Raw genomic sequence first — 144,179 nt, forward strand, 5'->3', positions numbered from 1 at the left:
AGGACTAAAAAATACGATTTAAAAATAATTTTTTATACTGGAAGCAATATTGACAAAAAGGAGTGCCACAGGCCAACTCTCACCTCAGTTAATTTTAACTTCAGTCACTGCCTAAACAGGCCGGAGCACCCACCAACTGAAAAACAATGGCATCTTTTGACAGCATAGCAAGCACCACTGAAAACCGTGCAGACACTAAAACGTACACTTCAGAACAAGCAACAGAAATCTACGCTTTGATAAAAGCCACGAAATCTTTTGAGTCTCACCAAGGCTCCACCATTCAACAATTAAAACAATTGGAATTCACCATGCGCCGTGAACTAAATCAAAGATTACACGCGTCAACGTTAATTCAATATCACAAGCATCAACGTATTCCCAGAGGCCTAAGACTTGCGATTAAACCCCTTCTCTTCCGTCTACAACACAATAAAAGTTTCATGGACAGATGGTACGCAGTACTAAACAAATGCTCTTTAGACCTTATTCTACTTATAGTAGAAGAATTGTCAAAAACTATTAAAGAATTAGAAGAAGAAATCTTTAATCTACAGAGAGATTTATCCAAATGAATGGATGCAGAAGAGTGGGCAAATGAATTAGAAGCAATCAATAACAAATTGGAAAACTATGAAAAAGACCTACAAGAAAGAAAACTCAGAAAATTTAAACGTGACACCATAGATTATCGTTTGAACGAAGTTTATACATGGGCAGAAATGTATGCACAACGCCGCCCAGCACCAAGAAAACAACAATTTACCTCATCGGAGGAAAGCGTAGTGTCGGATGGAGATATTTCTACCTCTAGGGTACCCCTTCAAAGAAAAGAAACAACTGGTACGCCGAGCGACGCAGCTACCACACCATTAATTCCACAAGCTATAACTTCAACAGAGGCTTTTTTAGGACAGGGCCAACAACCAACAAAACCACCTGATTCAGCAACAAAACAAAGTGGAAAACAACCAACATCAGGAGAGGAAAAACCAAAAGAAAAAACCAAACCCAATCTACGGAGCGGGAGAACATAGTAATTAACATTTCATCTACACAGCTCACCCAGCAACAAATGAAAGTTCTAAACAAAGGAACATCATTTGTTCCTACTTATCAATCAAATTTAGCAGAAACTAAAATTGCATTGTATAAATTTATGAGAACCATCCGCTTAAGACATTTCTTCTCCAACATCATTACTGATTCTGAACAACCGGAATCAAAGGAATATCTGGAATTTAAACCTAAAAGCACATTTGTTGCTCCAGTTTCACACAAAACAATTGACCTATTTGAAAAATTGGTTTTACTTGACATTCACAAGCTGGATTTCTCATCTAAAAAGACACATAATTTTTCTAAACAAGAAAAAAGGATATTGTATCAACTAGCCAATAAGGAAGAATTAACGTTTCAACGAGCAGATAAAGGGGGAGCCCTTGTTGTAATGAATACAGAACATTACAACACCAAAGTCAAGGAACATCTGACTGATGAAACTACATATTTACGCTTGGATAAAGACCCAACGCAAGAGGTTGCCAAAACTCTAGAAAAAATTCTACATCACGCCAGAGAAATGGACTGGATATCGAATAAAACTGAACAATTTTTAAGTAAACAAAATCCAAAAAGACCACACATGTATATGTTACCCAAAGTACATAAAAATCTGTGTGATCCTCCCTTCAGGCCCATAGTCTCAGGGGTAGGGTCCTTTTTTGAGCCATTGGGTAAATATATAGACTTCTTTCTGCAAAAATGTGTTCTACATTGGAAAACCAACATCAAAGACACTACAGATTTTTTGAATCATCTCAACAACCTTGATCTTACAAATAGTCAAGAATCGATAATGTGTACAATCGACGTAACTGCATTGTATACGTCGATCCCTTTAAAAGAAGGAATTGAAGCCACAGAATGGGCCCTATTACAATAAGAAGACTTAGGTGCCAACAAAATTTTGATACTGGAACTTTTAACTTTCTGTCTCCAACACAGTTACTTCAGATTTAAAGAAGATTTCTATCTTCAAATCAGTGGAACCAGTATGAGATTTGGGGGAGCCCCCACTTACGCTAACATCTTTATGGCCCAATTTGAGGAACGATACATCTTATCCGAAATTCAATGGCAAGCACACCTGATTCTGTACAAAAGGTTTATTGACGACATCTTTTTAATTTGGAACGGTTCACAACAAGCACTGATACATAACATACAAGAACTAAATGAAAAAAATCCCAGGATCAAATTTACCTATTCCATCAGTGAAACTGAAATCTCTTTTCTGGATGTAAAAATAACTAAGAGATCAACAGAGTTATCAACCAAAACTTTCATAAAACCAACCAACCGCAATAACACTTTACTGTATCAAAGCTTTCACTCTCCAAAATTAATTGAAAATCTACCTTTTTCACAGATGCTACGAAGCTAAAGAATCTGTTCCACAGCAGAAACTCATGAAGAGGATTTACAAAGATTGAAAAGAAGGTTCATGGAACAAGGATACCCGGCGACATGTATAGAGAAAGCAGCAACACGGGTTAAAACCATCAACCGAGAAAGTCTGTTAAAGAGTAAAAACAAATCCACAACTACTAATCGCAGTGTATTCGTATCTAAATTTCCTACTAAAGCCTTAAACATCAGAAAAATCATCACAAAAAGATGGGAACTTCTCCAAAATGATGAAGACTTCAACAACATATTTCAATTCAAACCTATCTTTGCATACCCAAGAAGTCGCAACTTGCAGGAACTACTAAAAACTACCACAAGATCTAGTGACACAAACCACAAAGGAATGCGTAAATGCAATAACTGTGTACATTGTAATAACGTCATGCAACAAGATTTCGTCACCCACCCGAGAACTGGAGAAAAAATCAGTTTGAAATTCACAGCTGACTGTAACTCCAATTTCGTAATTTATTGCATAAAATGCCCTTGCGGATTAATGTACATAGGAAAGACAGAAAGAAAACTTAAAACAAGAATAAGTGAACACAAAAGTATGATACATAACCAAAACACAAAATCCAATTTAGCAGCTCATTGGATTACACACAAACACAACATATCTCAAGTCCGGTTCATGGTACTGGAAAAAATAGAGATAAGAGAAGAGTCTGATAGTCGTAAAACCTTATCCCAAAGGGAAATAATGCTGATTAAAAAGTTTCAAACTATGGAACCGATGGGGTTAAATGATAAATTGGATCTAGCATGTTTTTTGTAAATTGCTTGCAATTAGTGAATGCATAACGTTAAAAATGTTAAAGGGTACACAATGCATGAGACCATAAGATTGTAAGTACAACCATGAACCAACACATATTTTTCCTGTCACTTAAATTTTATCAGTCATTTTTTCATATATCACTTTATTTTGTCATCATCAAGCAATAAAGTTTTCTAGTGACAATCGAGCACATCACTTCCACAACCCATCACTATTATTATTCCTTGGACCTGTCGATATACGTACCAGGTCTATCACGTGGTCAACTTTAAATCATACCTGAACGTTTAGTTCATTCTTTCGGTTTGTCGGTAAAATTTCCTTTTACGTTCAGCATCACACTTTTTAGATTATCACATTGACGCTATCTATCCATTATTTTAGTAACACTTCGAACTAGTACGTTAACCGGCATTACAATATGGCCGCCTAAACATCACTCTGTTTTTTGAAGCCTCTTTCTACCTTTAATGTAGCTGGCGTCTTAACGCATCGCGTTACCATATAATAAATCCGCGAGTGCACCGCAAACGCTTGGAACTCAGCCATTCACCCGTTTCTCCAGAGAACTCTTTTTGAAAATATCGACGGTAAGCTTTTTTAAACGCGAGCAGGCTTACACACAATTTTTTTAGCGTTTAACTTCTAAGAATATTAGTTGTAACACTAGTTTGCTCTTTTCGTTTATTTCAGATACGTCAGTGCCCAACAAGAAGTGCAGGTAACTTTATGCACATTAGAAGGCAAGATTATCTAGAACCGAATAATAGCGTGAACAAACATTAGCAACTTTCATTTCATTTTTTTTTCACCAGAACATTCTTCTGGACTAGCCCGTACCCACAGAGGCATACACACTTTAACTACAGCACACTCAGTAAGTGGTTCATGGTTGTATAATTTAATGCTATGCAACATTGTATTCTTGTTTACAGTTCAGCAATAAGAATGTGCATAATTGCAAAGCAATAGTAGCCAATGTCAAACTTGTTTGTTTCTGGCATACAGTTGCCCTCGACAAAAAGCATAGGTTGAAATATGTAACTGACACCGTGTGATGTAAAGAATTGTTTACCGTAAATGAAACCATGAATTGTTTATACGATATCAGAGCGGTGCACTCAAAATATAGTAGTGGCTCATATGCAAAAAATATGAAATCGTAAAAATGCAACATACATATAATTATTTGGTACACATGTTTTTTTTACAGTGGCCCCTGGGGAAGGGACAGGGTCCCGAAATGCATCGGGCCAATCTTTTTCAACAATCGTCGAAATTTAATGAGTTGTTTGTATGATGTTTAATACAACAAATGTATTCTTTAAAGCAATTGTCAAGTCAAAATGAAATATATACATATGTAAATGATTATCTACAATCCATGGGTAATTTGAAAAAAAGTGATTCAAAATAAAAGTAAGCATCAAATGAAATTCGTAATCAGTGTGAAGTAGATATATATTGGAATAACTTGAATAGGTGGAAATACTATAAAAAGCTGTGCGCCAGGTAGGGTCGTGATATCCTTATCACGCACCATTCCTTCAAAATAATCTTTATAATCTCAGGGACAGGCAGCCCTCAGTTACCTAGCAGCACGCCATAGAAGGACTAAAAAATACGATTTAAAAATAATTTTTTATACTGGAAGCAATATTGATAAAAAGGAGTGCCACAGGCCAACTCTCACCTCAGTTAATTTTAGCAAGTGTGATACTTGCCTAATGTGATCTATGAAATGCTTTATGCCTATACCTCTACATGTGTTTTTCTTGCCTAGGAGGTTGCTTGGCCTAGTATAGTTATACTAGTGAGGTTGTGTCCCTGCGTGATATAGGCCTAAGGTGCTTAGGGTTGCATAGTGTGTACCTACCGTTTTCCAGGAGTTACTGATTGTGTTCTACAAGTGCTATATTATGCTACAATTTTCCTATGTTCTAAGTGCTAATTTCTACCAAGTGCTATTCCTGACAGTGGTCCATGTGGCGCTGTCCCATGTATAAAATCCCCTGTAAATATTGCCCAGTGCCAGTTCGCACAGTGTACCTGTGTGATGATTATCTAATGTGTTTATGGTAATACAAAGGCTATTTTTATATATAACCTTGCGTGGAGTTCATTTTGTGGGGGGCCTGGGATGTTGCCATTGGTGGGTGCGTGCGCAAATACTTAACTTACATTGCCTCCGGGATCAGCCTTACTGCTCGTGTCACATTGCTAAGGGGGTAAGCAGGGGTTATCTTTGGAGTGTAATTTCCTTACCCTAACTAGAGTGGTGGTTTCTGCCTGACTTTGGCGCTAGCCTCAGCCAACCAGAAATCCCATTTCTAACAGGAGTTTTAGAAACTTTTGCCAAGAATTATTAGGAATCGCGTCACGCAACGCTGCACGAAAATATACCACATTGCATCACCCTCGTGGCACAAATTTTGCCTGTGATGTCATCGGATATAACTGTGCTAAAAATGCTGTGTTTGCATGGTGCTAAATAAGATTAAACCGTGCAAAAGTGAACGAGCGGCGAGCGCCTTGTGTGAGTTTTGCACTCAGGGTCCTGTTTGATTTATTTTTAGTTCTTATAAAGTGCTCTATGACCTCCTGGTTTCATGGCGCTAAAGACCTGTACCAGAGATTAAAATATCCGAATAACTGAAAAAGATTAACAGAAAAGGAGGGGGTTCACTTCAGAGCTCTAGAGAATTGGAGAAACACTGAGATTTGCCATAAAATGAGAAGTAGTGAAGTCCATTTCCTTCCCCGGATGACCAAAAGAGCAGCCAACTGTGGGAGACTTTCTATAGGCTGAATGTTGAACAAGGGTGGCCCACAGAGCAGAGACACAGAGCTAGTTTATCACTCGGAAGAAGCAGGGGAAAGGAACATAGCCCTGGTTGGTAAAAAGCTTTATAATCAGGCAAACAGACCTAAAAAATATTGTGGTAACCAAAGGAGTTCTCTCCAGGCCTCCAAAACAAGCTCGAATGTCTCCAGCTGATAAAAGGGTCTAACCTTGCAACTAACTTGTGGGCCCAATTTAGATCTTGGCGGATGGGTTATGCCTTTACAACGGTGTCGGATATCCCATCCGCCAAAATAGAAATCCCATAGAATATAATGGGATATAATGGGATTTATATTTCGGCGGACGGGATATCCATCACCCTTGTGACAGAGCAACTCATCCACCGAGATCTAATTCAGGACATTAATGTCATAGCAGGCCAGGGTACAAGCTATTACAGTGGCTTACCTTTGAGGAGACATAAGTTGAAACCATGTTAGTGTGCATGTTTGAGGGATGGAAAGGCAGGGCAAGCTAGAGGAATGTGGAGTATAATCTCTTGCTCTGCATACAGCATTTATTTGGGATCTCATTGTTGCTTGTCAAGGAGGACACCCAAAGATTCTGCCTTTTGGTTGCAGCAGGAAAGGCTGCTCAACTGGAAGGCCTGAACATATGGTTCTTCTCTGCATTTCCTCCCATTAGCAGTAGCTTTGTCTTGTCAGCATTAAGCTTTCAAAAGTTCTTGAGCATCTATTTTTGAAAAGGACTGCGGCAACTATGAAGCAACTCAGCTAGTGGGGACTTTCTGAAACAAGCATTGGCAAAGCTAATAGGTCTTCTTGCCTTTGCAAAAACTATTGACCTTGACAGTGTATTTTTTTTTTTTTTTTTTTGTATGTTCTTATATAGCGCTCGACTACCCGGAGGCATCTCGGCGCTTGCCTTGGGAACCCGTCCTGGCTTTTCCCTGTGAGATAGCCCCTAACGGGCATCCCCAAGGTGAAAGCCAGGCATCCCGCCGCGGGGGGCCGTTGTGGAGATTAAGCAAGCTTAATGCCCAGAGTTGCAGAGTGTGAACCCATGATTAGGTCAGGCACCGAAGCGAGAATTATCGAGTCCGTGGACATTTGAGCTCAAGACCCTGCCGCGTCGGGAATTGAACCCTAGTCCCGGGTCTGACCTCTGCTTCAGGGTCTGCCTGCTCTAACCAGTGAGCCACACTTCTCCATTTCAGCCGTGTTGCACAGAACTGTGGCTGAGTTGCATGGCTAAAAGTTAGAAAGAAAGCGCTAGGACACGGCCAGCACTGGTTGCATCGTAGGTTGTTTTTATATGGTGGGTGGACGGGGATCAACACGGACAACTGGAGGGAGGTTGGGGGCGATCAAGGAACATGAACAACTGGAGAGCAAAAAGAAAGCGTAATGACACAGCTAGCTCTGGCTGTACCAGAGTAATGTTTTTCTTATGGAGGGTGGGGGGGGGGGCAACACAGACATCAGGAAGGAGGCTTAGAGGGAAGAAGCAACTTGGACAATGGGAGGATGGGAGATGCAAGTGAAGAAGCAACACAGACAACAGAAGGGTGGGATGTGCGAGTGAAAAAGCAACATGGACAACAGAGGGTGGGAGGGAAGAAGCAACATGGACAGCAGGTGGGTGGGAGGGAAGAAGCAACAAGGAGGGTGGGAGGTGGGAGTTGGGAGGGAAGAGGAAGCATGGACAATAGGAGGGTGGGAGGTGAAATAGAAAAAGCAACATGTATAACGGAGGCTGAGAGGTGGGAGGGAAGAGGCTGATACTGTGAAGAACTTGGGTGTTCTCTTGGATCCCAATCTCTCATACTCCCAACACATAGGCAAGATGGCGGGGAAATGCTATGGCATACTGAAGGTCCTGCGCAAAATCTTGGATCTCTTACCTATTACAGAAAGGAAAACTTTAGTCCATGCCCTGGTCACGTCCCATCTTGATTATGGGAATGCCCTGTTCTGTGGCCACAGTAAAAAGGTACTGAACCAGCTGCAATGTGTCCAAAATGCGCGGCCAGGCTTGTTCTAAAGTTCCAGAGGAAGTCCTCGGGAAAATGCGCGTTACAGATCTTGCACTGGCTCCCCATGCGGGAACGCATCCGGTTCAAGGCCATGTGCCTTAGTCATCGTATTGCACACGGCAAGGGCCCGGCCTATCTCCATAGGATGTTAACTATTTATCGTCCAAAGCGCCTTTTGAGATTTATGGGCAGTATGCAGTTTTCGATACACCGCATTTATAAAGCACGGATGGGTGGGCGTTCCTTCAGGTTTTTGGCCAGCAAACATTGGAACGAACTCCCTATTGAGTTGCGGATGGAACCGTCGGAAACCAGGTTCCGGCAGAAACTGAAGACCTACCTGTTTCCTGAAGTTTAGTATTAATTCAGGGTTTCTCCTCCCCTTCCTTTCTCCTTTCCATGGTCTGATTTTTGTTTGTAGTCGTGTTGGAATGCATCCTAGGGCGGAGACGCACAGTGCTTAGTGTATTCAGGCGCTTAATAAATGTTTTTATTATTATTAGGCAACAAGGACAACAGGAGGGTGAGAGGTGAGAGGTGGGAGGGAAGAGGCAACATGGACAACAGGAGGGTGGGAGGGAGATCGCAACACAGACAACGAAGGCAGGGGAAGAAGAAAGAAAAAAGAGTACCTCGATCATAGTGCAAGGAGGCGGAAGGACAGCCACCCATGGGTGCATCATGTAACACATGAACATGTCACCAAATTACATGTTTTACACATGGAAGTGGCACAGTTTCCTGTTGCCCATTACTTTCATTTGGTGCTAGTATTCCACACAAAGCTAGGGTACACCCCTTTGCTGACTTCAGATGGGTTGGCTTTGCATAGAATCCTATGGGTGTTTGCACAGTTCCCGGCATTCATCTCCACTTTGCATGGATTATCAGGAGTTTCACTCTACGCCAGGGTTCTCCAAAGTGGGTCCTGGAGGGGTGGATCCATGCCAGATTTTTCGCATATTCCCATTTAGATAAATGTAGTTATCTTAAAAATCTGGCCTGGATCCGGCCCTCCAGGACCGACTTTGAAGAACCCTGCTCATAGCAATGCAATTACATTTAGTGCTGCGCTTGCGTCAAATTTTGCACAGAAATCCTTTTGTGCACCAACGTTAATCGTGACATAGTTTGCATCAATCTGCATCGTGTAGCATTGCTTTGCGTCACGTGAGAACCTGCACAAAAGTTTAGTACATTTTGGCCATAAAGTGAAAAAAGTCATCGAAAAGTGAACAATTATAGATCTCAAAATGAGGAACATCACTCCTAGGGAAAGATCACTGCAGGGATTGAAGCAAAGATTTTTGCAAAGGAGGAGATAAATTTAACTTCTTGGCATCAGGTTGTATTCGGTAACCCAGAGCAACTCAAGTACAAAGAGGAGGCAGAGCAGCTGATCTCACATTTAACCTTCACAAGAAGCAGCATGAAAATACATTTCTCTGCAGTCATACTAAAAAAATCTATGCCGAATTGTAATTTTTAATATGCTCTTCAAACAAAGCGCCACCCTTCATGGAATGCAACATAATTAAAGGTGATTTCTGTGAGGCTTTTGTCACATGCTGTACCGCACCTTTTAAATGTTCTTTAGAGAGTAAGTCATGGTTTTGAGACCTGCAACAGGTCATTCTTCATGTGCGTTTAACTGGAGGATCCTGCTCAAAGGGGGAGGGGCAGAGTTCAAAAGGCACTGTTATGTTCCATAAAAAGAAAGGACTCTCCATCATCTGCCAAACACTGAGCCCTGCACCCCCACTAGACACAGCTACCCTCACACTGCACTTTGATCTCCGGCATCCCCCCAAGAAACCACAGGCATCCACCCTGAAGAATAGCCTATATGTTCAGGTGGAAGTTGTAAGCCACACAAAGTCTCACAAATGTGTGTTCCCTCACACAAACCTGTCAAACTGAAACTACACGTTTCTAAATTAATATTGCTGGGCAAACATTTGGCATTAAATTCGTAGTTTATTATTCAACTTTTGATTGAAGAGTGTGTCATTCAGTTCAGTTCAGTTCATACGTCTTTATTTCGAAATATTCCATCATAAAAGACATTCTTAAACATTCTGCCCTAACCAATTACAACATGTAACATACATATAAAAAGCCACAAAGACTAGTTCATAAAACCTTAAAAAGCAGAAATTGGGATCTAAACACAATCTATCAATACATTATGAGTGTGTCATTCACATTTCAGATATGCCCATTGCTTTTAACCGTCATGCTACTATTTAACCCGTTCCATGCTCGCGAGCACTACCTCCCTGGTGCTGCGCATGACCGTTGGTCGAAGCAGCCCCGCCCACCCTTTAGAACGCCTGCACCTCGGCGGAATGTTCGCTGCGGTAAACGGGTTAATTGCTTATTGTATGTAGATGTCTGCCGAATAAGTGCTTCCATTTGCAATACGCGGATGTGTTTATGCACTGCAATGGAAGCCTATTGGCTTGTATGCTTATTGCAGAGCAGGTGAGCAGGGCAGTGCTTCATTTGTAAAAAAAAAAAAAAATAATGAAGTGCCAGAGCCCTTCTTCACTACAGCCTGCACCACACATTGCCCCTGCCAGCGCTGCCAATGACAGTACCAACATAACACCTAACACCTAACTATCACGCTCCTACAAGAGCGACAATTCAGACTATGTCAGGTCACACAAAGCTATAATAATGGTGTGTGAGGCTAATAATATTAATTTCAATTTTATTTCACTTAATAAACACAGTTGTTGTGCACATCTCGGACAGCACCAGCATGTGGTGGACAGTCACTAGAGCCGGTGATGACAAGTGCAGGTGCCGAGCACTGGAAAACACTGGCTCAAATTAAGCACTGCAGGGCCACCTGATGCAAGCGTACGCCCAACCCAGCACTTTTCAAAGTTGGAGCACATGTGCACCTGTCAAGCTGACATATCTGTCACTGGAAAAATCCAGTTTATTTTTTTTCTTTGCACTATTTATGCTCATGAAAATGTGTATGAGCAGTGTCTCTGCAGTTCAAATGTTGCTTTTCTTGGAGCTTACAGCTGATCCCTTATGAGTTGGAACACTTGTACTTTTAGCTTGCGGCGATTTCTGTAAGTAACACTTCTTGAGTCTGAGCTGGACCATGGGCAGCCTCCATCTTGAAAAAGTATCAGTGTGAACCCTGAGGCGTCAGGGAAGGTCAGTGTTCTTGTCCCATGTGGTGGTAAACAAGCACTCCTGGAATCTGAGTTTCAACCCGGAAGGGAATGCCAACCTTGTCCTTGGCAGAAGAGTCACTCAACTTGCATATCCTGTTGAACTGGAGTCATAACCAATCTTTTTCTCAATACAATTTGCCTTCAGAGGTTTTCGGGTTGAAGCCTGCCAGACAGCCCAGCTGCTGGTTGCAAAGGTCGTGTTGGGAACATGTGGATGTCTGATCTGGAAAGCAGCTCCACCCATTGATTTCCATTAGCCTTTTGTTGTGTACCTCTTATTTTCTTGCTTTCAATTAGATTACTGTATTTCTTTTAGCCCACCCACCTGGTCTTTGTCCATCCTATTGAGCATAGTCTGTTTACCATCTCCTGACTGACTCCTTTTATCCTTCCACAAGCGCCACTTTTCTGAAACTTTATTTTCTTTTTCTAAAAGCACTCCATGAAAGTGCATGCACTTCCCCAGTTCTCTGTGTTTCCCCACTTCTCCCAGCACATTTCTTTTCATAACATTCCAAAAATGTCATTTTCCACCACTTTGTCCTTCAAGCTAAAGTTACATTCGCTTTCATTTTTATACAGCTTTGCACTTCGAGCTGCTCTCCCATATGCTTTAACTCCACATTGCACTCTCTTTAGTTCCTTCCACCCCCTTAACATTGCTTTGTCTCCATGTTGCTTCTGTCCCTGTGCACTCCCTGTTACGTACCCCATGTCCCCCTGTGTAGCTCCCGCCCGCCCTTTATGCTATTTCTCCCTGCCCTCCTATTGCCTCCCTGACCACGTTCTTCGCCCACCTGCGTTCTTCCCCCACCTATGTTTTTTCCCCACACCAACTCATTTTACTTTGCTTTTTTGGGGGGGTTCGGATCTGCAAACAAAAAGAGAAGAAAAAATCCTAGCATCATTTTGTAGGCGCGTGCATGATTGGTGCACACACCTACAAAATGACGCAGTAGGCCTCGACAGGCTATTTTTCCCCTGTTAATTAACCATGCTGCACAGGATCCCTGGTGCTAAAAGCATTGGCAAAATCAAAAGATCCCAAACCCGAGACCTATTAGCTTTCCTAACGCTTGCTTTTCCTGTTAATTGTCCATGCTGATGCTGTGCAGATTCGCTAAATCCACTGGCAAAACCAATAGGTCCTCAAGGCAAGACTCACTAGCTTGGCCAATGCTTGTTAATTTTGGAGGCGCTAACAAACCTCTCTGTATTTCATTTTTAATTTGCATTTGTGCATTAGATTGCAGAGAGCTCTCGTGCTTAGCCAGATGATTAAAGGCCATTGCTCTGATGGGCGGGGGAGGAGATGACCAGACAAAGATGGCGGTCTGCACTAGTCCCTTCCACTTCCTGCTTTCTGAAGTTATGAATTTGCGGATCACACAGATGCAGACAAGCTGGGAGTTGAGATGATATCTGCCTGGAAGTCTGGTGATGACTCCCAGGTATCCCTTGGCGGACCACATAGCTATCAGTAGACTATACCAGTGACCAGAAATATGGAAAAGGTAATGGCAACGTATACTGGTGCCTTTTCCTGCTACCACTGAATAATTCTGAGTGGGCACATCAGGCCAAGGAGGCTACTGTGAGGGCTGTTCATGCCTGGAGCTCACAAATAGTATGAGGGGGTTACTATTATGAACTTGTCCTACCCCCCTCTTGCCAGTGAACACCAAGATGAGCACTGGAGCGAGCTGGCCTTTGGCTAACAAAGACATTGAAGACAGACTGCCTGTTTCTTAGCAGTAGATTCACTTCTCAAGAACAGGCTGCAAAATATATACCGCCTGTGTTGTGTTCAGTCCCAACTCTTGTCTTACGTGTCTTCCTACCTCTTGTGCTCCTATTCCCTCCTGCTCTAGGTTCTAAAACCCTTCTGCTGGCTTCACTCCTTTCGTAAACTGGATCTTCTCTGCTCTATTACCTTGAAACACAGAATTCATGTTGCCTTAGCTCAATGCATCTCCTCTAGGGTCCCTTTGCCATCCCACCCTCTGTTTCCTTTCTTTACATTTTGAGCAATACTGCAGTCACTTAAATGATGCTCCTTTTTTCGTTAATCAGTGCGGATACAGGTGGTTTGTGGATGCAATGCGAAAAGAGGAAAATCAAAAATAAGCCATCTACCCACATGTAAGCTGGTTGCCTGGAGCAAATAAGAGGCAAGTAGAAGAAGTATTGGCAAAGCCAATTGGCCTGGCATTTTTTGTGTGAAAGTGCTTGGTAATTGATGGGCAAGTGTTTGTGTTTTTGTGAGGTTGTATGGATGGAGCTTCACTGAATCTGGAAGTTCTATCTATGGGTGAGTAATGGTGAATGTGGATAGATGAAAGAGTGACTGGGTATTTTGATGGATGACTAGATGAGTGTGTGGGTAAGTGAGTAACAGCAGTGAAGGATAGCCTCCTGCTACCAACATACATTTGTGAGCACACAGTCATTATCCAATTCATCCATCCATACACATACATTCATCAACGGATGTATGTTATTACAACGCATGCTTTTACCACTCATGCCTTTACAATGCAGGTTTTTCAACGCAAGTCGTTACAACGACTTGCATTGGGGGGTGCTGGATAGTGAATAGTTTAATTTACTATTCCAACTCCAGTCCCTGTGGATAGTAGAGAAGGTGTTGGATAGTAAATTAAACTATTACCTATCCTAGAGTGCCCCCCAGCGCAAGTCGTTGTAATGACTTGCGTTGAAAAACCTGCGTTGTAAAGGTACTGCGTGGTAAAAGTTGCGTCGTAAAGGATGTTTCCCATTCATCAACCATAAGCCTACATATTTATTCACTTTAAACGAAGGAGGGAGAGGGTCACATTTTTCAGATATGTATCATACAACCTCCCTAACTTCACTATATGGAACAAAAGATATGATAGGCCCAGTCTTAGGAGACAGTAAATTCCTGTATTAGTACTTAATAATGGGCAGAAAAAAAATCACAAATTCAGTAAAGTGATGGCCTGGATGAACGCGAATTTTCTGAAACTCAATGGCGACAAAACTGCGGTCTCTGGGGCCCTCAACATTGGCCTCCAGAAATGGGTACGCTACTAAGCATGGGCGGAAAATACGTTCCGCTCGCAGATTTTGCGGATTTTCGGTAAATTCGCAATCCACGAACATTCGCGAATTTACCGAAAATCCGCAAATTCGCACGCAGCGGATTTTTTTTTCTTGGTGATACAATTTTGCGGCGTGCGGTGTAAGTTCGCAATTGCGAACATGTAGGTGCGGCGGGCAGCAACAATCTCGCACTCGCGAAATTACAAAATTTGCAATTCTGCACAAGAAATCCACTAGCAAGCAGCATAGACCTTCTGAAAATGATGATTTTTATCAGAATAACTCCTCAGGTTGACATTTGCCTGCCCTTTTTGGGATTTGAGGCCTTTTGACTTTCTTTGGATCACTTTTGGATTAGAAATAAACTTTCACAAGTAAGTTTGTTGGCATTACATTTGCTGTTCTGCAGAAAAACGAGTTTTGCTAAACTGAAAGCACTCAGCAGCAGGTGCAAAAGTTCAAATTCATCATTAGTAACCATTCCCTGTAGTGCTTCCTGACTGGGGCCCCTCCAGAGTTCAGTTGCTAGTTGCAACAATTGTATGACCCTGCTCTGACCCTCACAGCCGGATAATAGAATAGCTACAAGTAGGCCACAAAGGTCCTGGAAAAAAAAATTGCACTGCAACAGAAAGCAAATTACAGATAAGGAAGCAGGTGCAGACTGGAATTTTAAAACAGTGACACATTAATAAATCAACCCCAAATGAATTCATGTCAGTTGAAGCAGGGCAGGTGTGCTTGCTTTTTCCCCCCATAATCTACAGTGATGATGATGAACCAGAGGGTGGCATTGATGTACCAGAGGGTGGCATGGGTGAAACAGAGGGTGGCAGTGTTGAAACAGAGGGTGCTGTGAACCTGTGATGATGAACAAGACGTAGAAACAACATAGTCGCGACCGTTGCGTGCTGACAAGTAAGTTCGCAATCGCGAACTGGTACAAAATCCTCGCGAACTAGCAGAAACCCTTGCGAACACAAAAAAAAAATCCGCAAATTCGCGAGAATTCGCGGATTTTGCGGATTGCAAGTTCGCAAATTCGCAAAATTCGCGAACGCCAGATTCGCAAAATTCGCCCATGCTTATACGCTACCTCAACCAGCTACCCAGGTACACAACCTTGGCTTTATTATGGATGACTCTCTTTCCATGCGGCAGCAAGCTGCCAAGGTTGCTGCCACTTGCTTTACTATTCTGAAATGGTTAAGAAAGATTGTGTGGATGCTCCCAGCTCACACCCAGCGTAGCGTGGTCCAAGTCTTGGTGACGTCCAGGCTGGATTACGGGAATATTCTCTATCTGGGTACTAACAAAGAAACTACACGCAAACTGCAGCGAGTTCAAAATTCTGCCGTGAGACCACTCTGACGAGTCCCCAAAACTGTCTCAGCGTCTAAGTCACTGATCGATCTCCGCTGGCTTTCAGTGGAAGATCGTGTCAAGTTCAAGGCCCTCACATACATGTTCCGCATTAAGCGTGCAAAGGCTCCCGACTGTGTTCAACAGCTTGCCATCCCTTATGCCCCCTCCCGCACTCTTAGATCCTCTTTTCAAGAGAAATTCCAAGTCCCCAGAGTCAAACTGTCTCGTATGGGAGGACGCTCTTCTTATCTTGGCCTTGTTTTGTGGAATTCGCTGCCATTGCCCCTCCGCCTACAATCTGACGTTCTGTCTTTTCGCAGATCTATAAAAACTTGGCTTTTCAGCCAATAGTTCCTTTTCCCCTTGTTGTTCACTGTCAGCGCCGGGAAACCCCATGGGGTAGCTGTGCGCTGTTATATAAGTTTAAATAAGTAAATAAAATAAGAATGTAAGACCCTCACCTACCAAGGTGGTATGCTTCATCAGCCGATCTGTGCCTTGCCCAGACAAACCTTGTTTCATCTTTGGGTGGGCCCTAATGATGAGTGGTTTTCATAAATTGTTTTCCGAATCTCAAAAACATTGTGACTCTCTCTAATCCAGAATTTCGAAAAAGCCTGATTGTTGCCAGATTTTCTTGATAGGCGCAGATGGTATGTAAATTGCCCAAAATTATGTTTTCAATAATTTTGTAACCATCTCCATCCTTGTGCTAATTACGTTGTTAGTCACTCGTAGGCCAAGTTTGATACGGATGAAGACAGCATGAATAAACTGTATCATGCCTTGAATTAAGGTTAATATCTATCAGTATTTAACTTAAATCAGTAATCAATAAAGGCTATTTGGGCTATTGTTTTCTTTTTGTTACACAAAAATGGTATCCTTTAGCTGATGACGGAGGATGAGGTGCAGTTCCTGATTGTAGGTTCTCCTGTTTCCATTAATTTCTTCATGAACCTCGGTAAAGGGAAAAGGCCTTTTAAAGGGTGCAATTGGAACAGTACATGAATAGCCCCCTAGTCACTGAATATAAATGCTGAACATTTAATAAAATAAAGGAACATTGGTTTTACTTAATACATTTTTTTCTGGAAACACTTGGTATAGTGGATGTTCTTCAAACTCCAAAAGTCTGTTAGAATTGTGTAAAAGTTATGTGCAGTTTTTCCTTTGTGGTTAGTTCTCCATGTCATTTTTGTAGGATTCGCTCTATTTGACTTTTGCAACATAGAAAGTAACTGTCAAAACCACCAGTTCGCCTAAGAACTTCCAGACCCAACCCCATAGCTTCCCTGCATCTAAAACCTCAAGACATTGATGAAATGGACTACCAGAAAGGCTTCAGGGATACATGGGAACAAAACAGGGTCAAGTAGGTAAACATGAAACACATTCAACAGCTGCCCACACCGGTTCTGCAAAATGGGTGAATTGGTTGTTAACCAAGAATGTTGAATTGGATTAATGTATTCAATATATTAATAATTTGTTTAGCCGCACCAAAATCTATGGACTGTTGGTCTAATAGGAAGCATGAAGATTGTTTCAGCGAGAGCATGCAGAATTCCTGTAGAGGGATTGAAGGCGAGAGATACAACAAAGCACCTATGCAACATAGGGAGACCAAAAATAGAACCATGGAAATAACAAAGGTACAGCTAAGGAGAGTGGTTGGGTGCAAATTAATGTGAGTCAGGGAATCTCAACATGACACAAACTTGCCAGGAAGAAAATGTTTTGTGTCTTTGCTTGTGATAACGTTCAGGAGGAAATTACCTCATGGCCTCAAGTAGCAACTTGAAACTTGAAGGTCAAGTGACAGAACTTGAACACAGTGTGCACAATCACCAAAACATATCTAACAAATGTATACTCTTTTTGTCAAAACGATACAAACTTTTTCAAATTTCTTATCATCATTTATTTTTTCAATTGAAAAAATTCACTGATATAGGTTCAACTTTTTTGAACAGATTTCAAAATTTGCTACATTCCTCTGCAGAAATACAAAACAAAATTATAAAACAATGCCTGATCTTCGTTCCCAATGCAATGCATTTAATACAACCCGCACAAAACTTGCAGGTGGTATTAAATGTAAACCCCTATAAGGACCACACAGATGCTGACTCGCAAGGACAGCCGCATCCCACTGTGTAGGCCAGGCAAGACTGAGTCATGAGGCACATCCACCCAATGATGAGCATGGTAGCTCAAATTCTCAAGGACATGCACTGGGAAGAAATATAGAGCTACAAGATATCTTTTCCGCAGCTGTGGCCCCTGCAGATACCAACAATTAAGTTACCTTTACAGAGTCGCCATCACCTATTTCCAGGGCCACTACAATTATGCGATTCTGTGGCTTTCATGTTTTCCGCCTAATTATCAGTGTACCACACTAGCCACTTAATCCATCATCTGCTGTGTAATTTACAGATTTCAGTTCAACCGGACAAAAGGAACTAAGGAAAAAACTCCTCATCTGGTGCCGAGCAGTAGTAAACAGGTTGCAAGGGTTAAGGGTCACACCTCAGTTAATTGATGTATTCTTGTGACAAACTGGTACTCATGAGGTGAAACATTTGCCCAGACACTATCAATGTGTGTTAAAATGGCTGTTAGAAATGGGGGTCACTAGTTGGCAGTGGTAAGTAGGGACCCATCCTTCTAGTCGAGGATAAGGGAGTTACACGCCTAGATAACCCCTGCTCACCCTCTTAGTAGCTTGGCACAAGCAGACAGGCAATGTGAAAGTATTTGAACATAGCACACACAGTAACACAGTAAAAACTCTACAACTTGATACCACACCAGTTTAGAAAAATACAATATTTTTTTATCTAAACCAAACAAGACCAAAATCCAGCCTATGCAACTCAAAATATGATTTTTAAAAGGTTTCAAGCAATTCTGTCTGTAGAAATCTATGGATGCATGATTTTTACACAAGGTACCTCAAATGTGTCAAAAGTGACAAGGCAAACCAGCCGCAAAGGGGTGAAGCATTGGAAAACACACCGATGTGTCAGTTCCTGAGTCCTTGAGGAGGCGATGTGCAGTTCTCCTGCATAAAAGAGAAGTGTTGCATCCAATCCGGACTGTATGGGGAAGTGATGCGTCGATTCCAAGATGGTTTGGGTCTGCAGGTGCTACGTCAGAAAAACTTGGCACACTGGTGCAATGTGTGGAAATCCAGGACATGCTGAAGGTCGATGAGGCGGCAAACATGTGTTGCGTCGATTTCTTCAGCTGCGGTCCCACAATGTATTGTTTCGTTTAGCCACACAGCAGGGCCTGTGTTCAAGTCGGTGTGGGAGTCTCAGGCTTTGGAGACCAATGTGTTAAACACGCTGTGTTGCGATTCATTGTGCCGCTGACAGGTGCTGCGGTGGTGTCTTTGGCCGCATGGGGCTGTGCATCAGGATTTTCTCCCATACAGCAGTGCTGCATCAAAAAATACAGCCGCAGAAGGGCAAAGCATCAATTTTGCTGGTTTCTTCAGTTCTTTGCAGTTCTTTGCAGCAGGAACATACTCCAAGGGCCCAGAAATTGTTTTGACACCACTTGGGAAGTCAGAACTCCCCGCAGTGGAGTTCAAGGATGCTGCAGGTAAAGTTTTTGTGTTCTTGAGACTACTTAACAGGAGGCAAGCTCTTCTTCCAGCCCTTGGAGAATCTTCTTAAGCAGGATACCACAGCAAGGCAAAAGTCCAGCCCTTTCCACTGCTCACAGACAGAAGCAGCAACTGCTGGCCAACTCAACAAAGCAACAGACAGAAAGCTGCAGTAATCCTCATGGCAGTTCTTCAGCTGATCTTCTTGGCAGGGTCCTCTTAGTCCAGAAGTAATCTAAAGTTCTGGGGTTTTAGGTCTAATACTTATATCCCTTTTTCCCTTCTACGTCTTTGTTCAGAAATTCTCTCTTGCGCAGTAAAACCAGTTCTATCCTCCCTGGTCCAGCCGCACTACAGTGGGTGGAGACAGCATTGTCAGGTGCTAGGGACAACTCCTTCCACCACTCTAGCCCATGAGGACTCATCAGCATATGCAGGACTCATCTGAGCTCCCTTTGTGTCAGAGTCTGGAGTGAATGCACAAACAGACCTTGTCAGTCTAAAACCAGACGTTGATTTGACAGTCACACAGAGGCACAGGATGGTCAAACAAGAAAATGCCCTTTTCTAAAAGTGGCATTTTCAAATACGCAAAGTATAAACCTCCATTACTAAAAGATGTGTTATTACATTCTGAACTCAGGGAGCCCCAACTCCAAAGCTCTACCTGTTCATCATTGAAAGTTATACTTGTAAAATGTTACAAGACAGCTCCAATGATAGCCTATGGAAGAGCTCGTCCTTGCAATAGTGAAAAATGAAATTGTTGGCTGCTCATTCCAAGGCTTCCCTTATCTATGCATTCCTCCGCTCCACGCCTTTGCCTCGTCCAAAGTCTAGGGTAGAGGAGCAGTGGGAATGCGACTTTGCTACTTCTTGGCCTACTTCACTATGGGAGAAACTATGGGTTAAACTTCGCAAATCGTCCAGATCTGCCACTTTAACTCAGACTCTATTTTTCATTTATAATAGGCTCCTTTTTACACCACATTTGCTTCATAACAGATTTTCCTCTGTTCCTGACCTCTGTTGGTCTTGCTCTACACCCACTGCTACTTTATTTCACATGCTATTTTCCTGCACAATCATTCATGACTTTTGGAAGCAAATTTGGACCCAAATTAATGACATTTTTCATACCCAAATCCCTTTTACCTTTATCCACATTTTTCTTGGTAGTCTCTCCCCGTGTTGGGACCATGTTACTTTTGATGTACGAATTATTGATCTACTGATAGCGGTCGCATTCCAACAAATTACTGCTAATTGGAAAGATTTTGCGAATATATCGATTAAAGCATGGTGGTATAATGTTTTTCATAATCATAGGTTGGATACTGCCTTTGTTTTTCCTCCTCATATGGCAATGAAACGCACTAATTTAAGGCTTCCTATAACATTATACCTTGATGCCTCTGCTAAAAATTCATTTTGTTTGTCACCTATTCAGCAAGAAGTCCCCAAACCTCCTTGATTGACCTTATAGTTCCTGATTATTTTCATATATAACAGATTTTACTACTGTTTTCCTTTTTTCTTCTCTATGTATATTCTCACCTGATTTCCATAACCAGTGTACTTATTGTTTTGACATTTATGCAATGTTTCTCTAGCTTGTTTTGCTTCTTTTCCATATCACTTGTGTTTATTGTATTGACACCTCTTTTTGCTTAATAAACTTTATTTTGAACTTTAAAAAAATTAAATTGGCAGTATTTCACTATCAGGACATTTTAAACACACCAGCACATGTCCTACCTTTCACATACACTGCACTCTGCCCATGGGACTGCGCACAGACACAGCAGCAGCAGGCCTGATACACATTTGGCACAATCAGTGCTGCAAGCCCACCAGTAGCATTTGATTTACAGGCCCGGGGCACACACAGTGCACTTTACTAGGGATTTACCAGTAGCTCAATAGGACAATCATGGATAATCAATCATCATCACAATTTACACAGGTAGCACTTGCACTTTGGCACTGATCAGCAGTGGCAAAGTGCCCAGAGGACCTAAACCAGCAAAGGTGAAATCCATCACACAGTAAAAAAAATACAGGAAGTAGAGGCAAAAAAGACAGAGGAAACCACGCCAAGGATGCAAGGTCTAACAATGGCAAAATAGTGAAAAAATACTAAATAAAGTGCCATACTTTACTGCATAATTTAACTTTTATTCATAATTTGGCATGCTGTTGTCGCATAATTTCAAAGGCCCTGTCTGTATCGTTATAAACAATACATGATGGTTTAGCAAAGCAACTAGGCATTGCGCCAGCTTTACCCCAATATTGACAATGCTGTAAGTCTTCCACTGTTCGCCAGTGGTGGCTCATGGACTCCGGTGTCCCAAACATTACCCAATTTTGCAGCAGGAGCTGCGAGCCATAGTTCATATAGCAGACAGCTAAATCACATTCTCATAGGTAGAAATCAATGCAAATTGTTTACAAGGGGCATTTTTCGAGAGATAACTGACTTTGCGAATATCACTGCATGTGTGGACCGTGCACAAGTGCAACTGATGATCTCCAAGCCAAATAGTAAAATACAGCACTGTGTCATGGATCGAGTGAGAAGTGATGTAGGTCTCAGGCTCACATCTGTATTGCCCCTTTCTGTTACAATGTTATCATCCTGAGGTCATTCACATTTCTAGACTCATGGCAAGGCACAATTATGTCAGAATGTGCACACCTGGTAACAACCAGTAGACGCTTGTACTATATACACCACATATATGTCCATAAAGCTTATCACGAGTGCCCTCTTAAATTCCTGCTTAACCATGAACCCCCTCCCCTTGAGTTATCACTATCAGGGGTAACAGTACCTCTGAGGGCACAAAGTTAGAGGGGGTTATGAGTGGGACTCTTCACTCCTCATTAGAAATTACACATCCAGGCCCCTGGTAATCCACAATTTGTTTTCCTCCTTCCAGCTTGGAACTGTAAAATCCCTGGGCCTGATTCACAAATTGCACTTTGTAGTAGGGTTTGGAATACTATAGCAGCACTACAAAACTTACTACAAAGTTCTATTCACAAACTGCACTTTTCTGGTAACTTACACTTCTAAGTGAGTTTACTACTTTTTAGTATTCACAAACTGCTATTTTGTAGTTACTTAAGTTTTGTGTTAAGTCCCTACCTCCGTTATTATCCATGTGAGGGTGTTGCAGTACCAGTAGTTGGCCATGTGAAGTGCTGTAATTACTACAAAAGGGTAAGCGCGGCACATCTGTAAATTAATACAAAAGTGCAGTTTGTGAATACCAAAAAAGTGATAAACTTGCTCAAAAGTGTAACGTTAATCAAAAATGTAAGGTACGTTTGTGAATCAGGCACAAAGAGAGGAAAGCTGGGTATGGGGTAAATCCAGAGATATTCCACTTCTGATGTTGTTGGTAATATTATAATGCCTACCAATGCACTTAATAGTCTTTACAGCAGGCTGTGCCATGCTGATGAAAACATTTACTTTACGTATTTAGTACAAATAACATTACTGAACACACAGCACTGACATAGGCGGGATCTCACAGTTCCACCCTAGTGGCGGTCTGCCTATGTACTTTGAAATTGTTTGCATTCTTTCCTTATATGTTTTGATTGAGCAGCATGGATTAAAAACAGCAGGGAGACGCCATGTACAAACATTCAGCAACCAGACGAACAAGAAATTATATTAAAAGGAAAGCAGTAGTGTACGTAAGATGCACCTAAATGCAAGCAGGGTAAACGGGCCCTTCTGTCCTTAGTTAGGTAGTAAAATACAACTAAACTGTAGAGCAGAGTTCACTCATACACCTATCAAGTGCCACGCCTGGGCAATGGTGCCACTGCACCTGCTGCACTATAGATAGCTACACCCTGAATGTAAATACTGTAGAATCATGCAGAAAGAAAGGCTGAAGTAGATCAGTTAAAGGGCCAAAAACTGCAGTGTTCTCACAAGTGGTATTCTTCGTGTCACTCAGGATTATCCGTAGTCGAGAAGGGTCAAATCCACGTCTAATTTCGGGATAGACTCAGAGTATAGATTTGCATACAATTAAAATAAATTACACTGATGTACATAGTGGTTATCATGAAATTCTTGCATGGATCAAGATAATCTAGAACTACTTTAGACACCTCTAAATGACATGGGGGCAGGTGTGGGCATCTGCCACTGGGCAAAAATGGCCTTCGCAAGGTCTCCCCCGCACCACCTCCTTCTGTGCCCCTTCATGTGATGAAGTCTGGGATGCAGTTTTGTGGGTGCCTGTCACAGGAAAAAAATGGGCTGAGTGCTCCTGAGAAGAGGCTTATAGTAAGGAAGTACAGACATGTAGTAGCTCCATGAAGTTTGTTACATGTATCTCTGTACAAGGATGTGCACAGCCTTCTCAGCTCTGCACCGTCTCTGACTCATCATAATATTCCATGATATCACATATATATTAGAACCTTACTACATTCTAACTGTTCTAGTATTTACACTTAAAGTGATCTGTACCCTACTTACCGATCCCACTATTAAACATCCGCTTTCTTTAAAATAAAATAAAGTACATCCCACACATCCTTGGTTTTGTTTTTAAATAGCATTGTCATATCCTGAATTTTCTGCAAGAGACTTTCCACGAATTTCGAATAAAATTCAGCTAGAGCAAGAAATGATCTAATTTCATCCTTGGACTTAGGGGAAGAAGAACTTGTTATAGCGTCCACGCACTTCCTTTTGGGCTTGATCCCCTGATCACTGATCTCATGTCCTAAATGCATGACATTTTCTATGGGAATCTGCATTTATTCATCTCTGCTGACAATTCTTTATCTTTAAGGAAACATAGCACCTTTCTTAAGACATCATCATGATGTTTTCTGCTCTTCCCCATTACCAAAAGTCATCCTGGGAAAAATGTGACTTCTGGTATGTACCCTAAAAACTGTGACATACATCTCTGAAACACAGCTCTGGCTTACACCAACCCAAATGGCATGTGTCTGAATTGGTAACAGCCAAGGGGTAAACAAAACATTGTCAGATGTCTGCTGCTGGGATCTACTACCACCTGGTTGTACGCTGCAGACAATCCCAACGTTGAAAACCACTTCACTTGTCTAGTAAATTACACTATTGCATCTATTCTGGGCAATGGGAACTGATCCACCACTATGGTATTGTGAGTCCCCTCAAGTCCGCACATAGACGCACCTTGCCATTAGCCTTCCTGGTGACAACCAATAGAGAAACCCAATCGGATGCCTCCGCTGGTTCAATGATATGTATTTCTAACAATTTCTCCAACTTTTTCTTTACTTTATCCCTGAAAATGAAAGTGATTTTGAGTGCTTTATGAATTTTGGGTTTGGCTCCCTCCTTTAGCCATTTTAATTGATAAATCTTTTACGTTTGCCAATTTTCTCTTGAAATACAGAGGGAAACTCCTCTACCACCCCATTGTTTGTGTCTTCTTTCTCGCATGCTACCAAGACGTGTTTTGCCCTGTTAGGTTATAAAATTATACTTAGTTTTCGTTGACTTTTCAAGCCAAGCACTGAAGGCCCCTCCTTGGCAATGTACAGTTTACACACTGCATGTTTGTTTTTGAACCGGAAAACTAACTGACTGAATCCCACCATATTAATTCCTTCTCCAGCGTAAATCTCTGGATAAATATCTGGGGGTGCCAAGTGACCACCGGTTTAATTGATAAAGTACTTCTCCCAAACACTTTCTGCTATGATCGTGTATGACAACCTAGAGCCAGCACCCACCAGCAATGAAACTCCTCCAAACGATACTCAACACAATGGTTTACTTGTCCCTTCACCTGCAATGTTCAGCAGCACCTTTCAACGCCCTTTACTTTTCAATTCCTTATCTTTCTCACTCTCTTCTGAGGAATCCTCCGCTTCACTCTCTCTCACACACACAACCTTGATGGTGCTTTTTTCCTATGTTTTTTTTTACACTCTCTGACGTAATGCCCTATGGTACCTTACTCTAAGCACTTAGCAGATTTTGCGGGGCACCAATTAAACACAGCTGAGTGCAATGTACTGCCATATCGAAAACAGACAATACGTATGTTCCTTGATTGTTCCTCACCGTCTACCTATTTTCCATCATTTCTCTGGTCGGTATATCGTCCTCGGTCTGCATATTCATCTGTTTACTATCCGACAGTTTATTCACAGAGTCTACGACCTTTTTTTGCTGTGCAAGGGTAGCCTTGGCGCACCGCTCAGACAATTCTGCTTTCTTACAATTGCCACAGTGTCTTTAAGAATATCCTTACCTTCTACCCATAACCTCTCCTGTATGGACTTGTTCTGAGCGTACATGACAATCTGGTCACGTACAGGTTCATCATGCAGACTGCTGATCTTACACGTTATTGCCAACTTTTTTTTAATGCAGAAACATAATCCTCAATGCTTTCATGTTGCTTTTGCTTCCTTTGAAAAAAGGCATGTCTCGTCAATGCTATGCAAACTGTGGGCGGAAAATGTTCGTCCACATCCAAGATAGCGTTTTTGAACACATCCATATCACCTGCACTCCTTTCACCTTTCGGTAGCTGCTTATAAATACGTAGCTCTACAGGCCTCAGGCAATACATAAGAACTCTTTTTTTCCTCTCAGCTGACAAAGGACCACTACTATCCTCCATATTGGCTATATAGTTTAGGAAGTACAGTTTCCACTCAGTCAAGCTAGTTCCAGGGGAGTTGCCAATAACTCCCTAGGTGAATTTAAATGTATTGGATGTTCAATCCCACTGCCTGAGGCTGCTTTAGCTTTACTAGAATGTCATGTAGTTCCTAAAAATACATAGGATCTGCGCATTTGTTGGACAACATAAACTGAGGGATTAGTGTCTAGACTGATTCCGTACACCCCCTCAGGATATGTCAGCCTATAGACCAGCTAGCTCACAGTGCTACTATAAGCCCCCAACCCTACCAATTAGCGAATAGTTTCTGGCAGCCATTGAACATGACAACCCTTGCCCCTTTAGGGATCATGAAAACAGTACAGTACATTTAGCTAAGTCAATCATGTCCTCTCAGTCTCAGAGAGATACACAGAATAAACGTTGGGGACGTTTTCATGAAGAATTTGGTGAACCAGCGACATTCTGGTATAAAACATGTTTGTTGTGACAAGCAATAGATAGAAGCAAATGTAAGAGATTACTAGCACCAACAGAGTAAATGGTAGATACATTTCTTTCATGGTGCTCAGCAACAAATATATGCAGGCATATGTAAAAACAGTAATCTTAGCGTACTCCTACTGGGTGTACCCCACCTAAGTGTACCTTAATGTATCTACTATGTATGTGGGTGTGAAGGCAAGAGTCCCCTAGGAAAGAGCCAACCCCCTTACCTGAAAAGAGAGAAAGAAGGGCCCTCTCTTGGTCATGAGTTGGACACCCCACAAAGGATGTCAGACCACTGAATGTTGAAGCCTCAGCGTGCAGGGGCCTCCATGTCAGTGTCAGCGTAGAAGCGTCTCCTCCGTTTACCTAGTGAAGGTGAGGTTCTTTTGTACCAAAAAGGTAACCTTTGGAGTTCTACCACAATCGATTTGTTGTGAGTACAATTATATAGATGAGCCTAAATTAATAATTGTAACTATGCAAAGTAGCCGTGTCGCCCGAGGATGAAGATAGAAATGACTTTTTGTACAGAGTATGTTAATCCTGTTATGTACGTCATGTGCAGGTTATTAAGATATGATGCTAAGAATCCTCATACATCAACCACACAATACCGCACGCAGTATCTGGAAGAGATTGCGATGGTGACGTTACCTAAGGCACAACAGTAAATCCTAGCAGAACCTTTCACCATAGAGGAGATACAACAGGCCACTGAAGCACTAGTTGGAAATAAAGCACCCAGGCTGGATGGCTTTACGGGCGCATTCTATAAAGAATATAAGGATTTATTAGCACTGCACCATTTAGAGGTATACGGTGAGGCTATGGTGGTGGGTGCACACCCCCCTACACTTTGGTAAGCTGCCATTACATTACTGCTCAAGCCAGAGAAGGACCTTGAAGAGTGCAGTTCGTACCGGCTGTAGGAAGGTGGATATCTGACTATGGTTACCCCCAAACTTTTTGCCTGGTGTTTAGCTGGTTTTTGACTTAGTTGGCCTGGGATCCTGCTATTCAGGGCCCCAGGCTAATTGCTCTCTCCTTAAAATGGACTCCATGTACCCTAGGTACATACACAATTGGAACTGGTTCACCTTATAGGCCCCTGTAACAGTGTACCATAGGTACCCAGGGCATAGGTGTTTCCAAGGCCTACCAGGGGCTGCAGCATGTATTGTGCCACCCCTGGCCTGGCCTCCATATTTGACACAACTGGCTGATCACTCAGCTGGGGTAAGTTGGTGTAATCACCTCTTACTTAGATATAGTATCCCTATATCTAACCCTAAATGGACACATGTTAACCTATAAGCCACTCCTATGGAAGGCCTCATCAATCCTGGAGGTAGAGTGCTTGGTTTCATGTGAGATAGTGCTCTGGCACGAGCTGAGCCTGTCTGCAGCTGTTGGGAACAACTCCCTTAGCTGTTCCCGGATATTGCCATACCACATACTCTTAAGTGCATTATAATCCTCGCTATCTTTGGTTTGGCTTTATCAAAACATGTCGAGTAAGGTGTCATACGAATTGGAATACTATCCCCTCGACAGTCCTGTCGACGGGGATAGCATTCCACCCTTCTACAGGGACACGACATGTACATAACCTGAACCCCCGTTAAAGTTAACCAGAGCCTCAGCATCACAAAATGGATGCTGCCACCACAGACACAAGTCTGACCTCCTGCTGCTGGGAGTCCTTCCAGCGAGGGAGGCTTGGACAAAGGGTTTCCTGCCTTGGGAGATGCGAGCACCACCCCAGACAGGATTTTGTGTATTGGGTAGGACAGGGCTGAATAGAATCAGACATGCCTGGGGCACACAAGGTGTCCTCGTGCATAAGCCAGTCCAAACCGGTGCTGGGGCTTCCCAGCCCCAGTCCTGGCGCGGAGCTGGACAAAGGAAAGGGGGTGTAACCGCCCCCCTTCCTGGTCCCACCTAGAGGAGGGACCGAGCAGATGATCCACCCCTCAGATTGGGAATAAGAGTGGGAGCAGTGCCATAGCACCGCAGATCATCCTGAAATCAACTTGAAACTAAGAAGACGACTGGACTTCGACATTCTGCTGCACAGAAGACTGAAGAACATCTCCCTTGTGGCCTAGGACTGGCCACCCTGTGAACACAGGCACCATCCAGCAACTCGACGTCTGCTTTAAGCGCTGCACCCGAGTCCCGCGGGCCTTTCCCGACTTCTTCACTGCTAGTCCCGAACAGCTCCAGCGAATCCCAAGGCCCTATGCCTACTTCCTTTCAGCTAGGTGGTTCTTATACCACTATTTTAGTATATAGTTTAGGTGGCCCCTAGGGCTCATCCATATTGTGCAACTTTTGTATATTTAAACTGTGTTTTGTTTTAACGCATTTGCTTCTGTGCTCATAAAGAGTATAGGGGATTTGTAGTAAATAAATATATATATATATGTTCAATATATATCTGTGTGGTGTCCTTTCATTTGGTATTCAAAGGGATTGTGTATGGTAAAACAGCTTGCTTCACATGCCGATACAGAGTTTAGCCTAAGACTGCTTTGTCCATGCTACCTCTAAGATAGCTGGTCTATAAGGTTGACTTACAACCAATCATCATAAGGGTTGCTTGGCATGGTACAAGGTGATCACTCGAACTAGTGAGCATCATATACCAGGCCAACTTCTAACACCGGCCACTCTGACTGCTGAACACGGACATTAAGATTTTAGCCAAAATACTAGCTACACGCCCCTCACTGCTCATGGAGCGAATAATCTCCCAGGCGCAGTCAGGTTTTATTCCACACAGATCCACTGCGCTAAATCTACGATCCCTATTTGCGGTTATAAACAGAATTAAGCCATCCATCCCAGCGGCAGCGGTACGATTGGATGCAGAGAAGGCATCTGACTGTTTGGAGCGGGGCTTCCTGCATGCCACACTGCAAAAGCTGGGGGTGCCTGCAGGGTTTCCCACATTAATCAAACTGATATACATGCTATCCACAGAGCTGATTTGGTTAAACTGCACAATTACATCTGCATTCCAGATGTCACGTGGCACTAGGCAGGGCAGCCCAATCTGGCAGTTGCTGTTCATCGTAGCCCTAGATCCTTGGATTCGACACTTGCAAATGAAGCACTTGCATAGAGGGATACAAATCAAGCCCTAGCCCTCAGCTAGTCACAGCATACACAGATGACATTATATTATATGTGCGGTATCCAAGCGAGAATATGGCTCCACTGCTCCGGGAAATAACCAGGTATGGGGCCCTATCAGGCCTCCAGATCAATTGGGGAAAATCAGAAATTTGCCCCTGACAGCTGCAACACAACTTGTATCTTGTGAGGCACCCTGGTATGGAAAGATACCTTGAAATATCTGGAAATACATATACACCAATATAAGGATCACGTAGTGCGGCTCAACTACGGCCCAGCAATGATTAAACTGTCGGAACCTGTGGAGCAATGGATTCGACTCCGACTCTCCTTAGCCGGCCGAATTGTGTTTTTTAACCCTTTCCATGCTGATGACGAGCTCAGCTCGTCATGATGCACGGTTGAGCTGTGCTGGTGACGAGCTGAGCTCGTCATGAAAGTATGGAAATAATCAAAAGTCAGCACAGGAGGGGAAAACACCTAGCAGCCAAGGTTAAAATGATTGTTCTGCCCTCATTTTTTTATCTCCTCCAAAACATTTCCATAGCTCTAACGAATAGCTTTTTTAACACACTTAGGTCCAACCGCACTAGGCTTGTATGGGGGGTAGACAACTGTGTATCGGGTGGACCACACTCACTCCACCGTATGAGAGAGGTGGTTTTGGAGTCCCTAATTTACAGATATATTATCTAGTTGCACAGTGCAGCTTTGCACAGCACTGGTGCCACCCAGATGCACGTCTACCATACTCTAAACCAGAGGTAGACCTGACGCTGCTTGTGAGACTAGCAGCTATATTGCTGGAGGGCTTGCCCCGTGACCCGACAGACATACAAGCAGTCTCCACCACCAGTTGGGCATGGGCGAGGCTATTATGTAGACGAGGAGGGCAACTGTTATACTCACCCACGATCCAGCTGGGGGCCTAACCCCTGAATACCTATTACTCAAGAGGTATTAGTACAACGCACTTTAGTAAAAATATTCCTTAAACACCTTCGAAGACCTTTTTCAGGAGGGGCACCTATTTTTGTGAACTGAAGACTCAAGTTTCAGTAACGCTCCAGCAATAGACCACTTTGTGCTTAGATGGCTGCAGAGCACGCTTAAGGACCAAATAGCAACATATCCGTTAGAACCAGAGACATTCCAGCCGCTGACACTGTTAATAAGGGATGCAGAGGGAGACCACTGTATCTCAAAACTGTATCATCTGAGAATCTTGTTACTCCCCGCACAAGACATTAAACTCCACGAAGCATGGGAATGGGACTTGGGGCACACTGTGTCCGACCGTGTATGGGAAAGTTGCTGCATACAGACTAAACTCATATCAACGGGGAACGTCCTTTACAACTGAACTTTTACAAAGAAGTACCGTTACGACGCAGGTTTAACAACGAAAGTCATTACAACGACTTTCGCTGGAGGGCGCTCTAGGATAGGTAATAGTTTAATTTACTATCCAACACCTTCCCTACTATCCACGGGGACTGGAGTTGGAATAGTAAATGAAACTATTCACTATCAAGCGCCCCCCAACGCAAGTCATTGTAACGACTTGCGTTGTAAAACCTGCATCGTAACGGTACGCGTTGTAAAAGCATGCGCTGTACCGTCATACATCCCATATCAACGAATCACCATCACAAGTTAATACACTATATATTCATTCGACAGGCCTACATCACTCTGGCAAAGCTGCATAGGATAGACCAAGGAAGCTCTGGCAGCTGTCCTCAATGCCAAAGCCCTTGGCCGACTTTCTGCACCTAACATGGATGTGCCACAAAGTGGCAGCTTATTGGAGAGATATTTTCCTAACTCTGTCCAAAATGATTCAGCTCCATATAGATCCCACACCACTGATGGCACTATTGGGATATGCCCATGAACTCCCAAAGTCCATACGTAGATACACTGCCATAGCACTGCTGTTAGCGAAAGAGAGTTAGCCATACATTGGGATAGCAAACGAATTGCGGATAGAAATACCTGGCTTATGAGTTTGATGTACTTGTGGCCCAAATAGCGAGCTTTACGACTGCCTACAACTGCACTTGTACCGACCCGAGATATTTGGCAACCACTGAAGACCTATTTCCTCGCACTATATGATGATGAGGGGGAGCAAGATGAACCCGGGGTAACCCATCAATAGTGAACAACACAGATGGCACCCTAGAACATATTATTTGTACAACAAATAGGATATGGAGTGAGTCGCTGGAAAGATGCATGCTCAATATGGGAATGTGTAGAAGGATAACAAGAAGATATGACGATTATTCTATGTGCACCTATTCAGTAAGTAAAGAAGATGTTATATGTGAAGTAATTGCATACAGATAATGCTGAGAAGTATGCACCATGATAAAATTGAAAATAAAGTTTTAAAAAATCCTCACATAATAAATGAGGCTAGTTTCAAGGAAACCAATCTACATTTATTCAGCACATAATTGGGTAAAGGGTCATTGCTAGAACCCTTATGCAGAGCAAGGTAGGATAAATGTTTCATATGTTCCGTAATACATCTATTAGGAACAAAACAGAAAACACAAGAAAACAGTCCCATTTTTGGGGCTGTTTTCTTGTGTTTTCTGTTTTGTCCATAATGATGCATTGTATCACTGAGTGTGTATTATGAATTATCAACAATGCTTGCACTCAGATTCTGTATAGATAATTTTGAGTGTACTTCATGGGATTCTATGTTCAATGTTATCATTGTTCTGTGTGTCATCATTTCGCTCATAAAAAGTAACTTCACAGCACTTAAAAGGCAATTTAGAAGCAGTTTAAACCCACTTAAAAGCTGTTTTTAAAGGGCAATAAAGCGTGTATTCTAATCACAAAGGGAACAACAAACTGAAGAAAACTCTTTAAGCATCTTCCAAACATGTCTAATTTGGCGTTGTATCTTGTAAAGAAAAAGCACTTTATTCTTCATAAAACGGGCAAAATATGCTGCACATATCGATAGAGCATGACGTTTGGAGTTGAACTTCCAGTAATGAGACAGATGGTGCTTCACAGTGTAATGGGTGATTTCTCTTCCACCCCTTTCTTTGACCCCGAGGGTCAGTCCATACGCTTTCTGTGCACCACAGTCTATCATGATGGGAGGATGCCCACAGATTAGCAGGGATAATTGGCTTTCTTTAAAATGGTGTGGTGGTCAGTCAGTGATGTACTGTGTGATGATGTAGTGCAGGAGGAAACAATGTGTGGGGCGCTTTGCTCTTTTGCAGCCTCTTTAGTTTGCCTGGAGCCGCCTCCTGCCCCCGGCCCGAGGTGCCTGCCTGTAAGAAGGCTGGGGCAGTGTCCGGGCGAGCTGTGCAGATGCAGGCGCCAGATGTGGAGTTTCTTCCACGAGAGGCAGGCGGTGCGCGGGCTCAGCAGGCAGGGCGCCCGGAACAGGCAGGCAGGGCGGCTCTTTGGAGACGCTCCCTGGGAGGAGGGGCCTGCATGAGAATTCAGCAGCCGGGAGGGGAGGGGTGGTGTGTGTGGGAGGAAGCGAGCCCGCCCGTCTGCTTGGAAAGCAGTGCTGGAACGAGGACGGAGCAGGGGAGGGACTGAGCCGGTCCTGGAAGAGGCTGGAGCGACCAGTGACCACGAGGAGACGGGGACTCCTGCACAAAGAGGCCAAGTGTCGCTCCGAGGGAGAGGGTCCGAGGCTCGCAGGACCGGGGGAGGTCCCTCTGCAGTCACGGCACCGCAGCGGCCCCGGGAAGCATGCGAGAGAGCTGCCGGGGAGCTTCTGTGGGGCTGGACGGACAGCCCGGTGGGGACCGACCGGAGGGGCTGCGGACAGCAGGTACGGGCCCCCCATGCACGGCAATACCGAACCGCCCCGCAGCTCTGCCACGACCCCCTGCGGACACCCGGCTTTACCACGCTTAGTTTTACCCCCTTTACCACCCTGCGCACACTCCTCGGCTCTGACACCTTCGGCTGTACCCCCTTACCGCCCTGCGCCAGCTCTGCCCCCCTTAGTTGTGCCCCGTACCGACCCGCTGTGCCACCCGTCGTTCACTGCCAGCCCCTGAGCTTTCCCTAAATCGCTCCTTCCCTCTGACGTCTGAGCCCAAACCCCTTCGCTCCCAGTGGACACTGGGCCCTGCTGCCTGCAGTCCTAACGCCGTACCTCCTTGTGCACGCCTAACCTTTACCGCCCTGTGCACACCCAGCTCTTCAATCTCTACTTTTAACCCCTCTCCAGCCTGGGCACACCCGGCTCCGCACTCTGTAGCCTTCACCCCTCCTCTGACTGTGGACACTTGGCTGCACTGCACACTCCGTAGCCTTTGACCACCCCTGCCTGTGCACTCCAGGCTCTGCAGTTTGTAGCCTTTGACCCCCCCTCCTGCCTCTGCACTCCCAGCTCTGCAGCATTTGACCCCTCCGCCCCGCCTGTGCACCCTCGGCTCCTCACTCTGTAGGCTTGACCCCTTCCCCTGCATTCTCGGCTCTGCAGTTTGTAGCCTTGACCCCTCCTGCCTGTGCACTCTCGGCTCCGCTGTCTGTAGCCTTGGCCTCTCTCCTGCCTGTGACCATAAACTCCCTTATCCAATGTGCATAATCGACTCTACGGCCTGCAGTCTTAAACCCTTACTGTCCGCACACACGCGCGCGCCAGGCTTTGCGCCACAGTTTAAACCCACCCTACTCCCTCCACACACAATCCTTTGCTGCCTCTAGTTCCAGCCTCTTCCCTCGCACCCAGGGCTCTGCCGCTGCGTCCAATCGTTGCCCGGCTCCTAGCCCGGCGCCCACCCTGACAGTGCACCACCCTCTTTACTCTACCCGCCCCAACCGCATGGTCTCGGCGGTGCCAGTACTGGTGGCTGCTGCTCTGCGCCAGGACCGCGCTTCTGCCGGCCTGTGGTGTTTTTTTTTCTCACTGACCCCGGAGGCTGCAAACGTCGCAGCACATGAGGTGATTTGTGTACTGAGCACTCCTCGCCTGCAGCATCACCACCTCTCACCCCGATATGCCTCCATCAACCCCAGCGTGACTCTCGCCCACCTCCACCCTCTGATTTTTTTATTTTTTTTGCAGAGTTTTATATTTGTTTATTTGTGCAATTTTATATAGCGCGAACTTTACCCGAAGGTGTCAGAGCGCTTTACAGTGACATAGGAACCAGTTGAAAACATAAGGACTAACGGTTACATGCATAAAAAATTGCACATTTTTGCTTTACATAAGAACCAGTTGAAAACATACGGATTTGGAAGTGCATGTGTTACAAAAAAGGTACAAACAGAAAAAATTGCAAATGTACAAGAGATAAAGTCACTCAAGGAGGAGATACAAATGGATATACGCTAGGCATATACTAGTAATATCTATCTACATAGGGAGGGGATACACATGGATATACTCTAAGAGTCACATAGGAATGGTAGAGAGCACAGCGGACTACTGCATATACTAGTGATTAGAGTTACCTCTATATACATAGGGAGGGGATATGACTGGAAATACTCTAAGAGTCGCATAGGAATGGTAGATGGTACAAGGTCTACTGCGCGAACTTGACCCGAATCTGGTATCAGAGCGCTTTACCCAGCACCAGTTACGATACATGAGGACACACATTCATTTACTGCTCATCGGAGTACTTCCACCCATATCCAGCTGTGCGTATCACCAGCACCGCCCCCTCCAGCTTTGTTCCCCTCAGGAGTACCTCCACCCATCCCCAGCTGTGCTTCGGCCCCTCCACCCGACCCCAGCTGTCATTCGGGATCTTGCCCCTCCGAGATGCGCTTCTCACGAGTGATGGACGCCCCGCTGCGTGCATTAATAGTGCTCCCCCAGCTGTGCTTCACACCCCTCTGCGCGCATTACGTGCTCTCCCAGCTGTGCTTCACACCCCTCTGCGCGCATTACTAGTGCTCCCCCAGCTGTGCTTCACACCCCTCTGCGCGCATTACTAGTGCTCCCCCAGCTGTGCTTCACACCCCTCTGCGCGCATTACGTGCTCTCCCAGCTGTGCTTCACACCCCTCTGCGCGCGTTACTAGCCGGCTCCCCTATATGCCTTTGAGTGAAGTCCCGCCTGGCCCAGATGTGCTGCTCAGTGGCGTGTCCCGCCGTGACACTACTGTACTGGGTGGATGCGGGTCCACCCCTAAGCAGATGTGCTGCTTGCGTCATCGCCTCAGCTGTGCCGCGTCCCGGGGAGCCCCTGGCCGAGCTCCCTCTGGCGTGCATCCCTCCCCCCCCTCCCGTCTGTGCTGCGGGGTCCGCCCACGTCTCGTCGGGGAGCCCCGCTTGCCTCCGGGGGTCCCTCCACTGCCCGCCGCCAGCTGTGCTTTACCCTCGAGAGCCTGTCCCCACACAGGACACTCTTTTCTGGTCAGCCTCTTTACTTTCGAACGATGATTTTTATGTTTGGCTTCTTTGTAGAAGCATTCCGCAAGGTCATACATCCCGCTTTTTAGGTTTTTTATTACTTTTCGTGAACGAGAAATTAACAGATAACTACGGCATAGCAGATGTGTGCTAAAACGAGGCTCTAAACCAGCACGCAACACGGTTCTAAATGTACTACTTTCCTATCTCTGGCGAAACATGTCTTTCTCCTCAAAGTGTTCTCTAAGCGCTACAATCAGTGGGGAATGCCCTCTGTCCCACTTTACGGTCCTCTCCCCCGGAGTTGCACTTTTGCTCTAGTTTGGGGCCTCATGGCGGGCCGTCTGTGTCCTCCCAGGGTCCAATGGGGAGCGCCTGCCCCGGAAGGGATCGTGTCTGGTTTCAGTGCTGGGTTTCTCTTCACTGCTCCGTGCACATCGGCACTCCGGGCTCCCCCTCGAGCTCTGTAAACCGAGGAGGGAGTTTCCTGCCGAACTGGCCTAACATCACTGGAAGAACAGTCCGCTCGCGAGACTGTCGTGTTAAGAGGCTCTGACGTGCGCTGGAGCCCCTCGCAGGGCCCCTACAGCCACTTCTATTGCAAGTTGCCAAGGGCAACTCATCAACGGGAAGTCCAGTGAATCGTGCCACTGTAAGCAGGGTGGCAACCTCGACTGCATTAAAGCAGTTGGGTCAATTGGAACAAACAAGACTACTATACCCAGAATGCATTAGGTTGTCACACGAAAGCAGAGGGCTGGAAGCGATGACATGGAGTGACCATTACATCTGATTACAATTATATGATGTAATTATAGCTAGTCGTTACTTGCAGTGCTTAAAAACTGCATATGTGATACGAACCGGTATATAAACGAGCATTGTCAAATCCAATAAGCCTCGTCTTTTGTGCCTATTGACTGTGCCAATATTTGTTTAGTTGTGATATACTCTCTACTACTTGCAAACATTTCCCCAGGGGTCAAAAGTATATGGTCTATGATGTGGCTTAGGGCCGCATTGATGCCAGCAGGGTTGGTGTCAGGGGAGAGATGTCTGTATGGTGGGCGTTGGTGGAGCGAAGCATGTCAATGGAATGGAGTTATTTTGAGGATTTCATTCCATTCCATATTTCTCTCTAAATTGTGCCCCTTGTCTCTGGAAGAGGCACAGATTTAATAATAGCTTGTTACGCTGTGTTTTAGTCGCTATCCATGTACCGCACCCTTGGGTAAGCCTGCTCTGCTTGCTATTGCTACCTTTAGTGAGTCAAATGTGCACTGGAAGTATCTTGATTGTTGAATTGGAATTAAATCGAATCTTCGGCCTCACAATCTCCTTATTCCTTTAGTTTATCTGTAAACATTAAGAAGGTTCGTAAACAGACTCAGTTAAGGGCCATAACAACTGAATGGGACCCCCTGGTTTGTTAAGCCTTGCACTATATGTTGCTGGTATAAAGAGCATTTTGAGTGTTTTGGTTGCTTGTAAAGTCTGCACACACTTCCTTTTTTTGCTTTTTATTATATCACTGTGTATTTTTAGATTCTTGTGAAAAGTCCTTGAACGCGCCCCTCCACTGTTTTTAGCAGGTCCTCTTTAACAACAGTTATAATGTTTTGTCGAGATGGGAATTATAGATGGTAATACAGTCACCTGTATATATGCTAAAATTGATGAAGACTAGACTTTTCCAGCACTTGTTACCACTTAATACTGAAGAGTAAGAGCTGAGAAGGGTGCATCAGATATTTGAGTAGATGCTATTTAAATGACTGTAAACTGCTCCCTTCAAAACCTGAGTAGAAACAGGGTTGTTGAAACGAAGTGTACCCACAAGGGCTCATGCACAAATTACATTTAGTAATTGGCACGCGCCAGTGATGCTGAAACATTTTTCAGAGTGGGGGTGCGACCATTAAGGTTGCATCACTGAAGTCATAGGGATTGTGAAAATCCATGCGTCACATAAAGAATAAGTGTAACAAAGGTACTCAGCAGGGGAGGGTATGAATTTCCTATGCAGCACATTGAGCAGGCTGCCCCAAATATACGACTAAAGCATGGTGTGGACAGACTGTCATTTACAGACAACTTATTTTCCACTGAAGTGACCATAGAATTTTAACAAATATACAAACTAGTAACTCGATACCACCCAAAGAGAAACCGTCGTTCTGCAGAGGCTTTTCTGACCGTGGTACCCAGAGTAAGGAGAGCCAGGACCGGAGGAAGGCTGTTCTCCGTAAACACCGCTAAGATGTGGAACTCACTCCCCCTACAACTCCGGACCAATTCAAACCTACTCTCTTTCCGCAAACAATTGAAAACTTATCTGTTTGCCAGATCCACCGATTCCTAAGCCTTCCGTCACTCCCAGTTCTGTCTTCATGCTTCAGCGCTTGGACGCCCCTTGGGGCAGCAATCGCGCTATATAAATAACAATACAATACAATACAATACAATACAGTTTTACTGACTAAAACTATGCAGTGCACACATGTAATGTGTGGAAATTGGGTTTCAGTGAATATTTCATTTGCACCAAGTTTATTGATTTTTTTCTTTACTAACTTCCAATATATTCAGAAATATCTGTATAGGTTATTTAGAGGTATTTAAACTTTGTTGTGTATTATTAGAAACTGACATGCTACAGCCTTTCACACTCCCTATACCCAGCAATATTGTGTCGTAGTTCACTGTACAAAATCCTCTGTTTGCAGTCAAAGAAAGAAAAGTAGCCTACCTCCCTTTCAAAAGAATAAGCCGCAATCTGTCAGAAGGTATAGCCTGACATTTGACCTCTGTCTTTAAAATTTAAAGGGCTCTTTATTGCTCATTTGCCTTCTGAGCTCCAGCTTGGCGGCATGATCAACGCATAGTGCCAGATACATGTAGAGTCAGTCAAACATTTGGACAATTCTCCAAGGAAAAGGGAACTGCTTGAATACATCCAGGAGGAATGTGGACGGTGCACAGACACTTGAAGTGGTCTGTCCTGGGCTGGATGTTAAATCGTCCTCGTCGCCAAAAGTGTTGCAAATCCACAGCTCTCATCTCTCTGCTGTCCATGAAAGCTCTGAAACCCCCCCCTCTGCCAGTAATCTTTCCCTGGCCTGCCTCCCACCTCTTGTTCCTATGCACTGCTGTGTGCATGGGGTATGTGTATGTGCTGGTATTTCTATAGCGTAAACCTGGCTGAAAGCTGGTGCACATTGAGACATCGGGCGCAGGACTTCTGAGATGGAATGATTCAAGGTCTTGAATGTAGGGGGTGATCCTGAATGGCCCAGGTAGGGAAGAATACAGTGGCCTCCATCAGTTTAGTAGATCTTGAGTGTACTCAACAGGTGCCAGATATGGAGGTACAGAAACCAGTATAACATAGGTATTTGTAAAGTGCATATTCACCCCAATTGCTTTCAAGGCACTATGTAATAGATGTTTATATTCATGCCGGTGGATAGTACTCCTGTTTTCAGCCTCAGGGTGATGAAACGATGAGTGAACTACCTGGAATGGAATAATTAGCCCTCTAAGCCATCAAACCTGTCTATTCTTCAAACCTTCCCATCTATGTACAATGTGAAATTAGCCAAAGGCAGCAGAGCGTGGTGCTGGGCAAATGGGAGGGCATGCAGTCAATGAGTGGTGGAGGAGGAACTGGAAAAGATTGGTTGTCTTGATTTTTAGGTTGAGCCTACTAGAAAGCCCCTGCCCTCTGTTGGGAAACATTGTGGGCATATCAAGAACATTCAGGGGTATTGAAGCCTACCTATTGCCTAAAATTGGTTGGCTTTCGTGTCAATCTCATTGACTAGCTTCTTATTCGATGGTTTGCTTGTCCATCTTGTGTCGGTCCGGCCCCTGGAACAATGCCTCTTCACTTATGTTCTTTTGCCTTTCTTTTTGAGGTACTTACTATTTTCTTTTGACTGGAGCACTCCACTAGACTGGATATGTTTTTAGGTCTCGCCTGCCAATGCGCCTGCGCATTGCTGGCGAGAGATGTAGAGGGGCACCAGCAAATCCTACCATAAGGGCTTTGGAATGCGGATTATGCCCAGTGCATGTGAGGCATTCAAGCGCGAAGCTTCGCCAGCGCGTGCTCGGACTCACTTCCTGCTCTTATTCTTACTTTCGTTATCGCTCACACCCCATATGCTCATTCCCTCCCACTCTTCCGACTTCAAAGGAACGCTGCTCCCCCGCCCCCCCCCCCCCTCCACGCAATGCAGAGAGCTTATTAAGCAGGGTGCACTTACTCTAATGTTTTTTTTTTTTTTTTAATCCGCGCTTTCCGTCCCACCCTCTTCCCCCCCCCCCCCCCCCCCCCCCCCACAGCAATGGCGAGAGCTTGTTTTTTTAAGCACGTCTCAAGGCCACACTTTCACAGGCGTGTCTCTTTCATGGCCAATGCTTGTTTTTTAGATGTCCGCTAAGGATGGCTATGGTTCATCCGTGTTTACCCTCGTAACTTTCAATGCCATCCCCCCTTCAATCGGCCGCCACGGCGGCAAACAAAACAGAGATCTCGCCAGCACCTCCCATAGCACTGCCTTTATTTATGGTGTAAACACAGCTGCCATCATTTCAGATCAATCAAACCCAGCCGACCGGGCTGCCTCTGAATCTCACTGAGTGAACCACCGTCCACGTTGTTTGCCTCTGTGCCTTCACTGTTTTACATCAAAAAAAGCGCACAGCCTGGCGTGTCTTCACTACCAACCCAGGTAACAGATTGACCTAGGCAGACGCTGGTAGGGCGGACAGCGCCTTTGTTTTAACATTGCCTGCCCTCGCCAACAGCAGACAAGTGTAGTGTCTCCGTGCACGACCCCTCGCAGAGCTCTCTGTACTCTGGGAGGGTCATCAAGCAGCACATTGTGTTTCTGTAGCACCCTGCTGCTTCTGGAGACCTGTGGACGGGCAACCCATCACCCTCTCAACGGGCTACAATCTTAAGTCCCCAGCTCCAGTGCGCTCCGGTAAAGAGGTGAGCTGTGCACTTGCAGGGGCTTGAGAAATCGTTCTTCAGAAAAAGACAGTTCATTTTGTTTACAAAGGTACACAAGCTGTCACTAGTTTCCTGTAGAAAACACAAATGTGCTACACCCTCTTAATGTGCTAGTGTAGTAACGAGCAATTGAAGATGTATTGCATAGAATATTAAACTGATTTAAGTTTACTTCAGTAAAATCTCAGCCGGGGACAAGGCAGAATGAGCCATTCTTATGGGAGTACCCCCACCCTTCCCCCTTAGCAGCGTGTGCATTCTCCTTCTCCAGCTCTTTCCTCTCTGCTTGAAACAGACAACAGGCGCCAGTGGGCAACAACATAGACTGAGACATCCTGCTTGATGATGGGTTTGTCAATTACGTGTTAACACTAAACTGACTTGAGGTGCCAGGAGAGCACAAGCTAGACAGAGACATCCGCCTTTATTAATTCAGGCTTTACTCTGGACATTTTTTTTTTTAAAGGATACTGTCTTAAACAGTATTGTTAGTGTGGGCACATTTTATTATAAACATGGTGAAATACTTTCAGCCTTTCACTATATTGAAATTAAAGTCGGTATGAAAGCACATTTAACAGTATATTTTGTTTTTAAATATGGCATTTCAATTTGGCAACTTTAAACTGTTCATGATTTAAAACATCACACATTGCAATAGCCTATAATCTCTCTGCTTCTCTATCTCTTCCTTCTCTAATTCTCGTTATACTGAAATAACTACTATTTTGGAGGCTCTCTCTCACCCTTTTATCTGCGTTGCTTTGAAAAACAAAAACATACTTCCATTCCACTTCTTGCTGTCTCTGTATCACGCTCAACATTTTGAGATATGGCGACATTTTAATTCTAATTTTCCACTATCCTCTTTCAGTACATTATTTTCCACTCTGTACACTCTTCTTCACACAACACTAACGCTTTATACACACTTCTGTGACTGAGACACAGGTATTTTGCACAGAGACAAACAATATAAGGTATGCCCACTGGGTGAACATGCATGCACTTCAAACTAACTGCAGGATCCATGTAAACTGACAATGACATTAACACTGTATAAAACATGAAGACTCCAGTCCTGCTTGCAAGCGTTTCTTATACAACTAATGTCAGGTGTCCCATTTGAAAAAGTTAAAACTATTGACATTGTAAATGTCAAAGCTATTAATTTCACTATTTTTCAAAACCAACACATAAATAAAACAAATTGTCATTTACAATACCAATAGCTCAAACTTTCCTAATGCGAGACCTATTGCGTTGCAAATGCTTGTTTTAATCTGTCGCCCTAGTGTGCTTCTCTCCCCCCCCCCCCCCGTTCCACGTTGCTTTCTCTTTTGTGTCTGTTTACTTCTCACCTCCTTCTGTATGTTGCCCTCTCGCCCGTTGTTTCTCCTCGCCACCTCCCTCCACATTGTTTCCATCCACCCACCCATGACCTCATTCTCTCTCACTGGTCGCTTTCCCCCCCACACCCACAATCTGTGTTGCTTTGTGGTCCTTTTAGAATGTATTTCCTTGAGCCATGATGAACAGCATCAGGATGCTACGCCATATGGCTAAAAACGAGTAGCAAAGCCAATAGGTCCCATAGTTGAGACCTGTGGGCTTTGACGACTGACGCTTGTTCTTGTTCTGACGGTGTCCTGGCTGCGTCAGTCTCCAGAGGTGATGAGCATGTCACCTAGCTTGTGATGCATGTGCAGATGATGCTCCTAGTTTTGAAGATGGTGTGGGCTGGCAAGGGGAGCCAGTAGGCTTCCCCCACTGTGAGGGGGATGCTTTCTTAGTTCTTCTGGCCCTTGATGAGGTCTGCTGCTGCCTGCTAAGTTGTACATATGTTTCCACTTTCTAATGGCAGTGAAAAGAAAACTTCTGCACTTCTTTTTATCACTTTGACAATCAGAGAAGGCAGGAAATGCACTTCCTTGCACTGAAGGGATTAATCTGTCCCCATACCTCAGAGTGCCTCAGCCTGTCCACAGGCTTCATGGCGATGTATTGATCTGTACCTGCCAAATGGGTGTGGCAGTACCCCTGATGTGAGGGGGTAGGGGTGATTAGTGCTTGTGCTGGCATGGTGTGTGGTGCTATTTGACCTGCAAGCGTGTTTGGCGGTGTAGTGGAATGTGGGTCTGTAGGTTGTGGTGTGACAGGGGGGTCTGCGTTCCATGCGCACTTCAGGTCTTGGATATGACTGAAGAGGAAGGATTCCAGGTCCTTAAATATCCGTGATATTGCAGTGTGAAAAGTCAGCTGCAAAAACTCATTTTCTCACATTAGTTCCTCTTGTTTACAGCATGGGTACTCGCAAACATGTTCTCAGGGGCCAAAACGTTCGGTGTGTGATATGCCCGAGGGTCGTTTTTATGGCCTCTACGGTGGCGGCTGGGCGAGGGGGTTGGTGGGTGTAGGCAAAGTGAAGCATATACATCTAGAGGCTGAATTGAACCTTGTGAAACCAGAAAACCTGGAGTTATTCCCAGCTTCCACACTTTACCAAATTGTGTGATCCTAGACATTTTTTTTAATTTCACTTTCCCTCCTTTTTCTTCATTTTTCCCATATAAGAGGACCTCAAAATACACAGCTTCAGGATGTGTGCTGTACAAAACCTTCTCCTGTATTTGATTTAATAAACTATGTGGTTGATCATGTATAATAGGAACCCAGGACACCCAAAAAGTGCACATATCAACTGACTCGCCTCTTTAGATCTCTATTGGCATTGCTGTCCGGGTAGGGGGAAGAAATCATATTTCTAAAATCATCTTTGAAACCTATCGCTTTTAAATACATATCTCAGTTGTACTAAGATGAAAAGGTTCTGCATGCTGATTAAATACACTTTTTGAATTTTCATATTTTTACAGTATTGCTGCAAGAGGCTTTAACATTATGGTATTTCTAAAGTAAAGCGGTGCGGTACTCCCTAATTACATCCTTTCTTTAGGACAATTCCACTTTAAATAAATGCTTGCCTGTTTATTTAATATATATGTATTGTTAGTGCTGAGTACAGTAAACATCAGCCCAGTGCTTCTGTTGACCATGGGGCCGCATGTAAAGGTCAGGGGGGGCCGCACTTTGAGTACCAGCGGTGGGCAGAAGTCCAAATATTCCAATAGACCAATTATTGTGTGCACGCACTGTTTGTAATGTACTTTTTAAATTGTAATTACTGCAGGACTTAGAATTAAATTGTTAGATGTGAATCTGTTCCAGGAAGTTGTGGGCCTGCTGGTGTGTGAAATTCAGATCTTGGGAACAGTGTGTGCACTTGAGAGAGAGAGGCTTTGTCCAGTAGTTAAAGTACATTCTTCTTTCCCTCCTTTTCTTTCTTCCTTTCTTCTATCTTTCTTTCCTCCTATCTCACCCCCTACCCATACCTTTTGATATAATTGCTTGTATAATACTTTGCCTGATTGTATTTTCCTATTCATGTTGATACTGTGTTCACTTATGGCATGTATTCTGCTTTCCGCAAACATTTTCAATAAAAAACTCTATTAAACAAACAAAAAAAAGTACATAAAAATTATGGGAACTGTGATCCTGAGTACAATGGGGGTGGCTCAGCGAGTTTGGGGGTGGGATCAAAGGTGTGGCTAGAAATAAATTATTCAACAACTATTTTATCAGTCGTTCACCTTTTAGATAATTGCATATAAAATATAAGACATGCACCCTAAAGTAAAAATACACTCAATCTAAAGTAATCAGTCAAAAATGCACTCTTACATTATGAAGACTCAATTGGTTAATACGATTAATCCAAATACTTTTATGTGTAACCAGACAGTCCCAGAACTACCTCCTAGAGCAATGGGGAATAGCTAGCTGTAATTCTAATGCTACGAGGTCCAAGCCAACCTTCCGAAAATGGTTGTTTTGTGCCAAAAAGGAACTGTGTTTGTTAAAATTAAAAAAAGATCTGCATGTCATTCTCAACAGTTTCTGCCCACTTTGTCCACTGGCTGTATCAGGGCCATGGCGAGGAGCGTGGTCAGTCTGTCTGCTTTCCACCCCAAACCTCACAGCTACTCTGCTGGTGTCTGTCCAAGGCGCAGGTACAAGGAGATGGGTCTTTTATTTTGGATGTACATATGGAAGGATGTGGCCTACCGGCCAGAGGTGCCGGGTTTGAAACCGGGAAGCCAGGTCCCACCACTGGCGTCGGCTGCACATACTGAGTTTATTTATTTATTTGAATAGTTTTATAAGGCGCAAATAAGACCCATTGGGGTATCAGAGCGCTGTACAGAGTTGGCTCAAACAAGGGTACAAATGCAATGTGAAAGGGGGTGGAGTTACAACATAAGGAAAACGTTCAAATCGCTTAATCTCCACTGCCTTTAAACAAAACAAAAAAAGCCCCAAACAATGTGTGCTTGTGTAATGATGCCAGTGCTCCTGTAAAAAAAAAAAAAAAAAAAAAAACCTCTGGATCTAGTTTGCACTAAATAAAACTGATCATCCCAAATCCCATACCACTACTATGATCCCCAAAATAACCCTTTCTAGACTCTTCCCTACTCTTATTTTATTTAATGCAATTTTATATAGCGCAGACTTTACCCAAAGGTGTCAGAGCGCTTCACAATAGAACATGAGGAAATGTACATATTTACACGTTACAGATACCAACGAGATAGATGCAGTTACACAAAAATCAAAAACACAATAGACGTACAGGCATAAATTACATATTTACAAAATTGTAAGAACTTTGTTGAGGGACATGAAGAGGGATGTATTAATTCTGGAAGTGTCTTTGGAAGAGAGGATATTTGAGGTCCGTTTTGAAAGTCCGGATCGAGGTGGTGGTACAGAGTAATGGAGGAAGCGAGTTCCAGAAACCCCTCCTTGTATCATCTTATACCTCTTTAACCATTCTGATCTCCCATACAAGCCTTTCTGAACCCTTCTCTCTAACTCTTCCCCCTCCCTTTTACTCATCCCAAGCCTCCTCCTACTGCTAGGAGATCCCCCCCCCCCCAAAAAACATTCTAAAATCCTTCCCTCTTCTATCCCTCCACTATCCTTTTCAATCCAATCAACAGACTAACATGTCCACCACTCAAATTAATTTCATATTTCCCTATACTAATTCACCACTAATCCTTTATGGGTTCCGGAGTAGCGTACTACTCACCGAAAAAGTGCTTCAACACCACATTAGGGGTAGCAAGCGCTATAAAAATGCAAACCTTTCCCTCTTCTATCCCTCCATTATCCTTCTCAATCTAAATAACGGAGTAACCTATCCACCACTCAAATTAATTTTATATTTCACTATACTAATTCACCACTAATCTGTTATGGGTTCCAGAGTAGTGTGCTACTCACTGAATAAGCACTTTGACGCCTCGTCAGGGGTAGTAAGCGCTATATAAATGCAATTACAATACAATACAAATTCACTTAAATTCAGCACCTTTCCTCTCAGCCCTAGAACCATGTTTTGTTCTATTTCAAGTTACTTACCTGTAACTTTAGTTGTGCAGCTTGAGGTTATGCTTGAACCGTGTCACACACCCACCTCCACTAATAAATATGAATAAGGGAAAGCAGGTCCCAACGCCCTGTCAAAAAGCACAGGACATACATAAAGAGGTGCATGCAGACACAAACTTCAATGGTTAACTTTAAAATGCATAATGATTCTCTAATGGAGGACGGGGTGCGTGGAGGTATATACACAGGCGAGGCGGCGAGTGGGGGCTGGGAGGCCTGTCGGGCCACTCAGCCTGTCCTGGAGCTCGGATTGCCTCTGCCACGGCTGCATAGAAATCTGATCGGCAGCTGGAGCTGCGCCGCCCCCATGCCCCCCCCCCTCCCCAACCCCCTTCTCCAGCTCCGATTTCAAAGCGCATTCACGACCGCTTCCCAGGGACCGTGTGGCATGTCTTGTCTGCCTACTCTTACACCCGCCCCCACCCACACAGTGCATCAGGGTCACGACTTGGTGCAAGCCTTGTCGAGCTGGGGGGAGGAGGGGGGAGTGGTTACTCCGCCCTATGCCCGCCGTGAAGGGGTCTCCGGCCGCCTCCACAGCACCACAGTTGCGTGTGCCCTGTGTATGCCAATTGTTCTATGACACGTAGGAGACACTGGAATGGAAAAGTAGCGTGTTTCTAACTTGTCTGTTGTCCTGTCTTCGCTCTCCAATCGCGTCGTCTTCCTGTGTATAGGGCCCTTTGTATCTTGTTGCATCTCGAACCCGCCCTCTACCCCCGTTAAAATACTAACCAAAAGAATGTAAAAATTGTGTTTGCAGAGTTAATAGTACTCACGACTTTGTTGTGGCAGAACATGATTATAGACACGTTATTAACCAGATGAAACTGGTGCTTGTGTTATCTACCTCGGAAGGATGAAAGGCCCAGTATAAGTGCAATCTTTCCCTGCCGGTCTTTGATCGCATCAAGATGGCCTTCCGAGCGCTTCCAAATCGTCGACTTTAACACTGTGTGTACCAGGGGCGCCTTCATTCCAAAGTTCACTCAGCCGGTCACACTTTGTAACCCTGCCTCGCTTTCACCTGCGCTCATAAACGCCTAGGCACGCCGACCGACGGCATTGTACGAGTTTACAATCTTTTTATGAAACGGTGTCCTCCGCCCTTTCACAAGTGTAGTATTTTGCCCCATAGACATTAACATATACGTTTTTTTGTCTTATGGTTCAGGGCGAGTTGCAGTTAAACGTTACTACCTTTTGTAAACTGTAACGAGGGCGGGACGACTTTAGAAATAACAGAGCCACCCACGCGGGGCGCTGGCCTCCTAGCTAGAGGTCACGTGTACAGCGCATCACGGCACTCCCTGGACACTAACGGTGTATGCAGGCGCTATAATGGTGGCGTCTGTGAGATCTCGCGCTCCACGCTGGCCGCCACTGCTTTTTGGGGAGAGCCTTCTTTTCCCGCTTCTCTCAGCAGCAGGCCTCGAGGGGGAATGGCGGCTTCATCTGCTGCCCTTGTTCACTCTGTGCCTAGAGGCAGAGCTATAGCGCTGCCTGGATTGCCGCTCACTGCCTCTAGTTCCATTCCTCGGCCCGTGCCTGGACATGCCTCTGGAGGGACGTCTGTTATTTAGTTCCATTGTAAGTCAGGCTTGCAGTGCAGGGGCTTTAGTTCCCTTATTCTTCCAGTGCCTGAAGCTGCCCCGGGTGTCCGGTCTACTGTGCAGTGATTTTAGTTCCCTTACTCAACCTGGACATGCCTCTGGAGCCAGGCCTGCAGTGGAGTGGCATTAGTTACGTAGCCTGTCCATGGACATGCTTCCAGAGCCAGGCCTGCAGAGGAGTGGCATTAGTACGTAGCCTGTCCATGGACTTGCCTCCAGAGCCAGGCATGCAGAGGAGTGGTGGCATTAGTTCCCTTTCTCAGCCTGTTCCTGGACATGCCTCCTGAGCCAGGCCTGCAGTGGAGTGGCATTAGTTACGTAGCCTGTCCACGGACATGCTTCCAGAGCCAGGCCTGCAGTGGAGTGGCATTAGTTCCCTTTCTCAGCCTGTTCCTGGACATGCCTCTTGAGCCAGGCCTGCAGTGGAGTGGCATTAGTTCCTTTTCCCAGCCTGTCCATGGACATGCTTCCAGAGCCAGGCCTACAGTGGAGTGACATTAGTTCCTTTTCCCAGCCTGTCCATGGACATGCCTCCGAGGCCAGGCCTGCAGAGGAGTGGCATTAGTTCCCTTCCTCAGCCTGTCCATGGACATGCCTCCTGAGCCAGGCCTGCAGTGGAGTGGCATTAGTTCCCTTTCCCAGCCTGTCCATGGACATGCCTCCTGAGCCAGGCCTGCAGTGGAGTGGCATTAGTTCCCTTTCCCAGCCTGTCCATGGACATGCCTCTGGAGCCAGGCCTGCAGTGGAGTGGCATTAGTTCCCTTTCCCAGCCTGTCCATGGACATGCCTCTGGAGCCAGGCCTGCAGTGGAGTGGCATTAATTACGTAGCCTGTCCATGGACATGCTTCCAGAGCCAGGCCTGCAGAGGAGTGGCATTAGTTCCCTTCCTCAGCCTGTCCATGGACATGCCTCCTGAGCCAGGCCTGCAGCGGAGTGGCATTAGTTCCCTTTCCCAGCCTGTCCATGGACATGCCTCCTGAGCCAGGCCTGCAGAGGAGTGGCATTAGTTCCCTTTCTCAGCCTGTCCCTGGACATGCTTCCAGAGCCAGGCCTGCAGCGGAGTGGCATTAGTTCCCTTTCCCAACCTGTCCATGGACATGCCTCCAGAGCCAGGCCTGCAGCGGAGTGGCATTAGTTCCCTTTCCCAGCCTGTCCATGGACATGCCTCTTGAGCCAGGCCTGCAGCGGAGTGGCATTAGTTCCCTTTCCCAGCCTGTCCATGGACATGCCTCCTGAGCCAGGCCTGCAGAGGAGTGGCATTAGTTCCCTTTCCCAGCCTGTCCATGGACATGCCTCCTGAGCCAGGCCTGCAGAGGAGTGGCATTAGTTCCCTTTCTCAGCCTGTCCATGGACATGCCTCTGGAGCCAGGCCTGCAGTGGAGTGGCATTATTTCCCTTTCCCAGCCTGTCCCTGGACATGCCTCTGGAGCCAGGCCTGCAGAGGAGTGGCATTAGTTCCCTTTCCCAGCCTGTCCATGGACATGCCTCTGGAGCCAGGCCTGCAGTGGAGTGGCATTAGTTCCCTTTCCCAGCCTGTCATGGACATGCCTCTGGTGCCAGGCCTGCAGTGGAGTGGCATTAGTTCCCTTTCTCAGGCTGTCCATGGACATGCCTCTGGAGCCAGGCATGCAGAGGAGTGGCATTAGTTCCCTTTCACAGCCTGTCCATGGACATGCCTCTGGAGCCAGGCCTGCAGAGGAGTGGCATTAGTTCCCTTTCCCAGCCTGTCCATGGACATGCCTCCGGAGCCAGGCCTGCAGAGGAGTGACATTAGTTCCTTGGCCTTCCATGGACATGCCTTCGGAGCCAGGCCTGCAGAGGAGTGGCATTAGTTCCTTAGCCTGTCCATGGACATGCCTCTGGGGCCAGGCCTGCAGTGGAGTGGCATTAGTTCCCTTTCCCAGCCTGTCCCTGACATGCCTCTGGAGCCAGGCCTGCAGTAGAGTGGCATTAGTTCCCTTTCCCAGCCTGTCCATGGACATGCCTCTTGAGCCAGGCCTGCAGTGGAGTGGCATTAGTTCCCTTTCCCAGCCTGTCCATGGACATGCCTCCAGAGCCAGGCCTGCAGAGGAGTGGCATTAGTTCCCTTTCCCAGCCTGTCCATGGACATGCCTCTGGAGCCAGGCATGCAGAGGAGTGGCTTTAGTTCCCTTTCTCAGCCTGTCCATGGACATGCTTCCAGAGACAGGCCTGCAGAGGAGTGGCATTAGTTCCCTTTCCCAGCCTGTCCATGGACATGCCTCCTGAGCCAGGCCTGCAGAGGAGTGGCATTAGTTCCCTTTCCCAGCCTGTCCATGGACATGCCTCCTGAGCCAGGCCTGCAGAGGAGTGGCATTAGTTCCCTTTCTCAGCCTGTCCCTGGACATGCTTCCAGAGCCAGGCCTGCAGAGGAGTGGCATTAGTTCCCTTTCCCAGCCTGTCCATGGACATGCCTCTGGAGCCAGGCATGCAGAGGAGTGGCTTTAGTTCCCTTCCTCAGCCTGTCCGTGGACGTGCCTCTGGAGCCAGGCCTGCAGAGGAGTGGCATTAGTTCCCTTCCATAGCCTGTCCATGGACGTGCCTCTGGAGCCAGGCCTGCAGAGGAGTGGCATTAGTTCCCTTTCCCTGCCTGTCCATGGACATGCCTCCAGAGCCAGGCCTGCAGAGGAGTGGCATTAGTTCCCTTTCCCAGCCTGTCCATGGACATGCCTCCTGAGCCAGGCTGCTGTGGAGTGGCATTAGTTCCCTTTCCCAGCCTGTCCATGGACATGCCTCCTGAGCCAGGCCTGCAGTGGAGTGGCATTAGTTCCCTTTCCCAGCCTGTCCATGGACATGCCTCTGGAGCCAGGCCTGCAGTGGAGTGGCATTAGTTCTCTTTCTCAGTCTGTCCATGGACATGCCTCCGGGGCCAGGCCTGCAGTGGAGTGGCATTAGTTCCCTTTCTCAGCCTGTCCATGGACGTGCCTCTGGAGCCAGGCATGCAGAGGAGTGGCATTAGTTCCCTTTCCCAGCCTGTCCGTGGACATGCCTCCTGAGCCAGGCCTGCAGTGGAGTGGCATTAGTTCCCTTTCCCAGCCTGTCCATGGACATGCCTCCTGAGTCAGGCCTGCAGTGGAGTGACATTAGTTCCTTGGCCTTCCATGGACATGCCTCTGGAGCCAGGCCTGCAGTGGAGTGACATTAGTTCCTTGGCCTTCCATGGACATGCCTTCGGAGCCAGGCCTGCAGAGGAGTGGCATTAGTTCCTTAGCCTGTCCATGGACATGCCTCTGGGGCCAGGCCTGCAGTGGAGTGGCATTAGTTCCCTTTCCCAGCCTGTCCCTGACATGCCTCTGGAGCCAGGCCTGCAGTAGAGTGGCATTAGTTCCCTTTCCCAGCCTGTCCATGGACATGCCTCTTGAGCCAGGCCTGCAGTGGAGTGGCATTAGTTATGTAGCCTGTCCATGGACATGCTTCCAGAGCCAGGCCTGCAGAGGAGTGGCATTAGTTCCCTTTCCCAGCCTGTCCATGGACATGCCTCTGGAGCCAGGCCTGCAGTGGAGTGGCATTAGTTCCTTAGCCTGTCCATGGACATGCCTCTGGAGCCAGGCATGCAGAGGAGTGGCATTAGTTCCCTTTCCCAGCCTGTCCATGGACATGCCTCTTGAGCCAGGCCTGCAGTGGAGTGGCATTAGTACGTAGCCTGTCCATGGACATGCCTCCAGAGCCAGGCCTGCAGAGGAGTGGCATTAGTACGTAGCCTGTCCATGGACATGCCTCCAGAGCCAGGCCTGCAGTGGAGTGGCATTAGTACGTAGCCTGTCCATGGACATTCCTCCAGAGCCAGGCCTGCAGAGGAGTGGCATGAGTACGTAGCCTGTCCATGGACATGCCTCTGGAGCCAGGCCTGCAGTGGAGTGGCATTAGTTCCCTTTCCCAGCCTGTCCATGGACATGCCTCCAGAGCCAGGCCTGCAGTGGAGTGGCATTAGTTCCCTTTCCCAGCCTGTCCATGGACATGCTTCCAGAGCCAGGCCTGCAGTGGAGTGGCATTAGTTCCCTTTCCCAGCCTGTCCATGGACATGCTTCCAGAGCCAGGCCTGCAGTGGAGTGGCATTAGTTCCCTTTCCCAGCCTGTCCATGGACATGCCTCTGGAGCCAGGCCTGCAGAGGAGTGGCATTAGTTCCCTTTCCCAGCCTGTCCATGGACATGCCTCCGGAGCCAGGCCTGCAGTGGAGTGGCATTAGTTCCCTTTCCCAGCCTGTCCATGGACATGCCTCCAGAGCCAGGCCTGCAGAGGAGTGGCATTAGTTCCCTTTCCCAGCCTGTCCATGGACTTGCCTCCGGAGCCAGGCCTGCAGTGGAGTGGCATTAGTTCCCTTTCCCAGCCTGTCCATGGACATGCTTCCAGAGCCAGGCCTGCAGTGGAGTGGCATTAGTTCCCTTTCCCAGCCTGTCCATGGACATGCCTCTGGAGCCAGGCATGCAGAGGAGTGGCATTAGTTCCCTTTCCCAGCCTGTCCATGGACATGCTTCCAGAGCCAGGCCTGCAGTGGAGTGGCATTAGTTCCCTTTCCCAGCCTGTCCATGGACATGCCTCTGGAGCCAGGCATGCAGAGGAGTGGCATTAGTTCCCTTTCTCAGCCTGTTCCTGGACATGCCTCCAGAGCCAGGCCTGCAGTGGAGTGGCATTAGTTCCCTTTCCCAGCCTGTCCCTGGACATGCCTCCGGAGCCAGGCTGCTGTGCACCGTCTTGGTTTCATTTCTCCTGCATGTCCCGGTCTTGGACCCTGGACAGCTGTGCAGAGCCCCTAGTTCCCCTGTCCAGCCCCGCTGCGCGGTGTCTTTGTTCCCCTTGCTCTGGCTCTGCCTGGACATGCCTCCGGGGCCAGGCCGGCCGTGCAGTGCCTTTCAGTGGCTGATCTTGGACATATTCAGCTCCTGCAGAGATAACAAGGGCCCCTGCCGGATAATCCTGCCTCCCCCTTTGTGTAATGGCTTCGGGAGCATGGGGAGGAGAGGGTTACCTCGCGGGGTTGGAGGGGGAGGGGTGGGGGGTTGTGTGTTAAATCATTAACTCTCCGAGTGGGCAGGGGGCGGGGCAGCGTTCATAAAAGAGGCTGGCAGAGGGTGGTGTAAATACACAGATATCCTAACTGGGCGCTGCACTTTGTTTTCTGCAACAGGTCTGAATCCGGAGTTCACGACTGCAGAGGATCACACATTCCGCTGCCTGAGCGATGCTCGGCTGTAGCTGGTGACACATGGCTGCCGACCAATTCACAGGTAACCCCCGCCGTAAACTCTTTCACGCTAGCTTTTAGGCAGACTCCAAGACCCTGATATGTGTCCGAAGGGGGCGGTTGGACAGAGGAGGTGGGCTCCCGCCTTCTTTCTTATTTATAACCCCGCCCGCGTTGTTTCTCTCCAGTGCTTTTTAGCGCGAGCTAGACTCTAGGACCTCAAAGCGCTTTACAAGAGTTTGTTCCAGGCTTGAAAAGTAATTGAAGCTCGTGCATTTATTTCAGGGGTCATGTGCACAACTTCAGTGATTGCTTGCTCCTTCCTGTATAGTGCCCTGGGACGTACGAGTACATATGGCATTTTGTACAGCCCATACTATGTCCAGGGCTTTAGTGACACCATCTGTCTTTCGTCTGTCTGAGGGCGGTCGTTAAAGCTTCTTTGTGTCACAAACTACACTTGTCATGTCCTGGGCGGTAATTAAAACTTCTGAGGGCATGGATGTACAGACCTATGATTTCCGCTGCGGTAGTCGAAGCTTCTCTTTATTGCTCGTGTTGCACGTATGGCGGCTGCAGCTAATGTGTGTATGTTATGTGCCACACGTGTCCTGGGCCAGTTTGTGTTTCTTTTTAAATTCAATTCAAAGGAGAATGACGTTCATGTCGTCTTCTTTTGCAGGGGGTACGAAAGGAGTAGGAAATACTGGTTAGTCCCCTTGCTCAGGAACTTGGGATTCAGAACTTTTCTACCCGCTTATAGAGTCCTAAAGACAGACCTATCCCCCACTCTAGTATTTGCTCTATCTAAATTTTTAACCTCCATGTGGTATGCTCGATGTCGCCGTGTAAAAATGATGTGTTAGGAAACGTGAAGTCTTGAGACAGTCCCAAAATTGTGTTACATTTTTAAACTCCAGTTTTTATCTTGATCACTAATGTTGTTTAATATGCTTTTTAAATTTTGAATAGAATTGAATGTATATCTTTTATGATCTTGTGATCGAAATAAAGATTAAGTAAGTAAAGTTTCTTTTTACCTAAAGAGTGTATCGTGCCCTGGTCTATGGCTGCACCTTCAGTACGGTGATGCCCTGTACTCGTGATGTATGTACTGGGCGGTAGTTACACGTTCTGTATGTTTATTATGAACCAGATGTATCTTGGCTTGAGCGACAGTTGCGCCTTCTGTATGTCTGTCTGTCATTCTCATGTCCTCGGTGGTCATTATACATTCTGTGGATTTCATACGTCCCATATGCATGATGCACGGTGTAGTACTTGCACCTAGTGTATGCTTATGTCCTGTGCTGATCATGACCTAGGCAGTAGTTACACCTTTCTTATGTTATGTACCTTACGTATCATTTCTTGTTACCCCTAATATTTTGTATAAGTTCATTCCATATGCATGATGTAGAGGGTGGTAGTTGCATCTAATGTATGTTTTGGCTAGTTAGAACTTCTGTATATTCCTTGTATCCCACATGTATGACTGCAGGGTGGTTGCACCACCTTCTATATGGTTGTCATGTACTGAGTGTATCACTTCTTGGGCCGCAGTTACGGCTTCTTTTGTATATCTGCTATATGTGTTATGCCCTGTCGTGCAGATACACCTTTATATGTTTCTTGTGCACCTTATCTGTAATATTGAGCGTAAATATTACACTTTCTGCCTATTCTCAGAGCGTTGATTCTTCCTGTTCATAGGCGTATGATCTATTTCAGCGTATCCAGGGCGCTGCTTGCACCTTCTGTAGAAGCCTTTTGAGCGCTTTTTGTTGGGGCGCAGTGCTGTAGCTCACCCCGATACCAGTACTTTTGTCAAAAGCAATGTTTATTTAGACCTTAGTCTTTAAACTGCAATACCCAATGATATAAACATTACAACAGGGATAAATACGTATTCAGTAACACAAAAAGAAACAACATATTCATCAATACATTCTTAATTCCAGGATATGCTTTTTGATGACCAAATTCAATCTGGGGCTCACAAAGTAGATACAAACGCGTACTTACTCATTAAAATTCTACCCGTATGGCACCAAGAAAGAAAGATTTAATTCATATTAAGTTAAAATTATAAATACTCATCATAAAATCACTAAAATCCAGTATAATTCTAAAAATATTACAATGTTTTGCTAAGAGCTGTGCAGACTTCATAAAATTTCCAATAGCGATCGCAATCTCGAGGTTAGGCATTTCTGTGAGTAAATCAATCGCCTGCGCACGAGGCCTTATTTCATATTTTACAAAAACCGGTCTCAAATCCAATTTACGCTGAGGTATAAGCACCATACAATCTAACTAAATATGCAGCATATCTCCCTTATCGCCCAGCAAGCATTTACAATTCCCATCCGGATGGAGCCTGGTGACCATCTCCCTCCGATTTGACAGCCAGGGATTAATGCCTATCCTAACTCTTAAAACTTCAGATCTGAGCCACTTATTCAGGAGGGTGTCCAAATAAGGGTACCAAGACTCATGTGGCCAGGCTGCAGTCATAAAGTGAACTGATGATTTCCCGCTCAAATAGCCTTGATCAATTGTTCTAGACAGCTCAAGGCCTTGAGTCCTGAGCTCCTTCTTGGAGAATTCAGCCTGGAATGACTGTTGGCAGAATCTCACCTTTAAGTTCTCTGCAACCTTAGTGCATTTCCTTCTTATCTCCTTGGCCCAATTTAATTCACTTGATTCAATCTCCTTCCTACACCAGAGGGAGACCTTCTGCACCCCCACCCCCCCGGGTGCTGACGACTCCAGAGCCTTTTATTTGGGCCTGTACGCTCCATGAAGTTGTACCTAACTCAAATCTATAATTGCCTGGACCATTGCTGAGCTGGGAAGCGAGAGTAGGGATTGCAGGCATTTACCCTCCTCAACGTCCCAATTATCTTTGCCGCCAAGCCAAAGTACTTCAGAACCATGCAGGTCTTGAGGAGGGATCATTGCATTAAACGCCTGTAGCACAGGTCAATGTGACATGTCCCCATACTCATTATTAATTTTTTTCAGCCCACACACTGAGATACCAGTACTTGGCACAGATGCATCGAGTGGCACCATTCGCCCCAGCTTCCTGTCAGTGTAATGTGAATTGTGTCAGGTGGTAATGGGGGCCCTTTGATTTTCAGTTTAAAAAAAAAACTGCATTAGAGTGTAAACATGTCCTTATGATGTGAACTCTACCTGGCCCCGTGTGTGATGGGTATGAAGGTTTAGACTTTTCGAAACACGCCCACTTTTGGTAGACAACGTGGAACTGGAGAGAGAGGACTATTCTACTTGCCCAGGATCACACAATGTGGCAAAGCAGAGGTTGCACTTGGTCTCATAGTCAGCAGTAGAAGTTTCCTGGCCCGTCTCCTTCTTAATTAAAGTGCGAACAGTGCCTTCGTCCGGCCAAGTATTAATCAAGGAAGGTGTCGGGGTCTGCTCTCAAGGGAGGATGCTGTGCGCTTCCAAGCGCCAATATATCCACGAATGCACTGGTGCTTTTATTCTGCACACTTCATAACAAAAGGATTAGTACACGGGGGACTCCATCATGTTCCTTTACGTTTTGGGAATGGTGAAACACTTAAACTACCACTGCTTGGCCCTCTAGCGCTAATGAAGTAAAGCACTCATATTTGGTAACCCTATTTTTTTTTGTTAGAAACTAAAAACGTACTTTTCCGGCGTTTTGAAGTGTACAACCTAAGCTGGCTAAGACCTAATAAAAAGTGAGTCTTGAAAGCATTCGACATCGGTGCTTTCCAGACCTCCCTGAACCCAGGTAAATTAAGCTTCTGAAAGTGTGACGCTTTAACAGGAGTAGATGTGGTCAAGTTTCAAGTTTTTTATTTTATGATTTGGAACTCGTGAGAGGTCCACATAAAAAGTACAGCTACAAAACAGTACAAGTATATAAAATCATGCAGTAATGACAAGGTAAAAAATAACAGACCAGAAATTAATATAAGTTCAAAAAACATTTTAAAAAGTTAAATATTCTAGAACAAAACATTTCATTAGGGGGGCTTAGAATCGCTTCAGTAAATGCATTAACAGATAAGATACCTAGTTTCAAACAAATTGGTCTTATCCACTTACGCCGCAAATATAACAAAGCTGGGCAAATAAACAGAACATGAAAGAGGTCTTGAATCGAATGGTTACACAAGGTACATATGTTGGAAGAACCATACCATTTGGATAGAAGATTATTCAAGGGTAACGTATCTTGTCTTAGCAAGTACCGAAAGCGCCTAATGCCGTGTGGAAGATTCCAAGATGCCTAACATTGCATAGTTTTAAAAACATAGGAATTAATAACCGGCAGACTACTTTTCCTTGATACAATAGAGTCTCTATCCAGCATAAAACTTTACCTCCATGAAGCTGTTTTTAATAATGCCTTTAATTGGCATGAAGAGAGTGAAAACAAAGAAGATTCCTCCAGTCGCAACAAAGAGTAGATGTGGTCTGGTTGTTCAGATGCCTATTTGGACCGGTAAACCTGGGTTGAACCCCTGCTACTCCATGTGACAAAACAGTGTGATCTTTGGCAGATCACGTTCTCTCCTTGCACCTTAGTTTGCTTAGTAGATACAAATGCGGGCCCAGATACGGTGGGTTCGCTTCGCAGTTTGCAGGATGCAGGGTAAACTTATGAATTAATCTGATCTTTACTTAAAGCCTTCTGGTTTTGCAGCCACAGCCGTGTAAAGATGCCTTGTGTCCATAAAACTGCCTTGCACTTTCTTGTGCATCACCGCCCACATTCATCGGTAACATTTTAGGAAAGCTCAACCTGAAGGAGAGGCCGCATCATGCTCTACAGTAGTAGTCCCCACCCCCAAACACCTTGCCTTTTATGAGGTTGAGAGTTTGTGTACAGATGCACGTCTTGACACGTGGAAAATCATCTTCAGAAAACATCTTGCGAACTTTTAACAATATTGTGTTTACCTGCGAAAATCTGTTCAGATGGTTAAGCCACATCGAGCTACACTTGAGAACCACACTGAACCCAAGTCTTTTGGGCACACAGCTAATCCAGCGACCTTTCTTTTTTGGGCGATGCGTTTTGAATGCTGTGGTCATTTTTAAATGCCACACCTAACTACATGTACCAGAATGCAGTGTGCTGTGCCATTTTTAAGTGCCACACCCTAACTACATGTACCAGAATGCAGTGTGCGGTTGGAGGCGCTACCGCTGCTATCCCATGTGCTCCCACACTCTTTAGTCCTTACCCCCACTCTCTTTAGTCCTTACCCCAGCGAGAAGCCAGCGTGCCTGGCAGTTTGATATCCATAGAGAGGGGGTGCGTGTATTTCCATAATTAAGCATTTCGACTGAGTTATTCGCAAATTCTAATTTAATCATCAAGGGTGAAAGGTGAAGGGCTCCGGTGCCTAAATCTGGCCTGTATCCGCCCACCCACGCTCGCGTTGGACACCCCTGATTTAAGGCGAAGGATAGAAATGGAAATGTTGCATACCGAGTCTCATCTGCCCTAGCCTCTGTCTAGACCACCGCCCCCTCCTGCACTTGACTCTCCCCTCATACACCCGACCCTCGCGCGCCATTATGCAGATGATGCCGTTTCAGGCTGCCCCAGTGGTTCCCAGGGCCATATGGCGCGCGAGACCCGCCCGCATCCCCGGCTGCTCGAGGGGCAGGTGGTCAGCTGCTGCTGACAGCCTTTGTCCCATAAAACTTCCCAGCGCCCTGGCTGCTGGCGGCAGACTGCTACGGAATGCCCCCGCCCTGACCTGCCGCAGATGTCCAGCCGTCTGCGCTGTCACACTCACAGACTTATAAACACTTGTCGCCCCCCACCACCCCCACGTTCCCTCTGCTCGTGTCTTTTCTGCAAAAGGCCCTGCCCCGCACTTCTATTTCTGAACCAGGATTTGCATTTTGTTCGGAAGGGGTCTGTGGCAGCGCCCTGCTGAGCATTACAACCCAATAAAAGGTTATAATGGTCCTGAATGAATGATTTAGTATTGGCACGGTTCACACCATGCTTACTTTTTACACATACATAAGGCAATGTAGATATATATGTATTTATAAGGTGCATCCGGCCTCCACGCATGGCTCTGTAATAATGTCTTCTGTTTCTATAGGGCGTCTTGCCGATCTAAAGGGAGTTTATTTAGCTCTGTAAACAAGAGATGCTTCTCTTATCTCTTGTAATGGTATAAAATTGACCAATCTTAGAAACATGGAAGGCTGAGTCAGGCGTTGCCTCAATTCAAACCCAAGGACCTCCTTATCTCGGTGGTGAATGTTTAACTCGCTGAGCAATCCTTCTGGCTGGACAGAGCATCGGTGTTCAATCTAGGTCCGGGAGGGCAGCTGTGAGGCTAAAAACAAAATGTGAAAATGAGTCCTTTTTATTAATATACTAACTGCATGGAAGTTTGTCGTATGGATAGCCCCAAGATCTGGACCTAAACTGGAGGCACCTGTAATAGTTGGCTTTGCTGTGTTGGCGGTCATGCGCCCTCCTAGGAATGTGCACTTTTGGGCATCTTGAAGACCAGTATTCTGCTATATTTATTGCTGTATCGCCATCTGCACCCCATTTTGATCATCGCTCAGTTTTGGAATGTCTCTGATTTGATACATTTCTACCACCTTAGTTCTTCATATCGGAACCAGCGGGCGAGACAGTAAGTTTCCATGTTGTATTGGACACTGATCCTGTCTTCTGGTTCCACAATCCAGTTATTGCCAGCACATCTGACTAGCTCATTGGCTAGCTATGGTTCTCCAAGATCAACCAATAGCAACTAGACATCATCCCCTAGATTCATCAAAGTCCCGTTTTTGCGAGTCCTTAATAGCGATTATTAAGGAAGCGCTATTAAGGACTTGCAAAACGGGATTCATGTAGGAATCGCTAAATAAATTGCGATTCCTACACATTCCTTATTTGCGATAGGCCCATAGGAATGAATGGGGAGTTAGTCCTTATTTGCGATTAGCAATTTGCTAATCGCAAATAAGGATGCGATTTCAAGGGTGCTAGGGGTGTCCAAAGGACACCCTGTAGCACCCGTGAAATGTTATCTACATTGGTGTTGCACACACACATGTCCAAAGGACATGTGTGTGTGCAACATGCAACTTAGAAAAATGCATTTAAAAGCATTTTTCTAAGTTTTCGCTATTTACCATGAGGTTTGACCTCGCGGTAAATAGCGGCCCGAAATTGCGATTTCGCAATTTAAAAATGGTTAATGAATTGCCTTTAAGGAATCTCAAATAGAGATTCCTTAAATGTAATTCCTCGCAATTTAGCAAATTCGCAATTACCGATTTTTGCATTTGGGATGATGAATCCCAAATGCAAAAATTGCGCTCGCAAAGGGCCAGATTCTCAGAATCTGGCCCTTTGCGAGCCAATTTTTCAATGATGAATCTACCAGCATGACTTGTGCAACACAGTTTGTTCCCACACTACCTGGACCAACATTGATGGATGTCACCGTAGCCCTATAGGAGAGGATGCTTACAGTCGCGGCTGCTCCTACGAAGCAGTGGGGTGGGGGCAGGGAGGGAGGGAGGAAAAAAAAATCACTTACCTGCCGGCTGTCCGGCCGCCGCCTCTCTTCGTCCTCAGGCTCTTCCTGGTTTCTGTTCCCCCATAGCCAATCGCAGCCTTGGGATTGGTCTGAGCGTGTGGTTCGGCGCTCAGATGGAGAATGGGAGCCTGAGCATGTTTTCCACCCAGGCTGTAATGCAGCCTGGGTGGAGAACATGCATAGTGCGCATGACTTCGTCAGACCCTGAGGGTCGGACAAACATTCATGCGCACTTAGGAGGGTGCCACCAGTCCTCCCCCTGTGCTGCCCAGTCCAGCCCACTCCACAAAACTGCCTCCGCACTGAAAGATGAAATGATGAGAACATTGTGTTATCATTTTCTTTTCCTTTGTTGCCCTGCGGAGTTCGCCCCTGGATGCTTAAGTTCCTTTGAAGTCCAGTGAATGGAACCTGTGGTAGCTAATTAAGTTGTTTCTTCTAAAGTGCTTCTGTTAACCAGTTTAACTACTTCCTGGATGAATGGCACTCAATTTATTTACCTTTGAAGGAAGCAAAGCTGAGCCATACTTGCCAGAATTTGAATTTGCGACTAGAAAATCATTGCACGGGGCGCCTCCTCCGCAAAGATGGAGGAACGTCGCCCCACTGCTTTTCAGCAGTGTAATTGAAGCAAGATAAAATGATAACTCGATGTTATAATTTTATTTATTCCTACTGCAGTAGCTTTGCGGGCTGGGCTGCTCTGCTGACAGGAGCAGGGGGAGGAGTGGTGGGCACTCTGTACGTGCACATTAATGTTTGTCCGGCCGCCTTGGGCCGGTCAAACAGTCATGCGCACTTTACATGTTCTCCACCCAGGCTGTATTACAGCCTGGGTGGAGAACATGTTCAGGCTTCCAGTCCCCACCTGAGCGCCGAACCACAGCGCTCAGATCAATCACAACGCTGCATTTCAGGGTTGTGATTGGTTAGAGGAGCCATGGTGCTTCCTGTTCCTGCCAGAGCAGTTGCAAACATTTTGGAATTCGCTGCCTGAGAGTCTTCTCAAAAGACACTGTGGCCTTACCTGAACATAAAGGGGTTTGCAAACCCTCACATTGCTAACCATCGGTTGCCTTTACTGGGACTCGCATTTCCCTGCTTCTTATTCAATTACTTTTTTTTTTCTTTTTAGAGTTTTATACAGCGCGAACTACAGAGGCGTAACTAGAGCCATATTTCCCTGGGGGCTAAGAAAAAATTTCGGGGGGGGGGGCCTGAACCTTTAATCAGTAGGCAGAGTGGAGCTGCAGGGTCTCCAGAAAAGGGGTGAAACAACAACAAGGCCTAATTAACATTCAAATGGTCTTTTAAAGACCTGTGAAACGTTCGGGTGTGTGTGTGTGCGCCCAGGATCTGTCTCATCCCGGGCTGCCACACACGACGGGGGGGGGGGGGGGGGGGGGGGGGGCTGAAGCCCGGGGAGTCCAATGGCTGTTGCGCGCCTGGCGAACTAGACCCGATGATATCAGGTATCCAAGCGCTTTACATGAGCACCAGATCCGTTACAGATGGACACATTAATTTCTGTGAGGCACGGGGAATAGATTACGTGATTTGCCCAGAATCAGAAGATGTTGAGCGTGGTTGCCGAGACTCAAGCCCGGTTCCCCAGCTTCAAGTTCGACTGCTCTAGCCGTAAGGCTACATCCTCTCCCACTTGTTCATATTTACCTGGACATTCTACATGGATTCGTTACAAGGCCTCATTGGAGGAGGTGAAGTGCTTTTGACACCGACGAGAACCTCTTGATAAGCTCGTGCAGGTACCAAGCTATGTTTAACTTGAGAAAAAACACGGAGGAGAAGAAGCACGCGGTGCATTGTCACCTCGCGGACCTAAAGTGCGCTCGAGCACGGACTCAGACGCTGCTTAACCTTTCCATAGCACCGCCCACCTTGTTTTTGTTGTCTTACAGCGTCTCTCAGACCCACAACTGCCCCTTTCCTGCAGCAGGAAGAGCTGCGACTTGGAAATGTGAACGCAAGCTGGGCTCTAGCGTCCTGCACAAAGGACGCAGCTCTGCTGTGCGATTCCACACCCCGAGGGGGTCGGTGGGTGTCGTTTTATGCAGGGAGCTGTCATTCTAACCAAGAACAACATCCTCGCTTATTTATCCAAAGCAGATAGTTCAGTGGGATAATGTGCCTGCTACAAGAAATTGTGCAACCTGCCTGGCCAGGGTCCAATCCCAGCGAGCCTACCTCAGCCTTTCCATATTTTGAGGATGATTTTGAACTATCCTTTCTGTTGGGTAAGGGTGTCGGTATCCTTTCTGTTGGGTAATGGTGTCGGTGATCTAAACATATGATACTTTTCTCTTTTCACTAGGGGGCTGTGAGGCCAGGCTGACGTCCCTTTTAGCTTGTCAAGGCTTGCGGATTGCCTTAAGTGTGCAACTCTCTGGTTCCGCCCTTTTGTAGATTAACAGGAAGTGAGGCTAGATAGCGCATCAGGCAGTAGCTAATTTTGATTGGGTGTCTCAAAAACACCAGTGCCTGTATCCTTAGCTCAAGGACAGCGAACCACCTCACTGCAAAACAAATCAGGCAGGTGATGCCACGATTAGCTTTTTTAGAGTACTTTTTCGATAAACCGTGCAAAACTCCTAATTTTAAGCTTTGCAATCAAAACATTTTCCCAGTCTCTGTGACAAAACGACCTATCCTTCTGAATGTTTTCTTTCCACGTTCTCAGTTTTGCGCTGAGTGTGCGTCCCGTGAGTCAGCCGGTTCTGAGAGACATGTACGCGGCTGTCCATCTCTCACAGTGTTTACTTTGGTTCCCATGGTTACTCGTTCCCATTGCTTGCTTGTGATCACTAGACCGTTTTGCCATGCTTGAGTATCTTGACTAAGCATAGTGAAAAGATTTACAGAGTCAGAGAAACCGGATTGCAAGTCTTTCTTTTTAGAAAATGCTGTGCGTCCTGTTGTTAATCAAACATATGTTTCCCACTTTTTTGTTCCTATAGAATTTAGGGCCGTCAGCATTTACTTTACCTGCTAAATATCTGTAACTCCGCCTCTACACCGCCACAGCAGCCCCACTGTTCCCACGGATTCCCTGTGCTTCCACCTTAAAATGGTTCGGCTTAAGGAAATGTTTGTTTATTCACCAGTGGTTAAGAGCAAGGGCTCATGAGAGGACCACAGAGGGCAGTCTTTCCAGCAGCGGCCTGCCCCGCGCACCTTTTTCTAGGCAAGAAGGGTGGGTGTCCGACAGAGACTTTTCTGGTTCAGTTCAGGCAGCCAGGAGCTAGACATGATCTAAATGGGCAGGGCCCCGGCTGCCTGAGCTGCACTTTGCCATGCTGAGGATTTCACAGCCCTGTGGGCGTGACCTCAGCCTGGCACAAGTGCCTTGAGGCCCTCATCCTCCTGATGAAGGGGAGCGCCACCAATTGCCTCAGACCTAGGTGCTTCAGTTTTAAGCCCTGAAGTGCCACAGGCAAAGTGTCAATCGCACCTCGTCACAGAATAGGGAGGGGTCAGCAGTCTCATTTGCCCCTTCCCACTCTGACGATATTGGGACTGCTGCCTTACCTTAGGTCAGCCCATGAGGCAAGGCAAGAGTTCCAACCCTCCTGGGACCTCCGAGGCCTGGGATTTCTGCCTTCCCTCAAGCAGCTGTCCCAATCCTCCTGGGACCTCGAGGCTTCAGAGGGCTGCTGTTGAGGTTAGATTTAAATGTTGTGTGAATGTATGTATATTTGTTAGTGAGTGTTGTGAATGTGTGTGTGAATGAAAGGGTATGAGTGAGATGTATGTGTGTGCCACACCCCCTTCCCTGGTAATATTACCAGCAGCCACTAAGCCCCCCCACCCCATCCTTTAGCAGCCATTGTTTGGTATCAGCAGCCTGATTGAAGAAGGAACATTCCACTCTGTAAGACAGACTAGACAGAGGTGTCCTAGAGACTGAAAAGTATTGAGGGCAGCCCCCTGCAGAAGTTGTTTAATGAAGATGAGAATGTGCTCAGCTGAACCGCTTCAGTTTTAATCCACCTGAAGAAAGGGCAGCACACGTGTAAATCAGCAATCGATGTATGAGGATCTGCTGGTCGACTGTGTCGAAAGCTGCCAAAAGATCAATTCAAATCAGCATTGCAACCCTGCCAATAGCTACCACCATACCTAGTTCATCTGAAACCCTGGCTAGTACCGAGTATCAAGGCCAGAAACCAACTTAATAAAAGGCCAAGCGCAAACAGGACTCGAGGATCCACTGAAGTTATTTCACCATGGCGTAGCTATTTTATAGTAAAATAAATGTGAGGGATTTGACCAATGGTACAAAATAATTTTTAAAGCATTGGGTCTCAATGGTGAATAACGTGTATTGAATAAGCGGAACAAGGAGTCTTCTTCTTTTATGCTTTTTGAAGAATACAACTTGTCTTTCTCAGTCATGGGGAGATGATTATATTTCTTCTTTATCAAGAGATGCAATGATTTATGGGAGAGGCCATATTTCATTCTTCACTGAACCTCCAGATAGCCATATGGCATGTTGAGTACATCCTGTCATCGAAGTGCCTGGCGCTCGTTGCCTGGAGTGGCTACTTTGACTTTAGGATACCCTATTTTGTCCCAAGCATTACCACCCCACCTCCTTATCTCTTACAGTGGCCCGAGAACTTTAATCTACCCTTTGTCTCTAGCATTACAATTCCATTGATCTCTTACGGCCGTCTGTAAACTTAAGGTTTTTCTATTTTGTCCCTAGCATCATCACTCCCACCCAATGGATCCCTTGCGGGGGTCTGTGAACTTTATGATGTTGAAAGTAGTTTCCTTGCTATCCATCACTTTTCAACCATACTTTGCATTTTCACAACAAATGGTTGTTTTTCATCTTCTGTCCTTTAGCAAAGAGAAGTCGATTCTAAGCAAGTGTTGGAACTCTTAGCTACTGCTACTCGTCGTCTCGGCGGTCACGAAAGCACGAACATGAATAAACAAGGCCTTTAGAGACCAATTATGTTCTATAGTTCATGCTTTTTGAAACCCCTGTAGCAAATAGGAGTCTTCTTCTGAAGGGTTCAGAGTAAACAAACGGCCAGCTTGTGGTACCATTGTGTTAATGGGTGCCGTATGGCTAGTCCTCTTACCCTGATTTTTGGTGAGTCGACACCCATGCAATGAGTAGTGATTTTCTTGTTACGTAAATCTCTTCAAAACGTTGAACCAACAGTGGTTTCACGTTGAACCAACAGTGGTTTCACGCTATTTCGCCCCAGCTGAAGTAGTACCCTAAATAAGGAGGTGAAGTTACAAACTAGCGTCAGCCCATCTGGAGAACATGCTTACCAAAATTTGTTGTTTACCAAGCAAGTCTACCCCCAGCACCCCATATTGAACTGTAGGGCCAACCATTTACTGTTCCTGGAACCCGTTTACTCTTTAGCAGAGCGCTGGTGCAAACATCTGTGCATAGGGTTGCCACCTGGGCAGTATCGCACAATCGCAGGCAGTATTTTTACATTATTGATTAAAACAAAAAGTAGGATTTTACAGGAATCCATTTTTTTCTAAATACATAGTAGACCTGGCAGCGACTGGATTGGCACTTTACGAAAGGAGTGTGTTTAACATAAATTATTCTTCACGTACCACCTTTTGAAACTTCAGGAACCTCAAAACGTTAAAAAAAAAAAAAAAAACAGCGGCATTTTGTTTGAGAAAGGTAGAAAGCGCTTGAGCATGTACCTTGCCTCCTATCTCCCTGCTTTGTGTATCAGGCCTTTAGTGCTGGCACGTGACGGACATTTAGGGAGTTTCCGTTGTTTGTGTTCGCCTACTTGTTTCGATTAACCCCTTCCATGCTAATGACGGCCGGGAGCCGTCATGGCACACAGTGCTCATGTGCTGATGAGGGCTCCTGGCTGTCATGACCGCACCCGCAATCTGAATGTGCCGCACAGGCGCAGAATCGCGGCCGCGCTCAAGGGGTTAAGCCAGTTTCAGCCACGTTGTCTCTAGGTGAGACTGTACTGGAACATCAGCGTCATGCCGTACGTGCTGCGTCACGCCATCTGCGCGACCCAGCGTCGAGGTGAGAGAATCATCCAATGTGTCCATGAGGATTGCTGTAGTACCGTGCAGAAGGTGCTGGTGCCGACATAGTCTCCAGGAACGCTCGAAGCGTCCATGGACTGTAACATTTGGGAAATACCAAAACACCCAAAAAAATGATACCTTCCGATTGGGGAATCGGCAATTATATTTAATCCCCCTTTGGAGGCGAAAGCTCTCTGGAGTGCTTTCACTGCTTTCTTTAACAAGCATTTGCAATGCAATAGGTCTCACATTTACGTGAGTTTGAGCTATTGGCATAGTAAATGACAATGCCTTTTATTTATGTTTTGTTTTAAACATAATAGCTTAAACTCTCACAAATGCAAGACCTATTGCATGCCAAATGCTTTTTTAAAAGTGTGTTTGTGTGGTTGAACACAGACTGGGAGGGTGTGGAGAAGCAAAAACATTGGCATGGCGGGAAAGGAGCAGGGAGGGCGTAGGGAAGCAAACGATAGAGCAATGTGGCAGGCAGGGGGTTGGAAAAGCAAATGAGCAGCAGCAACGTTAAGCTGGGGGTGAAAGCACTCCCTTTACAGGTAATCTGCGCTGAGGAGCAAAGCGCAGCAAGCTGCCATTTTGGAACTGGAACTGCTCAGTAAAGCTCTCCAATACCTTTCGGTCGAGTTCGCGGTTGCGCGAGTGTGTCATAGACATTTGCAGCCAGAGAGTTTTTCTTTTTTGGATCCATTTCCCAGAGGAACAATTTGACAAAAGAGGGTAAGAGCCCTTTGTTGAAGTCCTGGTTTTTACAAGTGAGCAGAGGAGTGAACCTAAAGCATATTAATGTTTAACGTAGATGTTCGTTCAGAAAATAAATACGCCAGATCTATCGGAATTTACATGACGTACCTTTGACCTCCCTAAAGGCATTGCTGAGTTGCCCCCTTCTGTCTCCCATGGCCCTTGAAGAGCTACCCGTTTGCTACGAGTTAAACAAGCCGGTGGTCACAACTGCGCATGAGACCCGCCTGCAGTAAGAGAAACTCATTAAAGAAAATAGTGCTCACAGACTAAAGAAGTGCTTTGTAGCAACAGAAGTAAAAAATCCAGTCCTCATGGGAAGTGAAAAATGAAGACCAAGCAGTACTAAGGAGGGACTAACAAGCCTAATAACAAATCAGAAGCCAGCATTTACGAAGGACAATGACACAAGCCAATGACAAATATAGATGGAGAGTGGGCGGGGCTTCAAGTACATACTCCAATAGAGCATGACAATAGTTTGCTCAAATAACGCTTCTCCGGCACTGGCTGTGTGTGACCAGATGAGACTTAATAGAACTTGCTGTTACTTTTCCTTTCTTGAGAATTTTCTGAGCTCTGCTTATTTGCTTTTATAGATTGATACGTGACTGACTGTTCAGAACTGCACACCTATCCAAAACCTTGCTAAGAGCGCCAGCGTATGATAGCATGGCTAATTAATAGCACAACTTAAATCAAAAATGGACTTGTTTAAAACAAAAAAAAAAAGGAAAAATTATCGGTACTTGGTCACAAACTTTAAAAACACTAATGGAACCGATACTCCCTCAGTTCTACTCACCAATTACTACCCAGATTAAGTCACATATGTGGCCCTCCGTACATCTGCTGTAGAAATCTGTGTGCAGCCTAAATCCTACATATTCTGGCTGCTGACTCGGCCCTTCTCTGTTCTTGAGGCTGATGAAGTGAGTGCCATAAAATGAAAACACCATCTGTGCCTGAGTGTGCTACAAAACTGCAGCAGTCATTAAATGGAAGGCAAGCTATTATGTGACTCCCTGTCTGTGCCTCTTTTCCTCCATCTCAACCCCCTCTCTTTCCCAGTGGCCCTTTAAATCTATCTCCAACCATTTCCTTCTGCGTCTCAATCCGCTTCGCGTGTTTCCTTCCACCGCTTTTCCGTTTGGGGTGCAAGAGAGCTTGATTTGAGCTCCTTGATACTTATCAGGGGAGAGTGTTACAAGGGCGCGCACTAATTCTTGTGCGTCACTTCCGGTCCCTTTTACGCTGTCTGCCAGTCTTCCAAAGTGCCTGCAGTTCTTTGCGGTTTCTGCACATGGGCTGCTTAAAAGCACAGCAGCAGGCAGCCTCCTCAACCTTCAGACCCGAGCAGCACCAGCATCACAGGAGGCGCTACAGGCCGGTGCGTTACCTGTGCTTGCCCCGAGGTCATTAATGGAATAAACGTGCCTGGGGTCTGAACTACCCACTCCTGGTCATCCACAATGCACCCCCGAAGCGCGCGCCTGGTCCGTGAGCATCTGTTAATGTACGCTGCTTTCCTGTTGCTTCCCTATTTTTTCCTGAATATAGTTACTAAAGTGCACCCCAGACACAAAGTCTAGAGCGCCGAGGATGGTGCCAGGAATATGGTACCCCTGGTGACATAGGTTGTGATTCTTACTTTAAAGAAACCCCTTTTGAAGTATTTGTGGAGAAGGCAGTTTGCCTCTGTGAGTGTCGGGGAATTGCTTTGATATTTCTCAGGTGAGTGCTCTGCTGTTAACAGACTTCTTTGCAATGCCCTTCCTCATGTGCTCTACACTGCTTTTTTTTTTCTTAATCGCATCGCTGCAGCGGTTATTTTCGCGCTACGCTGCTTTTTTCTAAAAGCCGCGTTAGATGACGAACTCAGCTGGTCATCCGCACACGCCCCCCGTGGCTGATGACGAGCTGAGCTCATCATCAGCATTGAAGGGGTTAAACCAGTTTTGCGATCAAATGTCCACGTAAAAGGCGCGCTAAGGATTGAAGTCCATCAAAGGAGATGGTTTTTAATGAAGGCTGGGCTTGATACATGGCGAATCTATTCTCGCAGTGACGCAATGGGATTCACACCCTAACTTCACAGTGTCATGGATGAAATCTGTATACGAGAATTATGCTTTTGGTTTTCCTTGCTGCAGTTCATTCCAGGACTCGTTTCTGTAACGATGCTGCTAATGCCCTTCTTCCCCAGACGCTTTTGCCCCTTTGGCGGCCTTGTGTCTCATCCTCCATCATAAGTTCTCTTCAAATGGCCCAGGTCCTTCTGCATCGTCTTATGCAGTGTGATTTGTCTGAAGCATCTTCGGCTTCTGTGCACCCATCAGTGCCTCTTCAAGCCCATGGTGGTGCCTGTGCATTCCTCACATTACTAAAGTCTGTTTTTCCTAAGCCCATACTAGACTGCACATATTGCACAATCCACACTAGATGCCTGTGTCAAGCCATAAATTCATGCTAAAGACACACAATTGATGGACGGAATGCAGAACAAATCAAAACATTCACCCCCGGTCAAGAGATCTGGGTTAAATCCATCATTATTTTGCTCACCATGCCACCCCAGTTTAGACCTGGTCATATGCAAATCAGCCTTGACCCTGTGCCTCATGGGAACAGTTCAGCCCGAACTGCCAAGCCAGGTCCTCCCTGGACAGGAAACAAGCATCCTAGGACCAGTTTCGGGCTTTCAGCCAGCATCAGCCAGGCTAGCTTGATTCCAGTGGCGCAGTGAGCCCGGGACCCACGTCTGGGCATACTCAGCGCACTTAAGGCAAGAAAGCAAAAGCGACACAATTGATGGATGGAATGCAGAACAAATCAAAACATCCGCCCCCAGTCAAGAGATCTGGGTTAAATCCATCATTCTTTTGCTCACCATGCCACTCCAGTTTAGACCTAAGTTCTCTTCAAATGGCCCAGGTCCTTCTGCATCGTCCGATGCAGTGTGATTTGTCTGAATCATGTTAGGCTTCTGTGCACCCATCAGTGCCTCTTAAAGCCCATGGTGGTGCCTGTGCATCCCTCATAGTACTAAAGTCAGGTTTTTCTTAAGCCCACACAGACTGGACATATTGCACAATCCATACCAGATGACGTATATGTCACGCCTTAAATCCATGCTGGACCTAGGCATTCCTAACTTGCAGTCGGGTTCTCTCTCAGCCCATCTTAGGCTCCTTTGCATCCAGCAGCACGTGCTAGCCCCACGTCCCTCCTCCTCCTGGGCATTCACCATTGAAGTGACGTCTTCTGCCTGTGCAGTGCAAGGTGAGGGAACCTCCAGCCACCAATATCTTCTGGGAGTGGAGACGTTCAAGTCTTTCACCACAAGACCAACAGTTCTCGTGGACAAGCGCACCTACCCCATCGCTCATTTAAGGTAGGCAGGGGTGGCATGCTTTCGATTTGTAGAGTTGATGAGAAACCTGGACAGATGAACAGATTTGCTATTCTCAGTAGATTGATTCACTTACCCAGGCTGCAAATTTGTCAGTATAGCACAGGCCGTGCCTCTCAACCACTTAGTGTGAAAGTATATAGCAATACCAACCCAGCTGTGCGGACGTGGAAGGTTGAGCGAGAAAGTACCAAAGTAGCCGCCTCTTTTAAATATTGTATTGTATTGATATAGCGCTTACTACCCCTGACGAGGCGTCGAAGCGCGCGTCTCCGGAACCTATAAAGGATTAGTGTTGAATTATTATCCCAGAATCTGGTCCATTTGTCATCTTTTCATAGACCACCGGGCCCCCGGACTGGTCAGTCCTGTTTGACTGCTGAAGATGCAAATCCAATAGCTCCTTCTCAGTCTCGGTTATGACTCGGCAATTTACCAGAGCGTGCGTTTACTTCCGGGATTCGGTACATTTCTACCACCTGTTCGTTCACGGCCAGCTCTACATCCTTTGGCCCTCCTTGTGACCCATACGGGGACCCTCCTCCACTGTAGTTTGATGTAAAGATGTGACCTGGCGCAGTGCCACTTTATCAGCTACGGGTTCCGCTTCCCCATAGCGGCATGGTTTTCCCTCCCTTGGATACGCAGGGCTGACTATGATGCCCTCGTATCCCTGCCTACAATAATCCATCTTGTGCACCACATGAAACATCTCCGCAGTAGGACTTTAGTTGCGAACAGCTTTCATTGCGACCATTGACCCTTCAATACCCCCAGCTTTAGTATGGCGGAATCGCCCTTGCTTATGGGGTCAGCTGCCCTTGCCGTGCATGTCCACTCATGTTCAGAACAAGCAACTTTACCCTGCTTATTATGTTAAGTTGATTTGTATAGCGCACTAATCACTCAAGAGGTTATCTAGGCACTTGAGCAAGGTGGGTAGGTGTGTGGTTTCAAGGTGCTTGTACAAAGAGCCAGGTCTTCATCTTCGTGCGGAACTTAAGAAGTGAGGAGGAGGCTCTGATGTGTCGAGGGAGGATGTTCCATGTCTTGGGTGCGATGTAGGAAGATGAGCGACCTCCAGTTTTGCTTTTGCGGATATGGGGCGTCTGTTCAAGTGAGACAAAGCGTAGGTGTCGGGTGGGCTTGTGAAAGTGTACGCTACTGTTCAGGTATTTTGGTCCTGTGTTGTGTAGGGCTTTGCATGTGTGCGTGAGAAGTCTGTATTGACTGCGCTTCTGAATGGGGAGTCAGTGAAGCTTCCTGAGGTGCAGTGTGATGTGGGCGCAAAGTGGGAGGTCCTTTGTAACCTCTCATTGAAGGTATAGTTTTAACATAAGATGACTATTTCTGGGCTGTGCACATTGGGGCCCTGCACGCATGCCATGCTCCAAGGCTGGGCAACCATGCTTCTTGCACTGTTTGCACCACATAGGCCCTGATGTGCGGACACATGAATTGACCATCCTGAATGGCCTAGGTTCAAGGCGTGCAGCCATTCCTCTTGATTCACAGGGGTTGGCACAGGAGGAAAATGTCCGTCGATCACCTCAGCAGTGATGGGGACACCGTACTCTTTGAGGCAGTGTGTCCACTGACCCTCCTCCTTTGGGGACAAAAAGGGCTCATTGGAGCCATCCACAACTGGGCAGACATTGGCCCCATTAATTCCCTATAGTGCCAGCACCACGATAATCCTTGTATATGGCCGTGCTTTTTGCGGGTGGATGACTGGGTACTGCTTGATCAATAAAAACCCTAGGTTACAAGTCAATTTTTTTTAAACGTTATAATTGTAATGACTAATACATTTAATTATATATTTACTGTTCTCTAAGCTTTCATTAGCCTAAGAACATTTACAATATTATGATAAATCATCATGGCCGTCTTTTACATTTTTCAGTAAAAATTTTGAACTTGAAAGAAAATGGAGTGAATTGATCACAGGATTCAAACGAAGGGTCCGCTGTTGATGACGCGGAGGCTGGCACTCGGAAGCACCCTGTGCACGTTATGAAATCAGCACTATCTGATGTACATAAATTGCCAACTGCACCGACTCCACACATTTTGTGATGGTGCAGATCTCTGTTATGAGGCTGCAGGAACTTCTCCATCCATAGCTTGTAGTGACACATGATAGATCACGACAGGACTGATTTTCGACAATGTTAATAAACAGCAAACTACACTTTCTTCATCTCTGTATATGTATATATAATACTAGCAGCCCGCCCCGACGTTGTCCAGGGATGAAATATAATGTCTGCAATGGTTGTAATAGGCAAGGCAAATTTATTTCAAAACTTGCCTGTGCTTCCTCTCTGAAGCCCTTGTTCGGTACCGCTGAAGGTAAGCGTGTGCTCCTCTGTTTGTTGTGCTTGCCGCAATATGCAATAGTGTGTGTCCGCTCCAGCCGAAGCCCTGATCGCCGCAAAATGCACGCATTCCCCAAACACGGCGCGGTGCACTTAGGCGCCCCACATCGCGTCAAAGGCAAACGCCACAACTCCTGCTTCTGAATGCTTCCGGCATCTCCGAAGGCAAACGCCCACAACAATGCCGAAGGGCATGCCCACTCGCGTTAGAACGCTAGTCCCACACAGAACGCTTAGCGCAACCGCAGGCTTTTGCCGAATGCACACGCCCATCGCTGTATGCACACGCCCATCTCTTTACAGCAGAACGCACACGCCCACAACGGACTACTTTTTCCCAAACCTTCTTTTTCCCTTCTAATGTATATGTTGGGCTGGTGTGTAGCCTATGTCCATCTGCTGATACTCTCCTTTCCAACGCTGTATTGGGTGTTCCGGTTGGTGCTGTGGTTCCGGAGCTTACCCGCCTCAAAGGTTTGGGATCTCTCTTTATAATATTAGTATGGATAATATATTACCCAGTGATGCTTGCCACTGGGGAGTTATGGTTAGGATCATGTTACTATACAATGGGAGCGGTCTGCCAGGATTCAACAAAATAGATTATACTTAGCATATTGTTAAATCGCCCGACTGAGGATTCCAAGCAGACTCCAGACCCAGAACTCTTTCTGCGCTGAAAAATTAAATGTTAATATTTCTGTTGGCTGAGTTTTAGTTTTGGAGGCGCATGCGCAGCAGGAACTGTTTTCCAGTGGGTGGGTCTCTGTTTCCCCGCTTCCACACTGACCACTTGGCACACTTGCTTGGTAATGATAGCTTTGGCCTCGTTCTCTGTATCATCATGCCAGGAGCGCACTTAGGACCGCTGCGCTCTGGACATATAATAACATAATTATATCTCTGGGCATGTTCGGAACTGCAAGTGCCTCCCTGGACAGAAGAACACGCGTGTGTTTGGAGCGATCTAAAAATCCCACGGTGCAGGTCAGATCCCGCAATACCCAATTTCCCTCAGCCTTTCTCTGAGGCATCAATTTATTTCTAGTCATAGAGTGTAATACTGATGTCAAAGTTTACTTTTGAGTGCCCGCTGCTGACATTTGAAGTGATAGTAGGCCACACAGTCAAATCCTGTCGGGCCACCCCCAGGCTTTCATCCTTCCAATGTCGATACAGCCTCTTGGTGTCCACAAGCATCCCAAACATTTCCCGTTAGGAAGGCCCTTAAAACTTCTCTTCTTTCACAATGTATTTATTTGTCAGCTGGTCATCAGATATGATTGTCTTTGGAGTGACAAAGCACTTTACAAGGAACCAGATAAACCAATAAATATGAGGAAAATATGTGGTACTGACACATGTCTATTACAGCAATTCCAGTGTGTACAACTCCAGTAGTAAGTGCTATGCAAAACAAGCTATTGCTGTTAAGATTGGAAAACCACACACAAGTGCTAGAATCCGAAGTGCTGTTATCTAAAAAATCACAGCTGCTTGATGGTGACCACATCATGTGGAAACCCTTGGCAACAATGAGCCAGCCCCTAAACGTTTCATTCTGGGTGTTTCAGAATGCCACACATTTAGCAAGGAGGTGTGTGTATATCACCAGTGGAGCTATTTGTTGTCATATTTCTGTTGTGCTGACGCCCATTTGTAAGTGCTGCATAACTTAGCAAGTAATGAGATTTCCACAGGGTCATAGCATGTTTTAGGACTAGGTTTTGACAGTGTTGCTGTCAATCAGCTGTATTGCTGATAGTATGCGGGCGGGAAAGGTCTATAGATGTACCACTTTCAAGCTTTGTCTTTCTTCAGCCAGCCTCCTTCAGCCATTGGCTGGACACTTTGTCAATAACCCTTTGGCTCAGCCCCGTGGAGTTTTTATATTTTACCTAATGCTATTGGTTGGTTGGGTGTATCCCTCTGCCGCCACTCTAGTGCTTGCGTTGAACTGCTTGCGAGACTACTTTTATATGCGCGGCCCTCTATATTTGAAATGGGTGCAAAAACCGGACTGTATTGAAGGCAAGGCAGCCTTCGATTCAGCCATCCTTTCTTTCCTTGACTGACCCCAAAGTGTGTACTCAGCATGCGTTACCCAGGTTTCTCATGTGTGCAGTGAAGCCACCAGACCGCATTTCCTCACTGTCAGCCATCCGTGGCTTTATTGAGGCCCATAGACGTAAAATAAATGCAGAATAAACACTGGCAGTTTATATCCCTTCCATCCTGAACCAACATGGAACGAACTTCTGGCTGCTGAACAGCAAACGTTGTTTTTGTAGGACACCCAAGTTGGGAGGGTGTTGAAGTCCACTCCCCACAAGATACCCAGGGGGGGGGGGGTTGGCATCTTTTTGAGGCCCTAAAAGACTCGTGAATGAAAAGCAGAGCGCTTGCAGTGGTTTAGATTTGCGTGCGGCTCCTGCTGAGAACGGTGGTGGGGCTGAGGGAGGGCGCCCCAGTGTTAGCCTGCCACCAGGTGTAAACCCTGCGGCCACCGAGCTGTAGGCAGGGGTACAACTTCAATCACTAACAAAGAGCTTATGAAGCCTCAGCACTTGCTGCAAACCTGGATCTGTTTGAGTCTGAATGCATGTGGTCTCTCTCGTCATTATTTGTCTTTACCTTGCGCAGAATGTGCCATTTTTATGGAACCGACGCGCATTCGATAGCCCGGGAACAGGTATCAGTGCTTTTAGGATCCTTCGTGTTTGTCCTTCTTTAAGGTCACCTGTTCAATACTCGATGATGCGTCCTGGTCACCGCTTCTTTAAGGAGTCCGTTCACAACTTAAAGTACCAAAAAAAAACAATATATATGCGTACTTCTAGGCATATGTACAACATACATTTAATGCGTTTACCTGTATATGTTAAATGAACTGTACATACTAAACACACCTATCTATATACTTAAAACATGCATGTATCACATCAACATACCTATATGCATAATGCACATGCACTTCATATAGTGGCCTATTTTACCTAAAAATATGTACAACACGAAATACATGCGCGCACCTTTAAATTTAAAACATAACCTTACAGCACATGCATACTCGTACATACTAGCACTACACATACATACCTATGTGCGTGAAACACGTGTGCAACATATTCTACACCTATAACCCTAAAGATATACAGGATATTTACAACATATATTATCCACCAGGCCACTGGAATTATGGGGCAGGAGAGGGACAAATTAATGGGCAGCGTTGAGTAAATTGTGCATCAAGAAAAGGCAAATTAAGCGTCATGTTTTTAAATAGAATTACTTAATTATTTGTTTTAACTTGTTAACACTGTCTGGCGGTTGCACCTCGTTAGTACCAGTTTAGTACCCAGATAGAGCAGTAAGCAACAGAAAGGTGGCCAGTTCAGCTTTGCAAAGGTCATTCCACTGGGCAGCAACACGTGCCACTCCGTTTTTAGTAACATTTTAAACGTTTTGAGCTAGAAACAATTTTGTTGTGACAATCTGCAAATAATGTTGCATATGTTAAATTATGTAGCAAATGCGGTAAATCTATGATTTTGAGAAAATCGTCACAGCTGCACAATCTCCTAATTCCAGTTTCCCCTGATTATATATACACATTCATATACTTGCGTACTTGTATACATAAAAATACACATAGCAACCCCTACAGACCTTGTGGTAATAACACTATATAAATGCAGTTAGTATCATAGGAACTTTACATGCATACCCATATTCATAAAACATATGTATGTATATATATATTTTATATATATATATATATATATATATATATATATATATATATATATATATATATATATATAGTATGCACTGCATAGCTGCACCAAATGAATGGCATGGATGTGCCAGCCACATGCATACACCACCTGTATGCATTCACTGTAGATTGTTCACTGTAGACTACTCCCTCGGTGCGTGACTGGATCCGGAAACATTTCTTCGGCAGTGCTCCTCCGCGCCGCTAGTGGGCGCAGTGCGGCTCTGTGTTGGTTCCATAAGCCCCAGAAGTAATTGCGGAGGCGCCTAGAAGCGCAACCCCTGCGTACTGATGTTCTAGATTCTTAGTTTCCCTTTCCATGCCCTCAGACTTGCCACCAGAACGCTTGTTCGTCCCATTGAGCTGAAAAGTAAGGTGAGGAATCTGCGGTTCGAGTATCCACCAGAAACAGTCATCAAAGCTGAGTAATCTTGTTCTTCTGACTTGCCCCTCCCATTTTTTTTATTCCATGTGGAGTTCATCTCTTGACATTACCCATTCACCCCTCGCTGTTTTGATATTTTTCATAAACTACCATGGAGTATTCACAAGCCGGCGGGAGCCCTGCACAACACAGAAATAGCAAGTAATTACCATTCAAATGAGGAACATTAGAAACCCTCCCCGCTCGCGCAGCAGCACGCAGCCCCTCAGCTCTCCATTTTAACCGACTTCAGTCCTGCTGCTTCTCTTCATGTCTTACTTCGTCCTTGGGGCCAGATCCACAGACTGTATATAACATTATGCAGCGCCTTACTTTTCTGGTCGCAGTCGGCTAACTGCGTGGGGAGCGGCCCGTTGAGGACCAAATCACGAGGGATCTCAAGAGAGCATATTTCCACTTCCATTATGTAGGTTTTTTTTTACACTTTCAAAAAGAAAACATATCCGTTCGACTGTAAAATGTGGAGCCGGGGCATCGCCCCAGGTTTTTGCAGAGGAATTGTTAGGGAAGGACGGAGCGTAGACAAAGTCCAGCCCAAATTCACACTCCAGACTGAACAGGTGAGGACTTTGTAGAGCTGAGCTACCTTTTAAGAGGTGGCAGCCTAGTTTGAAAGCCAATAAGTGCAAACACGTGCCCTGATGGCACAGGAAACCTTATGCATGAACTAAGGTGGTTGGGTCTTGCAGGTTGCTTGAGGGCTGTTTCACTTCTCTTTAGAACTGACGATGTGATACCTCTGTGGTAAGACAATTGGGATAGCGCAATACATTTAGGTTGGACACAAGGATGTCAATTTACCTAAAGGCCAGGGCTAGCAGAAGTGGCATTTACCCTTCGTGACATTACAGGGTTGAGCACTCAACCCACCCTTCCCATATCAACAGTCTTCTATTTACTTCAGAGGGATTCTGATATAAGCAAGGTGTAAAAACTTGAGAATGTAAGTAAGACTCTTAGGAGTCCTACCTTTTTGTTTTCATACTCCTGTCTTCATGACCTCTGTGACCAGGAGAATCGAGAGCAGGGCCTGGGTAGCAGCTGCTACCCATGGCTACCCCGAGATGATGCCCTTGGTTTCTTAGGGAGTGGTGTGACCGGTAGAGGAGTGTAGCTTGTGGTACCAGAACACGGTCAACAGCCTCTGATCTCGCGTCTTGTCCTGGAGGCCTCAAAGAAGGATCTACTGAAACAATGCACAGTGAACACCTGGACTCCTGTAAGAGGTGTGCTTAATCGCTTAAACATCTGTACCGTGAAGGAAAGTAGGGCTGGGTTGTTTGATCAACGGGTTCATCTTCCTAAAAGAAATGCATGCCGTACAAGAGGCAGCCTTTCGCTCTAGGGAGATTGACCAGAAGTTAAGATCACACATTGAGACTGGAGATTGGAGTGCTAGTGAGAGGTAGATCGTCACCAAATGGCGTCCCATTGAGGTGGTAGTGTCCACCGAAGGTAAGAAGGCCTCAATCCGGAACCTGGGATGCAGAAATCCCAATACGTGCAGGTCAGACTGGGAGCTTGTAGGGTCTAGCTGTCCTTATCCGCTCTCCTATCTGTTTCTAACTTGGACTGGTGCACCTGAGCTGACGTGTTTTGATTGTGAAATCTGCTTGTGGCTGGTGCTTGGTGGTTTTTAGCTGTCTCTGTAGTTTAACTCTAGTGTCCTATTTTATCCAAACCCTCGAAAGCAACAGGTAAATGTGCACAAAAGATTCATTTAACTGAGCCGCAGCGCGATTAACCACATCTGTGCTGACTCATTTTTGTCAAGGCTGTGATTTGGCTGATAAAGTTGATAATTTTACAGCTTTACGAAGTTGCCAACTTTGTGGGCTTTGCTCAGCCTCATGAGTTGGTGAAGTTTACCCCAAAAACATGTGTCTTCTACAAAAAGATTTTTTGTTGTAGACTTCTGACACTGAATGAATGTGTTACAAGTATTTTAGCTTGCGAAAAGAACCATTTTTTTCCACCCGCATTGTTTTTAGGTCTAGCCTACCAGACCGGGCCAGCTGCCCGGTTACAAAAGACCTATTATGAGCTTAACTAGAACTTACAGGGGCTTACAGTCTGCCTATTGCTTACAATTGGTTGACTTCATTGTCCATGCCATTAGCTTGCTTAGTTTTGAACGACAACGGCAACCCTCATCCAAACTTCCCTTTCTCGGTCTTCAGCGGTGTATTTCATTTAGTGCATATCTCTCCCTTCCTTTGGTACCTGTTACACACAGCCCCCCAATTACTTCCATCGTGAGGTGAAATATTCCTTCTCTAATTGGAAACCGATGTTTTTTTGATGACCACACAATGCAACAACTGGCAGAAAGGCCGCCGCAAACACAAACTCACAGAAAACGTGGGATTAGAATTTGGCGATGTAACCTGCATTTAACACCATCGCTGCTTGCGATTTTCTTCTTCTGTGCTAAGGATCAATATAAATGGGTGTGGTCATGACGAGCTCAGCTCTTCCTGAGCACACGAGCACCGTGCCTCATGACGAGCTCAGCTCGTCATGAGCACGGATGGGGTTAAATATGTTAGTTTTTATTTCCTAAAACGATTACAAAGATTCGGTGACAAATCGCCCTTCCTCAGTCCTGTGTCTACCAGGAGTTTCCGGAACTTCTCAATAACACGGGCAGGATCTGAGGTGGCGCATGAACGCAACTTCCATTGCTTCCTGGTGAGTGCGTGTGTCTCGGGGACTGGTTACTGGAAGCCGTCTGGTGTTTGTGACATGTCTGACTGTGTGGCGGAAATGTGGTTACGCTGACGTGCTTAATTGGCACATCTGTTGAGTTTTTTTGTTTATTTTTTGCATTCCCATGCAAGTTGTTATGGAAGAGTAACTGAAAAAACATGAATTTAGTTTCCATTTTATTTTATAGTATTTTCCTAGCACAGATCACTGGGACAAATTAGCTGCTAAGATAATTAAGAGGAATCGACCCGCTACTCCCAGAGATCACTGGGACAAATTAACTGCTAAGATAGTTACGAGGATTCAACCCGCTTCTCCCAGAGTTCATTGGGACAGATTACCTGCTTGCCTACTCCCGATTTGGTTTCTACCCACGTCCCAGAATAGAATCCTCTCACCGTTTTCTGGGATGTCCACGAAAGCTAAGCGGACACACTATGCCCACGATACACTGTGTGCCACTGGAAGCAAGATGTACGCGGCTGATGAGCGCAAAACTAGGGCGAAACCAGGACCTGAGTTGCTTGTGTTCCGGTTCAGGGAGGACCTGGCTTGGCAGTTCGGTCTGGACTGTTCCTATTGGAGCAGATTCCAGACTGATTTGCATATAGCTGGGTCCAAACTGAGGTGGCATGGTGTGCAAAATAACTATGGATTGGAATGTGGCACAAGTGATTTACCAGTGGCTGAGATGAATTCAAGCATTCCTTCCATCCCTGTTTTGTATACTTATTGTGTAGCCCTAAGTAAGATGGATATGCCCAGATATGGGTCCTGTGCACACTGTCTCTGGAACCAAGATGTACCTAGCTGATGAGCCCATAACTAGGGCGAAACCGGTCCTAGGATTCTTGTGCTCTGGTTCAGGAAGAACCTGGCTTGGCAGTACAGGCTGGACTGTTCCTATTGGAGCAGAGTCAAGACTGATTTGCATATAGCTGGGTTCACACTGAGGTGGCATGGTGTGCAAAATAATGATGGATTGGGAGGCATCACTGTTTTCTTTAGATATGGATGGTGATCCAGCACTTATCCTGCTGGGCTTGTCGGCTCCCTTTGATAACGTCCATAATCCAAACCTCCTACACCACAACTCCCAAATTGGGTCTGAGTATAGAGCCAAGGACTTGAACCTCTCTTTCCAAATTTCTTGCTCTTCACCTTGACTCTCATTGCTCCTTCAAGGGTCTCAAAGAGCTGCACTATCGTCCCTCTGCTGTTCGGCATACCTCTGGCTCTCTTCTCAAAGTGATCCAGTCCTTTACCTTTTCCTGTTGTAACTATCTAGTCATCACCCAGATCTTTCTGAACCCAAAACAATTGCCTGACTTGGATGCCTGCATGCGTAGGATCCTGTCTTTTCATAATGGGCAAATGGATTACCAAGGGCTATCTCAAGGTATGTGCCAATGAACTGCAAGTCCTGAGCTGCCGCAGTCAGATCTTTGTGTAGTACTGGAAATCCTGGTACCGCAGCTTCAAGCAAGTTTGACGTGGGTCGCCAGGCTGTGTTGATGCTAGTACTGGAATACCAGCATGAGCTTCAAGCAAGATTGACACGCATTGATGTAATGGATTTCAACCTCTCCTTACAACTTAATTCTGAAGAGGTCCACCTCCTTTATCTTTTTCTCGTCTTTCACCCCTGCTGCCCACAGTATCATCTCATCCGGGCTTCCAGCCATTAACTCCTGCATTTTATTTTCTTAACTACTCCTTATTTCTTCCAGACACTGAAATTCTGATCTTCCCTGCCTCTTCCCTTCTCGACTCATTTGTCGATCTTCTCCGTATTCGTTTCTAGTCTTTCTCTTTGCCCATCACGGCTCTTTGTGAGCCCTTTCGTTATAAGCTCCTGTCCCTTCATTACCTATCAGCCCACCAAAAGTTTTATTTGTTCTCATCCCCCCTACTCCACCCACTACTCCCAACGACTCTATTCCCTGGGTAACTGTCCTACCATGGAGGACGTCCCAGGTATTAGTTTCGATGAGGAAGCTATAGCCGAAGCCTTGAGATCTACACCCTCACTCCTGGGAACATCAGAAGCAGCCGCCACTGGCTCCACTAATGACGACTGGACAACACTCACCACCCTGAAAAAAGAGTGGTTGCGAATCACCATACATGGACTAATGATGACTGAGTACCTGAGAGTTAATATCGCCCCCCAGGGACTCATAGTCAACCTCTTCCCCAGGATTTTTCTTGAGGACAACCAGTTCAAAGGGGACTGGTGCCAGGTTTCCTGGAAATGCACGAAAGATCTACTCTTCTTAATTGTCAAAACAGCTAAAAGATTGGCAGATGCTCTGCTGGATAAGATTACAGCGATAGAGACAACAATGAAGGCAGCTGTTAATAAAAACTCTAAAACGGCCTTCTCTGCCAAACTCGCAGAAATTAATCTGGAGATAGCAGATAATCAAGAATATCTACTTAAACAGAAATTGTCTAAACTTGAAAAAGATGTAGCAAGGTTTGAAAAAGAAAAAGTGTATCCTTACCTCAAGGTAGGATATACTAATAAGAAAACCGGTTACTCCTCCGATGAGAACTCTGGCACTGATAGTCGTAGGGGATCCTCAAGCAGTGACTCCAGTGCTAGCACCACCCTTAACAACAACCGCCAGCAACGTCGTCCAACTTGGAACCGGGGCTTCCATCAAGGACCCATGTTCCATGGACCCCCACAAATGCTGCCTCCTTGGCAATATCCCTTCTACCCGAAAGGCCCCCCACAATTCTACCCCCAGAACCCTTTTCACGACAGAGGTTGGGGCAGAGGAAAAGGGCGCAAACGGAGCGGCACAAGAGGGGTACAGTGGCAAGACCAGCCATCGACGTCCGCCCCGATGGAAACCAGGAGTGCAGCGAGGGGGAGAAGAGTTTAGTAGTTAACCTCTCCAACAGAGTCCTTACTTCTATTGAAATGGCTATTCTTGAAAAGGGTCTAGGGTTTGTCCCTACCCCCGTCCCGGACAGCTTTACAGAAATGGTGAAATTAAACAACTCTTTCGCAAAGTACGACTTAGGGCTTATTTCCAGGATCAGCCATCCACTGATAAGACTGATTCGGGGTTACGCAACCCCTCCACATTTACCCCCACAGATGGGATGGTCCCCCCAGAGGTGTTAACTTTTGAGAAGGCTGTACTTAAGTCCTTGGAGAATAAACCAAACTCCAATAGTTACAATAATCTGAGCAGAGCTGAAAGAAAAGCAGTTCTTTCCCTTAGCAATGACACCTCCATCGTCATAAAACAAGCCGATAAAGGGTGAGCAGCTGTCATACAAGACGCCATCGACTATGACACGGAGTGTAAGCGCCAATTGGCCAACACTACCCACTATAGACCCCTCCCAGCAGATCCAACCAGTAGACTGATCACAGACATCTCAAGTCTCATCATTGAAGGCGAAGCCAATGGCTGGATCTCGAGACATGAGGCAGAGTTCCTCCTGACGAAGGACCCAGTGGTCCCCTATTTTTACACGCTGCCCAAAATTCATAAAGGGACCAGCCCAGACCCAGGTAGACCCATCGTCTCGGGCATTGGCTCATTATTAGAACCTTTATCAAAGTTTTGTGATGTATTCCTTCAACCCATCGTAAAGGAAATACCCTCCTTCCTACAAGACACAAGAGATGTCTTGCGCCTTATTGAGTCTATCGAAGGTAGAGAAGAGGTGGACCTACTCCTTACGCTTGATGTGGAAGCGTTATACACTAACATTCCCCAAGCAGCCACATTAGAGGCCGTGGAATCTGCCCTTTTGCAGCAGGAATGGTCCTCACCGACCCCTATATCATTCATCATGGCCTGCGCAAGTATCGCCCTGACGGAAAACTTCTTCCAATATGGTTCACAGCTGTACCACCAAATCAGGGGTACCTCTATGGGTTCGACTTTTGCCCCTAGCATTGCCTGCATCTACATGGCGGCCTTTGAGAACCAGATTTACAGGTACCATGTCAGAGACAGCCCTCCCTTTTCTTGACCTCACGATACGGCTGGGACCAGCCGGTCTGAGCACAACGCTGTTCCGTAAGGAGACGGACAGAAATAGCCTCCTCCTGTTTAACAGCCATCACCCCAGAGCACTACGCGAAAATCTTCCCTTTGGCCAATTCTTGAGGGTACGTAGAAATTGCTCCTCAAGGGATGACTACAGGCAGGAAGCTAACACCCTACAACGTAAACTACACGATAGGGGGTACCCCACCAAAATGATACGAGACTCTAGTAAGAGAGCCCTCAACAACCATAGGGAGGCCCTCCTTGAAGTACATCAGAAAGAACACGACGATCTAATAACATGTGTCACCAGTTTCACCAGAAACTCTAACTTCATCAAAAAAACAGTGAATCAGCACTGGGGCATTCTCAACTCAGGGGGCACTGATTTACCCAAACCTAGGTTCGCATTTAAACGGACAACGAACCTTAAAGACTCCTTGATACACACACGTCCTAAGAAACCACCAGGTGCTGGACAACGGACACTATGGGACCTCCCACCAGTTATTGGACACTACCCCTGTGGAGGCTGTGCGGTCTGTCCCCAATCTATACAGTGCAAAGAAATTAAGCTAACAGATTCTTTCACATGGAAACTGAATAGACATACTAATTGTAACAGCTCTAAGTGTGTTTACCTCCTTATCTGTCCCTGTGGTAAATTCTATGCAGGGATGACCATGAGACAGGTGAAGCTCAGAATAACGGAGCATAAAAGCAACATACGATGCTCCAAGACCCACACGAGACTTTATGAACATTACCAACTACATAATCACCCTGCTGACAGCATCCAATGGTTAGTGCTTGAATCCCAACCTGCTATGACCAGACAAGCTTTGTTTAGGCTTGAACAAAGATGGGTTCATCGTCTCCAACTAGACATAATAGGGCTGAATGACGCCATTCCCTGGGCGAGTGTCACAAGATGAGAGCCTCCAGACGACCCCCCAGGTATCCTCTCCGTCCTATTAGCCTGTCCGGGGCGCATACCTCTAGCTATACTCCCTTGGCCAGCGGTTTAGGACACCTAGCTACCCAACCCAGCCTCTGAGTATTATCCCTACCCAGTTTCACCCCCCTGCTATCCTTAACAGAGCATCATTAGTCCTACACCTTGTTTTCTCACCAGTACTAGTAAGTCATTATCCTGGGCCCCGTGCAAGATCCAACTGACCATTGCCTTACACCCTAAGCCATCCACCTCTGGCACATTAGAGGGGCCTCTTATGAACTTGACGAGAGCCCTGTGTGATGAGAGCCGCCTTTGACATAAGGGTAAACAACCCTGCCTACTCTATAGATCCGATATTCCCCGTCGTTTCTACATTGCCCCGTCACTAGTTCTGGCTCTTTCACCTTTCAACACCCCCCCCCCCCCCCCCCCCCCCCATTGGGCCATTGTATCCCTACATCTCATCATAGAGACAGGGACAGACCGACTCACTATGTACCGATTGCCCCTTCCAAGATGGCCCCCTCTGTGTTCCACTCGAGAACACCATTGGGCCATTGTATCCCTACATCTCATCATAGAGACAGGGACAGACCGACTCACTATGTACCGATTGCCCCTTCCAAGATGGCCCCCTCTGTGTTCCACTCGAGAACAGACACTTCCTGGTCGTTCGGAAGGTTTGATGCGCATGACGCATGATTGACGCGCCACCACCGGACCAGACCCCACGTCATAGGTCCATCTTCCTTCATAACGGCGCCCACCGGTGGAAACCCTCACCAGCTGCTCCGCACCCTGACCAGGTGCCGCGAGCGTGAGGGGTAGGTGATCCGCCGTATCAGCGCATAACCGAAGGTAAGCCCTCGTCGCCACCCCCGTAGCTCCATGAAGTGTTGCCAGGAGCCTAGACCGTGGGACAACACCGGGTAAAGCCTCCATGTGATTTGACTGGACCCGCGACGAGTCTCCTTGATTGTTGCCAGCCTTTCCCCGGTCCCGCTAGTTAGCACCCGCTAGTCTATAGGGTCTAGATCTAGCACTGTAATATGCCCCACCCGGCCATTACCCATTCCTGCACCCACTCTGCCCGGCCAATAACGGAATTGAACTAGGGCAGCACCCTGGACAACCTGCGTTATCCGCTTGACCTCCGGTTTTGCCTACCTCCGTCTCACTTTGCCTACTTCATACTGGGTTTACCCTGACTTTCTTCACCAGCATGGATATTCAGGCATGCCGGGTATAACACATTAATACCCTACATCCACATCTATGGTTCCAACCCAGTGTTATGCAGTGGACTGGAGTATGTGTTGTGTATCCTTGGCGCTCCACTACTGTGACGCGGGGGGTTCGATATAGTGGAGATAATCCCTCCCAGTCTTTCCCACCTTCATTGACTGTGAGTCCCACTCTGGATAGTGTCTCCCATGCTATCTGGGGGCGCTAACACTGTTGTCAACTGTACTACCAGCCTCCTCTATGCTACTAGCCTTTTTGTCCCCAATTCTTACCTTCCTTATATACCCTATAGGTACATCCAACCTAAAAGCGCTGGCCTCACGGGAGTATGCTCCGAGGCCCTATACAATCCCCTTAGGGTAAGGACATTACTTTTGCTGCCTTTTGCTGTTGTCTCCTAGGTATTGGGTGTTGTCTTGTAAACTTTGGCGTCACACCACAGTTATGTTTTAAACGCACTATGGAAATCGTCCAAATGTTAAACTTTATTCATGACATATTTATTATGACTCAGAAGGGACTCTGCACCCAAACCCCGGTACAAGTGCTCTCCCTTCCAACACACACTACCCCCCCCCTCACTCCTCACAGTGTGGAGCCTTTGTCACCAAAGTCACGGTATACTATCTGAGCATGACGTCACTATGTAATATTTGACTTGACTTGTTCTTTCTTTGTTAAAATTTCTTCCCTACCTCTAGGTCGCCTAAATAGAGCAGGACCCCGTGGCCCTCTTTTTCCTCCGACCCAGCGAGGTTGTATTTGCTTCCTTCAAAGAGATTGAGCATTGAATTCATACTTGTTTTTGTGTAGTACTGTATTGAGGTCCTGACGAATCGCCGCTTGGCGAGAAACATGTTGACCACACCAGGGGGTTGAGTTAGTGTTCTGTACACTTATACGGTCTCTAACTCCCCTCTCACCCCTTTTAACTAAGGAACCAGCCACGTTAATAAAGTGGATTGTGGACTGATTACCTTTTTTACTCTCTTCACTCACGTTTGCACTGCCTACACTTCTCTTCATCCTCACTTACACCCACCATCGGCAAGGAGCAAAAGAACCCCGCCAAAAGAGTACCTTTGGCTACTCCGTCAGACATTGCAGCGCCGGTCTGACTAGGGGCAGTGAGTCGATGATGACACTGGACACCCTCCAGTAACGGTGTGTTTCACACCCAATACTCTGGGTGTGTGAGGCTCTCTAAGTTCCGACTAGGGAACCCTTCCAGCCACGGTACTGACAATACCAACTCCTCTCTCCACACTGTTATACTTCCCCTGGGGAACTTTGTATTCTGCTGCAAGCTCTACTTTAGGACATGTACACTGGACCCCATTAAATATTGTCCTCCCTTGTTCCCCCCGTTGTAAAAATCTTTGTAGATCTCTTCTTGCCCCTATAAAATTAGACTTCATTTCTGCCATTCGCCTTCACTTTAAAAGAACCCCCGCCCATACTGCTTGTCGCTTTCCTTACCTTATCTCTCCTCTGGATACTAATGTCTTTCTCCCTCCAGGTATGTGTTTTTTTAATGTACTGTCATCGAATGAGTTCATGACCTAGCCCCACTCCATCACTCCTATATAATACCCTCCCATCCCATACTCTGCATCCCAATTTGGGCTGGTTATTTCCTCAGTGTGTCCCTTCCCAATTCATATTGTTCAGTTCTAGAGCTTTCTTTGCTTGCCTGCCTGCTCTTCTTCTTCCTTGCATCCCTTTATGCTTCTTAAAAAGCGGTCTTCTCATCAAAGCTGTGTGTGAACGTTTTCATTCTTGTTAAGCTCAGCTGACTCAGCAATTTTCTGCACGTTCTGTCGTTCTCAGTTATTCTTGTAACTTTGCTCTGGGCTGCAGAAACCTTGAGGTGCACTGGCTGAGCTGGGCTGTTTCAGCAGACTAGCTGTTGGCAAGATAGGTGGTATACTCGTTTTTGGGGGGATTTTCGGTCCTCATACCACCTCAGATGAGTTTAGTCTGTGGTTAATAATTTACACATCTGCTCAGATTCCTTTACCTCCCATAGCTCGTCTGTCCTAGTTATTCAAATTGTAAAACGTAGACTGTATAATCATCGGACGCTACCTAATAGTCCAGAGTCGGCCAACTAGTTTTGAAAAGGCAACCAAAATTCAGCTTTCTTTGTCATGGAGTATAACTTATCTAGAGTGTGTACATATATTACGGATTTCAATCACTCTGCATATATTGGTGCCCCTGTGTAAATTCATTTTTTTCATGTAGCCCTTCTTGCTAATAATATCAGATAAAACAATAATTTACTGATTTGACTTCTTTTTGCTTCCCCTTTCCATAAGATGAAATTAACTAAAGTTGGGCTTCTTGGATCTTCTGGGTTAAAATCATAGATATCGTCTTACCCGCTTCATGCCAATTTGAGTTTAACATATGTTCTGGGCCTATCTCTTACACCCACTTATCTTTTTTTTTTTTTTGTGGTGCGTTCGGGGGAGGAGGGAGGGGGACACTTGCTGATCTCTGCATGGCTTCCAGTACTATGATTGCTACAGGCAACATTTCAATGGGAACCTCTGTATTACTGTGCGAGCGAAGCCCTCGCATCTGAGCACCTTGACGCTTGCCCATACCGCCAAGAAGACCTGAATCCAGCAGTTTAGCCTCCCGCCCCCCGCAGCCTGACTCCTTTGCCAGCTGGAGCCGCTAGCCGTGGGGAGCGCGGTCGAAGGCGGGAAAACTACACTTCCCAGCACCCAGTGCGGCGCACGCCGCGTCATCTGCGCGCCCGGAGGCGCTGAAATAGCGTGAGACCCCGGTCGAGGGGGGGAACCTCTGTATTACTGTGCGAGCGAAGCCCTCGCATCTGAGCACCTTGACGCTTGCCCATACCGCCAAGAAGACCTGAATCCAGCAGTTTAGCCTCCCGCCCCCCGCAGCCTGACTCCTTTGCCAGCTGGAGCCGCTAGCCGTGGGGAGCGCGGTCGAAGGCGGGAAAACTACACTTCCCAGCACCCAGTGCGGCGCACGCCGCGTCATCTGCGCGCCCGGAGGCGCTGAAATAGCGTGTGACCCCCGTCTCGCGGGACGCGAGCGGGACGCCGGGCGAAGCCCGGGCCAAGGGCGGGCCCGTTTAATCCCGTTCAAGCCCGGGTAAGACTGGACTGGGCTAACCCCTTGACATTTCATTGAATCTCGTAGTGGTTCTTCATTAATACCAATATCTAGGTGTTGTTTCATTGTATTTATTTACTGTGCCCTTTTTGAATCTGTCACAATGTCTCCCAGAATCACTAGAAATACTAAGCTTACACATGCTGCTCAGGTCATAGGGCCAATTGACCAATTCATCGCCAAGGCGAACGATGCCAATAACCAAGGAGTCCTCCTTTTAGAAACGAGGGTCTCGCAGGACCTAGCGGCAGCAAGGCGTTCCTCACTGGGACTACTCGCATCCGCCGTAACTCCTCAACGTACTCTCATCTTTGGCACACAACAAGAGACCCCAACGGTCCCTGGGACTGTAGACTTGTCCGTGTCTATTGATCTATCCACAACTCAAATATCTCAAACCTCTGTATCCCATCTCCCCCCATCACTTGAGCGAACCCCGATCCTGTTTATAAATCCCCCAGATGAGGACCTTCCATCCCCCTCCACGAGGGGCCAGAGAGAAGGTGCTATCCCGAAAAAAAGCAAGGGAAAAAGAAAAGGAAATAAGAACCCCCCTCATAATACCAGCAATACACGACAGGATCCTCCGATACAATCAGATAAAAATTCTTCTTCTTCAGCAGCTTTAAATCACTCGGCCACGCTCCAACAGCCGATTGATATTCCTGCTCCAGAAATCATAAACCTCTCATCTGACACTCATAACCTATTTTCGAGTGGCAATATATCCACTAGGCAGGACATAGTTACTCATGATACCAATCTGCTAACTTCAATTGAGGCCCTAATAAAGCAACACCTTCAACCTTTCATGGTATCATTAGCTAAAATTGAAAAATCCTTAGCCACACTAACTTCTGACCTTAAACCCAAGAAAAACTTACTTCCTACGCACCCACTTCCTGCAGCCCCAACCTGTAATCCAAAACAAAAAACTGCTGGGGGAACAAATCTTACACAAACACATAAAGCACCCAAAGCGGCTAACGCTATAACGGTGGTCCAACAAAAAATAGCGACCCAACAAAAACCAGTAAACACAACACATGCTAATTTGCAGCAAATATTAGTCAATACACCTGCAAACAAGCCTACTACCTCTGCTTCTTCTTCCCTTCCTGTCCCATCTGTACCAGGGGGCCAACCTACCAACCATCCACCCATCCCAATTCCAGCAAAGACACCAGCCCCTAAAAAGACGACTGTACCCAACAAGACACCCGCTACAAAGAACGCAGCATATAATACTAGACGCAATGGTGCGCGCCCAGCTTACCTTCCACCAGAAGCAACGCCTTACGTCATTATTATGACTGGGGTCCCAGAGCTTCATACTAACTCCGATGAGCCCGGATGGTCCCTAAAAAACAAGGTGCTTCACTGGTTGTCAATGAACCGTCCACTTCCCCCCTACGCAAACAACAGAGTTGTATCAGTCCGTAGAGTTCCGTGGGTAGGGAAGGAGCCAAAACTGATCCCAGGGGACTGTATAATAATAAACTTTGAAGACCCCCAAACCGTGGAACTTATTTCCTCATGGGGGCCTCAAACTTCCCCTGAAGGAATTTCAACAAAAAGATTAGCTTTTTTCTACCCACCAGCCAAGTCCCTACTACCAGGACATGAATGGAACTGGACTCAGGTTGGCAACTGGAACAATAAAACGAACTGGTCAACATGGCAAGGACAAGGAGGCAGGGAAACTACGTCATTCCCGGATTGGAGAGGTGTCTCCACCTACAACAGGTTTGACTGCCTGGAGATGGTGGACTGACCATCAGCAGTCCAGGGACTGGAAAATGAGATCTCACCTCTATCTGATCTACCATCCTCAACCCTAGTAAATCTCCCTCAATCCCGAAGTCCGCAGGATAAAATGATGCTCTTACCTCCCACAGTAGACACAATTGCAACAGACATAAATAATACTGAGGCGGAAGGTTCTCACCAACCAGTTCCGTCCCGGTGTTCTACTAATGCAATTAACGCTACCAACGCCAACAATGGTGTTTCTTTGTTTTCCGCCCTTAACAACGTCAATCGTGCATCCCTGGATCCATCTGCACAGATAAGAAGCCCTGTACCTATTAATGAAACAGAGTCGTTCCAGCTAGTATCAATATTGTTCTGGAACGTGGCAGGTCTCCGAACTAAAATCTTATCTACTCCTTGGCTGGACTTTGTTACCACACACCAGATAATCTGTTTACAAGAGACCTGGACAATCGACCCACTGCACATACAGGGTTACCTAACGTTTCATTCACCGGCCTGCCCATCAACTCATGGCAGACCGATGGGGGGCCTTGTTATATATATTTCAAACAAACTTGAAGTAAGAAACATTTTTATAAAATGTACTACCCCGAATTACCAAATTCTTCTGATCATTTTTAAAAACGGTACATCATACAGTATAATCAATTTTTATAATAATCTATCTCCGATAGACTGCACGAAAACTGTGTCTGAAATTACCATGTCTATAAATGAACAACGCGCTAAACATTCACCTACATTGTGTAATGTAATATGGGGTGGCGATTTCAATGTACAACTGTGCCCAAAATATAGGACAACTGATTGTGGCCTTTCAGATGAAAACGACTGCCCACTGACACATTTTATTCATTCCGCGGTAGGAGATTCCATTAACGAAAGTTTAATGTTTTTAGAACTGTTGTATGCCAACGAACTTGTCGACCCCCCAGTGGAATTCAAACCTACCTTCCACGGTAGGGGCTGTTTTAGTACTATAGATTTTATTTTGTGTTCATATTCTTTAAAGGGTACGCTTTTTCAGTTTACTACAGGAACAGAAGTATCTGGTGATCATTTTTCCAACAGCATCGTACTGAAGTTATTTACTAATATTCCCCACCCCACACTGAAGAGTTTACTGACCCAAAATGCACTAATTATGGACAGAACCAATGGTTATTCGGTGAAATGGTCTCGGGTAGACCCCCAAATAACAACAACTAAAATTGTAACCAAAGCACTACCCTGGATAAATTCCTGCCTTGATGAGGATTCTACCCCCGAGCAAATCATTTCCAGTTTTGGGGAAATCCTCAAAACTATCCAGAGTGAACTAGTCCGAACCCATAAATCAGGTACCCATCCAGGTCCAAAATGGTTCAACACGGCATGTCGAAAAGCATTAAACGCCCTAAAGAAAGAACTCCATAATCCAGTTAGAGACAACGCCAAAATAGCTAAGTTAAGATCTGAATATAAGCAGGCCCAAATTAGATGTAAAAAAGAGATCAAGGAAAAACTATGGGCTCAGCTACATGAGAGCTGCCAAACAAAGGACAGCTCTCAGTTCTGGCAGGTAGTAAAATCTCCTTTCTTGCTTGAGGCCAATTCCCATCAATACCTAGATGTAGCAGTGTCCGCGGATGAGTGGGTGACTCACTTTTCTAAGATCTTTAGTGATCTCCCCTCGGACAGTGCGGCACAACGCAATCAAGAACCTGGATCCCCAAGAAAAGGAGTGTATCCAATTGATCTATCCTTTACCCTGGGGGAGGTTATAAGCGCACTATCCTCCTCAAAAACTGGAAAGGCTCCCGGCCCGGAAGGCGTCCCATTAGACATATTTGTTTCCAATATCGACCTATGGTCTCCAATTATCACCCAGCTAATGACAGCAGTTCTTAGCACCGGCCTTCTGGATTCTTGGTCCTCCTCCATACTTCTTCCTATTTTTAAAAAAGGGGATAGAAATAACCCTGCCTGCTACAGGCCCATCTCCCTCCTGGATTCATTGGGAAAAGTCGCGGGTCGCCTAATCCTTGACCGTTTACAGGATTGGGCGGCAGAGAATAACATCTTTACCGACCTCCAGTATGGATTCCGGGAGGGACTGGGCACTGTTGAACAGGCTTTAAATCTGACACTTCTAATAGGAAAGTATGTGGGAGCCAAACGGGGAAACCTATACATGGTTTACGTCGACCTTAGTGCGGCGTTTGACTGTGTAATTCATGCCAAGCTATGGCCCATCCTTGAGAAATTGGGGGTTGATCCGCCGCTAATCAAATTCTTGCGCGAGCTTTACTCTGAAGCTTCGGCTCGCGTAAGGTTTGGAACAGGTGGCGAATTAACATCTTCCTTTCAAATAACACGTGGAGTTAGGCAGGGTTGCGTCCTGGCTCCCTTCTTGTTTAATTTATACACCAATGGTTTGGAAGCAGCCATGCTTGAAGGGAGCCAGGATTTACCTACTATTAACCATCGCCCTATCCCAGCATTGCTCTACGCTGATGATTCAGTTATCTTCGCTAGATCCCTGGTACAATTGCAGAAGCAACTGGACAAATACTGCAACTATATGCTTTCCCTGGGGTTAAAGGTGAATAAGACCAAGACCTTTGTCATGCAAACAGGGCCCAAGGTGACAAGCTCGAAGTATCTTTCTATCGAGCAATCAAAATTAGAACGAGTCAGGGAATACCCGTATCTGGGTATACTAATAGATGATCAGCTAATGTGGAAGAGGGCACTGGTAACTAGAAAACTGTTGTACCAACGTGCTACATCCGCCCTAATTTCATTTTCTAGAAAATTGGGTAAGCCATCTCCCCCCACACTACTCAAAATTCACCAAGCTAAGTGCCAGAGCATTGCCACATATGGGGCTGGTGTATGGGGTTATGTAAATACGGCTGAACTCCAAAAAATTCAAAATGGCTTTGTAAAATATTTGTTGGCCCTTCCCCAGAGTGCCCCCACATACGGTTGCCATACCGAGCTTGGGATTGACTACCTAGCTGATTACATCAAATGTCAACCAATGCTCCTATGGCATCGTATCTGGTCTAAGCCTGAATGTCACCTTACTCGTGCCCTGATCTCGGACTGCATGGGACTGACCTCTTGGAAAAAGATCCCATGGTTGGCATACGTTGTTAACTTCCTGGAAGATTTGGATCTTAACCAATACGTAACAGAGCCGTCATTAATCAGTGAGCTAAGTAGAAAAACCTTTAAGTGCCATTGTCTTAACCATCTTAGGGAACTTCGTTTGAGCGGCGAATTACCCAAGCAATCAAATGCCCACGTTATGATGGTACAAGTATCTCCAGGCTTACAGCCTTATCTCACTTATTATTTGACTAACTACGAAAAATACCTTCTAACCAGGTTTCGTTTTAATTTGTTTTTCCGATTGATAACCTTCCCATACCCATTAAATTGGTCCCACAATCTAGAGAAATGCCCATGCGATAAGGTCTCATCCCAAACCACTATGCATGTAGCCTTTTTCTGTTATTATTACGTCATACCCCGCAAACGCTGGGTTTTGCCCGTGTTGCGTCAGATGGGGTTGAGGACCTGTCGACCAGCGTTTCTTGCATTGCAACAGCCAAATTCACAACACGAGGCTAAAAGCCTGGCAATGTATCTGAAATCATGTATAATAATACGTAAAACAATAAGGAACGAGGATCTAACACATTGAAACATTGTGCTAGGTAGTTGACTGAAAGTGTATTTTTCCTTTCTGTTATTTTTTCTGTAACGTTATAGGCTTTTTTAAATCGTATTATAATATTGTAATAACATTATTTGTTTCTTATTTATGTGAATATGTATTTTTATAATTATGATGTACTTTTTATGGTTAACTAACTGTCTAACCGAATAAAAGAATTTGAACTGAACTGAACAATGCCTTTGTTGAGCCGTGTTGGTCCCGCAACTGTAATAATAACACCCCTCCGCTTCATCCATTGGTCTGCCCAAGTCCACCTCACCCGGGGACAAATAGTCAACCCCTTTTAAGCATTTGATGCTTTTCACGGTAAGCAATAGAATTTCAGTTGCTTATGTGCACATTTATTTAAAAAGTAGTCTTCAGTGCCAGAACTGGTAGGACAATCTCTGCTTTTATTTTAATAATCTGTTTTTTAGATTTTTTTTATTGCATTTTTTACTTTTTGCCATAGTTATGAATGGCACTTTAATAAATCTTTGTTACTTTTTGTCATCTTTACAATTGTATTACATGTTGCATATTTCCAAAAGAATAAAAAATGCAGGCTTGCCAAGCAGACCTATTGGCGTTACCAATACTTGTGTTTAGCATGACCATCCAGAGAAGAGCTAAAACTTGCTTCTCTATACCAAGTCCTGCAGTGCTAATTCTAGAACGTTCATTTGATGATGTCGGGTTGGATTATGAGTAGGGGTGGGGGTAACTTGCTTAATTTCGGACAGCATGAAAGTACCTAAAATTAAGGGAAATTACAAGAGATACATCACGCACTGAAAAAATACCAGAATCGTCTGTTAAGGTAAAATTCAGTTCGAAATGTCATTTCGAGTTGATGTCCAGTTGCTCACGATCAAAACACAGCTCCTCGCGTTAGGATTTGTAGTTTTATGCTTAAAAATTACATGAACGGTCAATTCCGGTAGAATATCTACCTAAAATGTTTGTTGACTGTCCATGTTATAGGAATAGCTGCTCGTCTTAAACGATGCCATTCGTGTTCAGATTTGTAGTTTTGCACAAAAAATTACCCAAAATGTCCGCTCAGGCAAAAATGTTACCTGGCCTGCCGCTCACGTTAAAAAATTACCCTAACGGTACATTGCTTGATAAAATTCTCCTCGAAAGTAGGAGATGGGAAGTAAATGCACATAATTTATTATGCGCAATCACCAAAATTACAGCACTTAATCCAGCATAATAAAATGTTGCACAGGCCTAGTTATGAGACCTATTGGTATATCATTCACAAGATGGCCCCCTTTAAGTAAAGGGTCGTAGAGGTGCAGCTTTCAGTCAAGGGCGTAGTTATCAATTGTGCAGCTGGTGCAGTGGTACCGAGGCCAAGAGGTCGGGGGCGGAGGGAGGGGCAATATTGATTACTAATGTATTTTACTACCCACAGAGGACTTTGGGGTGGGGGGGGGGCATTTTACTTTCTTTCACGAGGGTCCCTTGCTACGCCACTGTCCTCAGTGACTCCTCTGTGTAAAGACGTGGCGTCGGCCTGTTTTCACTTATCACCAGTTATCCGCCCACGCGCCTTTGTCAGTCAAGTCTCGCGTCTGTTTCTTCTCGCGGGCCGATTAGGGCATCTCTTAAGTCTTATCTGAAAGGAAATGGTGCCAAGTTACAAGACTCCCGATAAGAGACGTTCACTTCGGTCGGATTTCAGGGAGTTGCACGCTTTGCCGTTTTGTTAAACCTCAGCACGTGCTGTACCGCGGAGCGAACACATAACTGAGGGTTAATATGCAGAAATGTGCAGTCCGCCGGAGAACGAGGTGTTCCACAAAACTGTTAATAATCGTGGCCTTGTGTGTCTGCTGGCGAGGCCGCGCCCGGCGCGGAACGACCCGGGAAACCTCATTTGTGCACTCGGGAGATGGATGCTGTAATGGTGTTGACAACCTTGTGAAGACACTGGGGCGTAGCAGACGTGTCGACCTGTCGAAGAAGGCAAAAGTCCTCGCGTGTCCCCATTGGATAGAAAAATACAGCCATGCTTGGTAAGGTGGCTCCTTACACCACTATGCCACGTCACATGTTTCTCGAGACGACTCTCATCTTGAAGGCCTAGGACTTATTTTCATCATCCGACTTTGACCCAGAGCAAGAGAGAAAAGGGGCAGGGAAGAGAAAAGGAGAAGAGAAAGATGGGAAACTAGAGACCGAGAGAAAGCAACAATGAAAACCTGCAGGGGTGAGATAAAAGGACATGAAAGGGGATGGTTTGCAAGATTAAAGGGGTGGAATCCATACTAGGCAGCCTTGATTTTTGGGAACCCCTTCGTTTGGGGTCACCTGCAGTGGGCTCCCAAGAAACACTTTTGGCCCCTAAACCTATTTCCCTACAAATTAAGCACTAATCCTTGCACTTGTGTCCACCGAACTGAGAGCCATTGGAGTATTTCAGCCAAAGGATCAAAGGTTTTAGAGTGATGTTAGTTATTACGTGTCTAGTAACTGTATTTTGGTTTTTATCAGGTTGAAAATCTGAGCTGGGTGGAAATCCCAATTGATGGTGAAAAGGTTTCAAAATGGCAGTCTTTCTGACGAGGGCCTGGATTACGAGCAGGTCCTGTCAGATGCGATAATTATCACACCTGATCGAATCTGACACCAAGGTGTACAGAATTTATCAAATGCAATACTTTATCGTCTATTCTGAATTGTTATGTAACAATGTGCAGATGTTGGTGCTTACTGCACCAAAATCCACATGTCTTGGTATATATTGTCCATTTTTACCCTGTTAAGTTCCGCCAGGTTCTGCTGAAATTGAACTACGGGTGGAGACTTTTTCCACACCTGGTATTTACTTAGTGCATTAAACATTGCACCACTTATAAGTGCAAAATCTGTGCACAAATAGATATTTGCACGGGAATCGTAATTTAGTGGGTGGAATGTAATTGAGTCACATATATACAAATGAAACTGTCTAATAGGCATTCTAAAAACAAATTCTTTCGGGTGAAAGCCATAGCTACAAAACACGTGCCCCACTGTCCAAATAGAGAGGGGTGTGGAGATTGTCAATGGAATCAACTCTTCAGATACAACCGTGGTGGAACCCAACCTCAGAGGCACCACCATAGGGAAATCCAACCATGCAGGCATCTCCCTAGTGTAACCCACCCTCAGGCACCACTCCAGGGAAACTCCACCCTACACGCATCGCCAAAGTTAAATTCATCCCTAGGGGGCACCATCCTCAAACCTGACCCATGTGGCACCACCATAAGAACACCCAACCATGTTGTCCATAGCCTAGGGAAATCCAACCCTACAAGCAGTGCCATACTGAACCCCAACTGCTCAGGCCGTACTCTGAGGGGGACCTCACCCTGTTAACAAATTAAGAACTCTCAAACCTACAGTTATGACTGAAGAGAAACTCAAACAAAATGGCAGAGCTTTGGGGGAGACTCAATCTTATGGACATCAACCTAGGGAAATCCAAGCCTAAGGGCACCCCTTTAATGAAACTCACAACTACAGCTCATACAGATCACGCTCTAAATGCACAGAGGAGGGAGAAATGTATCTAGATTCATCTTTCCAGGCAAAACTTTAGTGAATGCCAACCCTACAGGCAACAGTGTAGGGAAACTAGCCCATATTGGCATCACCATACTGAAATCCAGCCCTGTGACTACCACGCTTATGAAACCTACAGCTACAGATCATGCAACCCACTGTACACGTACAAACAAGAGTTACCTGCTTTCCTCTTGGAAGGTGACCAGAACTGCAAGCACCACCATAAGCATAAGAAAATTCACACACCTGAAGAACCAGCGGAGTCTGCACGCATAATGGCCTTTGTACTAAGTAGACTTTGAAGACCAGCTACATGCCGGCATCCCATGGAACCCACATCAAACACCACTTAACACCTCACAGAGCATCTAAATCGTTAATCACTGAAAGTAACACCAGACTATCATGATTTTGGTCACCGAGAATTCCCGGAACCATTAACCCCTTCCATGCCGATGACGGCCCCCATCCGTCATGCATCGTGTGCTTATGACGGCTGGGGGCCGTCATAAACCCATTCACTCTTTAAAAGTCCAGCACAGCAGCAGAATCGGCCCAGCATGGAAGGGGTTAACACCTTTGACGCTCATGACGAGCGCAGCTCGTCATGAGGCACAGTGGAACTGTGCTCATGACGAGCTGAGCTTGACATAACTGCCGCGGAATGCCCCGCAGGGCTAGTTCCCCTCCTGTGCGGGCGTTCCATGGGAGTGGGCGGAGTTGTGATGAGCCCAGCTCGTCATGAGCACAGCTTCACTGTGCAGCATGACGAGTTGGGCTCGTCACTAGCACCGCGTGGAAGAGGTTAAGGGTGTACAGACTTTCATGTGTGCAACCAGACCACTCTACGCTGGCATCACCCAGAAACTCCTCAAGAAACTGCAGAACATTCAGAATGCTGTGAGATGCCACCAGAGGGTAAACAACCTTTACAACGCAACTTTTACAACGCACTACCATTACGACGCAACTTTTACAGCGCAAACCATTACAACGCATTGCGCTGGGGGGCGCTCTAGGATAGGGAATAGGTTTAATGTACTATCCAACACCTTCCCTACTATCCACGGGGACTGGAGTTGGAATAGTAAATTAAACTATTCACTATCCAGCGCCCCAAAGCACTATGTGTTGTAAAGGCATGCGTTGTAAAAACCGCGTTGTAAAGGCATGCGTGGTAAAATCATGCGTTGTAACGTCATACATCCCACCAGAGAGCTTTGCTCTGCCAGCTGGCCGTAGCCACCGTCCCACATAGCAACAAGACTACGGCTGGTGGAAGATGCTTCTCCTAGTTTGCAGCAAAGACCTGGAACACCCTGCCTCTTCACCTCAAACAATCAGTCACTGCCTCAATTCAAGAAGGACTTCAAGACCTGGCCCTTTGATTAAACCACAGTGCCTTCGACAGATCAGCAGTACTCCCCAGCACCCCCTCCCACCCCCAGCGCCTGGAGACCTTACGGGTGTCTTTATAAGACATCTGATTGATTGACCACAAAAATGGTAGAAATGCGCTGCACAGACGCCAATCACAACAACTAATGTGCACGTGATCCGCTTAACCACAGAGGGCCCTGGAAGGTTGGGCGACCCAGATCTTCTAGATGTAAACATGCTTTCATTGAGGGAAAGCCACAGTTGTCAGATGAAGCTACATTTCAAGTGGCTATCACTGCTCCCCAGACCCTAGGAGAGAGGATGTGGTCCGTGGGCTAGACTGCCGACTTTGGTGCTGGAAAGCCAGGGTTCGAGCCTCTGGGTCGCGTCCACATCCTGTGATTCTGGGCAAATGACTTAATCTTCCCGTGCCTGAATGTGTCCTTGTGTAACAAACCGGTGCTCATGTAAAGCGCTCCAATACCTTCGGGTCGAGTTTGCACCATATAAATATGCACCCAAAAAAATAATAAATTAAAAGGCTTAAATAGCAGATGTTGCGCTTTGTAAACGTAACGTAATAACATCATACGCTTTGTGTGACGTATCCTTGGCTTTCAGACACGTCGCCATGTTGACCTCTGCTGCACACCTTTCCTGCTCCTTAGGCCTTATGTGAAGTGCAGTTTTTTGCGTGTCACTGTGACTGGTTCCTTCGTCCCCTGAGCTTCCGTCTCTGCCCCGCATTTAAGGGGTTAATGCGTCGGTTCCTGAAGAGCCGGCCGCGCCTGGGTTTTAGGTTTTAGCTCGCTTCAGCTCCGTTCCGCTGAAATGTGATCCCTTCGTTTCAGCTGAAAACGTTGGTTCGTTTTCCTGAAAAACTGGCCGACCCTTCCTGGTGGCACTGGAATGAAAACAACCGCAAGCCTCGCTCCTCCCCCACGGAGGCCTCGGCGGCTGCACGTTGGCCAATGTGTTCATCATTATTTTAAAGTAAGTCGTGTGAGTCGGAAAAGGGAAGCGGTGTCATCCTCTCCTGGTGAATGTAAATCATTTTAACGTGCAGTTTAACCTAAGTAGGTTAGTGGGAAATATTAGCTGGCTCGTTGTACTTGGGTAAAAATAAAGATGGTTCATTCCCTGTGCTTTACAGTAAGTGTGGAAAGAACTGATTCAGCACCCTGTAAGAAATTAACTTTAATAAGGTTGTGCTGGCCTTATGTTTTTGGGATAGCGCACTGGCGGCAGATTCCTTGGCCTCTCGGCACCTTTTTGCGTCAGTGTTCGTTGCGGTTGTTCTCAATGGACCAAAGTTCATGGGAAGAAAGGGGTGGGGGGGAGTTATTAGAGCTTCACCTTTGCCTGTTCGAGCGTGATAGGGTGTCGTCTTCTGTTTAGGCAGTGTAACTGGAGGAGTTCCTGCCTTAATCCTGGTGTTTGAGCAGGGATCCCATCGGTTGAAGGTACAATTGCATTTTAACTCTTGAGCTCTCCGCATTCAGTTATAAAGGGCCATTTCCTGTCTTTTGTTGTCATTTGGCGCCACCTAGCGGTAGCACTCGAACATTGTTTTATGCCTCCCTTTGTCTCACCCAAGGATCAGCTTAATGTTTGTTGATCTACATAGGAAAAGTCACTGATTAAATTAATTAATGTTAGAAATGCCCCAAAAAGTCGAACAGGGTGCATCATGCACTTACTGTCTGTGTTTCTCCACAATGGCACTCAACAGATTCTAAACTTCGGAAAGTTCCATTAAAGAGCTCTTTAAAAGTTTCTTCTCCTCGTAATTTGGACTGGGTGTACTCTTTTAAGATGAGCCAAGCGCACATTTTCTGGGCAAATTGTACTGAGTCAATTGCAAAAGTGGCCGCGTTATTCTAAAGTTAAAACCGCGACTTTTCCAGTCTATAACTTCGGGCGATATTGAATTACTGTTAATGGAAGCCTGGCCGGCAGGCACTATCATTGTGCACGTCTGTAAATATAAGGCAGATGCAACCCGGCTCGATGGCAGACAGTGCACTCTCTCCTTTGCCTATGAAGCAGTGCCTAGGAGGCTCTCGTGACCTTTTCGCCCATCACCTGCATTGTGAGTTAGCCAGCAGTGGGGATTGATTTACGCCCCGTCCACCACTTTACTAGCTGGCTAGTCTCACGCGAGTAGGTCACGTGTTACTGCCGGAGCAAGTATGCCTGCCTTCGACCCTAATGCAAGCCAGGAAAATGGGTCCCGAAAAACCCTTGTCGAATAGTTGAAACGTCGATGTTTGGTTCACGGGGCCCCACCGGTGCCACTGCACCTGCTGCACCGTGGAGAGCTACGTCCCTGCACGCAGGAGCCTCTTTGCTGCGCGCTTTTATTTATTTACTTTTCGGCAGACTGGAAAAATAACCTTTCAGTGAGCCACTTGCTGGACGGAGGCAGCACAGCGGAGATGTATACACGGCCAGCGAAGATGCCTGTTTTGCCGGAAGCTGGCAGCCTCTGGGCTCGGCTGTGGCACATCGCACAGGAGTCTGGAGAGCGCAGGCATTTGCCGTCCATGTTTTAATGCGCGCGGCACACGATTGAGAAGTAAGCATTTATTTATTTATTTTAAAGAGCTTGCAGAGCGCGCAGCTACCCCAAAGGGTCTCTATCGCTATCGGGTGGGCAGTAGCAGGATGGCAGGGTCCCAAGGAGGCAGGATTTATTTAGGGCTGCCAAAAAGTACAGTTTTTAGGTTTTTACGCTCCTGGAGCAGTGAGTTACAGGACCTACGAGAGAGCAGCAGTGTTCCAAAGTTTCGGGCCCAACACAGAAAAGGAGCGACCCTTAAGACGAGCTCTGAGGAACCTCAGCACCGAAAATAGAGCGAGGTTGGCTGAGCTCAGCTCACGGGTGGGAACCTATGGAGACACCAGAGCTTGGATGTAGGAGGGAGCAAGACCGTGTCTATTGCGAAATATGTAGCACAGGGCCTTACACGTGATCCGATTGTCCCCTCTAAGCCAGTCCAGTCTCTGCAACAGGGGAGAAATGGACTAGAATCTCGACAGCCAAAAAAGAAGACGGGCAGCCACGTTTGGATCATTTGCAGGCGGCGAATCACGGCTTTGTCAGCACCCAGATAGAGGACCTTCCCATAATCTAATCTGGATGTGACCAAGGTTTGCATCCCAGTTCTCTGAGCATCTGGGGGGGGGGATCAGCCAGAGTATTTTCTTCAGCCATTTCAGAATGGAGAAGTAGGAGGCAAAGAGCTTAGAGACCTGTGGTGTCGAGGAGAGATTTTTCTCAATAATGAAACCAAGAGCCTTCACTTTATCCACCGGCACGGGCAGTGGCCCCTGTATGGCAGGCCAGTGGCTGGCTCCCAAAGACCAGGGTTATTTCCCAGGATCAGCACTTTGGTTTTATTACCATTGAATTTAAGGGTATTTTTTTTCCTCCAGAGTACGACATTAGCCAAACCTTGCCTGAGGAGAGGGAAGAGTCTTTGCTACGAGCCTTGAATAGTGAGAAGATAATCTGAGAATCCCCCACATATGAGGAAACAGTGAGACCAGACTCTTCAATAACATCCATCAAGGAGAGTAAATAAATGTTAAACTCAAAATGGATCCCTGCAGAACCCCCAAGGGTGTTGTTTGCAGAAAAGACCTGAAAGGTTCGCTCGTTTAAAAAGGAGGACAGCCATTTCAAAGCAGTGTCGGCAATGTCTGGAACCTCCAAGGGGATGGGGAACAGCCATGACAACGCGGGGATTACCCCGCACTGCCATTACAACGCAGGGATTACAACGAAAGTCGTTACAACGACTTTCGCTGGAGGGCGCTGTTGGATAGGGAATAGTTTAATTTTCTATCCAACACCTTCCCTACTGTTAACGTGGGCTGGAGTTGGAATAGAAAATTAAACTAATCCACTATCCAGCGCCCTCCAGCGAAAGTCGTTGTAACCACTTTCGTTGTAATCCCCACGTTGTAATGGCACGCTTGGTAATACCACGCGTTATCTTGACATACAACCCAAGCGGATAGAGTGTGAGGTCGTATCAAACGCTGCACTTGGGTCTAAGAGGATAAGGGCGGCTGTCCCACCCGAGTCAAGTTCTTCCCTCAAAAACTCAGGGACTCTGAGCAGGGCGGATTCAGTGCTGAAGTCTGCCCTGAAACCTGTCTGGGAAGGGTGCAGTATATTGGAGGAGGTCACAAAGGAGGAAAGGTGAGTATTAACATGCTTTTCCAGAGTTTTGGAAAAAACCAAAAGAAGTGCAATTGGCCTAAAGTTGGACCAGCACTGGGGGACGAGGTTCTTCTTCTTAAGCAGATGGAGTATCGAGGTATGCTTCCAGTTCTGGGGTACTTCCCCCTCCATTTCTGATCAGGATTCTAGTACACACAGCTTCGAAGCGCTGCATGGGTTGTACAGTATACATTAACCAACAAGAACCTGTAATTAACGGAGTGCTGAGGTTCGAAGTTCCCGTCCTCGGGACACTGAGGATGGCGTCCATTATGATGACAGATGACATCACATGACATAAAGTGCAGGGTTAAATTCCCTCCATGTTACATTGGGAATGGAAGTACTACGCGTGTTAATTGTCACACTATGTTTTCCTCTTGTAGATTCCATGAGCACAAACCTCCCCAAATATATTGTAGGAAAATACTTTTGAGGGGGCAAGTGGGAGGCAAAACCCAAAGAAGTCTGTGTGTTAAATAGATTCTGTACGTTATGCCTCATTTTCCTGTTGAAATCTCAGAACAGAAGTTACTTACCCATGCAGGGTAAATACCTCTCCCTGGGCACTGGTGTTAAATATATGTGGAACATACCCGCCCTATTCTTCCCAACTTGAAAAGTGAGCCATAGTAGTGACTACTGTTTTGCAAGTGCTTTAAACGCAGAACGATTTCAGTGTTACAGCTACCGGGTGCGTCACATCATTCACGTTCTTATGTTCTCCACTAAATGCAGTATTTAATCCAACTATCCCATCATTCACGTTCTTATATGTTCCCTACTAAATGCAGTATTGCATCATCTGACTATCCCATCATTCAAGTTCTTATCAGGCCTCGAAAAATCCTAAAAATGTTACTAGACCTGCAGGTCTAGTGCCTTAAATAATCTACTCAACCTAAATATAATGCTCTTGACCCATAAACTAGTTTCAAATTATGTGATCCTGTGCAAGTATTTTAATTCACTGAGACACCATTTTCTCCTTTATCACATGAGCGCACCTTCAAATACGCAGGTTCAGCATGTCTGCTGTACAAAAAACTCTTGTTTGGTTTAATAGACTAAGTTTTGCTCCATATGTAATAAAAATCTAGCCACATATAGGATACACATGACCGCTGACTTGCCTCCGTTCAGTAACCGCATTGTCATCAGTGCAGGGGCAGGAATGTTTCTGAACTCATGTTTAAAAACTGTAACTTTTAATAAATACATAATTAAAGCATAAAGTAGCAGCACACTTTCATTTGCAATCAGCAGATTTTACATTGAAATGCCCAAAGAATTTCCCACTGAAATTTGGTTTTAAAACTATATAGTGCACAATGTCTTGATATTGAGTTTCTGCAAATATTTTTCATTTCCACATCACCAAGTGTTGTGATTTGTTTTGCTCCTATGAAAATCTTTGTTTGCATCACACGTCTGAATTACAAAAAACGTTCTTTCATTATTCTTGATATATTTTGAAAACATTGTACTATTCATTTACAAGCTGTTTAAATATTGTGTTAGAAAGAAACCTGACATTTTACAGCCTTTTGTTTGACAATTATTGTCAGGTAGTTCACTTGACAAAAAGCACTAACTATAATAAGAGAAAGAAACGTAAAAAAATCTTACCATGAACAGGTAAGCAACAATTAGTAAAAAGACAAACTGACATTGACCTCAGTCCTTTAACAGACCACAAATGTGTCAAGTCAAAAACAAGATTTAAAGGCCTATTAATTGCTCATTCACTTTCTGAATGAACAGAACTCCTGTTCTCACAGTTTAAATTAACTCCCCAGCAAGGGAGTAAATGCTAAAAATAGCTTGACCTGATAACATCTCACTCAACTTTGCAAAATGCAGTATTTCATCATCTAACTTTCCCATCATTCATGTTCTTATATGTTGCCTGCAAAATGCAGTATTGCTTGGTGGGTGACACCAAAGAGGCGTCTCTGGTGCCCCTACCAGACAAAGCGTAACATAATAGTCCACAGTGTGTGGCCTCTTTTTCCACAGGCTCGTGTTGGCAGGAATAAAGTGGTCGTGGCAAGACTGCCCTCAATTCTCTTTAAGGGAAGATTATCCTCCTGCCCTATGTATGGGTTAGAGTCCTCTGTGAAGTGCTTAATGATGTTGCTCAAATGTGTTCAGACTTGTAGTTTGTGATGCATAATTATTATTAATAGCAAATCGGATTGTGTTACTGCTTCTTTAAAAAATGTCATACCTTTCGGTAAAGCAAGTTCCTGCTTTACTAAATTGAGCTTTGTGACTAAGACTCTTATTTTCTTAGAATTCAGCGAGTCATACTGGTATATACACATTGTCACACACTTGCATGTGGAATAATGCATTTTCATTTTGCATGCTGCTTCTTCATATACACACTAGCCTTGTAACTTTGGCTGGGTTGGGTGTATTTGTTGTTTCTTATGCCCAGAAGTGGTTTGGTTAGCCATTTGTTTACTATGACCAGGGGCCTCTAACCTTTTCTATAATGAGAGCTACTTCTGACCGGTCAAAATAGGCCGAGCTACTAATGGCTTTGAATATTATTGCAGTAGTGGCAACATCTTCAACTAAAGTAGTGACCACACCTTGCAGGTATACTAGTAGTCACATATTCGTTTCACACAATACATGTTTTTCTATTAAACTTTCTATAAACTTTCTATTTTGGGTCAACACATTAAAAAAAAATGTAGTTTCAGGGGGAAAAAGTTTTCATGCATGGCCCTTAAAAGTCAGCTTGTGTTTATCCTAGTTCAAATGCATGTTCTTGACACATTCTGCCCCATCTCCCCTGGTATTTGCATGCAAGGGATGCCCATCAAAATGACAAAGATTGCCTACATTATGCAAAGAATTCCCCCCATAGTGTTAGGGCCAAAACCAGTATTGTATCCATTCGTGGACATTGATTCCAAGAAGGCCCCAATTATTAGATAGAGGACCACAATTAGGGCAAATATATTCTCAGTATGGCAAGAATAGCTGCCATTATGCCACGATTAATACAAAGCTACCCAGCATATGTATAGATTTACCATTATTATGCCAAAGCCAACTTAGTCCAGAATAGTTTTAATTGTGCCGTAAGTGAATACCTTATGTTGGAAGCACCAAATAGGTGGTGTTCCCTGATACCAAGAAATGCTTCCAGGAATAAACATTGTCTTTCAAGGAGAACACAATTCTCGCCCAGTTTTCACACATACTGTATGGTTTATAGAATGGATCTTGGAATGTGACCAATCTCGTTGTGACTGCTAAATTGAGAGTGGAGACAGGTGGTCATGCTATTGGTACAACAGGCTGTCACTGTGTGTTTGTGTGTAAGCAAGTTGCCCTGTCACTGATTTGGACGGCTGTCTCTCCAAGGACACAGATGTGTAGCACTGCTTAGTTCAGTTTGGCTGGGCCCTCTGAATTATTACTATGCTGGGCTGCACTTCAGAGAGCTATTTCTAGGGTACAGGTGAGCAACCAGTAGCTCCCAAGCTACCCATTGGAGACCCTTGCTTTATGTGCTCTGTGCTGTGCAGCCTAGGCTTGCTTTTGCTGTGCCATGTCACTCCAATTGGTGTTGTCTTTTATGTCACCGGAAGGCCTGATACCTCAACTACAGTCAATCGTTGCCACGAGTTTCCTAACAATTATTCTTAAATGTAGAATTTTATACCCGGAACATTCCCACTAGACCCACCATGGCGAAACCTCTGCGTGATGCTTTAAGCAGCTCTACAAACTTGAATTGATTGCTTTCTTGCAAAGAAAACAAGCATTTCAATGCAATAGGTCTCGCATTTGTGAAACTTTAAGCTATTGCCATTGTAAATGACAATGCCTTTTATTTAGATGTTTTCAAAACCAACACTTAGATAAAAGGTTTGTCATTTACAATGCCAGTAGCTGAAAGTCTCGCAAATGCAAGACATATTGCAATTCAAATGCTTGTTGTTCACATTTCTTTCTTAAAATTGTGTTCTCCAAAGTGCAAAAACAGTGAATAACTAGTATACATCAGTCCAAAAACTGAGAGGCGTGTTGTCAGACAGACAAAAAAAGCAATAGGAATTCGAAGAAAAGGAAGCGAATGAAATAAAAGATGGAGAAAAGAAAGAAGACAAAAGACACAAAGCACAAAAATTAAGATCCAATATGATAATCAGTTTAAAACATCGTCAAAAAGTGACTAGTACAACAAAAGATAAAAATGTGTATTCAGACAAAAGAATAAAGAAACAAAGTAATATATGCATTCAAGACAAGTCCCTAGTATAAACACATGAATATCAAAAGGAAATGACCGAATAAAAAGCAGCGTAATTTATGAAGGGGCCCCAGTTCTTGCAAAGCTATAGCGGTGTGGGGCGACTGATTGGGGCATCACAGCTTTGTACAACACACTCCCTCCAAGGTAATGTCATCTCCCATCGTTTGAATACATGCTTTTTTTTTAAATTACACCATGCACACCCCAAGAGACCGTTTTTTTTTTGTAAAGCTGAGCTGTATAATTTAAATGGTAATTAATTGACTCAGTGTTCATTTGATGAGCCCTGGTTGATTCTGTCTAATTTCAGGGAGATTTAGGTATGACCGTGAGTGGCCGAGCCTTCTGCTGATGGCATTAGGGACACATCGGTACACGTACAGCTCCGGGGTATTATTGCATGTCCGCTGGTGCATTAATGCTTGCTGCGTACCGGAGCCGTATGTATGCATCGACCTATTCATAGTGGAATGCTTAACGCACACTTGTGGAATCATTGCATCATAAATGTGCCTCTCCAGGCTCAAAGTGCACGAACTCATTAATGCTCGTTCAATTCATACATGCAGATTATATCAGAGCCGCACCAGATTCATGCGTGCGCACGATTCGTACAAGTGCAACACCAGTGCCAATGTGTGTGTTGTATGGATTCGTCCAGTCGCTGAAAGCATTTGCACAAGTGCACATTCAAAGCCATGCGCTTAAGAGTGAATTGTATACATGCGAGGCAAAAGCCATGCGTCTGTGGTCTGAATCACACACATGCAATTCACAGCATGGATTCCCATATATGCCACTCCAGGGAAATGCATGTAAAATAATTCGTACAAGTGTAGTTCCAGAGCCACGGGAAACAATTAGGAAACAGCTCCGCTAGAACCATGCATTTGAAAGCATTATTAAGAAACATGCTGGCCCAGCGACATGCATGTGAAAGGCTTTGCACAAGCGCAGCCCCAGAGTTGTGCACGTGAAAGGATTATTAAACAAGTACAAATGGTGCGCGCATGAGAGAGAGGGGGAGCAGGAGGTGCGCCCGGGAGTGGTGCGTGTGTGCGCGCGCCGCCTGCTCTCTTTCGAAGCACATACTCATGCTTGTGGCGCGCCCCTGCTCGCTCCCGCAAGGTGAATGCCGCTCAAGCACAATGCGTGCTTTGAAAAAGAGCAGAACGGCGGCTAAAGGTCCTTCTTACACAGAGCATGCGCGCTGCGTAGGTGAGACCTAAAAAGGAAGATTGGTTCTGTATGGTCTTTAATTTAGATACAACAGGTTTGTCTAAACCGTTTCACCATGTTGGATCTGTGCACAATGTATGTCCCCCGCAGAGTGGATGAAATAAGGAAAGCTGCTGGGTTGGCGGGGAGCTCATGGGAAAAGCTGAGAAACCAGAGAATGGGCAAATAGGGACAAACCTTACATCCCAATGCCAGCTGCAACACCTCGAGCTGAAAGACTAAAGTGGGAGAGTGGAGCCAGTGAGTGAAAATGGGCATTGTAGCATAATGGAGCTCAGAATAGAGCGAGATCGGGGAGAGAAACTGATAGAGGACAAGATGGTGCAAAGAACAGCAGAGCGGAGTGAAACGGAGGTGAGGTGGGGAGTGATACATGCACGCATAGAGTGATAGAAAGAGAAAGAGCTCACAAGTGTGTTCTCTGTGGCTTGTGTAAGGCCCCAGGTAATGTGACACAAATCAGTACGGCACAAGGGGGGAAAAGTGGAGCGTTTGGGATATCACCCATATGTTACAAAGAACAAGACCGTTTGATGCTGGAACAGAGGTGGATCATATGGGGAGACTGCGGGGAGATGCTGCTTCCTGCACTGTAACTGCTACATTAAAGTGAGTGACCCCAAACAGTCACTTATTAGATCTTCCAATATTTCCCATCAGTACCTCAAGCATCTGGTCAATTAGAATCATCATGAAAAGGCAAGTTAAGTTAATTTCGGAAAGCCTTGGTCATGGTATGCGGGTGAGTGGTTGCTTCAAGGCTTAATTATACTAGAGGCCATAACATACCAGTGTTGAACACCTAGGTGTGCCTAAGCATGCATCCACACTTTCCTCACTAGGATGGAGGCAGGACTACAGCTGCAGGAAACCAGTCAATAGGAGTCAGGAAGCTGTGGGTGAAGTAATACAACGAATGGGCGAAGGCTTCCCTTACCCGATACCGCACCTCTCTTCAGGTGAGCTATCGGGGGAGGCACCAATCTGATTCTAAAAAGTTTGCTTAAGGTTTAGCAACTCTAAACTGTTGCATCTCCATTGATAAGCCATCTGATCTTTGGTTTGACAACAAATTTCCGTAAAATCTATTGTGAATGGTTTGGGTAACAAATTGATTGTTTAACCTTCGCTGACCTAATTCTTTTTTTGAGTCCTGCCAAGACTAAGTATGTTTACTCTTTTTGTTTTACAGATCTCAAAATGACTTTGGCAGCGTTGCTCCAGATTTTGCTTCTGGCTCCTTTTATTGGATCCACCAAGACCTGTTTTCCTGAATGTCACTGTGAAGTGGAGTCCTTCGGCCTTTTTGACAGCTTTAGTTTGACCAAAGTGGACTGTAGTGGAGTTGGGCCTCATATTCTCCCAGTGTCTATTCCTTTGGACACTTCCTACCTGGACTTATCTTCAAACAAGCTGAGCATCATTAATGAAACCATGTTGTCTGGACGTGGCTACACAACCTTGGTCAGCCTGGATCTCAGTTACAACCAGATCACAAAAATCTCTTCCACAACTTTTTCAAAGCTCCGGTACTTGGAGTCTTTAGATATGAGCCACAACTCCTTGGAGACCCTGCCTGATGAAAGCTTTTGTAGTTCGGCCCTAGGTGAAGTGGATTTTAGCAACAACAAGCTGTCCGAGATAAAAATGGAGGTTTTTACATCAAGAGGACAAAGAAAACCTATGAATGTAGATCTTTCAAGTAACCTCCTTTCTAAGGTTTTGCAAAGTGATGAAAGAAACCTTCCCAACATCCAGAGCTTAACGTTGTCAGAAAATAGACTGCATTCTGTGCCAAAACTTCAAGGAATTCCACTTAGATACCTTAACCTCGATACGAACCCTATTGCCAAAATTGAAAAGCAGGATTTCATGGGACTGAAAGGGTTGATCCATTTGTCACTCAGCAATCTCAATCGTTTGACTGAAGTCTCCCCTTATTGTTTCAAAGAGTTGCCAACTCTCCAGGTTCTGGACTTATCAAACAACCCCAACCTGAAATTCCTACATGCCGAAGTCTTTGTTGGCCTGGACTCCTTGCAAGAGCTTAATTTGTCCAGCACCGGTGTCATGTCCTTACCAAAGGATATGCTAAAGCACCTCCCTTCTATAAAAAGCATTGCTTTGGGGAAGAACATACATTGCCTAAAGACGATAAAGGCCGGCCAGTTTCACAGGCAAGGCAGCCTGACCAAAAAAGAGATCATTCACTGCCGCGATGACCACGGATCCATAAGCGCATCTAATTTATTATGAGGACAACTGGTAGAACAATCCTGCCTCTTGCAAGATGGACTCCCACGGCCAGCTTTGTGCCTTTTTGTAAAATTGTTGATAATTTATTTGTATATATTTGTAAATGCCGGTACTTCTGTTCCCAAGGATTGTGAATTCCTTCGGTGAGCTGCTTGTGGGTGCTTCCTGTTGGCCCACTTGGACATCTCCATGTGCTTTGTTTACTTCTGTTTACTGTCATCCCAGAAGTGATGAAAATGGCTTGGGTAACTCTGGTCCATAAGGTTGTCCGGCAAAGGAGCAAAATCAACCAAGTACAAATGTGGGACTCATTTTACGGCAATATCATTCTTGATGTTTTTAATGTGCAAATAATCTCTAAAACTAAAATGGTTTACATTTGGTGATTCACAATGCCCACACAAACAGGAGGGTAGTGGTATTTTTTTCTTTTGCATGTACCCAAAGATATTGGGTTGGCAATCCTTTATTCGCCATTACTGTAGTAAACTATGCTTTATTTTGGACAATTTTCCGCGTTAAAGTGCCTTTGAAAATGTTGCCTTTTGTGAAGCTGCTCATCGTTTGCACTTTTGTTCAGAAAAACACTATGGTTTACGAGATGGCATTGTGCTTCGAGAATCTCTTAGACACATTGACACTATTTGCATATATGTGCAATTGAACACCTTTCTGATTGGGACCATTCATAGCCTTTTTGCATTTCGCTTTGCATAGGCAAGTCATTTTTAAGCTGTCCGCCTCTGTGGCTATTCGAAGTGAACGCATACATAAGCCTTCAGCATCCTTGGGGATCGCTTTCGACTTCAGTAGTATAGTGATGTTGTACATTTGATATTGCCAAAACAATTTGTAAGTTTTAAGTGGTGATAACAATAAAAGAAATTAACAGAAAGACCCCAGTGGGGCACGCACCGCGACCATATTATAGCGATATGAATGCAATGCAAGCTCAGCAAATGCTGAGACACAGACGTCAGATTCCTGTTTTTTTATGCAGTTTTTGTGTGGTGCGTTTAAAAAGAGCAGTATTAGCCTTTCCTTTTTAAAAGTGTGCTATTTTATATTAGTAATCAAAATTAAACCTAAAGTGATAAAAACATTGAGAGGTGCAAAAATATATATATATATTTTTAAATAAAGTAATCCTTGAAAAGGGGGAAAAGGATGATTTGAACATTCAAGGTCTGCTGTTGAAAACTGAGTTCAAGAAACCTCCTCCACCCCCACCCCCCACCACTTCTTAATGTCCTCCCCTTTCTTCCCCCTATCCAAATTTTTTTTTATATTTTTAGGAGCAAATGTTTTAGCTCACTGACTTAAGAGCTCGGTACCCTATTCCTGAGGACACCTTTTAATGTGCCAAGACATGAGAGTGCCACCCTTGGTAGACACATGTTGAATTTTATTTCAATTTGACCCATCAGCTTATTTTTAAATGGCATCCGGGCACACATCTCCAGTGCCATGCCTCTTCCATTCACGGGCTCTGTTGAGACTGGCACGATCACCCTTTTTAGTACCCTTTTTAAAAAATGATAATCTATTATCATGTTGACACATGCATACTGGCAGGGTCCATTCCAGGTGAAAGCAATACGATACAGCTGCTGCGTAGAAGGACAACAGAAGGGGGTGCCAGGTTGGCTCTAATCACGCCACATAGTTCAGAAGGGAGGAGAGGGCACGGTGAATAGCATCCTTGCATCAACCCTGAACTCTGGGAACTGAACCGAAGCATTCATCCAGCAGTGGGACCAATTGATGGTAGATGACTAAGGATTTCTGACATAGATAGAGTTTGTGTCACCTACAGCCATTCTCCTCTAGAGCTGCATTCTTATTTTAATTGCAGCGGGGCAGTGCATTCTGTCATTGATCTGTACCCTCCCCAAATCTGACCCCATTTCCATTTTCAAAAACAATATTCTTCTGAACATTTGAGAAGAGTGAAAGTTACATATGCACTTTGTCCTAGGTGACTGAGACCAAATTTTGTAAACTTCATATGCTTGAAAGAAGCCAGATTTTCATCACTAGACAAAGAAATTGGCCTTCATCATGGCCTCTTCCTGACCTCCTTCAGTACAGATCACCAGTGCCCCTCTATACTGTAGATTTAGGTGAGGTGGTAAATTATTTTCAACCCACATTCAGTCCTTGGCTTCTATAAAAGATTGCAAATATTGCACTGGCCCTGAATCAGTTGTGTGGTTGATAAGATCACCCACCCAGTCTCATTCTTCTGTAAGCCATGGAAATGAATAAATCATGCTTTCAATATAGATCAGAATGTCCTCACGGTGACTTGTAGCTTTCAAAAGATTAGGCTTTGAAAGAGGCACACTTGGGCAATCCATGAGATGTTCACTGCAAAAGAGTACCTTTTGTAAAGGTGCATTTTTTTGTTGCTGCTTGTTGTTAAGGGCAAGTGCTTTGGAAACTAAGAATAAAAACACCCAACAAGGTATCTGATTTTGAATAGAAAACTTCTAATCACTGCATTTCTTGAGTGTGTCTGAGAAAGATATATATATATCACACATATCATGTCTTGTAGCACCCAGCGTCACAGGTATCAAATATATTTTCTTTCCATGCAAAAACCAATAAGGCATTCTAAGGTATAGTTCATCAATAATATCCCCATCAGATTTTAATAGCAAGGAATACATGGGCAGGGTATAGCAATAACCTCTCCCAACTTATCTTTCCTGTTGGGTACATTTGCCTAATTGATTCTGAAAGGAATGGCCAGCAAGGTCTTCCTACTTTTATGACAATGTTTTGACCAGATCAGCATCGAAAGAACTTTGACGTTGGTGGTCTTTTCATATTTCATTTTAAGGAAAAGTGGGACAACTAAAGAAACGGGTCCAGTAGCTGTTACCAAGTTGTGAAACATACTTGATAAAGAGGCCTTAATCCATACCTTGGCTGTTGAGTAAGCCATACATAGTAAACTTTACCACTTGTAATGCTCAGCATACAGGCACACCTTTAAACAATGCGAATTCCCCACCACAGACATGTGACTTAGACACACCGATGTGAGGCTGACTTTTACGTTTCATGATTCTGCTTCTTGACTATCTCATTCCACTGCTCATTAAGATGAATGTGAGCAATTTGAGCATAAACTGTTGACCAAAGTTCAGAAAAAGGGATTAGGGTTCCTTCCTGTTTGTCCTAACAAACTACTTGATAGAACAGCCCCACATCATCTCATATTGTGTGTTAATTCAATATGGAAGGGACTACCACACTTAATATGTCTCTGGTACCCTCAGGAATGAAGGATATTGTATGTCCAAGGTGACTATGTTGTAGCTTCAGTGCAAGAATTTTGGCACAATTAGTTCTCCATTTGGGCTCTCCCAGTAATGACTTCCTCTTGTGGTGGCTCCACAAGTCAGGAGTCTACAGTGACCTCAATATTGCACTTCCCTATGCTACTCTGGCTGGTTTTTATTTTTAACTAGTGGTACCTTTCAAATAACTCGATCATCAGCACATATTTTAATGCACATGTTTGCTTATGCTTTTAGAGCCACTTAATTTTTCAATAATTGTTTTCACCCACCACTGCCAATTGCACAAAATATTCCACTTTTTCAGGTTGAGGGGTGTTAATGGGCAAGTAGTTGTGAATGACCTGCACGCCCTCCACGAGGGTCACAAATATTTTATATTGCATGTTATCATTCAGACCTGAAAGAGCGTTCACATATTACAACTTGCAATGCCTTTTTATAATGACCAGGCGCTATAATTAACAGAAACCAAACTTGAAGATTTTTTTTACATTGCAACTTAAAATGACAATTAATGTGTCCAACAAAATAAAGGTCTGTTGATGTCAATTGTTTGTTGGATGAACCTACCATGCCCTAAATACTGTGCAATAGAAAAACCACAAAGTGCCACAAACCTTTTTGTAATGGCCTATGGCAGGTTCATAGAAGTGTGATGCTGGACTTATTTGAGCTTTGACCCAGGAAGTTATCGCAGTGTCACAGGAAATTACGTTTCTCAGTACAAGGTTGCACAGTTTTCCCATATAGAGTTAGAGCTGAAGCTTTTTTAACCTCCCCTACTCATCCCATGCACATGACCATGTTCTGTAGAGTACTAAAATTGCTTTAGTATGCGTTTTGGGATCCTAGAATTATTAGATTTCGGAATGTGTTCTTAGGAATAATAATTCACAGATGTTATTTTTGCAACACTTGTAATGACTAGAACTATCCCCATGTGTTAACACCTGTCAAAGAATATACCATAATATCTTTGTACTGCTTTCTGCTGGCAGAATCAGATTTGTTTTTTTTATATATTTACAAAAACATGATTATTGAATGTTTTTTCTTAAACTGCTTATTTCGGATGAATATGTGAAGGTGTGAAACAAATTCTGTCTCCACAGTCCCCTGCTTTGGACCTCTGTGGTAAGATGGCTGCCCAGTGTGTTTGAACCACGTCATGACTGCAAAGTTTACTTTTGTAACCCATGCGTTGCTGGTTAAATATGTCTTAATAAATATCCGACAATCTATATAATATTTCTTTGTGCTGCATTGTAAAGAATTGTGATTATGCAATAATATTAATAAAGTGTTTTTGAGTTGTTGTTTTTTTAAACTGTGTCCTTTCTTAATATGGTACTGTGGTCAAAGATCGATCAATGTTCCAATGCAGAAAGTAATTAACAAAAGAATCAATAAAATTTTTGTGTAGAAGTTTCAATCTCATTGAAACTTCTCCCTATTTACCTTCTCGTTCCCAGAGTTTACCACACATTTTGATTGTTGGGTCTATGTTGCTTGCACTCTGCCATTTAGGAAGAAAGAAACCGAACATAAACAACAAGTTACATATGGATCTGCAGTCAAAGTGGTCATCTTGACCATCCTTTGTCAGATTCACTGAATTAATTAATTTGAATCCAGCCTTTTACAAATATTGGGGTCTTTAGCTGCCCCCTGCATGAAGCCCAACTCCATCTTTTGAACAGTTTTCTCTAATGAGCGGTATAAGGCAGCCTGCAAACCTGAGAAAAGCATGCTTAATGGAGTGTAAACGATTTTCTCTACATGTGTTGAGGTATGTGTGTCTTTTATCGGAAAAAGAGTTGGTGACATTTGTGTGTGATGCAGCTCTACTCTGGAAATATCTTCTAAAACCTCGTCACCTTTCCCTGAAGTTTCAAATCACACATTAACTCATCAATGGGCCCATAACACTGCGAGTCACTCGTACACACTTTTCTCTACTTCATGGATTGGTGAGACTCAAAGGAGAGCTGCTGGATCATAGCGGAGTGTCTAAATTAAGCTAAATATTTATATGTACACCTGCAGTTTAAATTGTTTTACCATGGTTTTATCAAAGAGACAATTTATTCACACACCACCATTTGTCAATGGATCTGCTAGTAAACAATTGGGCTAAGGATGAACAAGACCAGCTTAATTCTACATTTATCTAATTTTTATTTAAAGAAAATCTTCTAGCATGACCTTTATTAATTCACTTATAAATGTGTTTAATGCAAATGGATTTTAAGAGAGAGGAAGATTTTTAACTCATACATTAATATTTCATTTAAATTCAAAGCTCAGAAAATAAGCACATTATTATTGAGATTATAGGACATGAATATTAGCAAAAGACATAATAGTTCCCAAAGTTTATCTCCTTATTTTCTCTAGCTATTAACCTCATCTAGAGACTCCTTACTCATTCAAATAAATAAAGTTAAAGTTCAGAAAAATTCAAAGTCCTTACGCCTCAGTAAAATTCAGCATTCCGGCAGCATGTCAGGATACACAGATGGAAATCGAAGATGAGAGCTTTTTTCTCAAGTCCGGACACACTCTTTTATACCCTTTTTCCCTACTTAATCTATTTACAAAAGTAACTATCAGTGTCTTTTATCAGTTCTGGGGTGGATGAGCATAACCTCATCTTATTGTTTAATTTCCGCAAGATCAGTTCAATGAAAATGGTCTTTGGCCTTATTATATCTGCTTTGCTCATGTCCTTTAACTGGTAAGTTTGAGTTCTTTTTCCACATTTCTCAGCACAGATGTCAATTTTGTTGGCACTCAGCTGGACTTTCAGGGCATGCTGTCCTTGACCCATTCTGCACAGGCACAAGCAGTTCATACTCATCTGCAGTTAATTTCACCATGCGCAGGCGTACTGCATTTCAATCTTGGAGTCACAGAAACGTCCATTTTGTTCTAGGCCAGAAAAGGAACTATTATAGAAACCAACACAATCAAACGTAAATCATTGAATTATAACCCTTCTGTTTACCTCCCGCTTACTAAGGTACCTCTGTTAGTTATTACCTAGCAAATAAAGCAACATATATGCGTGATTTACTCACCAGTCTTCATGTCTTTGCCACAAATAAACACACAGAAAGCACATTCAGGTCGCTTTTGGTTAGTTTATAGCTGCTGCATTAATTTTGAACGTATCAACATCACTTAGTTGATTATATCCTGCAACATGAGCAAATTAGTTTCCTACGTGTACTTTTGTGTGCATTCTATTCTATGTTGATTAATTTTCAAAACCACACGATTAATTCATGTTATTGTTATGAGTAAGTGACTTCACGAGGGGTATACAAAATTTTGTATTTCCACCTCGCTCCATCATCTCCCTCCTTTGGTGATTTATCATCAAATATCTCCCAACATTTTGCAAATTTTTATCTTAACATGTTTCAAGTTCATTCGATTAGTATAGATTATACTCTAGTATCTTCCATTTTACTGCTGTCTTGATAGAGTTTCTCTTGAAAGTCTTCCATATCTATATCACCCTTTTCACGTTCTCTTTCTTGTTTTTCTTGGATCACCTTCTTAATTGACCTTTTAACATTTCTTCTCTTTCTAATCATGCAGCATAATCTTAATATCAAAATCACTACTATTATTATTGTTACTAAAATTAATACTTTACCTATAATAGAACTACATATTTCATGCAACCAATGTTTAACTGCTGAAAAACTTCTACCAAGTCGTTCAAGGACACTATCAAGTTCCAGTGGTTGAACTTCTTTGTGCAATTCTGTAAGATTTTTAATATATCTCTCAATGTTTTGACTTTTATCTGGAATGTAAGTGCAACAGTGTTGTACTTAAAAAAATTCCACAAACTCCTTCTTTTGCCAAAATTATATCTAGAGCAAGACTATTTTGCATCACCATAGCTCTCATAGCAATCATTTCAGTGTTTACCATTAACCCCTTCGATGCTTGTGACGGAACCATTCCGTCATCGGTAACGGTTGGGCTGTGCTGATGACTGAATGGTTCCGTCACAACCACACCCATTTCAATGAGGGGCAGCACAGGAGGGGATTTCCATTAGCAGCGATGGAGTTAAAAATCCACCTGCAGTGTCTGTTGACAAACGATCTACTATCGTTGACAATTTCAGAATTCTATTTGCATTAAAAAATATCCCCACTGCGGGTATCAGTGCTCCAAAAACATCACCAATGAATTCTATTACACTCTCTCTTTTTCTCCGACTTAAAGGTTTACCTATCTCATGTATCCCATTAGTACCTCTATCTATATGAAACATTTTAGGAAAAAGCAGGCCTACATAACAGGACCAACACCAATGATCAGGCAACTTATAATAAGCTTTGTTCCCACAAATGCAATAGATTCCAGGAAAAACTGGGTCATTACTACCTTTAAATCCCCAACCCCCTATTATACGATAAGTGTCTTCACATTGACTCGCTCCCACAAAATATTTGTCATACTCGATAATGTCTCTACGAATACAAAATGTCCCTAATGATGGGGTGTCTATGCTTATGGCCACATTTACATTTCGTCCATCTAATTTTTCATCCTCTAATTCCGAATATTTAGATTTAGCATGTTTCACTTTTTCATTTCTTTTATATACACTCCTCCTTTCTTCAACCATATCTAAAAATGATTTTTCTTCATTCCTCTTTTTACAAGTCCAATTATGTCTAAAAGCATAATCATGAGTCAATTCTTGAGTTTCTAAGAAAAATTCTCCCTTAACTTTTGCAGGCTTAACTTTGTTCATTTCATTCATAACTCTCAGTTTTGCAAAAACATCATCAAAATTTGAATAATAATACTCTAATTTACTATTTTGTAAAATAAACTTGCTATTACACTACATGTAATTCCATATGTAAGTGGAAAATGGTGATAGGTCACCCCTTCTGAAACTGATGCTGGCAATTTTACACAAACATAAGTCACTAGCATCCATGGTTCCAACATACTCCGATAATAACCTTGAAAAAGTATTCTTTGAAAAATCACTAATAGATTTATCCTGATGAATCTCTGGCTTATACACATGTACGTTATCAGTTTTTAATTCATTATTTCTTCCATTCATAGTCCCATTTGCTTTCATCTTCTCAACATTTTCTCTAAAGGGAATAATAACTAAAATCAACCATACTAACATTAATAGTCCAGGACATATTAACCACATTCTACACCATTTTCTAAACATAGAACATTTCGTAGTTAAATTATTAGTAGACATTTTTTTTTACACTGCGATTTGTACAGTTTTCTCTACTCTGATTTTTGTCTTTAATAAACTTTCACTTTTAACTCATAGCGTTTTTCTTATACCAATGTTTCAAGTCTTGCTTTTATTTTGCAATTTCAGATCAATTATTTCTTTTTCTTTCTTTGAGTCTCCGTTTTTACTCACTTTCCTTTTCTTGACTTGTGAAATTCAAGTTCTCTTGGCTGCTGTTTACTTCTTCAATAGGAGGCAAAAACATGTAAGTCCATTCGGATGATTTATGTTTCTGGTTTGGTCTCCTCACTCTTTTTGGCCTTTGAATAGACCCCCCAGAATATAGCAGCATGGATTAGCAAATTTAGCTGCACAAATATGGAAATTTAGCAGCATTTTTGCGGCACTTTATTTTACTCATAATCATTCATTTTCAGCCTGAAATCTCGAAATCCTTGAGGGTCTGTATAGGGAAGTAAGATAATGACTATTATCTCATATTAAAAAATAAATCACTCTCCTTTGACTTAGGAACTGAGTACATTTATGTTAATTCATTACTGAATAATATTTGTTTATTGCATATTCTATTATATTGTGACCTCTCGGCCTAATATAATTTTATGCATCGTTGATTTGGAATTGAAATCGAACTCCCTTTTTGCCTATCAGAATTATTCTTTTGATTTAACATTTACAATGTTCTAGTTTGTTCAAGGGCCTCTGTCTTTTGGGACTTGCATAACCCTGATCCTGCACATCAGCCCTTTACATTTATTAATGAAAGCATTGACAATTGCAAGTCTGCTAGTGTATCATAATGCTTATACTGGGGCTACATTCTCTCTACCCTTTCCAACCAAGCTGCTGGAGAAAGTGTAAATTGTTCAAATGCAACAATGCACTTGCGTGAAATACATCTTGAACTATCTGTACAAACAGAGGAACACAAGCAATGCCTCAGTCTAATTACCTTGCACCCAGTCAGTGTCACAAACTTGAAGATGAAGGTTATGATGTTATGCTGGGTGTACTAAAACTATCACAAGAATGTCAATCTAATCACCATCTGAGTCAGTCCCAGTGAATAACACTCACAGGAAACGTGGCACAACAACATGACTATTAAAACTAGAGCTGTAAGCTGTTCTTAAAACCAGCTGTTCCACTTGAGTTTTAATATGCACGCTTGAATCAGCAGCTTTCCATACATAAAATGGCAGTTCTTCAAAAGGAGTTCTCAGGAGCCGCAGGTAATTGGCGAATTTAGCCCTCGACCCACCTGGCATCTGACAAGTATGTTATATGCTCAGGGTGGTACTATCCACAACCAGCACAAAACGTAAATAGTATCAGAAGCAGAGCTGACTGTGACTGAGCCTCTAAGAAATTAGATAACCCTGGTCGAAGGACGCCCAAAAGGGAATTTCAGTAAATAAAGTAAACAAAGGAATGTGAGTTCATTGCTTCTAAAAGCACGCTCAACAAGGCTCTAAGCCAAAACCGGCAATAGAAAACAGGGGAACTGGGCCCTGTAACATTGCAACTCAAAACTGTGAACCAAGGGTCGCAGCGCGTCACAGAGCAGGGATCAGCATATTTCACAAATCATTGCACCAACATTCGCGAAATCCTGGAGGGTCTGTGTAATGCACAGTACATGTTAATCTTTACAAGCTGAAGGAAAATGTCAATGCTTCCCTATCAAGGGTGAGTACGTGTCAATGACTGTTAATTGATTAGAAAATGTAACATCTAGTGCCAAGCTTTTTTTATTTTATTTATTTATTTGCAGGTTTGTAAAGCGCTGTGAATAAACTCCTGTAGGAGTATCTCCGCGCTGGTGACACCCGGTAGAGAAACTGAAAGAAGCCATGAGGTTAAATTGTACCAAAAGAACTACTAAGATCCAGCAGGATACTTGGTTAAAATGAGCTAAACAGAAAAGTTTTCAAGCATTTTCTGAAATTAAGGTGATTCCGACATTGTCTCAATGAGAGCGGGAGTGAATTCCAGAGGTTAGGACCTACCACGGACAGAGCCCTACCACCTAACCTAGATTTAGTTATCTTAGGAATGCTTAACAGCAGCTGTTCACTGGACCTAAGGGTACGGGTAGGAACGTATGGAACAAATTTACTGGCCAGATACTCTGGTCCCAGTTCATTAAGACCTTTATGGATAATACAGCAAGTCTTAAACTTCACTCGTTGCCGTATTGGCAACCAGTGTAGTTTGTGCAGTAATGGTTTAGAAGGGGATCTAAGTGGTGCGTTAAGCACCAACCTAGCTGCTGTATTTTGTACCACCTGCAGGCGATCCAAAACCTCTTCGTTTGCTCCTGCCAGGAGACCATTGCAATAATCAAGGCGGCTGATAACAAGAGCCTGAACTAAGGTTTTCCTGTAGGAGTCAGGGAGGAAAGGAAAAATCCTACGGAGGAGACCTATTACGTGGAAACAAAATCCTACGGTAGTGATGACATGTTGTTTCATGGTCAGCTCCGGTTCCAATCTGACTCCCAGATTCTTGATTATTGTTTTGGGCTCGGGAACTGGACCCAAATCAGGAGGCCACCAGTCAGGAGACCATTGGACCCTCGCTTCACCGAAAAGCATCACCTCCGTTTTTCCAACATTGCATTGGAGAAAATTGGAGGACATCCACCTTGCAACTGCCTTCATCCCATCAGAGAAAGATTGTATAATCTCCGGGGTAAGATGTTTAAAAGGGAAGAGCAGCTGCGTATCATCAGCGTAGGACACTGGATGGAATCCAAAAGCTCTGGTTACATCTGCCAAGGGAGCCACATATGTATTAAATAGGGTCGGGCTCAAACAGGAACCCTGTGGGACCCCCTTGGTGATATTAACCTCCTCCTTCAGCAACTTGTCTAGACTGTGCCAGTGACCAGAAATAGTTTGGTGAAAAGATTGCTTTACTTAGTAATTTTTTCTTTCATCCTCCTTTTCTCGCCTTCCATCCTTTCTCTTTCTTCATCTTTTCCTTCTTTTGGCCAGTCCATTTTGTTTGTTTTTGTGTTTTCTGAATTTTCACACATAGCCTGAGGAGGTATTCTGTCTGATGCACAGCTATGTGGCCATTGCTTTGTATTTTAGTAAGGTACCTCAATGGGATAATATGTGTTTTGCACAGATTCACGTGTCACCTGCAGGTCACGTTTCAACCTTGCTAAAAACCTTTACGGGTTATGGGGCTGTTACAAAAAGCTGAAGAAAGGTTTGCATGCTGGACAGTTTTAACTCCATTTTTTAAAGACTGACAGGATGGGTACCTTTGAGAACAGGAGAAATTACCACAAACAATCGAAGAACAAACAAGTTGAGAGTGCATTGAGCTATTCAAAAGGTTATTAGTGTAATTACACGATTAGTCCTACATGTCATATAATATATACAAATCTTATGAAAGTAAAATGTTCAGCCCCCCCCCCTCTGTTTATATCTTAACTGACGTGCAGTTCCATGCAGTGAAAACCTTTGTTGACACTCATTAGCTGAGACCCTGGAAACAAGCTTTGGCCATATTTAGCTGAACTTCTTGGATTACCGCTAGAACACAACATAAATAATAATGAAAGTCTTGAAATGAGGCACTTGGACTAAGGCGCTCTGGTGGGCAAGATAGAGCTTCCCATTACCAAGGCTCGACACAACGCTGCATGTGTGTTGTTGCCCTTGCATAGGTTACACATTGCCAGCACGCTAGACCTGTGCAGAATTGGATGGATTTTTTTTATTACAAAATTGCCGATTTATCGGGCATTTTTGCAAAAATCTCGGCATTTTTGCAAAAGTGTCGATTTCGCAGCAAAGCGCAAAATCCTGGAGGGTCTGTTTGAACAACCTCTATTCTTTTTGCCCAACAACTCTTTCTGACTTGTTATTTCATTTTCTTAATCTTCAGGTTTTCTTGCTTTGTTAACCAGTTTGAATTTCAGTCCATCATTTTCTCTAGGTCAATTATCTCCTTTACGAGCCCTTTTTGTCTTCGGTTCTGTAGTGTTATGTTCCACTATCCAAGCTCTTTTCCTTGAACTCTTTTTATCTCCACTGTCATCAGTTTCACTTTCAGTATTTTCAACTGTTTCATTTATATTGAACTTTATAATGTCTTTTTCTTTTTCAGAATCTGTTTTCTCTTTACCCAGCAGTTTCCCTCTGTTAGGGACATCTCCATAACTGGTACTTGGAATCTCGTCCCTGTCGTGAGTTATTTTCTCTTTTCCAGTGTCAGGATATTGGTTCCTGCTTTTAGAGCTTTCTGACTGTTCTTCAGTATTTTCCAGATTGCCAGTTTTATCTCCACTTTGTTCAATGTCCTTGCTGGTATCAGTTCTTACCAAATCTCGACTTTCAGGTCGATCTTCAAAATTTGGTATTCCAATAGTTTCACCTTCTCCTTCAAATGCAGAACTAGCATCCGATACCTCCAGATGTCGACCTTCAATATCTGGATTTCTCTATGGTTCTCCTTTTGAAACAGTTGTGCTTTCACCTTCCTCGTGTGGATTTTCAGGTTCAGGCACACGGATGGTGTGACTGGCGTGCACCCATCTTTTTACTCCAGCGCATTTATCTGCAGTCGTGCAGACCATGATGTCATCATTAATAGTTAACAGTTTATCAACTGGTACAAACACTTGTCTCATCACTCTGCCCATCAAAATCTCATGTGGACTCAGTCCAGGTTTTTTGTCAGGTATACTCCTTAATGTCATCAGAACAAGTGGCAATGTGTCCGGCCATTTCAGTCCTGTTGCCAAACACATTTTTGCAATTCTGTTTTTTATTGTTCCATTCACTTGTTCTTTACTGTCTGTAAGCACAATGCAGTTTCCGACGAATGTCCAGTGCTTCACAAATCATTTGTAATAGTTCATTATGAAAATGGCTTCCACGATCTGTTTCAATTGTTACTGGAAAACCGTATCATGGTATGATTTCACGCAAAAGCAGTTTTGCAACAGGTACTCCGTCATTTCTCCGGGTGGGGAACGCTTCTACCCACCTAGAGAATAGGCAAATAATTACAAGCATGTATCTGAGTCTGTTACATGGTGGCAATTCGATGAAATCCAACTACATTCGTGTGAACGGACCTCCCTCCCGTCCTATGATTCCCAAGCTCACAATTGTTTTTCTTCTTGGATTAAACTGCTGACACACTAGACACCTCTGACACAGGCTTTCGGCGGTCATCCTAAATTTAGGATTATACCAGGTCGGTCTGAACATTCGAATCATGGAATCCCTCCCAACATGAGCTTGACCATGGTACATTCGGGCCATATTTGAAGTCATGTTATCGGGCATTACTGGTCTTTCATCTTTGTAAACCCAGATTTCATCTTCCCTTTGTCTACATCCTGCTTTTAGCCAAATGGTTTTCTCCTCTTCACTAGCTTCTTCCTGCATCTGTCTCACTTCCTATGTCTAACTCACTTCCTGTCAAGTCTCAACTACTGTGGTTAGCATTAAAGGACTTGAAACATGTTCTTCTATTCTGTCCCGATTTATGGATGCAAGATTTCTAGCACAGTATTTTGCAATGGAATCGACATACCTATTGCCTCTAGTGATGTAGCCCTCTCATTTCCTGTGCTTCACCACTGACATTTTATCAGGCAACTGAATAGCATCAATCAACATTTTTAGAAATTCATCATTTCTAATGGGGGATCCTGCAGAAGTTAAATAACCTCTTTGGGACCACAAAGGTTCGTAATCATGGACAACCCCAAATCCATACTAACTGTCGGTCACTATGGTGTCTATCTCCTTTCCTAATTCACATGCTCGAATCAAAGCAATCAATTCCGCTATTTGAGCAGAACAAATCCCTTTCAGACAAGATGCTTCCAGGACATCAGCCACTGTACACACGGCATATGCAGCACTCAAAGCACCCTCCTCTGTTCTCAAACAAAAACCATCAACAAACATCACATAATAAGATTCAGGCAATGGTTCATCTTTAATGTCAGGTCTTGGTTTGGTACAATATTCAAGAACATCTAAACATTTGTGATTAACCTCATTTCTTACTTCAGCTTCCATAGCATCAGGTAACAATGTAGATGGATTTATATTCACACATCGTGAAATTGTCACATTATCTGCACCTAGAATTGTTTTCTCATATTTTGTCATTCTGTTATTTGTAAGGTTTTGTGTTTTTGTCCTAGTGGGAAGAATCTCCACAGAATGAGGTACATATACCCTCACAGGAAATTCCATCACTATTCCTTCACTCTATTCCAAACTCACACTTGTAGCTGCTACTGCTTTCAGACAACCTGGCAAGGCTTTAGTAACTGGATCCAAAACTGCTGAGAAATACGCAATTGGTTTCCTCAGTTTTCCATGTCTTTGAATTAATACTGACAATTAACATCCTTCCCGCTCACTGCAATACAGCTCAAACTCTTTTTCATAGTCAGGCATTCCTAAAGCTGGAGCTTCACATAAACTTGTTTTTAGCTGTTCAAATGCTTCCATTTCAGTCTTATTCAGTTCGATAGGGTCTCTGATGTCTGCTTTAGATAGTCTCTGCAAGGGTTTTGCTATTAGTGAGAATCTACTAATCCACTGTCTACAGTAACCCACCATTCCTAAGAACATTCTAATTTGTTTTTGGTGGTTGCATTCCGTGTATCATTTTGATTCTTTCTGCAGTGACTTGCCTAGTTCCTTTATCAATCTTATGACCTAAGTATTGCACTTCTTTCTGAAAAAATTATAATTTTGATGGAGACACTTTATGCCCTTCTCCTGCCAAATGGTTCAACAATGCAATAGTATCTGATATGCATTAATCTTTTGTCTTTGATGCCACTAACAGATCATCAATATATTGAACTAATACAGATTCTCCAGGCATGTTCAAACTTTCTAATGACTTCTTTAACAGTTGATTAAAAATAGAAGGACTCTCAGTATACCCCTGAGGAATTCGGCACCATGGCAAAATGCTATCTCCGAATCGGAACGCAAATATTGGCTGGCTTTCTGGGTGTAATGGAACCCTAAAGAACGCATTACATAGATCAATCACGATATACCATTCTGCATCATGTGGAATTTGATAAAGAATTACTGGTGGATTTGGTACAATCGGACAACAATCTTATTAATCTTTCTAAGATCTTGTACAATCCTAAATGTTCCGTTAGGCTTTTTCAATCCCATTATCGGTGAGTTACAAGGACTGTTTTCTATCTTAAAATGCCTTGTTCAATCATCTTGTTTATTACTGGTGTTAGGTTTCTGGCTCCTCCCCCTGACCACGAGTCTGATGGCGACTGTCAGTGTTTGGCGTGCTGCTCGCTATCACCGCTGAGGCTTTGGCGGCAGTGCTGAATTCGAGCCATTTTCCGTTACCTGTGGCCGAGGAGTTCAACTGTATGGGGCCTGAGCTGAGCCGGTTTCTGTGTCGGTCTCACTGGATGTGAGGTGAGAGGAGTTGCTCCGTACTTTACAAGACAGACTCGGATGCGTGGATACACTGTATCAGGCCGGCAGGATCAAGTAAATACTTTTTTCATCTCTGCTAGCAATGTTTGAGAAAGAGCAGATTGCTTCTGTTTCCGTTGACTTTTACTGACTTCTCGAGCACTTATCTGCCAGCTCTTTTTCATCGAGACGCCTGATCTTTTGTTATTAATGCATTAAAAGCTACCCTGCTGCCGCATAAAATATTGCACAGAAACTTGCAAATCCGCATACTGGATGAGCCTTCAGTTCTCTCTTTTTGGTGCTGCTTGGGGCGGTCTTCTACAACAGAAAAGTCACTGGGGGAATTGAGGAACTGGGTGTGCAGGGCGCAGTTGGCGCTATCATCTTTGCTGGCACTGGTCCCCCCCCGCCGCCGCGACCGGACCTACACGCGGCCGCCGAGCGGGGGGGACCACAACCCCCACAAACCTCTGCTTCCTTTGCCCCGCCCCCTCCCGCCCACTGACACGCCCGGAAGGCGCAGAAATAGACAGAGCCCCATCTGGGGAGCGGGCGGTCTTCTACAACAGAAAACTCATCTGGGGAATTGAGGAACTGGGTGTGCAGGGTGCAGTCATCTTTCCTGGCAGCTGGTCCCCCCCCCCCCCCCCCCCCCCTCGCCGCCGCGACCGGAACAACAAGCGACCGCCGAGCGGGGGGACCACAACCCCCACAAACCTCTGCTTCCTTTGCCCTGCCGCCCGAAAGGCGCAGAAATAGACAGAGCCCCTTCCGCGTCGCGGGACGCGTGCGGGTGAGGCCGGGAGAAGCCCGGAACAAGGGCGGGGCCATCTGTGGCCATCAGAGGCCAGAGGAGGCCGGGACGGGGCCATTCCCTTGGTTCTGATCTAAGAGAGGAAGATATCACAATAAAGGTACTGATACTCTTTGCCTGTCCCCCGCTTTCTCATAGGTCCTTCCCAACTGTCACTATAGTGGACTTGTTGAACTGTCCTTGTTTGTGCAGATGATGCTGATATGACCTGCAAGGGGGATACCAGAAATACCTCCCCCCAGAGTGACTTGTTCAGGGGAACGCTGGATCATTATAGAAAGAGGGTAACGCTCTCCATTGTCAGTGAAACAGAGAGAATAGAGCGATCCCCCGTCATGGAAAGTTTTCCCACTATGTGCTCTCCCTCACAGACCGCCAATGCAGCTCCAAATATATCACTACTGGAGGAACTAAACATTATGTGCAAATCCACGTATGCTCCTGTGGAATCAGACAATGTACAAGTTAGTCCCCCTATCTGCGCTATAGCAACGACTACTCCCCGGTCTAACAGTCAACTACAACCAACCCATAGCACACAGGATATTCCCCTTTTAACACGACCGAAAGAAAAATTGCAATCTGCAGTTACCCCTCAGATCACTATGGCTAAAAGGAAGAGAGATGGGACCAAAAAATTGGGGAGTCGGGCCAAACATCAAAAACTAAACCCAAATCCCCTATTGCCCAACACTCCCAGCAATGCCATTTCGAATGCCCCTATCCACGCTTCTTTAATGGCCTTGATTGAAAATATGATTTAGTCTATAATATCCCTGCTGATTGATAAAATGGTAAGTTTAGGGGACAGGCTCCCGGGTGTTGAAGAAGCAATCAAGGCCAATTCATTACTTGTAAAAACTATGGCAGTAGCCACTACGCCCAGCCTCTGAAACCTCCACACAAAGCAAGATTACCCGCAATCAACTAACAACCCCGCACGTGAAAACTTTTAATCCTCCTGCCACAACTGTACAGAGTTCTTACCCTAGAGTAGGGCCAAACAAAGAATTGACATTCCATAAAGGAACAGCGGTTACTCATGATATGTTATTTAAAACCGAGCATCTACATTTGCCTCCAGAGGCCGCTCCTATTGTGTGCATCCTCTCGGGAGTACCAGAACTTATAAAGGGGAAACATGAAAGTCATCTGGACCTAAGAAACAAGGTTGTGTTTTGGCTAACCAAAAATAGACCCCTACCACCCAACATCGATGGCACCATAATAAATGTCAGAAGGGTGGGTTGGCTAGGACCTCTTCCTAAGGATATAGCGGGCGATTTGGTACTTGTCAAATTCAGGTCTAAACACGTTGTTCCATTTCTCCAAACCTGGCAGCCACAAATAGGAGATGGTCCTACATCTATCTGGAGCATAAGTGACTTTTACCCTAGATCATTATATGTCCCGTTGAAATGCCAAAAGCAGAGAGCAACCTTTTGACGGGCAGGAGTGGTTTTGTATCGAGTGGCCGTATCATCTCCACGTCTAACTAACTTGACTTATTATCTCGCTCTAAAATGATTAGCTGATTTCTTTTATCGACTTGATTTTATTTTAACATAAGTAATTTTGATGAAATGCACTGATGTATTTTTATGTACTATTGCTGCTTTTATGATTTTTATACTGAAATCGAATAAAGCTAAGATTGATTGATACTGGTGTTATTCCGTCAATTACTTCTGCTGTCATTTTATATTGGGGAATGTTTTGATAACTCACTCCTTCCTTTACAGAAATGTTCACAGGATCTACATCTTTCATTAATCCAATATCTTCTCCTGTAAAATCCCATACTTGCTCTTTTACTGTTTCTTTCAATTCAGCAGGTATCTTTTCTCGATCAAACAAGGAAACAATTCATTCTCTTCTGATTCTATCATTGACATGGTCATTTTATACAAGCTATCTTCATCTGAGGTTTGGGGCTCTATGCCAAATGGTGAACAATATATGGCTCAGTTTATTTTACATAGAATGTCTCTGCCTAACAGGTTAACTGGACTACTATCACACACCACAAATCGGTGCATATCTTTGAAATTTTCAATTTCTACTTCAACTGGTTTTGTTAAGGAGGTTTTAATCTGCCTATTAGCTACACCTACAACTTGGATTTGTTCTCCTGAGAGGAAGGTTTTGAACTTCTACTGATCTAACAGTAGAACGGGTAGCACCAGTGTCCACTAGGAAAGTTACTTTTACATCATTCACCAACGGACCAGACTTATCTACCTCAAGAGTGGCTCCAAGCACACACTCTTCTTCCTCTCTCAGGCACAGTCAGAAGCTATCATCCGACTTACTCCTGCCATACTCTTGTAACCAATACTGAGGACTCGCATTCACTCTGGGCGATCGGTTTACCTGCTCACCTCCGCTGAATCCTGTCTCTGCACTGTAGCTCTACAGATTTACACTGTGTGGTAGTGGTGGTTGTGGCACCTGACTTTGCCGAGTAAGTACCTGCTGCTGTTGCGATGACTGTTGTATTACCTTATTCTGCACCTGCGGATTCAATGATGTATTTTCGGGAATAACTCTTGGTGGACACTTACACTCTTTCTTTCAATGCCCTATCCTGCCGCAATTATGACAAGGATATTTTTTCTTAAGCTCCTCTATGTTCCCTACTAATCTAGGTTTATTGAAATTTTCCTTCATTTTTCCTTGACTCCCGTCTGTACTTTTGTTTTCCATTTGTGCCGCTTGATGTTCTGCTACCTTCACTTGCGCCGACATGGCTTTCTCTTTGAGCTTTCTCTGCTTAACTTCAATTTCATCACTGCAGTATTTTGCTTGTCTCAATACCTCGTCTACAGAACATGACTGCCATCCCATCAAATTATGCTTAATCATGTCTCCTATTTCTGGTCTTAATCCAAACATAAATCGATACACAAAATGACTCCTATCTTTTTCATTTAGTTCCTCATGTCCACTATATTGTTTAAACACTAACAACAGTCTCTCATAAAATGAATGTAACGATTCTTTCGGTTCTTGCAAAGTCCTGTCAATTTTGACCCAATCTGTTTCTTTCGGTGGAATTTTATTTTTCAGAAACACTATTACTTATTCATATTTCCTCATCACTTCAGGCGAAGGAGCACCTGTCACTTTGTCTCAAGGATATTCAGTTTTCGGCCAATTCACTTTTATTTTGCATTCAGACCATAGGTCTGCTGGTACTACTATATCAAATAATCAATCTAAATCTTCCATAGTACCTTTGAAACTTTTACAAATCAATCCACCTGTCAATACCATTCTACCGGTTTTTCTCTCAATCTGGGAAAATCATTAGTAAATGATAATATGTCCGGTCTAGTCCATGGAACTTCTACATATCCTCCTCCCGGTATTTCTCTCCTAGGAAATTCATTTACTACTCTTTGCTTTTCTCTCACTGGGAACGCTAATGTAGATATGTCACTGGCTTCTTCTCTTTGCCCATTTTGCTTTCCATTTATTCACATCTCCCCATCTTCTTAGTAAAACAATTAGCTCTTTTATTTGGGTTAATCTTCCTGCAGTATTCATGTTTTCAATATCCTTTTCTGTAAAATCTACTCTGTAGGGTTTCTGTAATATTTTATTCTTTACAAGATTTAAATCGAATTCACTAGCTAATCCTTCCAAATGGTCATGTATAGATTTTGCTTTCCAAGTAATACTTTAACACATGAACATCAGTTCATCGTCCTTATATGTTTTTAGTCTATCCGTTCCTATTGTTCCAATAATTCATTCTTCCATGTCAACTTTTAGTCTAGCTACATCTAATACTTTAGGTTCATGTTCTTTTACTTTCAGAGTTTTAAGCCAATCACTTATCTTGTTCTGTTGGTCCTACTGGGGTTTGTGTTAAATCTATTTTTTCTACATTTCTTTCGGGTGTCGCAGAATCAGATTCTGCTCCAGTTGGAAATTTATATGATAGGCTCTGATTAAAAGTCAAGTCAGGCGGTATTATGTTACTTGTTCACCTAATTTCAGACAAATCTGGATAAATCTTTTCTCTTATTTTTTGCAAACTCTAGTTTAAAGGAATCGTCAAAGTTGGGCCTTTTATTTTCTGATTTTTGAACACTGGAATTACAGGACCTATTGTTACTGGGACTGTTATAGCTTCTATATTTTTAGTAAGTTCGCGTATCTTTTCAGTTAATTCATTTGTAGAACGTATATATTCAAAAGTACTTGGGTGTTCTTCAATTTGTCTCTCTACTCTTGCTACACTTTTTCTGATTTCACCATTTTCCTTAAGAGTACCGGTAAGTCTAGTTTCTACCACTGGGGTGTTTGAATCATATCTCATTTCTAACCTTTCTGGAAGGTCTCTAAAATTTGCAAATCATTTTGGGGTTTCAGCAAACCTATCCTCTACTGGTGGAGCATTTGGAGTGGTCCATATAGAACCTGGTTGATATGGTGGTGGTCTCCTATTTAATATCTCCTCCAGCACCGTATCCTCTAATTCACCATCTCCATAATTTTTTCTTCCCGATTCCACATTATTCCTTTTCTCTGTGCATTTTTGGCCTTTTATTTCATCTGCCAATCTAACCGGATACATTCCATCACACATATAAGCATTTCTCCATCTTCGCATTCTACTCTCATGTGTTTCTCCCCATAATCCACGTAATCTACTTCTTGGTCCTCGATGATTTTCCAACCTTTCTCGCTCTAACTCATGCATCTCATCTTCCCACTCAACTAGTGCCTCTAATGGAGTCAGTCTAGGTCTCGGTTCAAGCTTCATAATCTTTTCTCTTAAATTTGTAAAACTGCCAGATTAAAGGATCCTACTTCTGGAAATGCTAGCGCACCATTATTCTTGGTATATCTAGCCCAATTCTCTATCCAAATGCATGTATGATATCCATATTTTGTCATCATGTAAGAAGCACGTGTTTTTGGCAGAGGAAGTAACTTTCCCTCTCACGTTATCGCCTTGTCTTTCTTGAATACATTTTTCTATCTCTTAAACCATGAAGGTTTCTCCTTTTCTTCTCCGTAATAAAGCTCAATTTTTCTGATAATTTCCTGTCTTTCAAAAGATTCTGCACTCTTCCACAAACTGCTTTGTAACACCAGCCTATCACAGCACGGTTCACACTATTGCACCAATTAGAACAAGATACTTTGTCTTAGTGCTTAACCAATTGTTTTTCTGCTTTACTGATACACCAATCAGCCCTTATTCTGTCTTGGTCACAAGGACCAATCCCTGTGCGACACTTTTGACGTCAGCTCTGCTCCGGCTTCTCCAGCTTCAACTGAGCCCTCCTTTACAAGATTTATTGAGAAGCCATATTTACACTTTTATACAACTGAATCGGTTAGTAACTACATAAGACAACTCCATTAGTCTGTTTCGCTAAACCAAAGTGATAGTTTTCTCAATTGCACAAGTATTCTGTATTTCCAGTAGACAGCGCTTACCTCTTCTCTACCGTAGAATTTTAAACTTGCTGATAAAGTAGCACATCCCTCTACCTTACCCTTCTCTCAAGCTCGGGTTAAGCTCTATTACTCTCTCAGCAGTAAGTTTTAAATCCGGATACACAATGATCCCTGTACTTGAAGGCTAAGGTTTTATAGACTGTCCGCGCTCTGCATTTATCCTTTCACACGTAAAGTCCCTAAACTTGTCATATACGACGATACCACTACTTTTTGAAACAGAGTATGCGATGTGCGTCTTCACTTGCCACACTTCCTCTGCCTGCAGACAGTTACCAGCTTCCCACACTCTCCAGAAGCCTTTTCTAGACTACATATAACATAATACAAAGTCATAATTCTGTACATCAAATCCTGTATACATCGCTTTATACATTATCCTAGCTAATTCTATAGCAACCAATTCTCTGCTACCAAGTTAACTACTGATGCAGCGCTACTCCGGAAATATCTTCTAAAACCTCGTCACCTTTCCATGAAGTTTCGAATCACACATTTACTCATCAGTGGGGCCCATAATACTGCAAGTCACTCAAACACACTTTTCTCTACTTTTTGGACTAGTGAGATTCAAAAGAGAGCTGCTGGATCATAGCGGAGTGTCTAAATGTTATGTTATGTTATGTTAAAAATGCTTATAAAGCGCATGGCTACCCCAGTGACGGGGCGTCCCAGCGCTTGCAGACAACTTGAAAGTAAGACAGACTTTGAGCCAAGGGGGAGACGTGTAGCGCCACTAGGAGCACTAGATAGAAGGGAACAACCAGGTTTTAATGAGTTTTCTAAATGACAGGTAGTTATTTGTAGCACGTGCCTCCGCGGGGATCGAGTTCCACAGTTTTGGAGCCAAATACCTGAAGGAGCGGCCGCCAGCTCTGCTCCTTCGGATTTTGATGGTACAGGCAAGATGAAGGTCCGCCGAGCGGAGGGCACGTGAGGGGACATAGGACGAACACAGACCTTGTAAAACTCGGGGGCCAGAGCCGTGAAGGATTTTATGCATTAGGCAGAGGGACTTAAATTGAATACGTTGTGTGACTGGAAGCCAGTGTAGACGCCGTAGAATATGGGATGTGTGACAGTATTTTGGTAGGGCAAACAAAATGCGGGCAGCTGCATTTTGGGCTCTTTGGAGTCTGTTGATGGCTGTTTGATTAGAGCCCAGCATTAAGACATTGCAATAGTCTATATGCGATAAAACAAGGGCTTGGACAATTGTCTGGCGTACAGATGGTTCAAAGAAGCCCAAGATTGGTTTGAGCGACCGTAGGCGACCATAACACACGCCCGCCACTCTTTTTGCATGAGATTCTAGGGAAAGAGAGTTGTCCATAAGCACGCCCAGATTTTTTACTTCCTTCTTAGGGATGGGAGGTGGACCTAACGTAGAGGGCCACCAGTGATCATCCCACTTGTTTGATTCCTTGCCAATCAGGAGTACCTCAGTTTTTGATGAATTTAACTGCAGGCAATTCTTGGACATCCAGCTAGAGATGGCCAGAATATCGTCTTGAAATTTGGCTTGGTCCGTATCCGTGTCCTTCGAAAAGGAGAAGATAAGCTGCGTGTCGTCCGCGTATGATATTAATTGGATCTTACGTTCTCTGGCCAACACTGCCAGAGGGCGGACGTACACGTTGAACAACGTAGGGCTGAGCGCCGACCCCTGCGGGACACCGCAGCTCAGCGGAAGCCTGCTGGATGAGTACGGTGGAGCATGGACCTGGAAGGAACGGTCAGATAGAAAAGACGCGAACCAGTCCAGGGCACCATCTCGGACTCCGATCTCCCATAGTCTTCTAAGTAGAATCCCATGGGAGACCGTGTCGAACGCCGCACTCAAATCCAGCAGGATTAGAGCCGACGTGACACCCAGATCTTGTGTAGCCCTTAGTTGTTCAGTGACAGCCAGCAGTGCGGATTCCGTGCTGTGGTTAGGCCGGAATCCGTTTTGTGAGTCATCTAGAATCGCATTACTCTCCAAGTAATTGGTCAAGATGTCATTAACATGCGTTTCTGCCACCTTGGCCAAATAAGGTAGCAGGGAAATCGGTCTAAAACTTTCAGGCCTGGAAGAATCCAAGGTGGGCTTGAAGCTAAATATTTATAATATGTACACCTGCAGTTTAAATTGTTTTACCATGGTTTTATCAAAGAGACAATTTATTCAGACACACCACTATTATTTGTCAATGGATCAGCTAGTAAAAAAGTAGGCAAAGGATGAACAAGACCAGCTTAATTCTCCATTTATCTAATTTTTATTTAAAGAAAATCTTCTAGCATGACCTTTATTTATTCACTTAAAATGTGTTTAATGCAAATAGATTTTGAGAGAGAAAGATTTTTAACTCATACATTCATATTTCATTATAATTCGAAGCTCAGAAAATAAGCACATTATTATTGAGATTATAGGACATGAATATTAGCAAAAGACATAATAGTTCCCAAAGTTAATCTCCTTATTCTCTCTAGCTATTAACCTCATCTAAAGACTCCTTACTCATTCAAGTAAAGTTAAAGTTCAGAAAAATTCAATGTCCTTACGCCTCAGTAAAATTCAGCATTCCGGCAGCATGTCAGGATACACAGAAGGAAATCAAAGAAGAGAGCTTTTTTCTTAAGTCCGGACACACTCTTTTATACCCTTTTTCCCTACTTAATCTAACTACAAAAGTAACTATCAGTGTCTTTTAACAGTTCTGATTGGTTAATTCAAGGGGTGGATAAGCATAACCTCATCATCTTGTTGATAAATTTCCGCAAGATCAGTTCAATGAAAATGGTCTTTGTCCTTATTATATCCGCTTTGCTCATGTCCTTTAACTGGTAAGTTTTAGTTCTTTTCCCACGTTTCTCAGCACAGATGTCCATTTTGTTGGCACTCAGCTGGACTTTCAGGGCATGCGGTCCTTCACCCATTCTGGACAGACACAAGCAGTTCATGCTCGTCTGCAGTTTATTTCACCATGCACATGCGTACTGCATTTCAATCTCGAAGTCACAGAAACGTCCATTTTGTTCTAGGCCTCATAGGCCAGAACGGGAACTATTATAGAAACAAACACAATCAAACTTATTGAATTATAACTAAGGTTCCCTGTTTTCACAGATTTTTACAGATAAATACAGACAGAAAACAATGTGTTTTCTGTCTGCGTTTATTTTTAAAAGTTGATAAATACATAAAATTGTGCTTCTTTTAAGTGACTCTCCGTGCTGTCTTTCATTAATTATAGGCCAGCAGCTGAGCATATGGGCAGCATGGGAAATTAAAAATAGGATGAACGGGGAGGAGCCAAGATGGCGGACGGGACGGACGTGTAGGCTCCCGGCTCCGCAAGTCGTCCGATCCTGTATCATTATCCTGCCTTTAATCTTCGCCTCCACCGCGCCAAAACGGAGACACACACGCGCTGAGGCTGCTGGCGTTCCTCTGAGGTCTCTGCCTGCTGTTTTGACGGTGAACTCGCACCGTTTGCCGACCTCCGATGCTGCCCCGGGAACCTGTGCCGATCGCCGCCGCTGGACGCGACTGGATGTAGTCGACGGGACGAGCTGGGAAGGTGCCGATTTTTGAGGGAATGCGGCCGATTGCGGAGGTGGATGACACCGACCCTTTCCATTGTGGTGAGACTCCCGGTTGGGACGAACTGGTTACTGGCGAGGCGGGAGCCCTTCCTGCGGGGCTTCCCTCTGCTACGCTGAATACGACTGGACGGAGTCCATCTTGGAGCGCCTTCTTTGCCGCGAACCGCCCGCACCAACATTAGGCGGGGGGACTCTCATTTTGCACTGCCCCCGGATTGTGAGCCGCGCTTCCTTCGGGGGCTCGCACTGCTAATTTTCTTGCCAGTGAAGTCGCCCCCCTCCCTCCACTGTGGGCTCACTGCATGGGCGGTAATGTCACCTTCCTATCAAAAAGATATGGTGGTTGTTCCCCTGTCCCCAGCACGCGAAGCCCTGCCTGTCCTCATGCTGGAGGCTGATTTGAGGGCGCCGCCGAGCGCTGTGAACCGGCTGAAATTGCGGAGGGACCTGACTTGTGGCGATATCCTGGCTGCCCTTGCCGACTTGAGGGTGACATGGCGGCGAAACGTCCGAGAGTTGGAGCGAAGGATTGAGGAAGCTGCACCGGATTTAGGGAGATCGCGGTCGACTGGACCCCTGCTGCCGCTACTTACTCCTGACTTGGATGCAATGTTGCAGCATGAGAGTACAGAGGAACGACATGATTCTGGCTACAATGTTGGGTGTTTCTTTCCTTATGAGGCTACAGATACAAAGTCTCTTTCCACTTCGATAACTGGAACTTTGCCTACGCAGTCTTCACTTTGGCTTCCCTTAATGACTTCCCAGTTGCTGACTTCCCTCGCTGCCCTTGCCTCCGTAGCCTCTTATCTACATTGGTGGAGTGTGTGTCATCATGCGATGGAAAAGGCGTCCGTCATTTTGGACACTGCACTTGCTGGTGACTGGGGGCGCTCATTTCCTCCTCATCTGCGTCTTCTTTGTCGGGAGCGGCCATCTTGCTCCTTTGTTCTGCCTGAGAGATGCTCTCAGCGGTGGCCATGTTTGGAGGGATTTCGACGTTCAGGCCAGGGCTGATGGTGTTCCTTTCGTTGGTTTTGCCCGATCGGCTGGCGGTGACCTGGACTGGAACGCTTTTTGATATATTGGATGCGTTGTGTGTGATGCTTTCCCCCATTTAAGACTGCACTTGCTATGTCCTACTGTTTACTTTTATTGTTGGGGGTGGCGGTTTTGTGCGAGGTGGGGGTTCGGGTGTAAACAATTCTGACTCTCCTTTGATGCGATGTTTTCCAAATTTATTGCTACATATGGCGTAGGAGAATTTGTGACGGCTGGAGAGTCCGGGAGGCCTGGTATTAGTTGGGCTCCTCCCCACCTTCCTTATTTCATGGGAGTCATAGGTTAGTTTATTCTTTTCTTACTCCCTATATTTCAGGTGTTATAATTCTTCTTTTTTCTCTTTTCCTTTCTCTCTTTCCTTATTCTATATTTCGGGTTTATTGGGCGACAGACACACTGCTGGGGGGGGGGGGGGGGGGGGGTAGGCCGTAGCCTCTGCATGCGTGTAGGGTGGGGGGTTGGGGGATTTTTCGTTTTCTGTTTCAGTTCTATGGTGCCTTTATTTTCTTCGTTGTTCGTCTTCTTTCTTTATTCTTTCTTGGGTCCGTTTAGGGGACAGTTGAGGGTGGGTGGCGGTGGACACTGGGTGTTACGTTAGGCCTGATACTTCTGCTGTAGAAACTTTAAGCCGCCATTCCGCCTGGGGTGACTAGATTTTTGGGTCCTCTGATTACTCGATACAATTGTTGGTATTGTCTATCTCGCCTACACGGGCTACTTCACTTAATTTGCTGTTTATGTAAACTTACAATGTCGGACTTTGATAGTTGCAACAAAATATAAAACAAACCTTCACTGATCCTGGACACGGTATTATGATGATATACAATGTAACTGTTACATGTCTGCCTCATGTCATATTGTGTTACTGTGTCGCCGTATTGCGTGCTTTGGTGCTACAAATATTTTCGTGGCCGGCCTGACGGTTGTGGGCCCGTATTTGTTCTTTTATTGATGCACAATAAAGGTTTACAAAAATAAAAAAAAATAAAATAAATAGGATGAACTTTCTTTAAATAACAGCATATATCAACATACATTTATGGTATAATGCTAGTATTTACCAGTCAATGAATTGTTATGTAATATTTGTCAGCTTAAATAGCTAAAACATGACGGACATCAAAGTATGAGTGAGTCTATCAGTTAAATAGATATGGAAATGTACAGTTTTACAACTACATTATACGCAAACCACAAAATAAATATGGATACATACAGATAAAATGGCCCAAAAATAGGTAGGGATAAATACAGACCGAAATGGCCAAAAAATAAATACCATAAAACTGGGAGCCCTAATTATAACCCTTCTGTTTACCTCCCCCTTACTAAGGTATCTCTGTTGAGTTATTACCTAGCAAATAAAGCAACATATATGCGTAATTTACTCACCAGTCTTCATGTCTTTGCCACAAATAAACAAACAGAAAGCACATTCAGGTCGCTTTTGGTTAGTTTATAGCTGCTGCATTAATTTTGAACGTAAAAACATCACTTAGTTAGTTGATTATAGTTTGCAACATGATCAAATTAGTTTCCCACGTGTACTTGCGTGTGCATTCTATTCTATGTTGATTAATTTTCAAAACCACACGATTAATTCATGTTATTGTTATGAGTAAGTGACTTCACGAGGGGTATACAAAATTTTGTTTTTCCACCTCGCTCCATCATGTACACTGGGCAGCATTTTTCAGATTGAGAATGGATTACAAATTTGGGGCCATCATGTGGGTGTCCTTCCTGGAACTTTGTATTTGGGCTGTTGTGCTTTCCTCTTGCATTAATTATTTTTACTATGTTAATGTTTATTTAGCACAAGAAGAGAAAAGTAACTGATGAGCATCTCTTCTTAGGAATGGTACAACTATTCCCTGACCAACAATGCCAACCAGTTCAATTCAAGCACCACGGCCATTAACGAACCTGGCAAGGATTTTAAATCTCTGTTGGAAAAGACCTATTGTCTAATTACCAAAAATGTAAAGTGAGCTTAAAGCCCAGCCATTCGCTTGCTTACTGTTCAATGGCGTTCCTTGTTCATTTTGTTTCATCTTATGTTGTTGGTATAGTCTCTTTACCATCCTTTGGCTTGGCTCACTTGTATTGTTACAATGCTCACTTTTACGGAACTACTTTTTTGGTTTGGCAGTGTGAATCTTGTCAAAATACACATAATGTGCTCTATTCTGCCATATAGTTTTGGGGTTTGGAATTGTTCTTTCTAACCTTATTTATCCTTTTGTTTTTTTTGGTCATGGGTGTCGAGTCATTGATCACTTAGCCCCTGGTCCCTTCTTGATTGATGTCAGATGTTTACCACAGAAACCTCCCATAGCAGCTGTCATCTTTGGATTCTTTTTTCCGCCATTGGCTCTGGAAGGACAGCCAAGGACTCCATAGAGGATAAGGTTTTGCTGAAATGTCGCTCACTGAAGAGTAGAGGAGCTCGTGGCTGTATTACTGACAGATGTTGAAGAAAGGGGAAAGCCAAAAATCAGAATTTGTTTCTTTCTTCAAGAACTTGCATCAACCACATGGGTTGGAAAATGATCAAGGGGTATAAAGCACACCCCAATTAGATTTTGACCCAGCTGCCACCACAAATGCGCACAGAGGGACAACCATGATGTGTGGAACCTTTGTCTGCCGAAAGATCACAAACCAGAGGGGAACACTGCATGCACTGAGTTCTAGCCGAAAACTCTCAAAGCAAGGGAGAAGAAAAGGTAGGCACACGAAGTCATGGCACTATTGCAGCACAAGCAGGAGTCGCTGAAAGATTTTGGGATTTCCAGCGATGACAAAACACACAAGGACACCAAAGTGGCCCGGGGAGAAGGTCTCTACATTAATGGAATCATTGACGCTCAGAAGGAAATATCCTGAAAAGAATATTGAGCGATGCAGAATTCAAGCAACACCAGGTAATACATCAAAGACACTCAATGGCCAAGCTGAAATGTTTGGACTTGAAGCACGCAAAATTACGCTCCATGCCAAGGCCTTCGGCAACCAACGGGAGGCAGAAATCAAAAGAGCCCCACGGGTCCAAAGAAAAAGCCTGTAGGAGGAAGACCCTCTGAATCAGCCTCTATGCCGAAAGGTTATCGCAAGAGTGGGGGCGAGAAAGAGGGGACCAGAGATGGTAGACATCGAACAAAAACCACTTAATGTTGGTTGAAAAAAACATGGTCTCAAGGCTGGAATGGAGGCCCTGATGAAGAGGGGGGGGGGTTGGTATTCTTAAAAGAAATACAGAATTCCTCTTGCGACTTTGCAAGATCTAGACATTGTACAGGACCTACCAGACTTGGAACCTGCTGCCACATTAGAACCAGAGGAGGTGGTCAAGGAAATATTTGTACAGTACGATGAAGAGGAAGGACCGGTCAAGCAGGACCCCCTGGGAAACAGCATTTACAACTCTGTTGGAACTGTGCATGCCTTTACCACGCAGGCTTTAAAATGCATGCATCTTAACCACGCATGCCTTTTTTACCACACAAACTTTTACAACAAATATATATATTAGGTGGTTATGGGTTATATATGGTTTATACTTACCTGTAAAAAATGTTTAATTCTTACATTTTCGTGGTAAAGGCATATGCGTGGTAAAACTTTCATGGTAAAGGCATGCATGGTAATGGCATGCGTTGTTCCAATATACAACCGGACCCCCTACAAACTACTGGCAAGAGCTCTATGCAGATTCACCAGAAGAGGGAGTTGACTCAAGGTCCTCACCGGAAGATATTACAGTCTATAATGCCCTAATAAAAAGGACAGTGAATACTAATTGTGTCCAGCGGTAGGACGATCAATAAGATTCATGCTTCTAGCTCAGAACACTTACCAACCCAAAAAAGGAATCCATTTTACTCAGTGTCTTGCACCAAGGTTGGGTGGTATTCAAGGAACCAGCTGCTGTCGTTCATTCTGAGGCAAGAGAAGAAATCTAGGCAATCTACCCATAACCCACCTTAAATCAAGGTCAATCTGGTAGCAGGTCCCGGATCATTGCAATAGCACATAAGAGGGCACAATCATCCACCTCTACTGGGCCTCCCTCCTGGCCAGCAGAGCAAGTGTATCTGGTGGGATGGAAGATGGAAAGGTCAGCGGCGGTGCAGCGATGTATTGCAAACCTGGAACATACTGCTAAACTGAAATGGGATGAGATTGAAGACCTCCTGCAACATCTGCCAGGGGAATATAAAAAGAGGGAAAACAGTAGTTCGGGAAAGCAAGAATATTGCTAATACTTGCCTCAAGTTGGCACTCGACACAGCAAACACTGCCAGCAGGCAACTGTGTGCAGCCACAACACTGAGTAGAGAGTAGACACACCTGGCTATGGGTGTTGGCAGTTAAGCAAGAGGTACAAGTCTGGTAAAATCAAAATGCTGTTTACTGAGGACAGTCTCTTTGGGCAGCACAGATGACTAGGCACTAAAGCACATGAAAAAGGACATTAAGATGGACAAGGCAATAGGGACTTTGCAATACAAAGGACTTTTTCATGGAAGGAAAAGAACACCCACAAGGGGAGGGTTGCAAACCTCAACATCGCACACATCCTTCACTTGGCCAAGTGGCCCATCAAGTATGTGACCACACTATAGGTTTCCTTTATGCCACACCTTTCGATGGAGACCCAGAAGAAGGGAATAAACCTGAGGGGATCGCAGCCTTCCAGCAAGTGAGTTTGCAGCAGAGCCCCTCCTACACAAGACACCAATAAGAGGCAGCATCAGAGGGTTCATCTAGTGATAGAATAAAATCCCCTCTGACAGATTGATATCAAGCCTAAACCAACATGGTTACTGTATAGAACTAAACAGACC

The 144,179-nt window shown here is 44.6% G+C and overlaps 1 protein-coding gene across 1 annotated transcript; it reads left to right on the forward strand.

The window, feature by feature from the left end:
* The first annotated feature begins 33,165 nt into the window (after positions 1 to 33,165).
* Positions 33,166 to 116,985, forward strand: TSKU (tsukushi, small leucine rich proteoglycan). The gene is made up of 3 exons (XM_086933884.1): positions 33,166 to 33,489; positions 53,334 to 53,433; positions 111,281 to 116,985. The coding sequence occupies exons 2-3, from the start codon at positions 53,412 to 53,414 to the stop codon at positions 112,342 to 112,344; spliced, it is 1,086 nt and encodes a 361-aa protein (XP_086790010.1). The 5' UTR covers positions 33,166 to 33,489; positions 53,334 to 53,411; the 3' UTR covers positions 112,345 to 116,985.
* The last annotated feature ends 27,194 nt before the right edge of the window (positions 116,986 to 144,179 follow it).

The sequence above is a fragment of the Lissotriton vulgaris genome, chromosome 8 (assembly GCF_964263255.1).
Source record: "Lissotriton vulgaris chromosome 8, aLisVul1.2, whole genome shotgun sequence".
Classification (NCBI taxonomy): Eukaryota; Metazoa; Chordata; class Amphibia; order Caudata; family Salamandridae; genus Lissotriton; species Lissotriton vulgaris.

What these genes read in the sequence shown, in the direction of transcription:
- TSKU (XM_086933884.1), top strand. Translation starts at nt 53,412, where the DNA reads ATGGCTGCCGACCAATTCACAG. An exon ending in GGCTGCCGACCAATTCACAG is followed by an intron (nt 53,434 to 111,280) that starts GTAACCCCCGCC and finishes TTTGTTTTACAG; the next exon opens with ATCTCAAAATGACTTTGGCA.